General features: G+C 36.0%; 1 protein-coding gene and 1 pseudogene across 2 annotated transcripts; one reads left to right on the top strand and one right to left on the bottom strand.

Moving 5' to 3' along the window:
- Window positions 1–1165: 1165 nt before the first annotated feature.
- On the bottom strand, window positions 1166–74618 carry LOC140637268 (butyrophilin subfamily 1 member A1-like). Of its 2 annotated transcripts, none has more exons than XM_072833595.1 (11): window positions 74481–74618; window positions 62892–62990; window positions 55814–55846; window positions 15425–15442; window positions 12147–12167; window positions 11982–12002; window positions 11819–11839; window positions 3721–3747; window positions 3221–3247; window positions 2647–2673; window positions 1166–2471 (listed from the first exon to the last, which is right to left on the bottom strand). In XM_072833595.1, exons 1-11 carry the CDS (start codon window positions 74539–74541, stop codon window positions 1948–1950), a joined length of 879 nt encoding a protein of 292 aa, XP_072689696.1. In that variant the 5' UTR covers window positions 74542–74618; the 3' UTR covers window positions 1166–1947. The 2 variants fall into 2 exon arrangements, with proteins under 2 accessions (XP_072689696.1, XP_072689695.1); XM_072833594.1 differs by lacking the exon at window positions 74481–74618 and adding an exon at window positions 65290–65428.
- Window positions 74619–93036: 18418 nt separating this feature from the next.
- On the top strand, window positions 93037–93736 carry LOC140636428 (putative high mobility group protein B1-like 1; annotated as a pseudogene).
- The last annotated feature ends 19667 nt before the right edge of the window (window positions 93737–113403 follow it).

The raw sequence follows: 113403 nt of genomic DNA, 5'->3' as shown, positions 1-113403 counted from the left end.
CCTCTGGGGCCCCAATTATTCTAATATTGTTTCACTTTATGGTATCACTGATCTGTCAAATCCGCCCCTCATGATCCAGTAGTTATTTATCTCTCTTTTTCTCAGTATTTTTATTTTCTATCATTTTATATTTCTTATCACTGATTCTCTTTTCTGCTTCATTTATTATAGCAGTTAGAGCCTCCATTTTTTATTGTAACACAGTAATACCTTTTTTTATTTCTCCAGACTCGATTTTAGTTCTATTATTTCTCCAGAAAGGGATTCTCTTCTATGCTTTTTTCAAGCCTAGCTAGTATCTTTATAATCATTACTCTGAATTCTAGCTTCAACATCTTATTTTTATCCATATTTATTAAGTCTCTGGCAGTTAGTATTGCCTCTTGTTCTCTTTTCTGGGGTGAGTTTTCCTGTCCTCTCATTTTTTCCATAGAAGAATAGATGAATCAGAGAATAAAATACAAAAATATCAACCACGACTCCACAAAACATACACTAGACAAATCAGAAGAGATTATGAAACCAAGAAAGAAAAAAGAGGGAAAAAAGAGAATATAATCAAACAAGTGGCTAGAACAGAGTGATATATTAGGTCCTGGTTGTATTTTTTTCTGTATGTTAGAAGAAACTAGATCCCAAAATTGTAAAGAAAGAAAAACATATGTATATATATATTCTTCTTCTTTTCTTTTTCTTCCTTCTTTCTTCTTCATTCAAAGAGCGAATACAGTCATACACTGAGAATAAGGGGACAGTAGAATTGGAAATTTAAAGAAAATATAATTTTTTTAAGTTGGCTCCATGCCATGCATGGAGCCCCACACAGGACTTGAATTCATGACTCTGAGATCAATACCTGAGCTGAGATCAAGAGTCAGACATTTAACTGGCTCAGCCACAAGGGTGCTCCAAAGAAGGTGGGATTATTAATTAAACTGAATGCAAAAGTAAGGAAATGCAAGAGTGTAAGTAGCCAAGTAATCAAGCACTGAACTTCACATCTCCTGTTCCACCTAAATATTCAGTTGTGGATGTCATCTGCTGTCATATATATATATATATATATATATATATATATATATATATATTTTTTTTTTTTTTGCTGTCATATTTAAATGGAGAGTGCATCAGTCAGGGATAGATTCAATCACAAATGACAAATATCCAATATATAAATGTCTTAAAGATATAAAAGTTTATTTTACACAGAAAAGAATTCTGAAGTTACATAATGGAGTAGGTCCATAAAGAAGCCCAAAACCCAAGTCTATTCTAATTTCTCTGCCATTCATGTCATATTACATAGTCACAAATGTTCTTTCAGTTCCATTCATCATAACACATTCCAGTTAGAAGAAAATGTAAAGAAGAAAAGAAGAATACAATTTTCTTTTAAGGGTACATTCCAGGAATCATACAGAATAATTAGTTTATAACACACCAGCCATCAATTAGTCACATGCAGCAAGTGAAGGTAAAAAAATCTAATGTTCATATGGGGATGTCATAGGTCAAGGTAATTGTATGAAAACATCTATAACTGGAAGAAGGGAGAATTGATATGAGGGGCAATCACAGTCTGTGTCTCAGACAATCATAACAATGGATCAGTAAGATGAAGGAAAATATCAATTAGCATCTCCTTGGGTATAATCATTTGCAATTCAAATTATTTCTAATTCTTTGCCTTTAACAAACTTTAATTTAGCTGTTAATCGGTAGGACTTTCCAAAATAGCTTTAAAAATCTATCGTCTTGGATTTTATCATTTACTTCAGAAGGTCAAAGTAGTAAGTTATGAGCTTTAACTAAAATCTTTCTATTTCCAGTAATTTACAATTAAGCATCAATTAGCATCTCCTTGGGAGAGAATTATAATCATCACTGGGGCCAAAAATAATCGTTTCTCATATATTTCTCATATAATTCTCATAAATGAATTAAACATTACCTCCATGGACAGATGGTTAGGGAACCTGAGTCGGGGGACCAAAGCCTGAAAAGTGGTCTTATAGCACGACTGAATGTTATCTGGGTAAAGGAGAAAATGTGGGATCCATCTGTCATATTATAGTAGGATACATCTCCAGCATCATAATCCAGGAATATCCCCACACTGAGGGGCTTTTCTCTTATAGTAAGACAGGTTTCTGGGGAGGTGAGGGCCCAGTACTCTCCCTTATAGAGCCTGATGGCCCAGAAACCATTCTGTGGGGACACTGTGATGCTCCCCTTCCTTGTTACATTATCTATACAAATTCCCAGGTCCCAGGAAAGTGCACCCTCGACCTTAACTTCCCAGTGGGCTCTCCCAGAGCTGATGTGCAGTTGACCCAGCACACAGGGATAGGAGTGGAATCTCTGGGTGGAGCTAGGTAGATCTTGATGTTCTTCTTGCCAGGTTACTTGTCTCCTGTCTTCAGACAGGAGGAGGGAAGGATGGGCAGTGGCTGCATCCAGGGTCACATTTACTGCAGACAAGTGGACTATTATTATTCTGGGAAGGATCTCAGTAGGCCTGAGCCAGAGGTTTCCCCCTCTGTGAGGGTTTCTTTTGCCCTTAGTAGATGTAACTCCCCTCTGCCCATCTTTTCCTGAGACTGGCCCATAAGGAGCAGGATCCCTCCTGTATCATCATAGACTTACCAGCCTGGAACAATTCTTTCCTCCAATCTATAAGGAACAAATGTATATGAGATCTCATCCTCTGAAACATAGCTGCTTGTCTCACCAGAATACAATGAGTATAAATGCCCTAGGATTAATTTAGGAATAAGAGCAACCGAAGGAAACCATAACCTTAAATATCTACTTACCTTTTGCTAAATTGTGTTTGACTTGAAGATCTGATACATCTCTATGTTCTCTTTATATAATGTTCCCTCAGGATAAATAGCAATTAAATATTTAGGTTGTTGAAAGGAAATAGGGAATATGGCAAATCTGATCAAATAACTTATTTTTTGTTTTAGTTTTCTCAGATTTTTAGCAGACAATACCACTCTACCTATGCTCAACCTGTGCTCAAAAATAACAAAACTGCTAAAATTTAAGTAGATAACACATTGTTATCTACTAAAACATTGAGTAATCTACTGAGATCATGGATGCATGCTTTGGAGTTGCTTTGATTTTTAGCACATTGCTTTGTACACAGTAGGTATTGATTTAAAATATCTTCGATAGTAGGATTTTCTGTATCAGAGTTCATATCACTTACCAGCATATAATTGTGCCTTCCTCCAGTCTGGGGCGGGGGAGAGAAAGAAGGAAACTTTTTACTTTTTTTCCTTCCCTGTTTTCTCTTATTGTCTTTTCCATTTCTCCCTTTGTCCCATTTCTTCTTCTAAAATCCTTGGGCTTCCTCTTTTAATTCTGTATTATTTTCATATTTCATTTTTTTTCAAATATCATAGTAAAAAAGATCATGTGTAGGCCAAGTAGCAATATAGAAGCAAGACAAGGGAGCAGGAGCAGGAAAGAGAGAGCCTAAAATCAAGATGAAGGATGGAGGAAAGGAGGAAGAAATACTGAATCAATTGAAGTTTGCACTTCTGAGAGAATTTACTAAAACTCTTTAAATTTAGAAAGCTAATGCTACAGATGCTTCTTTGGCAACCATAGACATTTTTGTTGTGTTTCTGCATACTATTTTGCTACTTTCAGGAAGGACCCAAGAGATGGAAGAATAGAGCTTTCCAAGAAATAAGCATTACTCACCGAACTTGTATTGAGCCTTCCTCCTAGCTGAGAGAAAAGACATAAACACACATGTATGTTATAGATGTTAACATCTTAAGGAAGACACAGTTAAATGTTTGTGTCTGCATATTGGCCAAGCAAAATTCATTTCAAAATCAATTAAAGGAATCTCTAAAGTACATTCCATGTAAAAACTTCACTACAATTTGCAAAATACAATCTGTATACTATACAGTGTAGGACATGAAGATTTAAATAATTCTTCTTATGTGATCAGTGTAGGAATATCTTAGAAAATTGCCTTAGACTTTAGTGATATGTCATCAATGAATTTTGAGTGAAAAAAGTGGATGAAGGAAGAGCAATTTATTGAATTAATAATTAAATGAATTCAAGTAAAAATGAAAGAGGAGTAATAACTATGACTGGAAAGGGACAGTAAGCAGGCAAAGCATCCAAAAATACTTACATACCTTGGACCACTTGAAATATGGTCAAGAGAAGGAGACTCTCATGTGTCAAGGTTTCACTTGATGTCAGTAATATGCAAAGTGTGTAAAAGGCCACCAAAAGGAGGAACTTCTCACACTTGGCAACTTTGGAGTCTGAACCCATCCATTAAGAACTGGGGCAATATTATATACAAAATGATGGGCACTTTGTCTCAGAACACATGTTGGGGGACTCAATTTAAAGGGCAGTTTTCTATTAAATGGAGAAAACCACTTCTTCTTAGCCTAATCACCTCATCTCACCAAACTTATAATGAAATTATGACAATCATCTGGAAGATAGAAGCCTAAGAATAAATCAAAGGAACGAAAGGAAGCAAAGAAAAAAATATTCTTAGGGAAGACATCAGTAAAAAGAATGCCAGAAGAAAGTTACCAAGCTCCTGCCGAAGTCCTTCTCAAAAAGAAAAAAACTCATGTAAATGTCAGTAAATGTCAAGGAAAACTAACAAAGAAAATGAAAATGAGTTGAAAATTTTCAGTGCACACCATATTGGTAACATAAATGCAATCAGAAACAAACAAACCCAAAACCAAGAAACAGAACATGAAAAAAATAGCAATTAAGTACATTTTTATCTTAGAAAAGTGAGAACAATTTTTCGACAATTAACTGAATAAGAGAAGAATGATGAAGATGTGGAAAGAGGAATTACTAGAATTTCATCTAACATATTTGTCTTCTAGACAGTTTTATGTATATAAATAATTCAAGTTTAGACCAAAATATATATTTAATAACATAATTTCCTAAGAAATGTTAACTTGTTAGTAGCTTATTGAAGTAGATTATTAATTTTGAAAATTCTTTTTTTTGTCAGGCTAAATAAGATGCCTTTAAGTGAAAACATTATTTGTATAATTAGTGGTAAACTATGTATAAATCCTAAAATGTTTTTTTTTTTTTTAGATTTTATTTATTTATTCAAGAGACAGAGTAACAGAGAGAGGCAGGGGAGAGAGAGTAGGAGAAGCAGGGTCCCCTCATGAGCAGAGACCCTGAAGTGGGGCTCAATCTCAGAACTCTGGGATCATGATCCGAGCTGAAGGCAGACGCTTAACCAACTGAGCCACCCAGGTGCCCCTGAAAAGGTCTTTTTAGAAAATGTCACTGACTGAGACTGGGTATAATCATTTGCAATTCAAATTATTTCTAATTCTTTGACTTTAACAAACTTTAATTTAGCTGTTAATTGGTAGGACTTTCCAAAATAGCTTTAAAAATCTATCGTCTTGGATTTTATCATTTACTTCAGAAGGTCAAAGTAGTAAGTTATGAGCTTTAACTAAAATCTTTCTATTTCCAGTAATTTACAATTAAGCAGAGAATTTCTCAGCACATAAATCTTTTAAAAACAAACAGAAAATATAATGTATGTTGATTACTGACTCATATATTTGGAAGAAATGAAATTTTTAAGATGAGTTATAGAGGAAAATGAATGCTGATTGTATAAACAAAATGTTAGAAGAGTGTGTTTTAAACACTCATTTTATTTTTTCCCTAAAATGTGGCTTTATGCTTTATTGACATCCCTTAGGAAACTTCCGTGGAAATTTCAAAAGATTAGCTCACTTATTAAATTGACATTTTGTAAAAAGCAGTAATTGAAAGGATACAATCATATCCTTATACAATTTATATGATTCCAAGATTTTGTGTATGTAGGACTTTTAATTGTCCTACATTCTCTTTTTTAAGAGTTTATTTAAATTCAAATTAGTTAATATATAGTGTAATATTAGTTTTAGGTGTATGCTTAGTGATTCAGCACTTCCATACAACACCAGCTATTCATCACAAGTGCACTCCTTAATCCTTGTCATCTAGTTAGCCCATCTCCATGAGTTACCCTCTGGTAACCAAAAATTTGTTATGTATGCTTAATAGTCTGTTTCTTGATCACCTCTCTCTGGCTTTTTTATCCCCCATGTTCATTTGTTCTCTTTCTTAAATTCCACATATGGGAAATCATATTCATCTTTCTCTGAGTGACTTACTTTGCTTAGCATAATACTCTCTAGCTACATCCTCATCATTGCAAATGGCAAGATTTCATTCCTTTTTATAGCTAAGTAATATTTCATTTGATATATATGTATATATCTCACATCTTCTTTATCCATTCATCAGTTGATGGACACATGGCTATTTCCATAGTTTGACTATTGTAGATAATGTTGTAAAAATTAGGGTGCATGTATCCCTTAGAATTCATACTTTTGTATTATTTGGGTGAATATCTAGTGGTGTAGTTGCTGGATCATAAGGTAGCTCTATTTTTAACTTTTTGAGGGACCTCTATGCTGTTTTGTAGAGTGCCTGCATCAGTTTGCATTCCCACTAACGATGCGTGTGGGTTCCCCTTTCTCCACATCCCTGCCAGCACCTGTTGTTACTTAGATTTTAGCCACTTGACAGGTGTGAGGTGGGATCCCATTATAGTTTTGATTTGTATTTCCCTTATGATGAGTGATGTTGAGCAACTTTTCATGTGTTTGTTGGCCATCTGTTTGTCTTCTTCATCTATTCATGTCTTCTGACAAATTTTTTAATTGAGTTATTTATTTTTTTGGTGTTGAGTCATATAAATTCTTTATACATTTGGGACACTACTCCTTTATCAGATATGTCATTTGCAAATATCTTCTTCCTTTTCACTTTTTGTTTGTTTCCTTCAATGTGCAGACGCCTTTCTTTTGATGAAGTCCCAGTATTTTTGCTTTTGTTTCCATTGCCTCAGATACACATTTAGAAAGAAGTTTTGGCTGATGTCAAAGAGGTTGTTGACTTGGTTCCCCTCACCAATTTTAATGGTTTCCTATTTCATATTTCGGTCTTTTGTCCATTTTCAATTTCAATTAATTTTTATGTATGATGTAAGAAAGTGGTCCAGTTTCATTCTTCTTCATGTTGCCATCCAGTTTTTACAACAGAATTTGTTGAAGAGACTGTCTTTTTTCTTTTGGATATTCTTTTTTGTTTGTAAAAGATTAATTGACCATATAATTGTGGGATCATTTCTGGGCTTTCTATTCTGTTCCATTGATCTATGTATCTATTTTTGCACCAGCATCATACTGTTTTGTTCAGTTTTGTAATATAACTTGAAGCTCAGAATCATGTTTCCAATTTGCTTTTCTTTTTTCAAGTTTGCTTCGGTATCTGGGGTGTTTTGTCTTATATTCTTTTTTTTTTAAAGATTTATTTATTTATTTATTTATTTATTTATTTATTTATTTATTCATGATAGACATAGAGAGAGAGGCAGAGACACAGGCAGAGAGAGAAGCAGGCTCCATTCAGGGAGCCCGATGTGGGACTCGATCACACCCTGGGTGGAAGGCGGCGGTAAACCACTGGGCTACTGGGGCTGCCCTTGCCTTATATTCTTGGAGGAAATCTCTTTGGCATGTATATCCACTGTGTAGTCCTTTTTCCATCTTCTTTGTATTTGATAGTCTAAAACATCTATTAATACTCATCTCTGTCTCCCACATTGTAACTTTTCTAAATTTAGATGCCTGTTAGTACAATTTTCTTCACAGAAAAAAGAAAATAATGTCATCTCATACCCATCTTGTGAGAAAAATCTCATCATTTCTAAATTACATAGTAGGAAAGGAAGAGGAAGCAATGAAGAGGGTTCTAAATCAAGTGAATCCTTCTTGGATAAAACTAACACATTAGAACTTTAAAAATATTTCAGCTTTACACACATCTTACTAATGAATTCATTTGTCAGAAAGATGATGCCTCCTTGATTGAAACAAGACAAATGAAAGAGACAATAATGGAAATATTGATAGGAAGAGACGATGATTTGGAAAGGTAAGATACTGAGACAAATCATAAAATGATGTATACATTTGAATTGAGGTAGATGATCATTATGACAAAGGCAAGGGTACAAAAAATATATGAGAAAATGACAAGGTACACAATGGAATACATTACTGGTATTTGTTTTATTTTCATTCTCCTCTAAAATAAAAGGAAGAAAAAACAGTTTATTCCAATGAAAACACAATGTCAGGAAAGGAGGAGATCAAAAATTGGAACTTGTTTCCTAATTTACTCTGTGGTCCAAGTGGACTCGTATTTGTTGAAATTGGAACCTTGAGGTTCCAGACGATATTTCACCAATCAGTGGCAATGTTTTACATCCTTCTACCCCTTCCTTCAAAAGGAACTAAATTAGTAAATAAACTATGAGAGCAGGGAGGACATGTCTTCATCTGGAATTCACAATATCAATCATTCCTCCTTCACTGGAATATCACCTATTTTAGATAAAATGAAAATATGTATATGTATGTATATATATATGAAAGGTACTTAACTGTGATGAAAAAAAAATACAGTAAAGGCACCCATCTGTCCAAACCTGTACATTGTAGGTAGTCACATGACACCTAGAATGTACATTAAAAAGATATTTTCCTAAATCCCATTCCCGAAATATCAACAATATAATTAAAATTGTCATTATAAAGAGAGAATATTAAAATTAGAATGATTATATTAGGCTTTTTTCAGAAACCTCCTAGGTCAATTATTTCTTTTGTCCACATAAAATAATTCATAATTAAGATGTTACTTTGAAATATTCTTAAGACATTTAGTCCTTCTGCCAATATTTATTTATTTATTTTTATTATTTATTTTAATGTTTCAAGTTTTTATTTAAATTCCAACTAATTAACATATAGTCCAATATTAGTTTCAGGAATAGAATTTAATGATTCGTCACTTACATATAACACTTAGTGCTCATCACAACAAATACACTACTTAAAACCCATCACCCATTTAGCCCAATGCCATGTCGACCTCTTCTCAAGCAACCCCCATTTTTCCCTTAAGAGTCCCTTTTATGGTGTGCCTCTCTTCTTTGTTTTCATTTCCTTACATTCATCTGCTTTCTTTCTTAGATTCCACATATCAGTGAAATCAGGTACATTTTTTATATTCATTCATCAATTGATGGATGCTTGGGCTTTTTCCATAATTTGGCTCTTGATGATAATGTGCTATAAAACATTGGGGTACATGTGCCCCTTAAAATCAGTATTTTTTTTTTTTTTAGTATTTTTGTATCCTTTGGGTAAATAACTACTAGTGTAATTACTAGGTTACAGCATAGTTCTATTTTTAACTTTTTGAGGAACACCCATCTATTTTTTTAAATTTTTATTTATTTATGATAGTCACACAGAGAGAGAAAGAGAGAGGCAGAGACACAGGCAGAGGGAGAAGCAGGCTCCATGCACCGGGAGCCCGACGTGGGATTCCATCCCAGGTCTCCAGGATCGCGCCCTGGGCCAAAGGCAGGCACCAAACCGCTGCGCCACCCAGGGATCCCAAGGAACACCCATCTAGACTGTCTGCAACAGTTTTTATTCCCATGAACAGCATAAGAGAGTTCTCTTTTCCCTGCATTCTTGTGAAATTTGATATTTCCTGTATTGTTAATTATAGACATTCTGACAATGTGAGGTGGTATCTCACCATAGTTTTGATTTGTATTTCTCTGATGATAATTAATCTTTAGCATCTTTTCACGTGTCTTTTTGCCATGTGTCACCTGCATGTTGGCAGAGGAATAGTATACATCAAGGAGAGGGGTGGTAATGGAGGGCATACAGATTAAAATGCAGGAAATGTTACAGACACCCAAGAAACCTATCATTTTGAAGGAGATCAAAAGTAATGGAATATCAAAAATTAATATTTTTCCCTGTAGTCATAGTGAAAAAACAAAAGTACAAATGGAAAGATCAATGTACAAATGGTGGGAGATAACCACAAAGAAAATTTGAATTGGCTGAAAAATTTATTTTAAATTAACCCTATAAGATTTCAGGTGAACACTCAGAGAGGCATACAACAGGGGTGCAGAGATCACTGCTTTCTAGAGATATTCACTGGTAAATAAAGGATAGGAGAATAGAGTTAATTTAATGAATTGACAAAAATTTTAGGAGTTTAGTTCTGGTTGTTTAATTTATAAAAATATTCTTCTTCCTTTTCACAGTGTTTTGGTTCCTATTTATCCAGTTTGTTAGCTTTAGAGTGGCCATTAGCTGCTTTAAATATATTTGTTAAATCTCAGTATTGCAGTAGCTACATCATATAAAGTTCCCACAAATACTGTAAAAGGGGATACTGAAATATTGTTCACATAAATAATGTGAGGTCATGTTTTGGGGTGCCTCTATTCACATTTTTGTCCACTGATTAATTCACAGCCTTATTTTATTTGACTATGTTAACTCATGGCTGAATGAAGATCATCTTAACTAAATAACATGGTTGCAAAATCCAGGAAGCCAAATGAACAGGGTTCTCAGAAAGATTCTGTTTCTCACCAGAGTTATACTATGCCTTCCTCCTATGTGAGAGAAACCATATAGACACATATATATGAGAAAGGTTTTCTAAACATTAGAAATGAGATATGATTAAAGCCCTATATCTGCTAATGATTGTTTTTGCAAAATGGCCAAGTCATGTCCATTCCCTATTTAAGGAATCACATGAAATCCATTCCATTGAATAAATATCATTGAATACCATGTGATATGTAGGGACATGAAGATTTAAATAATTCTTGTGGTGAGATACTGAAATTGGTGTAGAAATATCTTAGAACATAACCTTAGACTTCAGAGATATAGTATCAATGAGATTAATTGGATGAAAAATGCTTGCATGGGGCACATGGGTAGCTCAGTCAATTAAGCATCTAGTTCTTGATTTTGGAGGTCATGATATTAGGGTCCTGGGATTGAGCCCCACATCAGAATCCACGCTCAGTGTGGGGTCTGTTTGAGGATTCTCTCTCTCGCTCTTCCTCTGCCCCTCTCTCCTCTCTCTCTGATAAATAATTTTTAAAAATGTATGTATAAAGATCCCCAAAAACAATTTATTGAATTACTAATTGAACTGATAAAAGTGCAAGTGAAAGAAGAGTAATAAGTATGGTTGAGTGAGAAAATACCCAGTTATAGTCATGTAAAAATATTTATATAGGTCTGATCACTTGATAATATGGTCAAGGGGAGTTCAATAGCAAGTCTCAGGGTTATACATGAATACAGTATGTTCAGAGTGTTTAAAAGGCCAATGGAAGAAAAAAAAACTTAACTCAGAAACTTTGGAATCTGATCCTTTCAGATTTAGGATATTTTCATATTCACAGTACAGGGCACTCCAATTCAAATAACATGTGGGAAAATCAAAGTGAAATGGTGTTTTCTAGAATATATCTTGTATTCAAACAAGCACATTCTTCTTAACCTAGTCCTTTGCATCTCACAAACCTTAAAATGAAATTATAATAAGTATCTGGAAGATAGAAGACGAAGAATATATGGCAAATAAAGGAAAGGAAAGGAAACTGGTGGAGAGAGAGAATGATTAGGGACATTAATATTGGAGAATTTCAGGAAGCACAAATAAAGTGGAGAATAATTGAAAATTCAAGAAAATGAAGAGCAAAGATGGGGTGGGTAATGAGTTAAAGAATTAGAAAATGCCAAGAAAAAAATCATTTCTATACAATACATTACCAAAGGAATGTGAGTCTGAAAAAATTTACCAATTTTTCCATGAAGTTCTCCTGAAAGAGAAATGGAGAAAACTTTTAAATGTAAAGGCAAATAAACATGGAAAAGTCAGATGATTGGAAAACTGCCAATGCAGTGCAACAATCATTGCAATAAAATGGACCACCAAAGGAATAAGAATCTGAAAATAATTACCAATTTCTTCCAGAAGTGCTCCTGAAAAATAAAATGGAGAAAATTTTGTAAATTTGAAAGAGAATAAATATGGAAAAGTCAGATGATTGGAAAACTTCCAATGCAGTGCAACAATCATTGCAATAAAATGGACCACCAAAGGAATATGAGTCTGAAAATAATTACCAATTTCTTCCAGAAGTGCTCCTGAAAAATAAAATGGAGAAAATTTTGTAAATGTGAAAGGGAATAAATATGGAAAAGTAAGATGAGTTGAAAATTGCCAATGCAACATAAATTTTTAGGATGAACATAATGAGAAAAAAGTAAACAAAAAGCACACAAAAAACCTGAAAAATTTGCAAGAGAGCACATGCTTATCCTCATAAAGGAGGAAAATGAGTGAATTTTCTGAAATAAGTAAGTACTATACAAATGTTGAAGTGTCAGGCCACCTAGAATATTATCCCACACTTATGTCCTTATAGATGGTTTTAGGTTTTTAGGGAATTCAAGGTTTGGACCAAAATATGTATTTAATAAAATAAGATAATTTTATAAAATATTTTACTGGTAGTGGTCTTTTAAAATTAATTTTATAATTTTGTCAATTACTTTGACAAGTATACATAAGCAAGTTGTCATTAAGTGAAAACAAAACTTGTATAAATAGTAATCAACCTATAAATCCTGGAAAAGTCTTTTTTGTGGATATTAAAATCATCGAGAAATGAATGGCTGTAATGTGTGGACACAGATTTTTCTGTAAGTCTTATGGTTTCTAATTCTTTGAGTTTAACAAGTGTGCTATAACTTAATTGTCAATATATAGAACTTTTAAAACAAGCTTTGGTAAACACTGAATTTTTAGTGTTGAACTCAGAAGAAATGGAAAGAATTGAGTGACATTGCTTTGCTCTAACCCATTTTCTCCCCCATTCTAACATATATTGCTAAGCACCAATTGCTTAGCACCTGTATCTCTTATAAACAAAGGAGAAATAAGTGGACTAAAATTGATGCTGAAATTGATTTGAGGGAAATAAAATATGTGTTAATGGTAATATAAGAATTCTATAAATATCCTGAGTGCTATAGAAATACCTTCATGTATTTTTAAGTTGAGCATAGTGTATATAAAATAAAATAAAACAGTGAGTGTTGAGAAAAGCTCTCTCGTGTACAAAATCCTTCAACCTCTACTGTTTTTGGTGTTAATTCCTCTGCCTGACTCTTTTCCCATCTTTCTTGCATTGTTTGGATCCTCACTTCACCTATAAATCCTTATCTCTATCTCCCAGTTTTAGATATTCTTAAATTATATACCTCCTGGTCTAATTTTCCTCATAAGAAAAACAGGGTTGTTATCACCTCTATCCATTGGTGGAAAGAAAATCTAACTATTTCTAAACCAAATAACTTAAAAAGAAGGAAAATAAAGCATTACGTGATGAGAATTCAGTTCAAAACTAATGACCTAACCTTACGTTGGGTGATATATATCTGACAAACAAAAGTACTATCATTTACACATGCCTTATAAATAAAATTTACCTAGCAGAAGTGATTTGCCTACATAAATCAAAGGGTAAAAACATATGGAAGTAATAATGAGGGAAGTTGAAGTATAAAACAAAACTGCAAACTTTAGCTGGAAAGATAAAATAATGAAGGAAGATCAAGAAAAATATGTGTATCTTGGAGTTGATCAAGATGATGATGGAGAGTTGAAGACAAAGGTACAAGAATTAGATAAAACAAAGACATACACAGAATAATAAGTTAATTAAATTTGCTTTTTACCTACTTATCTAAACACAGAAGATGAACCAATTCATGCAAAAAGAAAGACTAATATTAGGAAGGGAGGAGGGAAAAACTTGAAACACTTCTATGGTTTCCTTCTGGTGCAAACTGACTGACATTTTTGAGAACTGGAAACATTAAGCTCCAAAGGCATTTTCGCCAACAATAGGTAATTTTAGTTTATCATTCTCACTCCTTTAAAAAGTACATTTAGCACTTATTTTAAGAAAATTTGACCCAGGGATCCCTGGGTGGTTCAGCAGTTTAGCGCCTGCCTTCAGCCCAGGGCGTGATCCTGGAGTCCTGGGATCCAGTCCCACATTGGGCTCCCTGTATGGAGCCTGCTTCTCCATCTGCTTCTTTCTCTCTTTGATTTATGTAGGTAAATCACTTCTGTGAGGTAAATTTTTTTAGTAATGCATGTGTGAATGATAGTATTTTTGTTTGGCAGATATATATTACCCCAACGTAAGGTTAGGCCATTAGTTTTGAACTCTCATGAATAAATAAATAAAATCTTAAAAAAAAAAAAAAAAAAGGAAAGAAGACCCAGTGAAATGGTACATAGGACTTTCTCTGGGATAGCCAGTGCCGAATTATTCATTTTGCATTGGCCTTGTACCATTTTGAATATAAAGCACAACATATATATGTGAGATAGGTTTTCCAAAAGTGTTAAGTAAGCATGCAATAATGACACTTAGCCACCAATAATTGTATCTTTAGGATTATTCATAACATCTTTGCTATATAAATTCAGATGATATCTTACATTCTAATCCTTGTGAAAACATAAATAAAATGGGAAAAATATATAGGTAAGAAGAGATATTAAACTTTATGACTATTTTAGGGTCTTATTAGAGAATTTGGTAGGAACATTGGATAGTAGATTCTCATGTCACTCACATTAAAAAAAATCAGATTTAGAAATATCAATGAAATTTCCTTGAGAAACAAAACTCCTGTACAAAGATTCAAAAGGATGGCGCTTGCAAAATTAATCCCTGGGTAAATTAAAATGTAAAGAAAAAGTGTAATTATAATGGCTGGAAAGAAAAAAACCAGGCAAAATTATCTAAAAGTACTTACACACATGAGAACACTTGACTAATGATTAATGGCAATAAAAGAGTTGACTAATGATTAATGGCAATAAAAGAGTGAGCCTCAGTCTCACACTTGACAGTGAATAACGTCAGAATTTACAGAAGGAAAAGGGATCAACGATTTAACTCAGTAACTTTGGAGTGCTCGTCCATCTCTTAAAGATGGAGGAAGTATCATTTGTATAGTAATGAGCACCCCTCTCTGGAATACATGATAAAGGACTTAAGTAAAGTATTGTCAATAAATGTAATTGAACGAAAACCATGTGGTTGTTGGATAAATTCCTTTATTTCACCAACTTCATAATTTTTACACACTGACAAGGCATAGAATGAAAGAAAGAGAGATATAGGAAAAGATGGAAAAGACAGGAAAACAGAAGCAAAGGAAACCTAATATGGGAAAAGTGCAGAAACCAAACAATGGGGAGGGAAAGCAGACATTCAAGAGAAGGGGAAGCAAAGGGATGGCATGCAAGTGAAAAGGCAAGAAATGCCAGTGATGAGAGGCATCATAGTGCAGGACTAAAGGGTTGTCAGAATATTTACCATTACTTTTCTCAAGTTCTGAAAAACAAAACAAAAAATTAATGTTTTATTAACATAAATATCAAAGTAAACATAAATGAAGAAAATTAAAATTTGTTAAAAATTAAGAATGTAAAGTAAAAACTAACAGGATGCTGCACACAGGCACACACGCACACAGACACACAGTCATCACCTTGCTAGCAGGAGAACTCATTTTGACTTACATAATGTTCTCCAGAAACTAAAAAAAGGCAGAGGAAAGAGTGATGATTTTAGTGAATTATACAGTTAATGAGGAATATTATTTCTAGTGGTTACATTTTATGGATTTTTTTTATAATGTTATTATTCTTTCTTACTCTAACATGTTCTTTAACTCTATATATACCTTTCTGTATTTGTAGATAACACATGCACACACATATATATAAACATATGTTCTTTCTCTATATATGTGTATCCATACAAATGTAATCTCACCAATTACATGTCTATTCATATGAACATATGTTGTACATATATACATATATATGTACATATATATACAGCTACATAGTAACAAGTAGTACTCTTTTGTCAACTCTTGGTATATGATTTTGTAATTCATCGCAAGAAATTAGAAAGAAGGGACACCTGGGTGACTACAGTTGGTTAAGCGTCTGCCTCAGGCTCAGGTCAGGATCCCAGGGTTCTGGGATCAATCCCTGTGTCAGGTGCTCTGCTCAACAGGGACCTTGTTTCTCCTTCTCCTCCCCACTTGGGGGCTTTCTAGCTATTTCTGACTCTCTCTCAAATCAATCAATCTTTAAAAAAATAAGTTAGAAAGTGAATAATTCCAATGAATACATACAAATCTTTTTTCAGCTCTGGTCACTTTCACTTTTTTACTTCAGAAAATATTGTAAGAGTATCCAATTGAATTATCAGTTAATCCTCACAAATAATTATTTGATACAAATAATCACTAAAGAAGTTTGAGTATTTAACCAGAAAAAATGTTAAAGGTAAATGGTATTGTCATAATTTTATTCTTCCTTCCTCCCTCACTTCATCCTTCTGTTCTTCCCTTTCTACTTTCTTTTCAATTACTTATTCTCAATTATTTCTGTGTCTCCAAGCTTTACTTTCCCCATGTCATGATGGTGACCATTATCATATTGAAGTAAACTAATGAAAAGAGAAAATAAAAATAAAATAAAATAAAATAAAAAATTAAAGAAAATAAGAGAGAAAATTGATAGGAAAGGAATGAGAGTGAAGAAAGAAAAAGAAGGGAGAAAATTAATTGAAGAAGCAGAAATAGGGCAGCCCAGGTGACTCAGAGGTTTAGCACCTGCCTTCAGCCCAGGGTGTGATCCTGGAGACCCGGGAGACCTGGGATCGAGTCCCATGTCAGGTTCCCTGCATGGAGCATGCTTCTCCCTCTGCCTGTGTCTCTGCCTCTCTCTCTCTCTCTCTCTCTCTCTGTGTGTGTGTGTGTGTGTCTCATGAATAAATAAAGTAAATCTTTAAAAAAAAGCAGAAATATTTGTAAAACAGCTGTGTTATTTTCACTTTGGAAGAAACCATCCACATTATGGAGATTTAAAAAATCTAAGGAGAAATAAACAAGAATGATGCAGATGTCAGTGCTCTCTTTCATCAATGGATACATCATCTAGATGTAAAATCAACAAAGAAACATTGGGCTTGAGCTACACTTTATATCAAACAGACTTAAGAGACATATATAGATCATCCCATTCAATAGTACCAAATGCACATCCTTCTCCAGTGCACAAGAGACATTCTTCAGGATAGATCATATGTTAGGTTATAAAACAAGTCTTGACAAATTTATGAAAATTGATAGCATATCAAGTATATTTTTTATCACAATGATATGAAACTACAGATCAATAACTGGAGGAAAGTTAACAAATTCACAAATACAAAGAGAGTAGGCAACGTGTCCTGAAAACTCAATTGGTCAAAGAGGACTAAAGAAAACTCACAGAATTTCTTGAGATATTCTCAAAAATGGTGAGAAAAGGGAATCACAGCATATGGAAACATAAGGGAAATAGCAAAAGCCAGTCCTAAGAGGAAAATTTAGTGATCAGTGCCTACATTAAGAAAGAAGAAAGATCTTAAATAAACAACTTAACTTGAAACTTCAAGGAAATGCAATAATAAACTAAACCCAAAGTTAGTAAAGGAAGGAAATAATAAAAAATCATACCAGATATAAATGTAATAAAAGCAAGAAAAACAACAGAAAATATCAATGAAACTAAGAGTTGGTTTTTTGGGAAAGATAAGCAAAATTGACAGATGTTACACTATCTTAAAAAATGGGAGACTTAAATGAATAAAATTGTAAATGAAAGAGAAGACTTCACAACTGATACAACAGAAATGCAAAAGATCATGAGATCACTATGAAAAACAAATTGGATAACTTAGAAGAAATGAATAAATTCCTACAAACATACATATGAAGACTGAAAAATGAAGAAATAGAAAGTCTGAACTGACCAATAATGAGTAAAGAGATTGCATCACTATTCAAAGCCCTCTCATAAAGAACAGCCCAAGACCTAATAATTTTACAGATGAACTTTACCAAATGTTAAGCTAAAAATTAATGTCAATCCTTCTCAACTCCTCTAAAAAATTGAGGAAGTGAGGACAATTGCAATTTTATTTTTCAAAGCCAGCATTATCTTCATATAAAGGCAGAAAAGGACACTATAAGAAAATTCTAGGTCGATATCCCTGATGAACATAAATACAAAAATCCTCAACAAAACTAGCAAACTGAACTCAACAGCATATAATAAAAGTCAGAAACCATGATCAAATGGGTTTTACCCTGGGATGAAGGGAGATCAGCATATGCAACTCAATAAGCATAATATACCACGTTAACAAAAATAAGTATAAAAATCAGGTAATCATCTCAATAGATGCAAAGAAAAATACATGACAAAATCCAACACCTCTTCATGATAAAAACTCTCAACAAGTTAGGTACATAAAAATGTACCTCGGTTTTATAAGGGCCATAAATGAGAAACACACAGCTAAACTCATACTCACAGGTGAAAAGCTAAGAGCTTTTCCTATGAGATCAGGAACAACAGAAGGATGCCTTTAGTCACCACTTCTTTTGAATATAATACGGGAAGTCCCAGCTAGGCAAGAAAAAAAAGTCATCAAAACCTGAAAGGAAAAAATAAAACATTCTGTTTGCAGATGGCTTGATATGATATGTAGAAAAACTCAAAGACCAACTAAAAATGTTTAGAACTAGTAAATTCAATAAATTTGCAGGATGTAAAGTAAACATATAAAAATCTGTCGTGTTTCTATACACTAACAGTGAACTATTTAAATAAGAAATTAAGAAAACTAATGTCTTTACAGTAGTATCAAAAAGAATAAAATATCTAAGAGTAAATTTCACTAAGGAAGTTATAGATGTTTTACTGAAAACCATAAGAAATTGTTGAAAAGATTTAAGTAGACACAAATGAGAAAATATCATGTTCATGGATTGGAAAATTTAATATTATTAAAAAGTACATATTACTTAAAGCAATCTATGGATATGATGCAATCCCTATCAAAATTCCAATTTCTTTTCTATTTCTATGAAAAAAATCCTAAAATTCATATGGAACAACAAAAAAACTGAATAGCTAAAGATATGTTGAGCAAAACCAAAAATGAAAACAAAACAAACAGAAAACCTAACAAGAGGCATCACACAACATGAGTACAAAATATACTGCAAAAGTATAGTAATGAGCGGCCTGCTTTCCCGCCACGGTGGATGCAGTGGCCGCAGCCCAGGAGCAGCTGGCTTCCCGCGCGGTGGCGGAGGACGCTGGCGGCGCCTGGGAGAGGAGTTGACGATAACTTTCAAATCATCCTGAAAACCTACGAATTCGGCCTGAGATTTAAAGAGAGACCAGCTGGAATGTTACAGTGAGAAGAGTTCGCGCTTCTATCAAGGAGGGAAGACAGAAAAAAATAAAGAAGTAAAAAAGCATCCAAGGGGGAGGGGCCCTGCGAGGAGCAGGGCTAAGGCCGGCGGTGAGAGCCTCCAGGACAGGGGAGCCCCGGGAGGGAAAGCCGCTGGGGCTCCCAGGAGGGCGGGGATGCCCTCAGGCTCCCAGGGGCACTAACAGAGCACCTGCGCCCCAGGGAGAGCGCGCCACACCCCACGGCCGAGCTCCCTAAAGGGCTGGAGGGCGCGCCCGGTGGGGCCCCGGGAGCAGCTCAGGCAGCGGCTCAGGCGGCGGCTGCGTGCGGAGCGGGCTGCGCGGCCCCGGGAGCGGGATTCCAGCGGCGCCGGCGCCCGTCGGGGACCGCAGGGCACCGGGGGACACAGCCCAAGATCCAGCGCTGCCCCCGGGACGGGCGGAGGTCGAGAGGACACAAGGCAGCAAGGACGCTCCTGCTGCAGGGGGCCGGAGCTGTGCAGATCACCGCCACCACCCCACCCCGCCCCCGCCCCGGAGCATCCAAGCCCCTGCGGACTGGGAGCTGGTGTAATTACTAAGGGAGCTGACTCCAGAGTTGGAGAGCTGGCTGCCGACACTGTTGTTCCTCCTGGTGTCACCTTGTACCTGGGACTGAGCAGAGGCCTCATAGGGATAAAGAGCTCCAACTGAGCCGTGCATCTGGCAGGGGGCTGGGAAACTCCCCCAGGTGCACAACCTGAGAATCTGCACAGCAGGCCCCTCCCCCAGAAGAGCAGCTGGAAGGACAGGGAAAAAGCAAGTTATTGACCAAGCAGCACTGGAAAGTTCCAGGGGAAGTCGAGGGATTTACAGTATATAGAATCAGAGGATACTCCCCCTTGTTTTTTGCTTTCTGTTCCCCCCCTCAACCCCCTTTTATTTTCTTTCTCTCTTTTTCTCCTTTTTCCAGTACAACTTATTTTTGGCCACTCTGCCCTGAGCAAAATGACTAGAAGGAAAAACTCACCACAAAAGAAAGAATCAGAAACAGTACTCTCTCCCACAGAGTTACACAGTTTGGATTACAATTCAATGTCAGAAAGCCAATTCAGAAGCACAATTATAAAGCTACTGGTGGCTCTAGAAAAAAGCATAAAGGATTCAAGAGACTTCATGACTGCAGAATTTAGATCTAATAAGGCTGAAATCAAAAATCAATTAAATGAGATGAAATCCAAACTGGAGGTCCTAATGAGGAGAGTTAACGAGGTAGAAGAACCGTGAGTGACAGAAGACAAGTTGATGGCAAGGAAGGAAGCTGAGGAAAAAAGAGAAAAAAGATCATGAGGATAGGTTAAGGGAAAGGGACAGCCTCAGAAGGAAAAATCTACATTTAATTGGGGTTCCAGAGGGTGCCGAAAGAGACAGAGGTCCAGAAACTGTATTTGAACAAATCATAGCTGAGAACTTCCCTAACTTGGGAAGGGAAACAGGGATTCAGATCCAGGAGATAGAGAGATCACCCCTAAAATCAATAAAAACCGATCAACACCTCGACATATATATATTTTTAATTTTTTTATTGGAGTTCAATTTGACAACATATAGCATAACACTCAGTGCTCATCACGCCAAGTGCCCCCCTTAGTGCCCATCACCCAGTAACACCTCGACATTTAATAGTGAAACTTGCAAATTCCAAAGATAAAGAAAAGATCCTTAAAGCGGGAAGAGACAAGAGATCCCTAACCTTTATGGGGAGAAGTATTAGATTAACAGCAGACCTCTCCACAGAGACCTGGCAGGCCAGAAAGGGCTGGCAGGATATATTCAGGATCCTAAATGAGAAGAACCTGCAGCCAATAATACTTTATCCAGCAAGGCTCTCATTCAGAATAGAAGGAGAGATAAACAGCTTCCAAGAAAGGCAGAAACTGAAAGAATATGTGACCACCAAACCAGCTCTGCAAGAAATATTAAGGGGGACTCTGTAAAAGAGGAAGTCCAAGGAAGCAATCCACAAAAACAGGGACTGAATAGGTATCATGATGACAATAAATTCATATCTTTCAATAGTTACTCTGAACGTGAATGGGCTTAATGACCCCATCAAAAGACGCAGGGTTTCAGACTGGATAAAAAAGCAAGACCCATCTATTTGCTGTCTACAAGAGACGCATTTTAGATGTAAGGACACCTACAGCCTGAAAATAAAAGGTTGGAGAACCATTTGCCATTCAAATGGTCCTCAAAAGAAAGCAGAGGTAGCCATCCTTACTTATATCAGATAAGTTAAAGTTTATCCCAAAGACTGTAGTAAGTGATGAAGAGAGACACTATATCATACTTAAAGGATTTATCCAACAAGAGGACCTAACAATCATGAATATTTATGCCCCGAATATGGGAGCTGCCAAGTATATCAATCAATTACTAACCAAAGTTAAGACATACTTAGATAATAATACACTTATAGTTGCTGACTTAAACACAATACTTTCTACAATCAACAGATATTCTAAGCACAACATCCTCAAGGAAATAAGAGCTTTAAATGATACGTTGGACCAGATGGATTTCACAGATATTTACAGACCTTTACATCGAAACACAACTGAATACACATTCTTCTCAGGTGCACATGGAACTTTCTCCAGAATAGACCACATACTGGGTCATAAATCAGGTCTTAACTGATACCAAAATATTGGGATCATCCCCTGCATATTTTCAGACCATAATGCTTTGAAACTAGAACTAAACCACAAGAAGAAGTTTGGAAGGATTTCAAACACATGGAGGTTAAGGACCATCCTGCTAAAAGATGAAAGGGTCAACCAGGAAATTAAGGAAGAATTAAAAAGATTCATGGAAACTAATGAGAATGAAGATACAACCATTCAAAATTGTTGGGATACAACAAAAGCAGTCCTGAGGGGAAAATACATCGCAATACAAGCATCCATCCAAAAACTGGAAAGAACTCAAATACAAAAGCTAACCTTGCACCTAAAGGAGCTAGAGAAAAAACAGCAAATAGATCCTACACCCAGCAGAAGAAGAGAGTTAATAAAGATTCTAGTAGAACTCAACGAAATCAAGACCAGAAGAACTGTGGAACAAATCAACAAAACCAGGAGTTGGTTCTTTGAAAGAATTAATAAGATAGATAAACCATTAGCCAGCCTAAAAAGAAGAGAGAGAAGACTCAAATTAATAAAATCATGAATGAGAAAGAAGAGATCACCACCAATACCAAGGAAATACAAACGATTTTAAAAGCTTACTATGAGCAGCTATATGCCAATAAATTAGGCAATCTAGAAGAAATGGATGCGTTTCTGGAAAATCACAAACTACCAAAACTGGAACAGGAAGAAATAGAAAACCTGAACAGGCTGATAACCAGGGAAGAAATTGAAGCAATCATCAATAACCTCCCAAGACACCGAAGTCCAGGGCCTGATGGCTTCCCAGGGGAATTCTATCAAATGTTTAAAGAAGAAACCAGAATTATTCTACTAAAGCTGTTTGGAAAGATAGAAAGAGATGGAGTACTTCCAAACTCATTTTATGAGGCCAGCATCACCTTAATTCCAAAACCAGACAAAGACCCCACCAAAAAGGAGAATTATAGACCAATATCCCTGATGAACACAGATGCAAAAATTCTCAACAAGATACTAGCTAATAAAATCCTACAGTACATTAAGAAGATTATTCACCATGACCAAGTGGGATTTATCCCCGGGATACAGGGCTGGTTCAACACTCGTAAAGCCAACAATGTGTTTGATCATATCACCAAGAGAAAAAACAAGAACCATAGGATCCTCTCCATAGATGCAAAGAAAACATTTGACAAAATACAGCATCCATTCCTGAGCAACACTCTTCAGAGTGTAGGGATAGAGGGAACATTCCTCAGCATCTTAAAAGCCATCTACGAAAAGCCCACAGCAAATATCATTCTCAATGGGGAAAGCACTGGGAGCCTTTCCCCTAAGATCAGGAATAAGATACGGATGTCCCCTCTCACCACTGCTATTTTACATAGTACTAGAAGTCCTAGCCTCGGCAATCAGGCAACAAAAAGCAATAAAAGGCATTCATATTGGCAAAAGGAAGCTAAACTCTCCCTCTTCGCAGATGACATGATACTGTACATAGAGTACCCCACGATTGCTAGAACTCATAGAGTAATTCGGCAGTGTGGCAGGATACAAAATCAGTGCCCAGAAATCAGTGGAATTTCTATACACTAACAATGATACTGAAGAAAGAGAAATTAAGGAGTCAATCCCATTTACATTTGCACCCCAATGCATAAGATACTTAGGAATAAACCTAACCAAAGAGGTTAAGGATCTATACCCTGAAAACTACAGAACACTTCTGAAAGAAATTGAGGTAGACACAAAGAGATGGAAAAATATTCCATGCTCATGCATTGGAAGAATTAATGTTGTGAAAATGTCAATGTTACCCAGGGCAATTTACACATTTAATGCAATCCCTATCAAAATGCCATGGACTTTCTTCAGAGAGTTGGAACAAATCATCTTAAGATTTGTGTGGAATCAGAAAAGACCCCGAATAGCCAGGGGAATATTGAAAAAGAAAACCATAGCTGGGGGCACCACAAAGCCAAATTTCAGGTTGTACTACAAAGCTGTGGTCAAGACATTGTGGTACTGGCACAAAAACCGACACATAGATCAATGGAACAGAATAGAGAATCCAGAAGTGGACCCTCAAGTTTATGGTCAACTAATATTCGACAAAGCAGGAAAGACTATCCACTGGAAAAAGAACAGTCTCTTCAATAAATGATGCTGGGAAAATTGGACAGCCACGTGCAGAAGAATGAAACTGGACCATTCTCTTACACCATACACAAAGATAAACTCAAAATGGATGAACGATCTAAATGTGAGACAAGATTCCATCAAAATCCTAGAGACAACACAGGCAACACCCTTTTTGAACTTGGCCACAGCAATTTCAAGATACATCCAGAAGTCAAGGGAAACAAAAACAAAAGTGAACTATTGAGACTTCATCAAGATAAAAAGCTTCTGCACAGCAAAGGAAACAGTCCACAAAAGAAAAAAAAAAGAAAAAAAAGAAACAGTCCCCAAAACTAAAAGACAACGTACAGAAAGGGAGAAGATATTTGCAAATGACCTATCAGATCCAAGATCTATAAAGAACTTACGAAACTCAACAGCAAAGAAACAAAAATCCAATCATGAAAAGGGCAAAAAACATGAACAGAAATTTTACAGAGGAAGACATAGACATGGCCAACAAGCACATGATAAAATGCTCTGCATCACTTGCCATCAGGGAAATACAAATCAAAACACAATGAGATACCATCTCACACCAGTGAGAATGGCAAAAATTAACAAGACGGGAAACAACCAATGTTGGAGAGGATGTGGAGAAAGGGGAACCCTCTTGCACTGTTGGTGGGAATGTGAACTGGTGCAGCCACTCTGGAAAACTGTGTGGCGGTTCCTCAAATAGTTAAAAATAGATCTGCCCTACGACCCAGCAGTTGCACTGCTGGGGATTTACCCTAAAGATACAGATGCGGTGAAACGCCGGGACACCTGCACCCCGATGTTTATAGCAGCAATGTCCACAATAGCCAAACTGTGGTGGGAGCCTTGGTGTCCATCAAAAGATGAATGGATAAAGAAGATGTGGTCTATGTGTACAATGGAATATTACTCAGCCATTAGAAACGACGAATGAATACCCATCATTTGCTTCAACGTGGATGGAACTGGAGGGTATTATGCTGAGTGAAGTAAGTCAATCGGAGAAGGACAAGCAGTGTATGTTCTCATTCATTTGGGGAATATAAATAATAATGAAAGGGAATATAAGGGAAGGGAGAATAAATGTGTGGGAAATATCAGAAAGGGAGACAGAACATAAAGACTCCTAACTCTGGGAAACGAACTAGGGGTGGTGGAAGGGGAAGAGGGCGGGGGATGGGGGTGAATGGGTGATGGGCACTGAGGGGGACACTTGACGGGATGAGCACTGGGTGTTATTCTGTATGTTGGTAAATTGAACGCCAATAAAAATTAATTTATTAAAAAAAAAAAGAAACGACAAATACCCACCATTTGCTTCGACATGGATTGACCTGGAGGGTATTATGCTGAGTGAAATAAGTCAATCAGAAAAAGACAAACATTATATGGTCTCATTCATTTGGAGAATATAAAAATTAGTGAAAGGAAATAAAGGGAAAAGAGAGAAAATGAGTGAAAATATCAGTGAGGGTGACAAAACATGTGAGACACCAAACATGGGAAATGAACAAGGGATAGTAGAAGGGGGTGTGGGCGGGGCGTTGGAGTGATTGGGTGATGGGCACTGAGGGGGGCACTTAGTGGGATGAGCACTGGTATTATGCTATATGTTGGCAAATTGAACTCCAATAAAAAAAAATTTTTTTTAAGTATAGTAATGAAAACTGCATGGTACTAAGATAAAACAGATATAGACCAATGGAACAGAATGGAAAGCCCCAAAATAAATCCACACTTTTACAATAAATTGACTTTGAAGAAAAATGTGTCAAAACATACAATGGGGAAGGATAGTGCCTTTTGTGTTGCAAAAACTCTATATCTTCATGCAGAAAATAAACTTCAACCTTTTCTTGTACCATAGAAACCAACTTGAAGTAGAATAAAGACTTAAACAGAAGACCTGAAACTGTAAAGCTACCATAAGAAAATGTAGGGGAAACTCTTCTTGGCATTGGTATCAGCAACGAATTTTTGGATATGACCTCCAAAGCACAGACAAAGTAACAAACATAGACAAGTGGCATTGTACCAACTAAAAAGCTTTTTCATAGTAAAGCAAACAATCAATAGACTAAAAATTAACAATTTATCCACATTCTTACCAACAGTTGTTACCTTATGTTGGTGGGATTATAAGCTGGTACAGCCATAAAAAAAAGAGTATAGAAGATCCTCAAAAATTTAAATTAAGAGATAAGGAAGATGACATAGTAGGAGGACCCTGAACTTACCTCATCCGATGACATACCCAGGTAACATCTACATGTATGCAACTCTGAGAATGACCTGGGAACTGGCTGAACAGATCATGGAGACAAAGCCACATCCAGAAAAGTTAAAAAGGTTGAAAGATCTGGCTAGGAACCAAATCCCCAGCCTGACCAACCGTAAACTAAAGGAACATCAGAAGGCACAGAAAACTGAGATTACACCTCACACTGGGTACCCATGGCCCTGGGGACCCATACTGGGAAGATGAGTCCCTATAATATCTGGGTTTGAAAACCAGCAAGGTTTAACTCTTGGAACTTTAAAAATCAGCAGGCTGAACCTTAGGAGAGCTGGAGTCCAATAGGAAACCAAGTTCCTGCCATCAAAGAGCAAGCATACTAAATAATTAAGCAAGAGACATAGCATAGATACAGCAGTTAGAAGGATATCTGGGATATACCTGAAGGAGATTTATTGACTAAACTTATAATGTGTCCTGCAGGGGCAGGAATCTACAGAAGATTTCTCAGGGAGCAAAAGAACCTGTGGGTATTATTTTTTCTCCTCTTTCCCCAACCTAGACAGTCAGATACTTGTGGTAGCTCCTACTAATACTCTCTCCCTTTTTAGCACCATAAGCCTCACCCTGGCATGCCATGCATGCCTACCACATGTTTTTATAAGCCATGTACCTGCAAGTCTGAAGTATTTTAAGTCCAGGCCATCGCCAGGATCATTCCTAGTGGGCTTAGTGATGCTCCTGTTGGGAAGGAGGGCAGAATACGAGACCTCTTGGGTCACAGGGCAAAAAATGATTCTAATTATTGAGATGCAATTATTGGAGTGGTGGCATGGCCTCTCAGGGGACAAATGGTTGGCAGGTGTCAAGATGCTGCCCTGGTCACTAGTATAAAAACAGAGATCCTGTGTGGGCAGTAAATCTAAGAGTCAGCCGTCTGCTATTCTTTACTATAGACTCTGAACCACTGTGTACTCACTGGAGTGCTTTTCTGGGGCAAACCAGCACCCACCACAGTGCAGCAAGACCCTCCCCTGGGGGATTAGTGCAGGTCCATGTTGCACCAGGTCCCTAAAATTTGGGGTTTTGAAACCCAGCTGCACTATTGAGATAAAGCATAAGAGTACGCTACCTGCTAAGTAAACTGGACACAGACAGGGTGAAGGTGGGGATCTGAAGGAACCTAATGACACAAAGAGGGGAGCTGATCTGCCATTTGGTGAGGGATTTCTGAAGAGTGGCAGGTGTGAAGTCCCTGTTTGGGGACAGGAGACTGTGGTAATGCCATTTCCCCCCAGCCCATCAGCACTATCATCAGAACAACTTCAGTGAGCAACATAGCATCCCCAGTGGAGTCTGGAGCTGCTTACACCATGCCTTGCCCCCCTTGCACCCTGCAGGTGCATCTCCCCTAGGGCAAGTCTGCCTGAGATTCAGCACAGCAAGCTCTCCCACAGAAGACCGGCACAAACCCCTCACATGCACCAAGTCTACTGACCTTTGGCTGCTGCAATCTTCAGGAAACAGAATCTAGCCTCTTTTAACAAGCAGACCAAAAATATCCAGTTAAAACCTGCCACACAGAGGAAAATGTCCAAACAACCCCCACAGCAGGCAAGAAGAGACTCTGCAGCAGTCTGAGCTGAGAGAAACAGCAGCCAAAACACAATAGCAGAGTGCACACTCTGAAACACCTCCTGAAGCACCAGGCTCAAAACAGTGTAGGACCTCTCAATATAGCCATTACTCTCAGGAGCAGGAATATAACAGGCTTTTATAAAATCACATAAAAAAGTGACCTAGACAAAATGACAAGATGGAGGAATTCATGCCAAAAGAAAGAATAGGAAGAAATCATAGCCAGGGATTTAATCAAAATTGATATAAGATGCCTGAACCAGAATTTAAAACAACAATCATAAGGATACTATGTGGGTTTGAAAAGTATAGAAGACACTGAAGAATCCCTTACTGCACTGCAGAGATAAAAGAGCTAAAAACTAGTCAAGCCAAAATTAAAAAAAAAAATTCTTTACCTGAGATGCAAAACTGACTAGATGCAGTAGATAGATGCAATGACAAGGATGGGTGACACAAGGGAACAAATCAGAGATATAGATGATCAAAATATGGAGAATAATGAGGCTGTAAAGAAGAGGGAAAGAAACATTGAATCATAAATGTATACTAAGGAAACTTAGTGACACCTTAAGGTATAAGAACAGTCATATCTTATGTGTCCCAGAAGAAGAAGAGTGGGAAAGGGGGCCAGTATTTAATTTGAGAAGATTATAACTGAAAACTTCTCTAATCTGGAGAAGGAAATAGACATTAAATCTGAAAGACAGAGAACTCCCATCAAATTCAACAAATACTGGCCTATACCAAGTCATATAGATAAAATTCCACACATACAAGAAAACAATCCTGAAAAAAGCAAGGAGGAAAAAGCTTTTAATCCACAGCGGGAGATAAATCATGTTTGCAGTAGGTCTGTCCACAGAAACTTGGCAGGCCAGAAGAAAGTAGCATAATATATTCAACGTGCAGAATGGGAAAAATAAGCAACAAAGAATTCTTTATCCAGCAAGGCTGTCATTCATAATAAAAGGAGAGATAAAGAGTTTCCCAGACAAGCACAAACTAAAGTTCTTGACCATGAAGCAGCCCTGCAAGAGACATTAAAGAATGCCCTTTGAGTGGGGAAAAAATAAAGAAGACCAAAAGCAAAAAAGACTGGAAAGGAACAGAGAACATCACCAAAAACACCAACTGTATAGCTAATACAGTGGCACTAAATTCATATCTATCAATAATCACTCTGAAGGTAAATGGACTCAATGCTCCAATCAAAAGGCATAGAGCATCTTAATGGATAAACACACACACACACACACACACACACACACACACACATACACACAAGACTTATCTATATGCTGTCTACAAGAAACTTACATTTTAGACCAAAAGACACCTGCAGATTGAAGGTGAGAGGACAGAAAACCATTGATCATGCTAATGGATGTTAAAAGAAAGTTGGAGTAGTCATACTTATATCAGACAAACTAGATTTTGAAACAAAGACTGTAACAAGATGAAGAAGGGGTCTATCAATCAGGAAGATGTAACAGTTATAAATCTTTATGTCCCCAAATTGGAAGCACCCAAATATAAAAATGGATCAATAAACATAAATAAATACATTGATAATAATACAATAATAGTAGAGGACTTTAACACCCTACTTACAGCAATGGACAGATTATCTCAGCAGAAAATCAACAAGGAAACAATGGCTTTGAGTGACACACTAGACCAGGTGGACTAAAGAGCTATATTCAGAACATTTCATCCTAAAGCAGCAGAATACATATTCTTTTCGAGTGCACATGGAACCTTCTCCAGAACAGATCATATACTGGGTCACAAATCAGATCTTAACTGCTGCAAAAAAGATTGAGATCATTCCATGTATATTTTCAGACCACAACACTATACCACAAATATACCACAACACAGTGGTATATTTCAGACCACTGTGATGATAACCACAAGAAAAAATTTGGAATAACCACAAATACATGGAGGTTAAACAACATGTCGGTAAACAGTGAATGAGTCAACAGGAGATCAAGGAATAAATTTAAAAATATATACAAACAAAACTGAAAAAATGATCATCCAAAAACTTTGGGTTACAACAAAAGGTGTCCCAACAGGGAAGTATGCAATGCAGGCTTACCTCAAGAAGCAAGAAAAGTCTCAAATACATAACCTAACTTCACACCTACAGGAGCTAGAAAAACAATAGCAAGTAAAACCTAAAGCCAGGAGAAGAAGGGAAATAATAATGATTAGAGCAAAAAATAAATGATATAGAAACAAAAAAAATGGTAGAACAGATAAACGAAACTAAGAGCTGATTTTTTGAGAGAATCATAAGCCAATATCCTGATGAACATGGATGCAAAATTCTTGACAAGATGGTAGGAAGTTGAGTCCAACAGTACATTTAAAATGGTTCACCACGACCAAGTGAAATTTATTTCTGGCCTCTATGCAGGGTTCAATATTTGCAAATCAATTCATAACATATACCACATTTATAAAGCTGGTGGTGTCATAATACCGGACTTCGATTTATATTACAAAACTGTAGTCATCAAGACAGTATAATACTGTCACAAAAACAGGCACATAGAAATGGAACAGAGTAGGAAACTCAAAAATGAAACCACAACTATATGGTCAACTTATCTTTGACAAAAGCAGAAAAAATATCCAATGGGAAAAAAGTCTCTACAACAAATGATGTTACACAAACTCCGTAGCAGTGTGCAGAATAATGAAACTGAGCCATGTTCTTATACCATACACAAATATAAATTCAAAATAGATGAAAGACCTAAGTATGAGAGAAGAAATCATCAAAATATTAAAGGAGAACACAGACATCAACCACTTTGATTAACATGATTAAATTCTTACAAGACACATCTCTGGAGGCAAGGGAAACAAAAGCAAAAATGAACTATGATAAAATGAACTCAAGATAAAAAGCTTTTGTGCAGTAAAGGAAAATCTTGTTAAGATTACAATAATACCCACTATATTCCACAAAACTAAAAGGCAGCCTATGGAATGGGAGAAGATATTTGCAAATGACATATCTGATAAAGGGTTTGTATGCAAAACATATAAAGAATTTATCATACTCAACAACACACACACACACACACACACACACACACACACACACACACAGACTAATCCAGTTAAGAAATAGGCAGATGACAAGAATAGACATTTTCCCAAAGAAGGCCCTCAAATGGCTAACAGACACATAAAAAATGCTCAACATCACTCATCATCAGGGAAATACAAATCAAAACTACGATGAGATAACACCTCACACCTCTATGAATGGCTAAATTAACAACACAAGAAACAACAGGCATTGGTGAGGATGCAGAAAAAGGGAACCCTCTTGCACTGTTGGTGGGAATGCAAACTGGTATAGCCACTTTGGAGAACAGTATGGAAGTTTCTCAAAAAGTTAAATATAGAGCTACCCTATGACCTGTCAATTGCAGTACCAAGTATTTATCCAAAGGACAAAAGCAGTAATTTGAAGGGGCATATGAACTCCACTGTTTCTATCAGTAATGCCCACAATAGCCAAAATATGGAAAGCACCCAGATGTCCATCAATAGATGATGGATAAAGAAGTGGCATATATATATCCAATGCAATACTACTCAGGCATCAAGAAGAATGAAATCTTACCCTTTGCAATGACATGGATGGAACTAGAGGGTATTATGCTAAGGGAAATAAGTCAGAGAACAATTATGATATGATTTCATTCATATGTGGAATTTAAGAAACAAAGTAGATGAACATAGGAAAGGGAGGGAAAAATAAGATGAAATCAGAGAGGAATACAAACCATAAGAGACTCTAAACTATAGGAAAGAAACTGAGGGTTGCTATAGGGAAGGAGGGTGGGAGTGTGGGGTAACTGGTTGATGAGCATTAGGGAGGGCACGTGATGTAATGAGCACTGGGTGTTATATATGTTCTATGCAACTGATGAATCACTAAACTCTACCTCTGAAACTGTTAGTACATTATAGTTAATAATTGATTTTAAATATAAAAATAATTAAAAATTAAAATAAAAAATTTTTTCATCATTCAGTTTGTAAATGTTCAACTAATATCCCAGTATTTAGTATGGAAACAAGAATCACCTTATGCATCATGATCTCTGTGCCACTTCTGCAGAGAAGACACATCTAATGGACTAAAGGAGGTAAACTGCCTGCTATATGGGCTAGAAAAAGAGATTTAGTATCTAATTGATAATTGTTAACCAATCATACTATTATAAATGCCTCTGCTCTCCCAATAATGATACAAAAGACCGACAAGGCATTCCAAGAAAAGAAAACTACAGACCAATATCCATTATGAATATTGGTGCAAATTCCTCAACAAAGTACTAAAACAAACCAAAATCAGCAACATACTAAAAGGATTATTCTGGATGATACAGTGGGAAGAACTCCCACTGGATTATAAGGATGGTTCAATATACAAAAGTTAGTGTAATACACAATATTAATAGAATGGAAGGGAAGAAAATAAACCCATGAACATCTCAGTTGATGCAGAAAAAGTAATTAAGAAAAAAATTCAAAAAAAATTCAACACGTTTTCACGATACTCAATAATCTAGGAATGAGGGTGACTTCCTTAACACAATTAAAGATATCTGTAAAAAATCTACTACTAACATTATACTCAGTGGTGAAAGACTGCAAGGTTTTTTCTAAATTCCTGAATGAGACAAGGATGGCTGGTTTTGCCATTTATATTCAATATACTGAAAGTTCTAGCCAGAACATTAGATAAGAAAAGGGAATATAAGGCATCCGTATTGGAAAGAAAGAATAAATTATTTATTTTCACAGATGATATGTTCTTATAATAATAAACACTTGCAGGGGGGGAAAAACAAATTCAGCAAAGTTGCAGGATATAAAGTCAACATGCAGAATTAGTTTCACTAATATATTAACAATGAGAAATTTAAAAGGAGATAAAGAAAACAATCCCATTTACAATAGCATCAAAAAGAATAAAATATTTTTTAAAAGATTGTATTTATTTGACAGAAAGAGAGAGAGAAAGAGAAAGCACACAAGCAGTCGGAACAGCAGGCAGAGGGAAAGGGAGAAGCAAGCTCCCGCCTAACAGAGCCCAATGTGGGACTCGATCTCAGGACTCTGGGATCATGACCTGAGCCAAAAACAAGATGCTTAACAGACTGAGCCACTCGGGCACCCCAAGAATAAAATAAATAAAACTTAACAAAAGACCTGTACACTGAAAACTTCAAAATATTGTTGAAAAATCAAAGACATAAATAAATAGAAAGACATCCCAAGTTTACCAACTGGAAGGCTTAATATTTGTTAAGATTACAATAATACCCACTATATTCCACAAAGTCAATGCAATCCATACAATATTTAGGTGTTCTGTTTTGTTTTGTTTTGTAAAGCAGAAAAGCATCCTAAAATTCATATGGCATCTCAAAATAACCAAAACAAAGAAGATCAAAACAGAAAAATTCATACTTCCTGTTCTCAAAATTTACTACAAAGTTACAGCAATCAAAACAGTGTGATATTGCCAAAAGGACAGATGTATGGACCAAGATATACGACAAATATATGAAACAAGAAAAGGAGTTCAGAAATCAATCAATCTTTATATATATGGTCAATTGATTGTTGACAAGGTAACATGGCCATTCACAGGGAAAAGGACAACCTTCTCAAGAATGATGCTAAGGGGGATCCCTGGGTGGCGCAGCGGTTTGGCGCCTTCTTTTTAGCGCGGGGCGCGATCCTGGAGACCCGGAATCGAATCCCACGTCAGGCTCCCGGTGAATGGAGCCTGCTTCCCCCTCTGCCTGTGTCTTTGCCTTTCTCTCTCTCTCTCTCTCTCTGACTATCATAAATAAATAAAAATTAAAAAAAATTTAAAAAAAGAATGATGCTAAGAAAACTGGATATTTACATGCAAAAGAGTGAAACTGAACCTTTGTCTTCTACCATACACAAAATTAACTCAAAATAGAGCAAGACATAATAATAAGAGCTAATACCATATAACTTTTAGAAGAAAACATAGAGAAAGTCTTTGCAACATTGTTTTGATAATAAATTATTGGACATGACAACAAAAACACAAACAACAAAATGAAAAAAATAGATGAATTTGACTATATCAAAATTAAAAACTTTTGTGCATTTAAAGGAAACTATCAAAATTAAGTGAATGCTCTTTTGGGTAAGAATGTTATTATAGGCATAAAATTATTTTTGCAAGTACTTTTTAAAAACTAAAATGACCAAAAAATAATAATATAAATAAATAAATAAATAAATAAATAAATAAATAAATAAAATGACCAGTATAGTCAATGACAACCAGAAACACAAGAAATCAAGACCACATGAAAGAAGTGCAGTCACTTTGGACGTTTGATAGCACCTTAAAACAGTAAACATATAACTACCATTTGATCCAGGAATTCTGTTCCTAGAAATATGCCCCAAATAAATGAAAACATAAGTCCACATAAAAACTTGTGTACAAATATTCATACTAATGTTGTCAGAATATCCAAAAAGTGAAAACAATTGAAATGTTCATAAACTGATGTCATATATCCATACAAGGAATATTATTTACCAATAAAAATAAATGAACATGGATAAAACTTGAAAGCGAAAGAAGCCCATCACAAACAACTGCATATTATATTGTTCCATTTATATGAAATATCCAGAGTAGGCAAATCCATAGAGACAAAGAGTAGATTAATGGTTGCCAAAAACTGGAAGAAGAGGAAAGTGGAAAGTGGCTACTCATAATTATGTTTTTTTCTTTTTGTAATGCTAAAAATATTCTAAAAGTAAATGTGCACCCACAATTAATATGTAACAACTTTAAATCCCCTATGTAAAACCCCTTTGCATGGAAATCTGGAGTTTCTTTTAATATTTCTGAAAGAAAATTGAGATAGACATTTCTTGTAATTCCAAATAACATAAAAGAGCAGTGATTAGATAAATAATACTATGGGCCCACAGTTTCTGACCCAGAAGAAGTAATTGTATTTGAAGGGGCCTCCCTTAATAATAGTGTTTCTTGCATGTTTTCCTTACCCGTTAAAGTGCAGGAAAACTCTTTTGAAGGCAGCTGCATAATTAAATGAGCCACATCATTCTTAGGGCCAAGAACTATCAGATAATTAAAGAATCACAGCAATATTAAAAGTCTTAAAGAAGAGTGGGTAACATTTATTTATATCCAGCTTTGAATTTGATTAGAGAAGAATGAGAGGGTAGAAATCACTTGATCATAATTTGTTTATCATAAAATGTGCATTTCATCCTAATAACTCTGAGAAGAATTAATAACTAAAAGGAGAGGCATCACTCCGGTAGATTTTAAAACAGCTATAATTACAGAAGCAGAAAAGAATGAAGAGTAATACTTCTCTCCATATACCAAATAAATTATAATGATAAGTATAAAAAAGTGAAGCCATGAGAAAAACCTTAAAGTGAATACAGGTGAATATATTTCTAACACTTACGCTTCCTAAAAATAATATCCAATAAACATTATAGCCAAAATTAGCCAAAATTAACATACTTGACCAAACAGGAATATTTTGCAATTCAAAAGCCATCATAAAGAAAATGAAAAAGCAAATGACAAGAATGGACAAAGCATATTTTTAAAAGATTTTAAAAAATTATTTATTCATGAAAGACACACAGAGAGAGGCAGGGACAGATGCAGAGGGAGAAGGAGGGCTCCCCATAGGGAGCCTGATGCAGGACTCCAGCCCAGAACCCCAGGATCATGACCTGAGCCAAAGGCAGACACTCTATCACTGAGCCACCCAAGTGCCCCTGGACAAAACATTTTGAAATATAAGAAAAACTAAACTCTAACTTCCTTCCAATGTTAATATTTGATTATGTTTAAGGTATCTAAAAATTAGTCACTGAATCAGATATCTGAGTACAAATTCAGCAAAAATAAATCTACCATTTACTGAATACATACTATATTTTAAATATTAGGCATTGTGGTTTTTTTCTCATAATCATCCTTAATCCTCACAGCAGCCCTGGGATATAGGTGTTATTTATTCCCACTTTATAACTATAATTCAAAGGACTTATGTGACTTTCATTTAATTCATAAATATCTGGATATACTTAGAAATAAGGTTTATAATCTATCACTTAGGTACACTGACTCAGATAAATAATGAGTTAAGAAGTATAAGAGGGTCATAATCACACACAAACATGCAGACAGCAACTGTTTATATTTATGAAAGTACAATAAAGCAGGTTGCACTATGAAATATCATTTGTATGTCTACAATTATATTCATATCTACATCTATACTATATATATACTATATATATTGTATCTTCAGGGAAGATTCAGGGAAACATTTTAGCCACCATTGATGGAACTTTTCAAGACAGAAAAACAGCAAACTCAATATAAACATGTATAGACTTTAACCTAAAAATTCCGTATGTATGACTGTATACTAAAAATTATATGGTTTTATGGATAAGCTTTATGCACAAAATTGTTCCTCAGTACATTACTTTCAAATAATAATTTGGTAACAATCTAAATGTAATTTTACATATTACATGTACATGCAAAGACATGTTCATTTATACATAATATACACATAAATATGTAAATAAAAGTACACCAGAAGTATGTCTGTTTATATGTAAATATGTATAGTTATTTTTGTGCCATATTATTTCCTTTTTGTCTATTTTGCATTTTTTAGTCATTAACTTTTTTCTTTTTTTTTTTAAGATTTTATTTATTTATTCATGAGAGACACACACAGAGAGAGAGGCACAGGCAGAGGGAGAAGCAGGCTCCATGCAGGGAGCCCTTGGGTCTCCAGGATCACAGCCTGGGCCAAAAGCGGTGCTAAACCGCTGAGCCACCAGAACTGCCCTCATTTGCTTCTTCTTTAAAACATAAGATAGAATGAACTTTGTGTGAGATTTTTAAATTTCTGAATAATAAAAAGTCCCCAGATTAAGATGTGGTAGAGAGGCAGGGCCACATTATCAAGAATTTATGGAAGAATATTGCCTATTTTCTTAGTCTAGCTAAAGATTTGTCAAATTTATATTTACAAAAAATAGCTTGTAGTTTCATTGATGTTTTCTGTTGTGTCTCTGGTTTCTGTATCAGCCCAACATATTATCTATCCTGGAGAATTTTCCTTGAGACTTGAGCATAATGTGTATTCTACTACTGCTAGATGGACTCCTCTTTATTTGTCTGCTAGGATAATTTATTCTACAGTGTTGTCAAATTTGCTGTCTCCTTATGATTTCCTATGTGGATGATCTATCCATTCAAAAAAGTGGGGCACTGATGTTCCATACAATTATTGTATTGCCATATATTTCTCTCTTTAGTTAATACATGCTTTGTATATTTAGGGGCTTTAACGTTGGAGCATGTATTTTTTTAAAGTGCTATATTTTATTGGTAAATTGACCCTTTTTATCATAATAAATGACCTTCTTTGACAGTTTTGACTTAAAGTCTATTTTGACAGTTTTGACTTAAAGTTGATTTTGTATGGTATTTAGTCAGGCCTGTTCCGTTTTGCTTACAATTCTTATGGAATATATTCTCCCATTCCGTCACATTGAGCCTGTGTATAAAGTGAGTCTCCGCTAACTCTGGGAAACAAACTAGGGGTGGTAGAAGGGGAGGAGGGCGGGGGGTGGGAGTGAATGGGTGACGGGCACTGGGGGTTATTCTGTATGTTAGTAAATTGAACACCAATAAAAAATAAATTAAAAAAAAAATAAAGTGAGTCTCCTGTAAGGAGCAGATAATTGAGTCTTACTATTTAAAAACTCCACTAGCCAATTTAATTTAGAGCCTTTTGATGCAAAATTTAATCTATTTACACTTAAAGTAATTATATATAGGTGAGAATTTATTTTTGCCACTTTGTTAATTGTTTTCAATTTCTTTTTTTCTTCTCTTTTTGTTTTCCTTCATAATACTGTGATTTTTTTTTGTAGTGGTATGCTTTCATTCCTTTCTCTAATTTTATAGTTTGTGTATCTACTACAAGTTTTTTATTTGTGTTTACATAAATATGAGGCTGGCATAAAGCATCTTATGGATATAACTGTCTATTTTAAACTGTGAGCAACTTTTGATTGCTTTGGACAGCATTACACTTTTCCTCCTCCCCACACTATGTATTATTGATGTCACAGCTTACATCTTTTTATATCGTGTATCCATTAATAAATTATTATAGTTATTATTTCTAAAATACTTTTATCTTTTAAATTTCATACTAGAGTTGAAATTGATTATGTACCACAATACAGTATTAGAATATATTGTATTTAATTATACTTTTACCAGGGAGTTTTATACTTTCATGTGCTTTCATGCTGCTGATTAGTTTCCTTTCATTTCAGCTTGAAGAATTAGACATATAAGGCATCACTAGTGATGAAGAACCCCTTTATATGAGAATGTTTGTCTCTCCTTTATTTTTGAAGTACAGATTTTCTGGGCATAATATTCTTGTTTGGCACTTTTTCAGTGTTTTGAACATATCTTACTCTCTCTAGACCTGTAAGATTTCTGCTGAGAAATCCACTCACACTCTTAATGGGGGCTTCTTTTTTTCATGGATCATTTTTCCTACACTTTAAAAATTCTCTGTTTGTCTTTGACTTTTGATAATTTAATTATAATGCATACATTAAACTTATTTATATTCTTGGGGCTTCATGAACCTGGATGTCTATTTCCTTGTGTTTGTAAATATACCTTTAAATAGACTTTCTGCACTCTGTTTCTTTCTCTTCTTGTGGGAGTCTCATAATGCACATATGGATTCACTTGATTGATTCCCATAGCCCATTAGACTCTCTTCTCTCTTTTTCTCTTTTTGTTCCCATGAGAGCATAATTTCAAATGACCTTTGTTTTTATTGGTTGTACATTCTGCTCATTCAAGTCTGTTTTCGAAAACCTCTAGTGAATTTTTCAATTTAGTTTTCATACTCTTCAGCTACAGTATTTCTATTTGTTTCTTTAAAAAAATTTCTTACTGTTGAACTTCCATTTTATTCATGTATTCTTTACCTGCTTTTGTTGAGTTGTCCATTTGTGTTCCACTGTAACTCACTGAGCTTCTTTGATTATTATTTTCTTTTTTTTTTAATTTTTATTTATTTATGATAGTCACAGAGAGAGAGAGAGAGAGAGAGAGAGAGAGAGAGAGAGGCAGAGACACAGGCAGAGGGAGAAGCAGGCTCCATGCACCGGGAGCCCGATGTGGGATTCGATCCCGGGTCTCCAGGATCGCGCCCTGGGCCAAAGGCAGGCGCCAAACCGCTGCGCCACCCAGGGATCCCAAGATTATTATTTTCGATTCTTTGTCAGACAATTTACAGATCTCCATTCTTTAGGGTTAGTTACCGGAGATTTGCCTTCTTCCTTTGATTGTGCCATGTTTTCTTGATTCTTCGTGTTCCTCGAATGTTTGCTTTGTTGTCTGCATGTTTGAAAATGAAGCTACCTCTCCCAGTCTTTATGGACTGGTTTTGACTGAGAGATAATTTCACTGGTCTGCAGTGTTTGAGGCTGACCTTTTGGGGAGTGCACTCTACAACTATGGCCAATGACACCCTCCCTTCCTTCCTTTTTTGAAAACAAAAATCAAAAAAAAAAAAAAAACAAAAAAAAACCCTCAGTCTTCCTCATCTCAATCAAACCAAACAGTGCCAGCTGTGGAAGAAAACTTTACTTTGTTGCTGCTGTCAGGCACTCAAAATGAGGCCAGATGGAAACCAAGTCCATGTAAAGTGGTCTGTGTTACTGGGGGTAAGTCCTCTTTCACTTCTCTCCTTGATGGAGGAAAAACCCAAGTTCTGCCTTTTTTCCCAATCCTACAAAGCAGTTCTTGCTGTAGGAGCATAGCCTCCCTTTTCCTTTGTTAGTAGTTGTGTGAAGTCACCAGACACTGCAGGTAATTTGGTGCTCCATGAGGCAAGATAGAAATAAACTCCATAGGGGGCACATCTAAATGCTTACTTTCCTATGCTCATATTTTGTTGAGGATTCTTGCTGATATCAATATTCAAACGTCTTTGTTTTGCTTTGGTATCAGAATAATGGTGTTCTCATAGAATGAGTTAGGAAACATTTGATCTTCAGCGTTGAAGATTTTGTGAACTATTGGTTTTAGTTCTTTGTTAAATGTTGGATTGAGCTTGCCATTGAAACTATCTGGTCCCGGGAAGATTCGTGGAGAGATGTTTAATGGTTTTATTTGTGGGGAGATTTTTAATTACCAATGCAATCTCCTCAGTAGTTATGGGTCTGTTTAGATTTTCTGTATCTCCATCATTCAGTCTTAGTATGTTGTGTGTTTCTAGGAATTTTGCATTTCATATAGGTTATCCAATTTGTGTACAATTGCTTATAGTACTTTCTCATGATACTTTAAACCTCTATAAAATAATTATAAGATCACACTTCCTTTCTGATTTTAGTTATTTGTGTCTTCCCCCCTTTTTAAAGTCAATTAAGTGAGAGACTCATCAATTTTATTAATTATTTTAGAGAATCAGTATTTGGGTTGATTGATTTTCCTTATTCTGTATTTTTTTTAAATCACTCTTGTCTTTATTATTTCCTTTGTTCTGCTAGCTTTGGGTTTAGTTTGTTACTTTACCTAGTTCCTAAGGCATAAAATGAGGTTGTTAATTGGAATTCTTTCTTATTTTTTAGGTTAGGCATTTAAGGCTATAAATATTCCTATTAGCACTGCCTTTGCAGCCTCTGATACATCTTGCATGCCATATTTTCCTTCTCATTTGTCCATAGGTATATTCTAATTTATCTTGTGATTTATTCTTTGACAGATTGGTTGTTTAAGAGCATGTTGTTTAATTCCCACATATTTGGGGATAATCTAATTTTTCCTTCTACTCTTGATTTCCAGATTCAGTCCATTGTGATAAAAAAAAACTTTGTATAATTTCAGTCCGTTAAAACTTATTAAGAATTGGAGTTTTTTGTCTAACATATAATCTATCCTGAAGCATGTTTGATACACAATAAAAATGTGTATTCTCCTTTTGTTGAGTGCAATGTTGTGTATATGTTTGTTAGATTCAATTGTATTTCAGTGCTGTTCAAGACTTCTATTTCTTAGCGATAATCTATCTAGTTCTATCCATTGTTGGTAGTTGGGTACTGAGATCTCCAACTATTATTGAAGAGCTATTTAATTCCTCTTTAAATGCTGCCAATATTTGCTTCATGTATTTTGAAGTACTGGTGTTGGGTGTATATGTTTATGATTGTTATATGTTCTTGGCGAATTGACTCTTTTGTCATTTCACAACATCATTCTTTATCTCTTGTAATAGTTTTTTATTTAAATTCTACTTTGATATTAGTATAGGCACCCCAGTTCTCTTTTGGTTGTTATTTACATGAAATACATTTTTTATTCTTTCACTTTCAATCTATTTGTGGCAGATGAGCTAGTGAGTCCTTTCTGGACAATGTAAAATTGGATTATTTTTCTCTTATTAATCTCTCAATCTATGATTTAATTGGGGATTTTAACCTACTTACACTTAACGTAATTACTGATAAGCAATGGATACATTAATCACTTGGTAATTTGTTCTCTGTATGTCTGAAAGCATTTTTGTCCCTTTTTTCCTCACTAATGCCTGCTTTTGTGTTTTGTAGATTTTTTTGTGATGTAATTTAATTTTCTTCTCATTTCTTTTTGTGCTTTGCATATTGTGTGTGTATATATGCATTATAAAGTATATATTTTATTATAAATAAATATTATAAATATATTTTATTATAAGTAAAGCATATGTATTTATTAATCATATTATAGATATATATTTTGGGAGGGATTACATCTTTCAAAAAGATTACATATAACATTCTGAAGTTATAATAATATAATTTTGAATTGATACCAACTTAACTTCAACTGAATCCAAAAATTCTTGGTGTTCAATTTACTAACATACAGAATAACCCCCAGTGCCCGTCACCCATTCACTCCCACCCCCCGCCCTTCTCCCCTTCCACCACCCCTAGTTCGTTTCTCAGAGTTAGCAGTCTTTACGTTCTGTCTCCCTTTCTGATATTTCCCACACATTTCTTCTCCCTTCCCTTATTTTCCCTTTCACTATTATTTATATTCCCCAAATGAATGAGAACATATAATGTTTGTCCTTCACCGACTGACTTATTTCACTCAGCATAATACCCTCCAGTTCCATCCACGTTGAAGCAAATGGTGGGTATTTGTCATTTCTAATAGCTGAGTAATATTCCATTGTATACATAAACCACATCTTCTTTATCCATTCATCTTTCATTGGACACCAGGCTCCTTCCACAGTTTGGCTATCGTGGCCATTGCTGCTATAAACATCGGGGTGCAGGTGTCCCGGCGTTTCATTGCATCTGTATCTTTGGGGTAAATCCCCAGCAGTGCAATTGCTGGGTCGTAGGGCAGGTATATTTTTAACTGTCTGAGGAACCTCCACACAGTTTTCCAGAGTGGCTGCACCAGTTCACATTCCCACCAACAGTGTAAGAGGGTTCCCTTTTCTCCGCATCCTCTCCAACATTTGTTGTTTCCTGCCTTGTTAATTTTCCCCATTCTCACTGGTGTGAGGTGGTATCTCATTGTGGTTTTGATTTGTATTTCCCTGATGGCAAGTGATGCAGAGCATTTTCTCATGTGCATGTTGGCCATGTCTATGTCTTCCTCTGTGAGATTTCTCTTCATGTCTTTTGCCCATTTCATGATTGGATTGTTTGTTTCTTTGCTGTTGAGTTTAATAAGTTCTTTATAGATCTTGGAAACTAGCCCTTTATCTGATATGTCATTTGCAAATATCTTCTCCCATTCTGTAGGTTGTCTTTGAGTTTTGTTGACTGTATCCTTTGCTGTGCAAAAGCTTCTTATCTTGATGAAGTCCCAATAGTTCATTTTTGCTTTTGTTTCTTTTGCCTTCGTGGATGTATCTTGCAAGAAGTTACTATGGCCGAGTTAAAAAAGGGTGTTGCCTGTGTTCTTGTCTAGGATTTTGATGGAATCTTGTCTCACATTTAGATCTTTCATCCATTTTGAGTTTATCTTTGTGTATGGTGAAAGAGAGTGCTCTAGTTTCATTCTTCTGCATGTGGATGTCCAATTTTCCCAGCACCATTTATTGAAGAGCCTGTCTTTCTTCCAATGGATAGCCTTTCCTCCTTTATCGAATATTAGTTGCCAATAAAGTTCAGGGTCCACTTCTGGATTCTCTATTCTGTTCCACTGATCTATGTGTCTGTTTTTGTGCCAGTACCACACTGTCTTGATGACCACAGCTTTGTAGTACAACCTGAAATCTGGCATTGTGATGCCCCCAGATATGGTTTTCTTTTTTAAAATTCCCCTGGCTATTCGGGGTCTTTTCTGATTCCACACAAATCTTAAAATAATTTGTTCTAACTCTCTGAAGAAAGTCCATGGTATTTTGATAGGGATTGCATTAAACGTGTATATTGCCCTGGGTAACATTGACATTTTCACAATATTAATTCTGCCAATCCATGAGCATGGAATATTTTTCCATCTCTTTGTGTCTTCCTCAATTTCTTTCAGAAGTGTTCTATAGTTTTGAGGGTATAGATCCTTTACATCTTTGGTGAGGTTTATTCCTAGGTATCTTATGCTTTTGGGTGCAATTGTAAATGGGATTGACTCCTTAATTTCTCTTTCTTCAGTCTCATTGTTAGTGTATAGAAATGCCACTGACTTCTGGGCATTGATTTTGTATCCTGCCACGCTACCGAATTGCTGTATGAGTTCTAGCAATCTTGGGGTGGAGACTTTTGGGTTTTCTATGTAGAGTATCATGTCATCGGCGAAGAGGGAGAGTTTGACTTCTTCTTTGCCAATTTGAATGCCTTTAATGTCTTTTTGTTGTCTGATTGCTGAGGCTAGGACTTCCAGTACTATGTTGAACAGCAGTGGTGAGAGTGGACATCCCTGTCTTGTTCCTGATCTTAGGGGAAAGGCTCCCAGTGCTTCCCCATTGAGAATGATATTTGCTGTGGGCTTTTCATAGATGGCTTTTAAGATGTCGAGGAATGTTCCCTCTATCCCTACACTCTGAAGAGTTTTGATCAGGAATGGATGCTGTATTTTGTCAAATGCTTTCTCTGCATCTAATGAGAGGATCATATGGTTCTTGGTTTTTCTCTTGCTGATATGATGAATCACATTGATTGTTTTACGGGTGTTGAACCAGCCTTGTGTCCCAGGGATAAATCCTACTTGGTCATGGTGAATAATTTTCTTAATGTATTGTTGGATCCTATTGGCCAGTATCTTGTTGAGAATTTTTGCATCCATGTTCATCAGGGATATTGGTCTGTAATTCTCCTTTTTGGTGGGGTCTTTGTCTGGTTTTGGAATTAAGGTGATGCTGGCCTCATAGAATGAATTTGGAAGTACTCCATCTCTTTCTATCTTTCCAAACAGCTTTAGGAGAATAGGTATGGTTTCTTCTTTAAACGTTTGATAAAATTCCCCTGGGAAGCCATCTGGCCCTGGACTCTTGTGTCTTGGGAGGTTTTTGATGACTGCTTCAATTTCCTCCCTGGTTATTGGCCTGTTCAGGTTTTCTATTTCTTCCTGTTCCAGTTTTGGTAGTTTGTGGCTTTCCAGGAATGCATCCATTACTCCTAGATTGCCTAATTTATTGGCGTATAGCTGTTCATAATATGTTTTTAAAATCGTTTGTATTTCCTTGGTGTTGGTAGTGATCTCACCTTTCTCATTCATGATTTTATTAATTTGAGTCTTCTCTCTCTTCTTTTTAATAAGGCTGGCTAATGGTTTATCTATCTTATTAATTCTTTCAAAGAACCAACTCCTGGTTCTGTTGATCTGTTCCACCAAAAATTCTTTTATACACCTCCATTGTTCTGTCCCCAGTTTATGTTATTAAAATTGTCACAAATTACCTCTTTATGTATTTTGGACTCATATAGATTTATAATAACTCTTTATGCATTTGTTTTTTTAAATGCTAGAGAAAATAACAAGTGGTATCACAAATCAAAATCACAATAATATTGTTTTTTTATATTTGCCCATTTATTTCCCTTTCTTGGTGATCTTTATAGCATTATATGGCTTTCAGTTCCCATCTAACATTCTTTTATTTCAACCTGAAGGAATACCTTCAGCATTTCTTGTAGGACAGGCCTATTTTTAAGGTATGCTTCAGCTTATTTTCACCTGAGAATGTTAATTTCTCCTTTATTTTGAAGCTCAGTTTTTCTAGGTATAGTATTTTTGGCTGACAAGTTTTTCTCCCCATTATAGCTGCCTTCCCTTTCTGTCCTCCAAGGTCTTTGGAGAGAAATAGGCTAATGATTTTATTGAGCATCCCTTATATTTGAGGAGTCACTTCTCACTTGCTGTTTTCAAGACTCTGTCTTTACGTTTCAAAAGTTTGATTATACCATTTGCTGTGAATCACTTTTCATATATTTTTCTTGGAGGGTTCATTGAGCTTCTTGGATTTGTAGATCCACATATTTTATCAAATTTCAGAAATTTTCAGCCATTATTTATATAACCTCTCTTTCTTTCTCTCTCCTACTGCTTGGGCCTCCATCACACATATATTTGCTCTCTCTTGATAATATCCCACAAACCTCTTAGACTAGACTCACTTTACTCCGTTCTATATTCTTCCAACTCCTCAGACTCAACCTTTTCAACTATCCTATCTTCAATTCACTGATTCTTTCCTCTGCCTACTCACATGTGTTATTGAACATCTCTAATAGTTATTATATTTTTTAGTTCCAGAATTTCTATTTTGTTCTTTTCTATAATTTCTATTTCTGTAGTGATATTTTCATTTTGTTACTATATTGTCTTTCTGATTTCTTCTAGTTATTTGTCTGTGTTTTTATTCAGTTCTCTGTATATATTTAAGACAGTTTTGAATAACTTTGTAAACCTGATGTCTGTGTTTCCTCTGGTATGATCTGCAAATTTATTTTCTTCATCTGATGGTAATGTTTTCTTGTTATTTGTATGCCTTTATTTTGTTGTTATTGTTGTTATTGTTGAAATTTATACATTTGAAAAAGTAGCCCTCCCCCAGTCTTTCCTGAATCTTTCTGTACCAAGGAATTTCTTCACTGATTAGCTGGGCATGATCTGAGCGTAGGGATAATACCAAGATGAAAGCTTAAGGTTTTCTCGGGTCTCTTTTGAGCAGTGTCTTATGTTGGCCTTCATGTGTTTTTCTCAATTCTCTCATGTACCTGGGTACTTTTAAATTCCTTAACTTTCCAGAGTTTCCTCCCATGTCTCTCAGAGTCTGAGATTGTCTATTGTATGTCTCCACCTCTAATGACTTGCCAAAAGGGTTTCTGGGTCTAGGCTCCTTACTACTTTCTTTAACAAATGCATTGCACTTTTCATGTCTAAGATCCAAATTAGATAAGACAGATATCAGCCCTGAAGGTAGTCCCCAGGCATATTAGACTGCTGTAAATAAGGAACAGAAGTGGGAGGTGTGCTGATATTTCCCCTAACCCTTGTGGTAGAGGAGGGCAAAAGGCAAGTAAATATGCTACAAACTTTCTTATCATTTGAACATGTTTCAGTCTTAATTGGACATTCATTTGGTTACTGTAGATGTTTGACTATTTTCCAGAACACTTAAAAATTTATTCAGCAAAAAAAATAAAAATAAAAATTAAAAAAAAATTTATTCAGCCAATTTCTCTGTTTGGGTTTTCTTGAGGATCAAGAGAGCTTCATACTTGCATTTTGCTGGCATCATTCTTTCACTGTTATTTGTTAAAGTTTCTCAGTCATCTTTTGGTTGGTTAAAGCTTATCCTTTACTAGAATCCTTAGGACTAATATCCTCCTTTCTTAAGTTTCCTGAAAAATATGCTTCAATTTTGTATTGTTTTTGAAAAATATACTACTGATAAAAGTTTTTTTTTTTTTTTTTTTTTTTTTTTTTGGTGGTAGTCTTTCTTTTCTTCTGGGGATCCTAAAGATTTTTTAAATTTATCTTTAACCTTTGATATTAATACTAGAATTTGTTTCAGAATTAATTTTTCTGGGTCAATTTTTCTTTTACTTGAAAATTTTTCATGCGTTTTTATTTTATTTAAAAAGATTTTATTTATTTTTTCATGAAAAACACAGAGAAAGAAGCAGAGACATAGGCAGAGGGAGAAGCAGGCTCTCCACAGGGAACCCAATGTGGGACTTGATGCCAGGACTCAGGATTATGCCCTGAGCCAAAGGCAGATAGATGCTCAACCACTGAACCCACCCAGACATCCCATGAATTTTGCTTTTAAATATGATTACTGGTTCACTATTTTGATTTTCTTCTTTTTCAATTTTCTTCATTCTTCTTGATTTTCAAGATTTTGAATCACTAATATGGAATGTTCAATCTTTTTTTCTGGCATTTCTACTACTTGTTTCTGATCCTTTATACTCAAAAGAGAAACCTTTAAAAATTCTATTTTTTTGTTTTCTTCAATATTCTTTACAAAATTTATTATCTTTATTCTATTATCTTTATTCTTTATTCTTTTAAAATTTCCTTTCTGATTTCGGTGAACCTTTGTGCAATTTCTTTATTATTTTTGCATTTCTGCCTTTGTATTTGCATTTTTGATTCAAGGTGTTCTTTTTTTCCCCCATGTCTTGAAATGCTTGCTTATACATATTTAATACAGTTTACAATATGATATAACTGACTTCTTCAGTTTTATACTTAATTTAGGGGATATTTTTGTTTGCACAAAGGACTTCGTTTGCATTTTCTGACTTTTACTTAAAGTCATGTATGGAAATTGCTTGGGTATTTCTCTTCATTTATTTAATGGACAGAGTATTTAAAGATGTTTTTATTTATTTATTTATTTATTTTAAGATTTATTTATTCATTCATTCAGAGAGAGCGAAGAGAGAGGCAGAGACACAGGCGGAGGGAGAAGCAGGCTCCATGCAGGGAGCCCGATGTGGGACTCGATTCTGGGTCTCCAGGATCACACCCCAGGCTGCAGGCGGCGCTAAACCGCTGCACCACCGGGGCTGCCCAAAGATGTTTTTATTTATTACTTATGTTCTCATCTTTACAGTTACTTTATTAATGGTTTTGGCAACAGGGGAGACCAATTATCTATCTTTTTTTCCTCTTCCATTCTAAATGAGCCTTCATTCATCTCCCTTAGTTGATTCTTTCCTCCTTTCTTTTCTCTATCAATAAGACATTTTCCCCAGAGGGAATAGTTCTCCTGGGTAGCCACTTTACTTCCCACATAGTTTCAAGTCCCTTTTCCACGTTTAGATTTTGATCTACCAGGTCCCAATCTTTGTTTAGTCATTTTTTTTGCTTTTTGATTTAATTTATTTTTACGGGACTAATTTTCTGTTACTAAACTTACTTATTCTTTCTAGAATCCGATTTCTTGTATCCCCTTATGTAGACAATCATATCACCCAGAAATAGAGAATGTCTTATTTATTCTTTTCCAATATGCATAGTTTAATTTCTGTTTCTTGCCTTATTGATCTGGCTAGAATCTCTACCAACTATGATGTTTAATGAGAGTGATGAGAGCAGACATCCATGTCTCATCCAGTTTTGCAGGAAAAGCATTCAGTCTTCATTCATTGTGATGTTAACTGTAGTTTTTTTGTTTGTAGATGCCCTTTATCAGGTTAAAGACTTTCACTTATATTTCTAGTTTGTTGATAGTTTTCAACAAGAATAGAAGTATGGATATTTAATTTTTATTGAATATGTTTTATGTCTTTATTGTAGTGATCACATTATTTTTCTTTTTTAGATCATGCTATGGTAATTTATATTCGTCACTTTTTTTTTTTTTATCTTGGACCAGTTTTGCATTCCTGGAATAAACTTGATTTAATCACACTATATTATCTTTTGCATATATTGCTGTATTTACTTGCTAATATATTTTGAGAATTTTTTTCTATGTTCTTGGAAATATTGACCTGTATTTTTCTTTTAGAATTTTTATCTGATTTTTTGTATCATGATAATGTTGATTTTATAAAGCGAGATAAAATATTTTTCTATCTCTTTTATATTCTGGAAGTGGTTTGTAAACTGATGTTACTGCTTCAGATGTTCAGTAGAATTCCCATTGAAACCAGCTGGGCTTGGATTTTTCTCTGTTGAAAAATTTTAAATTACAAATTCGATTTATTCAGTAGACATAGGACAATTTAGATTATCTATTTATTCTGTAATAATTTTTGCCATTGGCATTTCTCAAGGAAATTGCCTATTTCTTATAATTTGTTGAATGTATAGGCTTGAACTTTGATCACAATATTGTCTATTTTTTAATGTCTCTAAGTCTTTAGTCATTGCCTTCTTTCATCTTAATCTTGGTAATTTTTGCCTTCTCATACATACATGTATATGTTTTACTTGCCAGTCTGGCTAGGGGTTGATCAATTTCATTATTTTATCAAAGTACAAACTTAGCTATTAATTTTTTCTATTTTTCAGCTTTCAATAGAATTCATTTCTGATATTATCTTTATTGTTTATTTCCTTTTAATTGCTTTGAGTTTATTTTGTTCATTTAAAGAATTTTAATGTGGAGTTTTAGATAACTAATTTGAGACTTAAATAAATAAATAAATAAATAAACTAATTTGAGACTTTTTGAATATAAGAATATAATAAATTCTTCTCTAAGTACTGTTTTAACGACACTCATAAATAATGATATGATGCATTTTCATTTTCATCCAAAATATTTTTTATTTCTTGATTATTTCCTCCTTGATTCATATTCTGTTTAGCAGTGTGTTGTTTAATATCCAAATCCTGGGGGGTAGTGTATAATTTGTTTATATTTCTGTTACTGATATATAATTAATTTATGATCATAGAACACAATTTGTATGATTTCTATTACTTCAAACATGTTAAAATATGTCTGTCACCTGGATTTTGTTTTTAGTTTATGTTCTATGTGCAATTGAAAACAGTTCTACAATCATTTGTAGAGTGTTTTATCAATGTCAAATTGATTGAGATTGTTATTTAGTTATTCTAAATCCTATTGTTTCCTGTCTACTGAAAGAGGAATGTTGATATCTTCAAATATTATTATTATTTTAAAGATTTTATTTATTTTTTCATGAGAGACACAGAGAGAGGCAGAGACGTAGGCAGAGAGAGAAGAAGGCTCCCTGTAGGGAGCCCAATTTGGGACTCAATCTCAGGACCTGAGATCATGACCTGAGTCAAAGGCCAATGCCCAACTATCCAGGTGCCTTTCTATCAGTTTTCACTTCATGTATTTGACGTTTTGCTACAAAGTTAATATTTTCTGTTAATTTAGGAGTATTAATGATCTCAAAGAATTTACTGAGGTTTTTTGTTTGTTCTTGTTTTTAAAGATTTTATTTATTTATTTGAGAGACACAGAGAGAGAAGAGAGAGAGAGAATGAGAGAGTGAGTGAGCCGGGGAAGGGGCAGAGGGAAGAGAGAGAAGCAGACTCCTCGCTGAGCAGGAAACCTGACATGAGGCTTGATTCCAAGACCTTAGCATCATAATCTGAGCTAGGCCCCCATTATGATTATTTAATGTCTAATTGTATCCCTTATATTTTGTGTTCTATTTTTCTTAAGAATATGTCTTCTCCAGCATATGTTAGTATTGTACATATTTTTCTATCCTATTTATTTATTATTTATATTTTTTATTTTAACCAATATTTGTTTTCAATGTGGGTTTCTAATAGTGTGTAATTGGGCCTTTCAAAAAGTCCAATATGATGATCTCTGGCATTTTGATTGACATATTTAGTTCATTTAGAATTAAGATATCTATCTTAACCGCTGTTAAGATAGATTTGAACCGCTGTATTACATCTGGTTAATGTTTGTCCCTGTACTTTTTTCTCTGTTCCCTCATTCTTGCCTTCTTGTGAGTTATTCTAGCACTTTTTAGTATTCTATTTTAACTTAATTATTGTATTTGTATTTTGGCAATAAATCTTTACATTCTATTTGTTTACATTTGCTCTAGGAATTTAAAAAGTTCATACCTAAACTTTCTTATTCCACTTAGAATGAATATTCCACCACTTCAAGTAAAATGTAGACATCTTAAATTCATACGTGCATTATTACTTTCCTTTTCTTATGTCATAGTTTTCAGGTGTATTATTTCACATATCTGAGAAACACACACTGTTAAAATTATTATATTCAATAGTCATTCATATTTTTAAGTTTAAATATTAAACTTAGAAAATATTATTTCACATTTACCTACACATTTATTATTTTTGTTGCTTCTATTAATTTCTGATGTTCCTAGTTTTCCCTATGCTATTGTTTTCCTTTATCTATTGTTTCCTATTGTGTTCCTTTCAGAACAGCTTTTTTTGTCATATTTTTAGAATAGATTTCTTAGTGATGAAGTCTCCTAGTTTTCCTTTATTTTATCTGTATTCTTAAAAGATTTTTTTCATGGAGTATAAAATTATGAATTGATGTTTTTCATTTCAGTGATTTATTGTTTATATTCTACATGAATTTATTTTTATTTATTTAATTTTAATTATTTATTATCTTATTCTACATGAATTTATTGTTTTTATTCTACATGAAGAGAACATGGTGTTGGCATGAAGACAGACAAATAGATCAGTGGAATAAAATTTTGAAACCAGAAATAAACTCATGATCATTTGATTTTTTCAAAAGATGCCAAGGCAATTCAATGGGGGAAAGGTATAGTCTTTTCAAGAGTCAGTGCTGGCACATCAGATATCCACATGCAAAAAGATGTCTTGGGATCTTTCCCTCACCCTACACAAAATTTGAACTCAAAATGTGTCATAGACCTAAAGGCAAGAGCTAAAACTATAAAACCTTCAGTAAGTAAAAATTGGAGAAAAATATTTGAAACTTTGAATTATGCAAGGACTTCTGAGATAGGAAGCCAAAAGCTTATGATAAAATAAACTGCTATATTGGACTTCATCAAAATTAAAACCGCTATGTTTTAAAATACACTGATAAGAAAGTGAAAGAACAATACACAGACTAGAAGAAAATTTGTTCAAATGATTTATCTGATAAAAGATTTGTATCCAAATATGTAAGATTTCTTAAAAGTAAAAAATAGGATGACAAACATTCCAATTGAAAAATGACAAAATAGAGATGGCTTAGTTGTTTAAGCATCTGCCTTCAGCTTAGGTCATGTTCCCAGCATCCTGGGATAGAGCCCCATGGGGAAATCCTTGCTCAGTGGGGAGTCTGATTCTCCTTCTCCCTCTGACCCTACCCCCACATGTGCACTCTCTCTCTAGCTTGCTGTTTTTCTCAAATAAAATCTTTTTTTAAATAAAAAAATTTTAAAGGCAAAATAATAGATATTTCATCAAGGAAGGAATACAAAATGGTTATAAACCACATGATAAAATATTCAACATAATAAGGATTACAAATAATAACAAATGGTGTCATGCATTGCTGCCCAAATGTAAAATGGTATTTTGGTAAACAGTTTGATGATTTTATTAAATGTTAAACATAAATTTATCTTATGATTTAGAATTCCCATTCCTAAGTGTATAACCAAGAGAAATAAAATACATTTTCACTCAAAGATGTGTATGTGAATATTCCTAGTAGAATTGCTCATAAGGCTTCAAAAGTGGAAACTGGTGCAGTCACTCTGGAAAACAGTATGGAATTTCTTCAAAAAGTTAAAAATAGAACTACCCTATGATCCAGCAATTGCCTGCCGGGTATTTACCCAAAGTATAGAAAAATATTGGTTCAGAGGGGCACATGCATCCTGATGTTTATAGCAGCATTAAATAAATAAAAAATTAAAAAAATAAAATAAACAGAACAAACATGTCAAATAGTAAAGCAGTAAAATAGTTTTAAATTTAATTAAATTTCTTGTGACTGAACCCTTCAAAATAATTTCCTAAAGTCTTCTTTAGGCATGATATCATTGTCATAATCATCACCATTGCCATTACCATCATTATCATAATCATTATCATTGTCATTGTCACTACCATCCCCAGCATTCCCACTGACATTCATTAAGCGCTTTCTCTGCACTAAGCACTGTGATACATGCTTCATAAGCAGCATCACATTTGGTTACCAGAAGTACTTCGGAAGTTATGATGCTTAGGCAGAAGAATAAACTGAGATTAGAGCAAGGCTACATTACTTGCTGAGTTTCCCACAGTCCTTATTTCAGAGTGGAATTTTATTCAAAGTGAGTATTCTATTACTAGAAAAATATATTTTCAGTAAAAGAGAAAAAAAAAGCATTAGGGTAAAGCAACAGTCTCCATGTAACTATGTAGTGCTATGCAATACTATGAAATACACAGCAATATTATGTGAAGAGTTTGGAAGACCTTCAAAAAATTAAAGAATAGTATAAGACATACCTTTTTTTTTTCTTATTTCAGCCACTTTATTTAACAATCTAATTAGCAATTTAACATTATGCTTCATTTTTCCTATTAGGATAGGACATTTAGAGTGCTTTGAAAATGGTCAGCCAAAAAAAAAAATAAATAAAAAATAAAAAGAAAAAAAAAAAAGAAAAGAAAATGGTCAACCAAAACCTCCAACTATTAAATTATATACACAGGCCTGTCTTATTCATTATTTTATGTTCTTCTGTATATATAGTATTTACTTAAAATGGATCAAAGACCAAAATTCGAGAGCATAAAACAATAAAAATCTTTTTAAAAAAATAGAGGTACAGTGGAGAACCTGGGTGGCTCAGTCAGTTAAGCATCTGACTCTTGATTTCGGCTCAGGTCATGACCTCAAGACTGTGGGAACTAGCCCCTAATCAGGCTCCCCACGCAGTGGAGAATCTGCATGAGGAACCTCTATTTCTGCTCCTCCCCCACTCATGTGCACACATGCACGTGTGCACGCACACACACAAATTCTCTCTCTCAAACAAAATAAATCTTAAAAAAATAATAAATAAACCTGAATTCATAAAAGTCAAAATTATGGATCAAAACAGAAGCAGTGAAGAGATAATGTGCATAATGAGAGAAAATATTTGCAAATTATGTTTTGAGGGCCTAATATCAAGAATATATAAAGAAGCTTTACAACTTCATGACAAAAAGAAAAACAATCCTTTTAGAAAATGGATAAAGAAGAGGTGGTATACGTATACAATGGAATATTATTCAGCCATTAGAAACGACAAATACCCACCATTTGCTTCGACGTGGATGGAACTGGAGGGTATTATGCTGAGTGAAATAAGTCAGTTGGAGAAGGACAAACATTATATGGTCTCATTCATTTGGGGAATGTAAAAATTCGTGAAAGGGAATAAAGGGAAAGGAGAGAAAATGAGTGAAAATATCAGTGAGGGTAACAAAACATGAGAGACACCTAACTTGGGAAATGAACAAGGGGTAGTGGAAGGGGAGGTGGTCGGGTGGTTGGGGTGACTGGGTGATGGGCACTGAGGGGGCACTAGGTGGGATGAGCACTGGGTGTTATGCTATATGTTGGCAAATTGAACTCCAAATAAAAAAATAAAAATAAAATAAAATAAAAAGAAAATGAGCAGAAGACCTGAATAGACATTTATTCATGGATATACAAATGGTCAAGAAAGACATGAAAATATGCTCAACTTCTTTTGTCATTAGGGAGGTGCACATCAAGATTACAATGAGATACCACTTTATAGGTACCAGAAAGACCATAATTTAAAAATTGGAAAATAACAAGTATTGGTGAGTAGAGGAGAAATTGGAACTCTAATACATTGCTGTTTGTAATGTAAAATAGTACTACCAGAGTGGAAAATAATTTGGCATACTGTGTAAAAGTTAAACATAGTATATTGTATGATCCAGTAATTCCATTCATGGGTCTATAGCCCCCAGATTGAAACAGGTATTTGAACAAATACCTGTGCAAAGATATTCATAGCAGCACTACTCACAAAAGTCAAAAGCTAGATAAATCCCAAAGGTCAATGGATAAACAAAATGTGTTACACCCATACAATGAAGTCTTTCTTATTCAATCGTAAAAAGGAATAAAGTACTGATATGTACTACAATATGAATACAAGCCTCAAAAATTTTATGTAAGTGAAAGAAGGCAGACACAAAATGTCACATATTTGTTAATCCCATGGATATGAGATCCTACCAGAAAAGGGAAATTCACAGAAATAGAAAGCAGATAGTGATTGCCAGAGACTAGGAGTGGTAGGAGAATGAGAAGTGACTTAAAGAGTATGGAGTTTACCTGGGGTGATGAAATTCTTTTTGGAACTAGATGGAAGTAATAATTATAAAATATTTTAAATGTACTAAATGCCACTGAACTGTCAAAATGGTTAATTTAATTTAATGTTATTTAATGTTTGAATTTTATCTCAATAAAAGTAAGAAATCAAATCAATAGAAGTGACCTGCAAATGAAATAACAGAAGGTCACCAATTCATTTACTAATAGACAAAGTCCTTGGTTCAACACAACGCCAAGATGCCCAGTGCTACTCTCATCAGTCAAGAGCTGACATTGCTTAAACTGCATGATTTGTACTTATGTGAAGATGAAATGCCTACCTGTCTTTTGCTTAGTTTCTTCCCTCCTTGCTCCTGAAAAAGAAAATAGACAAAAATTTGGAGAGTTTAGAAAAAACAAAACAGGAAAAATCTGTTACATATTAAATTGAAACAAATTGCAAGTGTAGCAATAGAGTTGGTAATAGATTGGTATACTGGGAGGAAAATTTTATTTGCTATAATGTGAAGCTACTGAACCCCGTTTCTTTTTATTGTCTTATTCTTTTTATTTTCTTTTTACTGAGTTTGCTGCAATGATACACTTTCTAAGTGATTTAAGATTTGAAACTCACCATTTTTTATTTTCTCTGTAAATCATATGAAAAATATTGATAAAATAAGTGAAGTGATTCATAAATAAAGATATATAGATGATCAAATATTAGTTCTTTTAGGAGCAAATTCTGCTTTTACAAAATTCTAAAGTACCAAGAGCAATGCTTTTATCCAAGACAGGTTTTCCTTCAATAATATATTTTCTATTTTGGTGGAGATAAATTTCCCTTTGACTTCCTCCCTTTTCTCTAAATAAATGCATTAAATAATTAATTTTTTAAAATAACTGATACAACATAAAAATAAATTAAAAGAGGGTAAGACTTATCAGGTCATTAATTAATTAAATCTTCTGTTTATGGATGAAGAGAAAACTCCTTATTTCACATTTTCAAAACAAAATAGAAGAAATTTTTAATTTTCAGGATTCACAATCTCTTTATCTTATTTCTATTCATATGTTTTTCCCTTCTCATTTGTTCCTTCTGTTATTTCCTGTATGCTTGTAGAAGTTTCTTTAGCATTTCTTATGGGACAAATGTGGTAACTAGTTTCTTCTTTTCTTGACTTTTCTTTTTTCCATGCATTAAAGTTTTTATTTTGTCTTTTTTGCTGAAGTCTATTTTCACTGAATATATAGACTACTAGGTTGACAGTCTTTTCTTTCAGTATTTTAATGATTTCACTTTATTGTATTCTTGTTCCTATGATTTCTGGTGTGAAATAACCTGGTTTTGAAAATTTCTCCTTTGTTGTTTTACGTTAGATACCTCCAAGAGTTATTTATCTTCAGTTTTCAAAAATTATGATTGTAATATTTCTTTTTTTTTTTTTTGATTGTAATATTTCTAGGCTTGTTGCTGGTGTTGTTAATTTTAGTTACTTGATGGGTGTGAGGTGATATCTCATTGTAATTTTGACTTGCATTTCCCTGATAATGAGTGATATTGAGCATCTTTTCATGCATCTTCTGGCCATCTGTATATCTTCTTTGGGGAAATGTCCATTTATGTCTTCTCATCTTTTAATCAGGTTGTTTATTGGGTGTTTCTCTTACACTATCTAGCTCCATCCATGTTGTTGCAAATGGCAAGATTTCATTCTTTTTTATGGCTGAATAATATTCTATTTTGTATATATTCTATTTCTTCTTTATCCATTAATCTATCGATAGAGACTTGGGATGCTTCCATAATTTGGCTATTGTAGATAAGGCTGGAAGAGATGTGGGGATGGCTTATATCCTTTGTATAGAGAACTTTATATATTTTGGACACTAACCCTTTATCAGATATGTCATTTGCAAATATCATCTCCTATCTGCCACATCTCTTAGGTTGTCTTTTAGTTTTGTTGACTGTTTCCTGTGCTAGAACTTTTCATATTATCTCACATCTCCAAGGCTTTTGTTCATTATGTCTATGTTTTCCTATCTGTTCTTCAGCTAGGAAAATTCTGTGGATTTATGTTCCATCTTCTGGTCTTTTTGCTTATCATCTGCATTTTCCTATTGTGCTAATGCAGTAATATTTAAATTTCAGATGTTATATTTTTCAATTCTAAAATTTTGATTTAACTATTTTTTCTAGTTTCTTTTTTTTTAAGATTTTATTTATTTATTCATGAGAAAGAGAGAGAGGCACAGACACAGGCAGAGGGAGAAGCAGGCTTCATGCAGGGAGCCTGTGTGGGACTTGATCCCGGGTCTCCAGGATCACGCCCTGGACTGAAGGCGGCGCTAAACCGCTGAGCCACTGGGCTGCCCTTATTTTTTCCAGTTTCTATTTATCTGCTGTGAATTTTCATTCTTTTCATTTCTAATCTCTTTTATTTTACTTGATGTAGCCCAGCAACCATAGTCTCCCTCCCTTCTTTAAACATTTTTATATAAAGCTCTGTATATTCTTTACTCAGATCCCCCTAATGATAGAAAATATCTTGTATAACTGTAGTAAGATATCAAAGCCAAGAAATTGACATGGGTATAATACTGTTAACTATGCAACATACCTCATTTGAGTTTCATCATTTTTGCATGTGTGTGATATGCATGTGTGTGTTTATGCAATTTCTCCCATCTGTGTATATCCAGGTTTCCCTGGAGGAACAGCCTTAGAGTTCTGGTATTTTATGGGGCCAACTGAGTATACTTCTCAGATATTAAATGCTTAGCATTTAGAAGTCAAGCTACAGGGATGCCTGGGTGGCTCAGTGGTTGAGCATCTGCCTTTCGCTCAGGTCCTGATCCTGGGGTCCTGGGATTGAGTTCCGCATCATGTTCTCCACAGGGAGCCTGCTTCTCCCTCTGCCTATGTCTCTCTTTCTTTGTGTCTCTCATGAATAAATAAATAAAATCTTTTAAAAAAATTCTTTAATTCAAATAATTGATTTCCTTGCATGCTTTAATATATTTATAATAATTTAATTAAAAAATCTTTGCCTAATAAGTCCAACATTTAACACCCCAAGTTCCTCAGGCACAGTGTCTGCCTTTTTTTCATGTATGGGCCATACTTTCCTGTGTATTTGTGTGTCTCCAAATTTTTGGATAAAAACTAGTACTGTGTCAACTCTAGAAATCCAATTCCTCTCCTTCCTCCAAGGCATGTTATTGTTGTTGCTGCTCTTTATGTGGTTAGTGATTTGCCTGACTCTTGACTTCCCTGTAGTGTGTAGCCACTGTAGTCTCTGATTACTTAGCTTATTGGTCAGCTAATGATTAATCAGAGATTTTGTTATTGCCTTGAGGTAAAACATTTCCAACTTTTGCTAAGGGGTTCTCTGTATGGGTTGGGATATGCCTGTCTGCTTAGAAAGTTTACAACTTTGCTTTAGTCTCCATTTTCTGCTTCCAGCTTCAATCAGCTAGAGGTGAGAGATTGGAATGCTCTTAGGCTCCCCTGGGCATTCAACATAGCCCTGCACGTGCGAGCAGTTTTCTAGATTTCCAAGTCAGGATTTCTCAAAGTCCCCTTTGTACATCTCATTGCCCAGATCTTCCTTTAAAAGTTTTGTTCCGATTCTTATTTGCCTGACTGATATCATATTTCTAGGTAGATGTAAAAATGTGCAGTTGATTATTTTTGACAAATTCCCTGAGGATAGAGTTTTTCCCATTAAGGAAGTTCTAAGCCTGATCAAATAATGGCAACATCTTGTGAATGGTGCTTTTCCAGGGAGCTGTGAGACAGGTCAATATGGCAATACTTTGCTTGTTTCACAGCTACCATTGTTGCCAGGCTGCTGTTTTATTTTTTATTTTTTTTTATTTTTTTTTTTTTAACAGAGTCCAGAAGGAAATGTGCTCTGATAAACTGATTTTTTTTATTTATTTATGATAGTCACAGAGAGAGAGAGAGAGAGGCAGAGACACAGGCAGAGGGAGAAGCAGGCTCCATGCACTGGGAGCCTGATGTGGGATTCGATCCCGGGTCTCCAGGATCGCGCCCTGGGCCAAAGGTAGGCGCCAAACCACTGCGCCACCCAGGGATCCCCGCCAGGCTGCTGTTTTAAAGGCTATCACAGGGCAGTCCCGGTGACCTAGTGGCTTAGCGCCACCTTCCGCCAGGGGTGTGATCCTGGAGACCCAAGATCAAGTCTCACATCTGCCTCTCTCTCTCTCTGTCATGAATAAATAAATAAAATCTTTAAAAAAAAAAAAAAAGGCTATCACAGAGTTGGAGAGAGAGGGACAGGAGTAGGCCATGTTACAATGCACAAACTTGTACTGTTCTTATGTAGTTTAGCAGTTCTTCCCAAAGAAATAAGCTGTGAATTGTTGCACAACATTGTTTAATTTCTAGAGTTGATTGATTTTGGCAATAAGCCCAGTATTTTCCTTGCCTTTTTTTTTTTTGTATATTTTTTATTTACTTTTTTGGAGAAGTGTATTTACGCAGATTCTTACTCTGCCAATCAGGAAGTTCTACCTTAAAGGTAAATTTGTACAATGTTATTTTGATGTTTCTCTGACATTTCCAGTAACTGGTATATGCTATACAAGAAACTGAAAGTAGCTTCAGTATTTGTTTATAACTCAAAATGTTTTTTTAATGTACTGTAAAGTTGGATTTTTGATTACACAGTAAATTAACTCAAAAATGGTCTTCTTCGGGGATCCCTGGGTGGCTCAGTGGTTTAGTGCCTGCTTTCGACCCAGGGCATGATCCTGGAGTCCCGGGATCGAATCCCATGTCAGGCTCCCTGCATGAAGGCTCCTTCTTCCTCTGCCTGTGTCTCTGCCTCTCTCTCTGTGTCTCTCATGAATAAATAAATAAAATCTTTTAAAAAAATGACCTTCTTCATTAATACTAGTTCATCCAAAGCTTTGTATAAACATGTTATTTTATAAATTGAATGTGACAACCTTTAACTTTAACTAATATTTGCAAGCCTGTGAATCTTTCTGTGCATTGTTTTAGTGGTTTTTCAAAACCCAAACTCTAAACCGTTTGAAGAATTCTTTCACATATGAATCATTACAATGTCCATTTGTACACTTTTATTTTAAAATTATTTACTGGCAAAGTATACTGACTAATCTCTGGCAGTTCCTCTCCCAATACTTGGAACAGAGAGTTAATATTTGTGCACATGCCTTAGGAATAGGGGTTGGGGGCAGATGGACAAGTTGGCTTCCCATGGCAGGCCCTTTCCCTGCACACATGAAAACCTCCTCTTCTCCACAACTTTAGCCACTAATGCCACTTCTGCTGCTGCTGCCAATGTCACTGTCACATATCTGGGCCCAGTTCAAAGCCCAGTCACTTCCCTGGCCCCATGGTGTTCTGTTCTGCCACAGGTATTTGGGAATGCACTGGGCCAATCACTGTTGGTGCACCGATAGTGTTACCTGGAAGCCTGAGCCCACTGTGTGTGGACTGCTGCTGGAACACAAATGCTTGCATGTACTGTGAATCAATTCACTGCTTTCTCTGCTCATATGCATGGTCTATTGTCTTACTGGACTTCATTTATAAAACAGATATTCAAAGATAAACTTACAAAAAATTCAATATAATGAAAGAACATTATACCAAGGATATTCTCAGCACTGAGCCCTGAACAGCTGCATAAATTGCATATCTATGAAGCCAGTCCTGCACACATCCTTTTCATGAAAAATGTCATTGCAGGATTTTAGTGGTTACATATGCAGTATATGTGTAGCACTATGAGGACTAACATAAGAATACATGGATATAACTAGCTTTGTGGGCCCACATCTGGGGCTGACCATGCAGAATCTTTGCAATTTCGTAGGTCTGAATATTCCCATTAGAGTTATAATGACTTATTGGGGCAAGAGTCACACAAATAAAAACCAGTCTATCTCTTTTATCACCTATGAGATTAAAACAGCAGCTTTCCTATTGTCAGTTCTAATAATAGTCTCTGGTAAAATATTTGCAATTAGTCCTTATACAGATTTTGTATCTGAAATTCTTAAATTAGATTGCATGACTATATATTTTGTACCAGATTCTAATAGTATAGTGAGTGTTTCAATGTATGATTAGGAATGTTAAAATATATTTGTTCAAACTTTGCTTCTGTTTTGTACCAATATCCATTTTTATTGTTGTGTTGACAATGTTATATTCATTTAAATTTTTTTATTTTGTCTTGCTTTTATTTAATAGTATTTTTAATTCAGTGTTTTTGTTTTCAGAATAAAATATATTTTGTAGGATTTCATTCAATAATAATAATTTATTCCTATTGCCTTCTATGAATAGTGACAAAATCCCACTTTATTTATTTGGTTGTTTCTACATGTTCAGGATTTTTGAATTTGTAGGTACTGTATAATATGTTATTCTAATGAGGTTTTTTTTTTTTGCAGAAAACAATGTTAAAAATTGTGAAAAAATGTAGTAAAAATTCCTTAACATTTCCCCATAACTTTTGCTTGAAAATTAAGAATTTCTTATACTTTCACGTTGTTTATGATAAAATATATTCTATTTTAATCCTCCATCTAACTTAGTATCCATTCTCTAATATAAGAACCTATTCTCTAATTAGAAAAATAACTCCTTCATGTGACCATTAAGATTTTGATTAAATGCTATCAGTGGATTGAACTCATGACTTTTTTGGAAAAATACTTAATAAAAAGAAAGATCTCATTATTAAAATTCTTTTTTATATAGAGTCAAATATGGTACTTTACAACTTCAACCATTTATTTCTAATCCTAACAGTTGAAATAATGGAAGAGAGAGAAAATCTTCTTTTAATGACAAGTTATCAAAATAATCAAATATTTTACATGTAACTCAAATACTGTGGATTTCTCTGTTAAATATTATTTATACTGTTAATTTTAGAGACATGTTTTCAGAACCTTTATAATTCTGGGAATAATATACTTGATGAATTGTAGTTTGTCAAAATCTCTCTTAAATATGTTGCTTAGAAGTAAATATAAAAAGTGAAAAGTGGTCTGCCCTGGTGGCCCAGTGGTTTAGCAGGACCTTCAGCCCGGGGTGTGATCCTGGAGACCCGGGATCGAGTCCCACATCAGGTTCCCTGCATGGAAGCTTGCTTCTTCCTCTGACTGTGTCTCTGCCTCTCTTTTTTTCTCTCTCTCTCTGTCTGTCATGAATAAATAAATAAAATCTTTTTTTAAAAAGTGAAAAGTAAACAAAAGAGACTATTACATTTTTAACCTCCAATTCTGTTTTTATAATGAAGTTAGAGCCTGCTTATCTCTGTTATAATCATCATTCAGAAACCATGTCAAAATTAGAGTAGTAAACACTTAAGATATCATGATTTTACATATTTACTAACTTACCACTATCACGATATTCCTTTATGAACAGAGAAATAATAATGATGAAGGTCTCTAGGAGTAAGAGGCAATTGAAGTTTGTATCTACTCCAGGGTGGAACTCTGAAAAATCAATGCCAAAGAATTTTCTTATTAACATCCAGACCATCTTATTGCTGTTTCTTTCTTTTTTTTTTTTTTTTAAATTTATGATAGTCACACACACACAGAGAGAGAGAGGCAGAGACACAGGCAGAGAGAGAAGCAGGCTCCATGCACCGGGAGCCCGATGTGGGATTCGATCCCGGGTCTCCAGAATCGCGCCCTGGGCAAAAGGCAGGCGCTAAACCGCTGCTCCACCCAGGATTCCCTTATTGCTGTTTCTACCATACAAGTTTTATTCTATACTTCCAGTAACCTATAGGTCTATGACCAAGTTTCAATTTTCAGAGATAAAGCTAAGCAATTTTCAGAGATAAAGCTAAGGAGATGACAGCAGCCACTCAGAAGACAGCATGGGATTGAATATCTCAGGGTGGGCCAAAGGTTAGGGAGATGCTCATTCCATGAGTTTTGAAAAATTCTTGAGTGTGAACACTTCACAGTAAATGAGGGAATATCTGTCAAGTTTCAGGGCTCTTCTCATCACTTTACTATACTCTATGGAGCCAAAAATGATATAGCCAGACTTTGGTCCAGAAACCAAATCAAGTCTAATATATATTTTTGGAAGATTTGTGATTTCAGGATAGATTTCAGTTTTTAAAATCAGACATGTGAAAAAAATGCTCCACATCACTTGTCATCAGGGAAATACAAATCAAAACCACGATGTGATACCACCTTACACCAGTCAGAATGGCTAAAATTAACAAGACAGGAAACAATAAGTGTTGGCAAGGATGTGGAGAAAGGGGAACCCTCTTACACTGTTGGTGGAAATGCAGCTGGTACAGCCCACTCTGGAAAACTGTATAGAGTTTCCTCAAGAAGTTAAAAATAGAGATACCCTTCAAGTAATCAATTTCACTACTGAGTATTTACCTCAAAGATACAGATGTAGTGAAATGAAGGAGTACCTACACCCCAATGTTTGTAGTAGCAATGTCCACAATAGCCAAACTGTGGAAGGAACTGAGATGTCCTTCAACAGATCAATGGATAAAGAAGATGTGGTATATTTATATAAAGGAATAATACTTGGCCAGCAGAAAGGATGAATACCTACCATTTATATCGACATGAATGGAAATGGAGGGTATTATGCTAAGTGAAATAAGCCAATAACAGAAAGAGAATTATCATATGGTGTCACTCATATGTGAAATACAAGAAATAATGCAAGGAACCACAAAGAAAGGAGGGGAAAGTGAAGGGGAAAAATCATAGAGGAAGCCAAACCATGAGAGACTTTTAACTCTGGGAAGCAAACTGAGAGTTACTGAAGGGGTGGGTTGTTGAAGGGTGGATAGGGTAACTGGGTGACAAGCATTAAGGAGGGCACATGACATGATTACTAAGTGTTATATGCAAATGATGAATTATTGAAAATTACCTCTGAAACTAAGGATGTACTATATGTTGGCAAGTTGAATTTAAAGAAAAAAAAAGAAAAAACAAGGTAAAGTCATTGAAAAAAAGAAAAAAGTGATGCAAAAATAATATGAAATTCAAATGTCAGTGTCCACAGAACTCAACTATGTTCAATCATGGTGTATGGCTTATAACTGCTTTTCACTACAATAACAAAGATGAGGAGTTGTAATCAAGACAGTTTGTAGTGCAGTGATGGAGTTATAACATCATTTGAGTCACTTGACTATAACAATACAACTACATTTTGTCTTTGTTTTATTACCAGGGAATACCAGTCATGCCAAAACAAGAAAAGAAGGGAAGGCCAAAGTAGACTTTGAAAAAAACATCTTAAGTTATATTGGAGTGGATTATTTTCTTATTGAATTACATGTATTCATTATGCAATGACACTATAGCAAGAAAACAACAGAGTGAGAAAATGGTGGCAGACTAGCAGGACCCCAGGATTGCTTCCACCTATGAATGCAACTGGTAACTATCAAATAATCTTAAATACCCCAGAAACTGGCCTGAAGACAAGAAAAAATTCCACAACTAAAGGTAGATAAGATACCACATTGAAGAATTTAGGAAGTGCATAGACATAATTTAAGGAAGAAATGATCCCTGGCTTCTATACAGGGGAGGAAGCTCTGTTTATGAAGAAGGATAAGAGAGTGACAGAGAGAGAAAGAGAGAGAGTGAGGGAGAGAGAGAGAGAGAGAGAGAGAGAGAGAGAGAGAACACACAGAGGAATGAACCAGGAGAAAATTTCCCATAGTCATTGGCTTGGAAAGCGAAAGTGGTTAAATTTCATGAATTCTTGCCATCAAAGGGGACTAACCTGAAGTATTAAATGTCAGGGAGCTTGGCTCCAGTAGGTCTTGAAGGCACTGGGGCTGCTCTTGGAAAGAAGGCAAACAATTCATAGAGATGCAGCATGGAAACAGTGATCTGAAGAGTACCTGGGGTGCACAGTGGGGAAATTATTTCCCCCCCTCAGAGTGTGTCCCTGAGAGGGAGAGTTCACAGAGACACCTCTCCAAAAACAAAGGAACTAGCTGGCATCATTTCCCTTTCCTGTCCCTTATCAGAAGCCCATGGCCACCTGTGGGAACTAGCACAATACCAATACTGACTGCCTAACTGGCATACACCAAGCCTCACACCCTGCACTCTAGTAGAACTTCCTTTCTCAGCCAAGCTGGCCTCAGTCCCAGCATGACATGTCATTCCCCCAGAAGACAGCAGAAACCCTTGCCCACATGATTTCTCCCAACCAGAGAAGTATGCAGGGCCTCCTCTGGTGGAGGAAGTAACAGGTTTTATTTCACCAATAGACCACAATACACCTAGTTAAACTCACTATATTCAGACCAGGGACCAAACACTTGCCACAGGCAAGGAGAGCCTCTGAAGACCACTGCTTGAAGAATAGAGCAGTCAGAGCAAAACTGTACAGCACATGCAGCACTAAGTGGAGACACTTCCTAAAGCACCAGGCCCTGGAAATTACATGCCCTCTTCTTCATAAGCCATTATTTTCAGGAGCAGGAGACATAACTGGGTTTTCTAACAGAGAGAAGGTGGCAGAGATTTAGGCAAAATAAGAAGACAAGAATTTCTCCCAAATGAAAGAACAAGATAAGACCAAGGCCAGAGATCTAAATAAAACAGATATAAGTAACATGCATGATGGAGAATTTAAAACAATGATTATAAGGATACTCACTGGACTTGAAAAAATAATAGAAGACATTAAGAGGGAAAATGGCAGCAGAATAGGACCATAGGCTCATCTCATCCCATGGACATAACTAGATAACTATCAAATCATCCTAAATACCAAAGAAACCACCATGAAGAGTGACAGAACTAATTCCACAATTAAAGGGAGAGAAGAGGACACCCTAAAAAAGTAGCAGGTGCAGAGATATGGTTTATGGGAGAAATGAATAGCAGGTGCTGTGGAAATCAGAGAGAGCTGTGGTCAAGAGAAAGGCAAGGAAGAAAGGAACACACAGTGGAATGCACAAGGAGAATGTTTCTCCAAATCCATCAGCTTGGGAAATGAAAGAGGCTAAATTTCATGAGTTCTTACAATCAGTGGAACTGGAGTTTTAAAGTTCAGCAGGCTTGGGTGGGATAGAGACCTGAAGGCACTGCCCTGCTTCTGGAAAGAAGACAGGCAAATAACCTGGGGGACAGAGAGTGTGTAAAAAGAGATCTGAAAAACACCTGGGGCACACAGTGGGGAGATTATTCACTCTTTTTTGAAGCATATCTCTGAGAGGCAGCATTCACAGAGACAATCTCTGGGAACAAAGAAACTGGCTGTCACCATGTCTCTGCCCTGCCCCTCAGCATAAACACAAATCCACCTTGGGAAGCAGCACAATGCTGACACATCTACTTAACTTGCTCATTAAAGCCTATCTCCTCGCACTCTGGCAGGACTGCCTTTCTCAGTCAAGCTTGCCTCAGTCTCAGTGTAGTGGCCCCTGCCCTAGAAGACCAGAACAAACTACTACCTACATCACATTTCCCAACCAGAGAGTTTTGTAGGCCTCCATTCTGGTGGAAGTGATGTCAATTATCCCATCACAAGCAGACCAGAGCACACTTACTTAAAACTTGCCACATTCAGGCCAGAGACAAAGCACTGCCCACAGAAGGCAAGCAGAGCCTCTGTAGATGGCAGGCCTGAAGGATAGTCAGCCAAAACACAATAACAGAGCACACAAAGCACATATAAGAAACATTTCCTAAGTTCCAGGCCCTGGACACTACGTGATCTCTTCTTCATTAAGCCAAAATTTTCAGGAGCAGGAGACATAATTTCTAACACAGAGAAGGGAGAGGCTTAGACAAAATTCAAAGATGGAAAAACTTATGCCAAATGAAAGGACAAGATAAGGTCACAGCCAGAAATCCAGAGCAAAACAGATATAATAACATACCTGATGGAGAATTTAAAGTGGTACAAGTATACTCACTGGGGTTAAGAAAAGAATAGAAGACAAGACAAAAAGGAGATTCTTACCACAGATATAAGAGGTTAAAAAGAGTTGATCAGAGATGAAGAGTGCAATCAATTATATTGGATACAGACTCGATTCAATGAACACAGGCTGGAAGAAGCAAAGGGACAAATTAGTGACTAGAAGACAAAATAATGGAAAATAATGAAGGTGAACAAAAGAGAGAAAAGAATTATGCAAAGTGAGAATAGACTTAAGGAATTCAGTTACTCCATCAAACATAATAACATTCATATTATAGGAGTCTCAAAACAAGAAGAGGGAGAAAAGGGAGAACATTTATTTGAAGAGCTAATAGCTCATACCTTCCCTATTCTGGGGAAGGAAACGGACATCCAGACCCAAGAGGCACAATTGGGTCTTGATGGCAGAACTGCCATCAAACACGACAGGAGTTAGACCAACAGTAACACATATTGTCACTAAACTGGCAAAACATAGTGATAAAGAAAAAAATTTTAAAGCAGCAAGACAAAAGAAGAAGTAACATAGAGAGGAAAACCCATAAGACTAGCAGGAGATTTTTCAGCTGAAGCTTTCCAAGCCAGAAGGCAGTGCCATGATATATTCAAAGTGCTAAGTGAGAAAAATCTGTAGCCAAGTATACTCTATCCAGCAAGGGTATCTTCAGAATAGAAGGAGAGAGAAAGTTTCCCAGGCAAACAAAAACTAAAGGAGTTCATGGCCACTAAACCACTCCTGCAAGAGGTATTAAAGGGGACTGTGATTGGAAAAGAGAGACCAAAAGTGACAGTAAAAAAGTAGAAAACACAAAATAGTAAAAATGCATATATCTATAAAAAATAAGTAAAAACTCACAAAAAGGATATAAAATATAATAACATATACTTAAAACATGGAGAGGACAAGAGAAAAGAATGTCTTCAAACTAAAATGACCATAAACTGGGCGGGGCAAGATGGCAGAAGAGTAGGAGGGTCCCCAAGTCACCTGTCCCCACCAACTTACCTAGATAACTTTCAAATCATCCTGAAAAACCTATGAATTTGGCCTGAGTTTTAAAGAGAGAACAGCTAGAATGCTACAGAAAGAAGGGTTTTTGCTTCTAACAAGGTAGGAAGATTGAAAAAATAAAAAAAAAAAGAATCAAGTGGGGGAGGGGCCCCCACTAGGAGCTAGGCTAACGCTGGGTGGCGAAAGCCTCTGGGACAGGAAAGCCCAGAAGTGGGAACTTTAAAAATTCACACCAGATTCTTTCCCTAGAAAGAAGAACTCATCACAAAAGAAAGAATCAAAAACAGTACTCTCTGCCACAGAGTTACAGAATTTGGATTACAATCTGATGTCAGAAAGCCAATTCAGAAGCAATTATAAAGCTACCAGTGGCTCTGGAAAAAAGCATAAAGGATTCAAGAGACTTCATGACTGCAGAATTTAGATCTAATCATGCCAAAATTAAAAAATCATTTAAATGAGATGCAATCCAAACTGGAAGTCCTAACAAGGAGGATTAATGACATAGAGGAAGGAGTGAGTGACATAGAAGACAAGTTGATGGCAAGGAAGGAGGAAAAAAGAGAAAAACAATTAAAAGACCATGAGGAAAGGTTAAGGGACATAAATGACAGCTTCAGAAGGAAAAATCTACATTTAATTGGGGTTCCAGAGGACGCTGAAAGAGACAGAGGACCAGAAAGTGTATTTGAACAAATCATAGCTGAGAACTTCCCTAACATGGGAAGGGAAACAGGCATTCAGATCCAGGAGATAGAGAGGTCCCCCCCTAAAATCAATAAAAACCGTTCAACACCTTGACATTTAATAGTGAAACTTGCAAATTCCAAAGATAAAGAAAAGATCCTTAAAACATCAAGAGACAAGAGATCCCTAACAATTATGGGGAGAAGTATTAGGTTAACAGCAGACTTCTCCACAGAGACCTGGCAGGCCAGAAAGGGCTGGCAGGATATATTCAGGATCCTAAATGAGAAGAACCTGCAGCCAAGAATACTTTATCAGCAAGGCTCTCATTCAGAATAGAAGGAGAGATAAACAGCTTCCAAGATAGGCAGAAACTGACAGAATATGTGACCTCCAAACCAGCTCTGCAAGAAATATTAAGAGGGACTCTGTAAAAGAAAGAGGATACCCAAAGAAATAAGCCACAAAACAGGGACTGAATAGATATTATGATGACAATAAATTCATATCTTTCAATAGTAACTCTGAACGTGAATGGGCTTAATGATCCCATCAAAAGCCGCAGGGTTTCAGACTGGATAAAAAAGCAAGACCCATCTATTTGCTGTCTACAAGAGACTCATTTGAGACCTAAGGACACCTCCAGCCTGAAAATGAAAGTTGGAGAACCATTTACCACTCAAATGGTCCTCAAAAGAAAGCAGGGGTAGCCATCCTCATATCAGATAAATTAAAGTTTATCCCGAAGAGTATAATAAGAGATGAAGAGGAACACTCTATCATACTTAAAGAATCTATCCAACAAGAGGACCTAACAATCATGAATATTTATGCCCCTAATATCGGAGCTGTCAAGCATATCAGTCAATTAATAACCAAAGTTAAGACATTCTTAGATAATAATGCACTTATACTGGGAGACTTTAACATGGCCTCAGTGTCCATCAAAAGATGAATGGTTAAAGAAAATGTGGTCTATGTATACAATGGAATATTCCTCAGCCATTAGAAATGACACATACCCACCATTTGCTTCAACGTGGATGGAACTGGAGGGTATTATGCTAAGTGAAGTAAGTCAATCAGAGAAGGGCAATCATATGGTTTCACTCATACGGAGAAAATAAAAAGTAGTGAAAGGGATTATAGGGGAAAGGAGAGAAAATGAATGGGAAAAATCAGAGAGGATGACAAAACAGGAGAGACTCCTAACTCTGGGAAACGAACAAGGGGTAGTGGAAGGGGAGGTGGGCAAGGCGTTGGGGTGACTGGGTGATGGGCACTGAGGCGGGCACTTGAGGGTTGAGTACTGGGTATTATACTATATGCTGGCAAATCAAACTCCAATAAAAAATTATACATAGTAAAAAAAACACCCTCCCAATAAAATCCAGTTAAAAAGTGTGCAGAAGACACGAACAGACATCTATGTATATATACATATACATACATTTCTCCAAATACACACACATACATACATTCACACAAGGGAATATTATTCAGCCATAAAAAGGAATGAATCTTGTCATTTGCAACAATGTGAATAGATCTAGAGAGTATAATGCTAAACAAAATAAATCAGTCAGAGAAAGACAATACCATATGATTCCACTCATATGTGGAATTTAAGAAACAAAACAAACAAACAAAAAGGAAGACAAATCAAAAAACAAACTATTAACTATAGAGAACAGAGGGTGACCAAAGGGGAGATTGGTGGGAGGATAAGTGAAATAGATGATGGGGGTTAAGAATACACTTATCATCATGAGCATTGGGTAAAGTATACAATTGTTGAATCACTACCTTGTACGCCTGAAACTAATATAACACTATATTAACGATGTTGGAGTTAGAATTAAAAACTTAGTAAATATTTTTTAAAAACAAAAAGGCAACCTACTGAGGGGGAGGAGACATTGCAAATAATATATATGATAAGTGACTAATATCCAACATATATAAAGAACTTATACGCAACTGATAAATTACTGAACTCTACATCTGAAACTAATACTATATGTTAACTAATTGATTTTAAATAAAAATAAATTAAAAAAAGAACTTCTACAACTCATCACCCCCCTTCCCCAAAAAATTCACTTAAAAATATTCAGAGGACCTAAACAGACATTTTTCCAAAGAAGACATAAATGGCCAAGAGACACATATAAAGATGCTCAAAATCACTAATTATCGTGAAAATGCAAAACAAAACCACAATGGGCTATCACCTACACCTGTCAGAATAGTTAAAATCAAAATGATAAGATATAGCAAGTGTTGACAAGAATGTGGAAAAAGAATCCTTGTGAACTATTGATGGGAACTAAATTGCTGCAGCCACTGTGTAAAACCATATGGATTTTCCTCAAAAGATTAAAAATAGGGACACTTGGGTGGCTCAGCATCTGCACCATCTGTCTTTGGCTCAGGGCATGATCCTGCAGTCCTGGGATCGAATCACACATCGGGCTCCCTGCATGAAGCCTGCTTCTCCCTCTGCCTACATCTCTGCCTTTCTTTGTCTCTGATGAATAAATAAATAAAATCTTTTAAAAAAGCATTAAAAACAGAACTACCCTATGATCCAGTAATTATACTATTGGATATTTACCCAAGGAAAATGAAAATAGTAATAGAAAAGATATATGAAAACACCCCTACGTTTATTGCAGCATTATTTACAATAGCCAAGATATGGAAGTAACCCAAGTGTCCATGGATAGATGAATGGATAAAAACGTGATATCTGTCTATCTTGGAATATTGCTCACCTATAAAAAGGTCAAGATCTTGTCATTTGCAACAACATGGGTGGACCTACAGGGTATAATGCTTAGTGAAATAAACCAGTCAGAGAAATATGAACAAGTTATGATTTCACTCATATGTGGAATTTAAGAAACAAAACAAATGAATAAATAATGAAAAAAGATAGATAAACAGACTCTTAAATATAGGGAACACAGTAGTGGTTGCTGCAGGGGTGATTTATGGGGGAAAGGGTGAAATAGATAAAGGGGTTATGAGCACATTTTTTTTAATGTTTCAACTTTTTATTTAAATTCTAACTAGTTAACATATAGTGTAATATAATTTCAGAAGAATTCAGTGATTCATCATTTACAATACCCAGTGAAAAGCACACTTATCTTGAGTACTGAGAAATGTATCAAATTGTTGAATCTTTATATTGTATATCTGAAACTAACTTTATGTCTTTACTATTTTTCAATTAAAAAAAGAAAAAGAAATGATTACCTACCAAAAAGGTTTTGCAGAAAATACTGCTGAAGATCATCATGTAGTCCTATATGTCATTCAGATGATTTAAATTTTTTTAAGGACAAGTGACTTAAATAAATGAGATAAATACAAGGATTTAAATAGCTGAGATATAGTTATTCTTACTCAATTGATCTGGCTATTATAATACAACTCTGTTATATCCTCATTTCTTTTTGTTTTATATTTTCATCTTTCTTCTTGCTAGAGATAAATCTTTGTTTTTTTCTCAGCCAAATGCCTGATAAGGAGGCTTGGATTTATGTACATAATCACCATTGGTACTATTTGAGCAGGAGGCTTTTGTCCGGCTGTCCTCCTAAGTACTTTGGCCATCTTTGGATTGTTACTTTTGATGTTGCATCTCATCTTCTTCCTCTAAAATAGGAAGACCAGACTACTTGCTTTTGTTTTAGCTGTCATGTATAGTAACACTAATTCTCCATTTGTTGTACATGCCCTCGTAGAGATCAATAATAGTGACTTATTGCTAACTCAGCTGCTCATTTTTCAATGTCCTTAAATATTCTACAGCAGGTATGTCTACCACTCCATTCTTTTTTGAAATGTAACTTGATTTGTATTTCTATAAAACATTGTTTCTTATCTCCCCACCCCCAAACTCTCATTCTCTCTCTCTCTCTCTTTTTTTTTATTGGAGTTCAATTGGCCAACATATATAGCATATCACCCAGTGCTCATCCCATCAAGTGCCCATCACCCAGTTATTTATTTTTGTCCTCATATTTTTCCACTACTGAATATTACTTTGACATTAAGCAAAGGATTATATATGACATACATAAAATCATAATTAAGACAATGAGAAAAATTGTCTTAAATTTCAAAAGTGATATGGAATTATTACTGAGAAAGAGAATATGACAAACTATATTTCCTATTCTGTTATATTTGCCTAAAATTCTAAATAGGTTAGTCAATAGTAGCAAAAATGCCTCTGTGTAAGACATGGTCTTGTATATAAAACAAGAAAACATAGGAGAAATTGTACACAACTATGTTTCACACAGCTTATTGTGGAAAAGGGAAACACTTTTTTTAAATATTATAAAGCAAATAAAAATGGAAAGTAAACATCAAAGTAGTCCAATGCCATATTCTTGCAAGAAGCATTTTTAGAGTATAATATAAATCTTATGCAAGTAATAACTTGAATGATACTCCACTGGTGAACAATTTCCATTTTGCATCTGGACAGTCCTTGATTATTTTCCCAACCATAAAAAGTTACTCACGTATTGACAGTCTTAGTAAATATCAATTTTTAAAGTACTTACTATGAATCAGAATTATAATCAGTATAGGTTGGATCCTACTCTAGTCCTAAGACCCCTAGTTGGTGCACCTTAAAATTCATTCACTATGAATATTAATAGCCTTTTAGAATTCTACAGCAATATGTTTCTTTAAAAAAGCTTTTATTTCATTATTACACAGAGTGGCCAGTATGAGAGTATCAGTTTTTAATCCTATTGTGTCATCTTTTTCAACTTTTAGAATGTAAATATCACATATATTAAATGCTAATTCTTGGACATATTTTTGAAATAAATGACATTCTAATGACATATAGAAAAGGATGGATTGAAGTGAGCTAGGAGTTGGAATTGTGAGGTTAGAGAGTACAGCAAAATTTAAACTACATAGAAAACATCTCACCTGGGAGCATTACTGATAGAAGAGAAAAATATAGGGACACAGAGATTCTCCAAAATTAGAGTGCATGGGTGAAAATGAAAAAGGAGAATCTTTCTTCTTATTGGAAAGAAATATCTAATGAGAGAGGTTATCAAACTGAGAACTTTGGGACCATTTATAATTATGGAGTGAGAAGAAACGAGATGTCAGGTTGACCAGACCTGACAGAATAATAGATTCAACTCTTAGCTATTGCACCCTGGTGTCTGCTCTATCTTTGTGGCTCAAATACTTTTCTTAGGAACATTAGACATGTGGACTTATACACACACACACACACACACACACACACAAATAATAATAGCAGTAAACAAGTAAAACTTACTATTTTGTGTCTCATTATTCATACATAAATTTGTATCTTGACCTATTTGCTGAGTCACCATTTCAGGAAGGAGTTCTTTTCAGGTCGTTCAATTGTAATCTAAAGGAAATTCCCAACTCTATTCTGAGCTGTGTTGGCAGGATTCTGAAATGTCTTTGTGTTCCTTATACAAGCACAGAAATGAGTGATTTTACCACCCAGGGCAAAATCCTGGATTAGACAGAAGCTCAGTCACATGCACCAGTAGCATGAAGGTATCTTAACACTGCTCTCTGTAGCTAGGTGGAATATGGACTTATTCCAGAAGCAAGGGTACTCTGGACTTTGGACTTTATAGACTCATAAAACATTTTAGTTGCAATTGTTCATTTAGTCATTTGAATACATGCAGTTTGTTTGTTTGTTTGTTTGTTTTTGGTCTCTGTCTAGATCTCCAGTGAATAGAAGTGGTAAGTGTGGATATCTTTTTGTTCCTGAACTTAGAGGAAAGATTAGATATTTTCATTATTTATTATGATATTATTTTCATAAATGGCCTTCATTAGTTGAAAACATTCCCTTCTAGTGTGTTAAGTGTTTTGTTTTTTAATTAGGAAAAGACATTGGATTTTGTCATTTTTTTTCTTCCTTTGAGGTGATAATGTGTTTTTTCTCATCATTCTCTTAATATCGTGTATTATATTGATTGGTTTTTGTATGTATGTAAAACCTTTTTTAAGGTTTTTCTTAAAGTTTTGAAAAGCTATTAGCCAGAATCATGGTGTAATAAGATACAATATTTTTCCTTTTTTAAAAAAGTGAATACATGTGTAGAGTTAAGAAGCTATTACACATTTATGATTTAATAAAATAATTCTAAAGGAAAAAAAATAAGGTTTTTATCTGCCAAGTACAATATCTGGACTTCCTCAGGAACAATTGCTATTTATTTTTTCCCCTATGTATTAACAATGCTTTCTGCTTCATTGCTTGCTTCATGACTCTTTTGTTGAAAACTAGACATTTCTAGTGAAGGGGACCATAAGAGAATGGGGAAACTAAGTGCAAAAAATTAGAGAGGAAGACAAACCATGAGAGACTCCTAACTCTTGGAAACAAAGGGTTGCAAAAAGGGAGGTGGGTGGGGGGATGGGGTAACTAGGTGATGGGCATTAGGGAAGGCACATGATGAGATGAGCACTGGGTGTTATATGCTGGTAAATTGAATTTCAACAAATTTTTTAAAAAAGAAAGAAAACTAGATATTTGAAATATTGTGATGTTTCAACTCTAGAAATGTTGTTGCTGCTTGTATGTTTATTTAAAGACTTTTTTTAAAGCCTAATTCCTCAAATTTACATTTTTGTTTGTTTGCTGTAGCCATTGAAATCTCATTCAGCTTGCTTGGTCATTAGCTAATGATTGAACAGAGAACATTTTTGGCACCAAAAAGAAATCCCAGTCTTTGACAAGGAGCTGTATGTGTATATTGAGGCTGTACATGTACATTAAGTGCTCAGGCAGGCAGTTTACAGCACGCCTTGTTTTCACTATCTGCTTGCATCAGGGTCAGCAATAAGTGAAAGATCAAGATTGTTTTCAGGTCTTTTCTGAGCATACACACAACTATACAGAGTCTCTAGCTGAGCCTACAACATAGCTGTGCAGATTCTCAGAGCCATATGGGAGCTTTTGAAAGACTATATAGGGGCAGCCCGGGGGGCTCAGTGGTTTAGCACCGCCTTCAGCCCAGCGCCTGATCCTGGGGACCTGGGATGGAGTCCCAGGTCGGGCTCCCTGCATGGAGCCTGCCTCTCCCCTCTGCCTGTGTCTCTGCCTCTCTCTCTGTGTGTCTCTCATGAATAAATAAATACAATCTAAAAAAAAAACAAGACTATATACATCCCATTCCTCAAACTTTATACATTGCCTTCTCCAGGTCTAGAATTAGTACTTCTCTAAGAAAGTTTGATTTGTGTTAATAAGAAGTAATAGTAAATGACCAAAATTGTACACTTTCCATTTTAATCCCATATGTAAATAATTGTAAATTATCACTACAAGAAAAGTTGAACAACCAATTACTTTTCTTCTAGTCATCAAAGAATTGAGGTTGCAGAGCAAACCATACTCTCTTCGCCCCCTCATGTCCAGAAAGACATGGCTCTACAATTTTCTCAGGACTCCTATAACAAAGTACCACAAAGTACCACAAAGTCACATGAGTGACTTTACTCATTTTTTTAAAAGATTTTATTTATTCATTCATGAGAGACACAGAGAGAGGCAGACACATAGGCAGAGGGAAAACAGGTTCTCTTCGGGGAGCCTAATGCAAGAGTAAATCCCAGGACCCTGAGCTGCAACCTGAGCCAAAGGCAGACGCTCAACCACTGACCCACCCAGGTGACCCATATCTTTACTTTTCAATGGCTTTTTACCTCACAGTATTATACTATATTTAGCCCTATAGGCACAATAAAATTTTAAATTATTAGCCTGACTAGGCTGTTTTCCTACTTAAAGATAATCAAATATGAAGAAATATTCCTCAAATTTATAGATTCTTGTGATTCAAAATTCAACCAATATTCATAGCATAGTATTCAAAATCTTAACTATCTCTAAATTGGGGAACAAGGCATGGAAACATATTTCCAACACAAACACGCCCTGCACAGCCATACTTTTCCTTTTTAAGAAAAGTTTTTATCTTTATTAATTTTGTAGTAACTCTGCATTGTTATATTTCCCCAAAACATATTTTTTAAAAATTTTATTTATTCATGAGAGAGAGAGAGAGGCAGAGGCAGAGGCAGAGGGAGAAGCGGGCTCCATGCAGGGAGCCCGAAGTGGGACTCGATACTGGGACCTTGAGATCACACCCTGAGCTGAAAGTAGATGCTCAACCACCAAGCCACCCAGGCATCCCCCAAAACATATTTAATTAAAAGATTGTAAATCTGGCAAAGATCAAGAATTTTGCAGTAAATATCTATATACTCACAATCTAATTTCTATCGTTAACATTTAACTCCATTTGTTTATTAACTCTGCATCCTTCTATCCATTCATTTATCAATCCATTCAGTTTGACATCACTAATAAAAAACTTCAGTACTCATATAATTAACTATAATTATTGATTTGTTTTCAATTTTTTCTTTTTTTTAATAAATTTATTTTTTATTTGGTGTTCAATTTGCCAACATATAGAATAACACCCAGTGCTCATCCCATCAAGTGCCCCCGTCAGTGCCGGTCACCCAGTCACCCCCACCCCCGGCCCACCTCCCCTTCCACCACCCCTAGTTTGTTTCCCAGAGTTAGGTGTCTCTCATGTTCTGTCTCCCTCCCTGATATTTCCCACTCATTTTTTCTCCTTTCCCCTTTATTCCCTTTCACTATTTTTTATATTCCCCAAATGAATGAGACCATATAATGTTTGTCCTTCTCCGATTGACTGATTTCATTCAGCATAATACCCTCCAGTTCCATCCACGTCGAAGCACATGGTGGGTATTTGTCTTTTCTAATGGCTGAGGAATATTCCATTGTATACAATTTTTTTCTTATGATGTTAAATTTACATTTGATGACTTCGTGAGAAAAATCAGCTCTGCTCTGTAGTATCTACCGATTTCTGTGACACAAATACTTTCACCATGGTCAGCTTCAAGCTACCAATTGTGTTATCTCTGAAAGCACATAAATGATGCACATAATCAACTCTCATGTCATTTTGTAGATTTAAAAAAAAAATTACTTTGAGAATAACCGAGGAATGGAATTGCTGGGTTAGACTTCAGGTTTATGGATATAATTTAAAAGAAACTCCTATATCTTATTCCAAAGAACCAGTTTTTCCAAAGTTCCATTTCACACTCCCTACAAAATATATAAGATCTCGTTAGACTTTTTTTATTTTTGCCAATTTTATTCTTCCTGGTGATTGTATTCTGCTTTGAATTAACATTTCTTAGATGACTAATAAAGTTGAACATGACTTTTTGTACATGTTGGCAATTTGGATATCTTATTTTTTGAAATATCTTTTTAAAACTCAGCCGATTTTTATCGAGTCATCTGTTTTTAAATTGTGTATGCTGTAGAAATCTTTATCTTTGGATATAAGTATTTTATCAGTTATATATTTTGAAACTCTTTTCTCTCAATCTGTGGTTTGCATACTTATTTTATTTTGTGTCTTTTGATGTGCAAGAAGTTTAAATTTTTATTAAGTTTAATTTATCATTTTATCTTCTGTGATTTTATATCTGGAAATTGTTAGAATGTGTTTGCCTATTTTAAGTTATAAAGAAAGATATGTACTTATATATACTCTAAAAATGTTATGTCTTAAGCGTTTATGCTTGGATTTCTAATTGCTTTTATTCTTATGACTCTGATTTTTAAAAGTATTGTTGACTATAATATGAAGCAGAGATGAGGACTCTTATTTTTTAAAATACAGATATCTACCCAAATTTGGGGGGAACATTTTATTGAAAAGATGTTTTTTTTCCTCTGGAATGCTTTGGCTTCTTTGTCAAAATTCAAATAATTATATATGTGAGTGACAATTTCAATTAAATATATATGTTTGCTGATTCTTACATTAGTGCCACAATTTCTAGATTACTATAGCTTTATTATAAGTAATTAATTTGGATGTCTTTGGGTTTTTAAATTTATTTTAGATATTCTAGATGCTTTGCATTCCCCAAAATTTCACAGTTGGAGTATTGTAAATTTTTGTACTATACATGAAATTGCAATAAAAACTATATATCATTGGGGGGCTAGATTGACATTTAAAATATCTTGATACTGGGATACCTGGGTGGCTCAGCGGTTGAGTGTCTGCCTTTGGCTCAGGGCATGATCCTGGGATCCGGGATAGAGTTCCACATCAGGCTCCCCGCTGGGAGCCTGCTTCTCCCTCTGCCTATGTCTCTGCTTCTGTGTGTGTGTGTGTGTGTGTGTCTCCCATGAATAAATAAATAAAATCTTTTTTTAAAAAAATCTTGAATCTTGCAAATCATGATCTTAATATATTTATCCATGCATTTAGGTCTTCTTAATATCTCTCACCTTATTTTTGAGTTTTAAAAAAGGATTATATCAAGAGTTATAAATGGTTATATTACATACCAAAGTAAAGCATTTGTAACTTTATTATTTTTTTTAATTTTTATTTATTTATGATAGTCACACAGAGAGAGAGAGAGAGAGGCAGAGACACAGGCAGAGGGAGAAGCAGGCTCCATGCAACGGGAGCCCGATGTGGGATTCGATCCTGGGTCTCCGGGATCGCGCCCTGGGCCAAAGGCAGGCGCCAAACCGCTGCGCCACCCAGGGATCCCCATTTGTAACTTTATTAAGTAAATGGAACAAATTAATCATTAAGGCAAAGGCATTCTGAAAAATAAGTAGACACAAGACATATTAAGAATTTTTTTGTGTGTGTATTTTTTATTGGAGTTTGATTTGCCAACATATAGCATAACACCCAGTGCTCATCCTGTCAAGTGCCCCTGCTCAGTGCCTGTCATCCAGTCACCCCAGTCCCCCCGCTCACCTCCCTTCCACCACCCCTTGTTCATTTCCCAGAGTTAGGAGTCTCTCATGTTCTGTCACCCCCATTGATATTTCCCACTCATTTTCTCTCCTTTCCCCTTTATTCCCTTTCACTATTTTTTATATTCTCCAAAAGAATGAGACCATATAATGTTTGTCCTTCTCCGATTGACTTACTTCACTCAGCATAATACCCTCCAGGTCCATCCATTTTTTTTTTTTAATTTTTATTTATTTATGATAGTCACAGAGAGAGAGAGAGAGGCAGAGACACAGGCAGAGAGAGAAGCAGGCTCCATGCACCGGGAGCCCGACGTGGGATTCGATCCCAGGTCTCCAGGATCGCGCCCTGGGCCAAAGGCAGGCGCCAAACCGCTGCGCCACCCAGGGATCCCCAGGTCCATCCATTTTGAAGCAAGAGGTGGGTATGTGATGTTTCTAATGGCTGAGTAATATTCCATTGTATACATAGACCACATCTTCTTTATCCATTCATCTGTCGATGGACACTGAAGCTCCTTCCACAGTTTGGCTAGACATTGCTGCTATAAACATCGGGGTGCAGGTGTCCCAGCATTTCACTGCAGCTGTATCTTTGGGATAAATCCCCAGCTGTGCAACTGCTGGGTCGTAGGGCAGGTCTGTTTTTAACTCTTTGAGGAACCTCCACACAGTTTTCCTGAGTGGCTATAGCAGTTCACATTCCCACCAACAGTGCAAGAGGATTCCCTTCTCCACATCCTCTTCAACATTTGTGGTTTCCCGTCTTGTTAATTTTCCCCATTCTCACTGGTGTGAGGTGGTATCTCAATGTGGTTTTGATTTGTATTTCCCTGATGGCAAGGGATGCGGAGCATTTTCTCATGTGCTTGTTGGCCATGTCTGTGTTTTCCTCTGTGAGATTTCTGTTCATGTCTTTTGCCCATTTCATGATTGGATTGTTTGTTTCTTTGCTGTTGAGTTTCATAAGTTCTTTTTAGATCTTGGATACTAGCCCTTTATCTGATAGGTCATTTGCAAATATCTTCTCCCATTTTGTAAGTTGTCTTTTAGTTCTGTGGACTGTTTCTTTTGCTGTGCAGAGGCTTTTTACCTTGATTAAGTTCCAATAGTTCATTTTTGCTTTTGTTTCCCTTGCCTTCTTAGATGTATCTAGGAAGTTGTTGTACACAAGCTAACCTTGCACCTGAAGGAACTGGAGAAAGAACAGCAAATAAAACCTACACCCAGCAGAAGAAGAGAGTTAATAAAGATTCGAGTAGAACTCAATGAAATAGAGACCAGAAGAACTGTAGAACAGATCAACAAAACCAGGAGTTGGTTCTTTGAAAGAATTAATAAGATAGATTAAACCACTAGCCAGCCTTATTAAAAACAAAAGAGAAAAACGTTAATTAATAAAATCATGAATGAAGAAGGGAGATCACAACCAGTACCAAGTAAATACAAATGGTTTTAAAAATGTATTATGAATACCTATATGCCAATAAATTAGGCAATCTAGAAGAAATGAATGTATTTCTGGAAAACCACAAACTACCAAAACCGGAACAGGAAGAAATAGAAAACCTGAACAGGCTGATAACCAGGGAGGAAATTGAAGCAGTTATCAAAAACCTCCCAAGACACAAGACTCCAGGGCCAGATGGCTTCCCAGAGGAATTCTAGCAAATGTTTAAAGAAGAAACAATACCTATTCTACTAAAGCTGTTCTGAAAGTTAGAAAGGGACAGAGTACATCCAAACTCATTCTATGAGGCCAGCATCACCTTAATTCCAAAGCCAGACAAAGACCCCACCAAAAAGGAGAATTATAGACCAATATCCCTGATGAACATGGATGCAAAAATTCTCAACAAGATCCTAGCCAATGGGATCCAACAATACACTAGGAAGATTATTTACCATGACCAAGTGGGATTTATCCCTGGGATGCAAGTTTGGTTCAACACTCATAAAACAATCCATGTGATTGATCACATCAACAAGAGAAAAACAAAACCATATGACCCTATCAATAAATGCAGAGAAAGCATTTGTCAAAATACAGCATCCATTCCTGATCAACACTCTTCAGAGTGTAGGGATAGAGGGAACATTCCTCAGCATCTTAAAAGCCATCTACGAAAAGAAAAGCCCACAGCAAATACCATTCTCAATGGGGAAACACTGGAGCCTTTCCCCTAAGATCAGGAACACGACAGGGATGTCCGCTCTCACCACTGCTATTCAATATGGTGCTAGAAGTCCTAGCCTCAGCAATCAGGCAACAAAAGAAATAAAAGGCATTCAAATTGGCAAAGAAGAAGTCAAACTCTCCCTCTTTGCAGACGACATGATACTGTACCTAGAAAACACAAAACACTCCATCCCAAGATTGCTAGAACTCATACAGCAATTTGTCCGTGTGGCAGGATACAAAATCAATGCCCAGAAATCAGAGGCATTTCTATACACTAACAATGAAACTGAAGAAAGAGAAGTTAAGGAGTCAATCCCATTTACAATTGCATCCAGAAGCATAAGATACCTAGGAATAAACTGAACCAAAGAGGTAAAGGTTCTATATCCTAAAAACTATAGAACACTTCTAAAAGAAATTGAGGAAGACACAAAGAGATGGAAAAATATTCCATGCTCATGGATTGGAAGAATTAATATAGTAAAAATGTCTATGCTAACCAGGGCAATGTACACGTTCAATGAATCCCTATGAAAATACCATAGATTTTCTTCAAAGAGTTGGAACAAATCATCTTAAGATTTGTGTGGAATCAGAAAAGAGCCCGAATAGCCAGGGGAATATTGAAAAAGAAAACCAGGGCCGGACGCATCACAATGCCGGATTTCAGGTTGTACTACAAAACTGTGGTCATCAAGACAGTGTGGTACTAGCACAAAAACAGACCCATACATCAATGGGACAAAATAGAGAACCCAGAAATGGGCCCTCAACTCTATGGTCAGTCATTATTCCACAAAGCAGGGAAGACTATCCACTGGAAAAAGGACAATCTCTTCAATAAATGGTGCTGGGAAAATTGGACATCCACATGCAGAAGAATGAAACTGGACCATTCTCTTACACCATACACAAGGATAAACTCAAAATGGGTGAAATACCTAAATATGAGACAAGAATCCACCAAAATCCTTAGAGGAGAACACAGGCAACACCCTTTGGGAACTTGGCCATATTAAGAATTCAATTCACTAGGAATGAACACAGTTCTGAACTTCTATGTGTCAAATATTAAAATTAACATATATGACTACAGTTGAAAGAATGCAAAATTTATAAAACCAGGATCACTGTAATGGGTTTTATTAAAATTTACTCTATATTTATAAATTTAGTAGATATTATTTAATTGAAGATGTAGGAAGATTCCAATAAAAAATATAACAAGTTAGATATTGTAATTTCATTGATTTAGGTTACATCTAAAATAACATTCTTAGATTTTTGAGTTTTGGCCGATATATACAACTCTGTTTCTACAAACCCAAAAAGGAAGAGAATTTTTATCATTCCAGATAGCTTCCTTATGCCCCTTTCCAGTCCACTCCTCTACCCTGAAGCAAATATTGTTTTGATTTCATTCACCATAACTGTTTAATTTTAAATCTACCAGAAAATTGTTTTTTTTTATTGGTATTATTTCATTATGTTAATATATGACAAATGTTTATCCATTTACCTAATGACATTTATGTTATTTCTAGTGTTTGACCTTTATGAGTAATTCTGCCCTAACACTGTTGTACAGCTCTTTTGTGGGTATTTGTTTATATTTTGCTTGGGTAAATATCATGAGTGAAATTACTACCTCATAGCAGAGAAAAAAGCTTAAATTTGTAAGACATTGGCAAATTGACTTCCAACTGGTTGCACCATTTTATATCCCCACCATTGGTGTTTGAATTTATCATAGTACAATGTAAAAACCAGGGAATTACCATGGATACCACCCCTCACATCTTATTCAGATTTCACCAGTTTCACCTGCACTTGTATTCGTGTGTGTAGTTCCATGCAATTTTATCACGTGTGTGAATTCATATAACCAACAGCTCAATCACAACACAGAGCTTTTGCATCACTACATTGGTTTCCCTCATGGTACCCCTTTAAAGCCATACTATATTTTCATGTTCATTCTTTTCCCAGCTCCTAACTCCTGGCAATAGGTAAACTGTTCTCCATCTTTATGATATAACCGTTTTGAGAATAAGTTTTTCTGAGCATGCATATTGAGAAAGGTGAAGAATTTGGACCATTAGTGAAATTACCATACAACTCAGGAATACAGCACATTAGAAAGTGACAACTACTGAGGGAAAAGAAAATATTAGCAATAGGTGGGGACTATTGACAGCTGCAAGAGAGAATGGGGTTCAATTTGAGTGGGTCAAACAGGGCTTTGAGAGAAGATAATACCTGAGTAAGAATAGGAGAGGTCAGGGAGTTATCTAAGTGGATTTCTGGAAGAAGAAATTTCCAGTCAGAGGAAACAACTACAACAAAGTCTGTAAGATAGGAACATGCCTGCTGTTTTTAAGGAATGGAAAGAGGCTGATTTGACTGGTGTAAAGGAGTCAGGAGTATAATAATTGAAGAAAAGGTCAGAAAAGTAACAAATCATATAACATGCACATAATATTATACCAACATTATTAGATATAAGAATATATTTAAGAACCAATGCATTTCTTTAGAACCAAAATATACAGAACATACAATTTAAAAAGGTATGTAATTCACATTATCATCAGCATCATAAAATACTTAGGAATAGTATTCTTATATATTTTGGTAAACTCATTAAAAAATAAAATAATAAACTCATTAAAAATAATTAATAAACTCATTAATGCCAATAATTTGTGGAATTTTTTGTAGTTGCTAAATATACAATTATTTCACTTGAATAAATACTAAGAAAAAGGCTCAAAACTTCAGTATGTTTAAGTTCAAAATTTATGTTTAAAATACCTATTATTAAAAGAGATATAAATGGTCACAAAATTGTTCTATGAGTTCAGTGAAATCTCAAACAAAACTTAAACATAAAATTTCTGCTTTGGATCAAGAAAGAGTAACGGGGGTTTCAAACAACAACAAAACGGAATAAAATATATGAAACAATGATTATTGAGACATTGGGCATCAGACATCAAAGGACAATGATAACTGAGAGATGGAAAACAAGTGAGGAAGGCCCTACAATTGTCCCAGCTGACTTCCTAGAGAGTTTCCAGGAACCCCAGAAGAATCTACCTTTCTTTCTGACTTGTAGATCAATTTAGGAATTCAGGGAAACCAAAGTGGCTAGGGTTTGCAAAGTGCCAGAGAAGAAATAACTGTACAAGCAGAGGGAAAGAATATCACAGAGATCTATAGAGTGCTCCCCTTAAGTCTCCATGTGGCACTGAACAGTGTATATAGATGAAACTACCCAAGGTTGGAGAAGGAATCACCTGGGAAAAATTGGGGGAACAGTCAATGGAATCCACACAAGGTCCAGAATAGTCCTAGTTTCCAACAGTTAAAGTGAAAAACCTCACAACTCAAGACATCAGGTAGAGTACTGAGGACAATTTTACTTTAGTAGTGGGGAGAATTTAGCTCTACACTAAAAATAGTTTCAGATTCTGCCTAACAATCCTAAAACAATACCCAAAAGGATCAAATCATACCAAGAAACTGTGTTTTAGAACAAACCTCAAAACTACTTATGGAATGCAAAAATATCTATCATCTAATAAGGGAAATTCCCAGTGTTTGACATCCAATTGAAAGTTACCAGCCATGCAAAGAAACAAGAAAATATGACCCAGAAATAGGAGAAAATTCAATCAGTAGACAAGTATAACCAGAAATGACATAGATGAGAGAGTTAGTAGATACATTAAAAATAAATATAACTATATGTTCAACAAGCTAGAGGAAAGATTGACCATGTTAAGTAGAAACATGGAAAGTATATGTAAAAAACTCAAATCAAAATTCTAGACAGGATAACTAAAATGTTTGGCATGAAAACTATACTAGATAGGATTAGCTGCAGGTTAGGCATTGCAGAAGAAAAGATTAGTGAGTTCAAAGACAGAATCAATCCAAAATGAGATACTGAGAAGATAGGAAGTTGGGGAAAAAAATAAAGAATGCATCAGTGAGCTGTGATATAATTCAAATGGTCCAGAATGTCTGATTTGAAGAAATAATGTCCCAAATTTTTCTCAAATTTGATGCAAAACAAATCCAAAGATTTGTATCTCTACCAATACTAAAAACAAAGAAAACTAAACCAAATCACATCAAAAGCAAATTTCTCAAAACCAATGACAAAAAAAAAAAAAAAAAAAAAAAAAAAAAATCTTAGAAGCCAGAGAAAAAAGTAACATTATATAAAGTGGAATGAATATAAAAATGGAAGCAGATTTCTTACTTAAAATAGTGTAAACCAGGTATGAGAAGAATAATATTTTTAAAGTATGAAAAGAAAAAAAATCATTGCCATCTTAAGGTTTATGTGATTTCAAGAAATACCAAGTAACTAAAACAATCTTGAAAAAAAATAACAGGGGAGGAGCAAGACGGCGGAAGAGTAGGGTCCCCAAATCACCTGTCTCCACCAAATTACCTAGAAAACCTTCCAATCATCCTGAAAATCTATGAATTCGGCCTGAGAATTAAAGAGAGAACACCTGGAATGCAACAGTGAGAAGAGTTCGCGCTTCTATCAAGGTAGGAAGACGGGGAAAAAGAAGTAAAGAATCAAAGGCCTCCGAGGGGGAGGGGCCCCGCGAGGAGCCGGGCTGAGGCCGGAGCGTGTGTCCCCAGGACAGGAGAGCCCCGTCCCGGAGGAGCAGGAGCTGCACCGACCTTCCCGGGCGGAAAGGGGCTCGTGGGGAGTTGGAGCAGGACCCAGGAGGGCGGGGATGCCCTCGGGTTCCCCGGGACAGAAACAGAGCAACTGCGCGCCCAGGAGAGTGCGCCGAGCTCCCTAAGGGCTGCAGCGCGCACGGCGGGACCCGGCGGGACCCGGAGCAGCTCGGAGGGGTTCGGGCGGCGGCTCCGCGGAGGGGGCTGCGGGGCGGGAGCAGCTCGGAGGGGCTCGGGCGGAGGAAGAGGCTCCGTGCGGAGGGGGCTGCGCGGTGCCAGGAGCAGCTCGGAGGGGCTCGGGTGGCAGCTCCGCGGAGGGGGCTGCGGGGCGGGAGCGCGAATCCACCAGCGCAGGCCCCGGAGCACAGGGCGCCGGGACACAGCCCAGGATCCGGCCTCCCCCGGGACAGGCAGAGGCCGGGAGGGCCCAGGACCCCAAGGACGCTCCTGCCCCGAGCTGAGCAGATCAGCGTCCCAGCCCCGGAGCCTCCAGGCCCTGCAGACGGAGTTCCTGCCGGAGCTGAATCCAGGTTTCCAGAGCTGCCCCGCCACTGGGGCTGTTCCTCCTGCGGCCTCACCTCACGGGGTAAACAACCCCCACTGAGCCCTGCACCAGGCAGGGGCACAGCAGCTCCCCCAACTGCTAACACCTGAAAATCAGCACAACAGGCCCCTCCCCCAGAACACCAGCTAGACTGACAACTTCCAGGAGAAGCCAAGGGACTTAAAGTACACAGAATCAGAAGATACTCCCCGGTGGTTCTTTTGTTTTGTTTTGTTTTGTTTGTTTTTTTTTGTTTTTGTTTTGTTTTGTTTTGTTTTGTTTTGCTTTTTGATTTGTTTCCTTCCCCACCCCCTTTTTTTTCTCCTTCCTTTTTCTTTCTCTTTTTCTTCTCTCTTTTTTTTTTCGTTTTTTTTTTCTTCCCTTTTTTTTCTCTTTCTCTTTTCTTTCATTCTTTCTCTCCTCTCTTTTTCTCTTTTTCCCAATACAACTTGCTTTTGGCCACTCTGCACTGAGCAAAATGACTAGAAGGAAAACCTCACCTCAAAAGAAAGAATCAGAAACAGTCCTCTCTCCCACAGAGTTACAAAATCTGGATTACAATTCAATGTCAGAAAGCCAATTCAGAAGCACTATTATACAGCTACTGGTGGCTCTAGAAAAAAGTATAAAGGACTCAAGAGACTTCATGACTGCAGAATTTAGAGCTAATCAGGCAGAAATTAAAAATCAATTGAATGAGATGCAATCCAAACTAGAAGTCCTAACGACGAGGGTTAACGAGGTGGAAGAACGAGTGAGTGACCTAGAAGACAAGTTGATAGCAAAGAGGGAAACTGAGGAAAAAAGAGACAAACAATTAAAAGACCATGAGGATAGATTAAGGGAAATAAACAACTGCCTGAGAAAGAAAAACCTACGTTTAATTGGGGTTCCCGAGGGCGCCGAAAGGGACAGAGGGCCAGAATATGTATTTGAACAAATTCTAGCTGAAAACTTTCCTAATCTGGGAAGGGAAACAGGCATTCAGATCCAGGAAATAGAGAGATCCCCCCCCCCTAAAATCAATAAAAACCGTTCAACACCTCGACATTTAATAGTGAAGCTTGCAAATTCCAAAGATAAAGAGAAGATCCTTAAAGCAGCAAGAGACAAGAAATCCTGACTTTTATGGGGAGGAATATCAGGGTAACAGCAGACCTCTCCACAGAGACCTGGCAGGCCAGAAAGGGCTGGCAGGATATATTCAGGGTCCTAAATGAGAAGAACATGCAACCAAGAATACTTTATCCAGCAAGGCTCTCATTCAAAATGGAAGGAGAGATAAACAACTTCCAAGACAGGAAGGAACTGAAAGAATATGTGACCTCCAAACCAGCTCTGCAAGAAATTTTAAGGGGGACTCTTAATATTCCCCTTTAAGAAGAAGTTCAGTGGAACAGTCCACAAAAACAAGGACTGAATAGATATCATGATGACACTAAACTCATATCTCTCAATAGTACCTCTGAATGTGAACGGGCTTAATGACCCCATCAAAAGGCGCAGGGTTTCAGACTGGATAAAAAAGCAGGACCCATCTATTTGCTGTCTACAAGAGACTCATTTTAGACAGAAGGACACCTACAGCCTGAAAATAAAAGGTTGGAGAACCATTTACCATTCGAATGGTCCTCAAAAGAAAGCAGGGGTAACCATCCTTATATCAGATAAACTAAAATTTACCCCAAAGACTGTAGTGAGAGATGAAGAGGGACACTATCTCATACTTAAAGGATCTATCCAACAAGAGGACTTAACAATCCTCAATATATATGCCCCGAATGTGGGAGCTGGCAAATATATCAATCAATTATTAACCAAAGTGAAGAAATACTTAGATAATAATACACTTATACTTGGTGACTTCAATCTAGCTCTTTCTATACTCGATAGGTCTTCTAAGCACAACATCTCCAAAGAAACGAGAGCTTTAAATGATACACTGGACCAGATGGATTTCACAGATATCTACAGAACTTTACATCCAAACTCAACTGAATACACATTCTTCTCAAGCGCACATGGAACTTTCTCCAGAATAGACCACATATTGGGTCACAAATCGGGTCTGAACCGATACCAAAAGATTGGGATTGTCCCCTGCATATTCTCAGACCATAATGCCTTGAAATTAGAACTAAATCACAACAAGAAGTTTGGAAGGACCTCAAACACGTGGAGGTGAAGGACCATCCTGCTAAAAGATAAAAGGGTCAACCAGGAAATTAAGGAAGAATTAAAAAGATTCATGGAAACTAATGAGAATGAAGATACAACCATTGAAAATCTTTGGGATGCAGCAAAAGCAGTCCTAAGGGGAAATACATCGCAATACAAGCATCCATTCAAAAACTGGAAAGAACTAAAATACAAAAGCTAACCTTACACATAAAGGAGCTACAGAAAAAACAGCAAATAGATCCTACACCCAAGAGAAGAAGGGAGTTAATAAAGATTCGAGCAGAACTCAACGAAATCGAGACCAGAAGAACTGTGGAACAGATCAACAAAACCAGGAATTGGTTCTTTGAAAGAATTAACAAGATAGATAAACCATTAGCCAGCCTTATTAAAAAGAAGAGAGAGAAGACTCAAATTACTAAAATCATGAATGAGAAAGGAGAGATCACTACCAACACCAAGGAAATACAAACGATTTTAAAAACATATTATGAACAGCTATACGCCAATAAATTAGGTAATCTAGAAGAAATGGACGCATTCCTGGAAAGCCACAAACTACCAAAACTGGAACAGGAAGAAATAGAAAACCTGAACAGGCCAATAACCAGGGAGGAAATTGAAGCAGTCATCAAAAACCTCCCAAGACACAAGAGTCCAGGGCCAGATGGCTTCCCAGGGGAATTTTATCAAACGTTTAAAGAAGAAACCATACCTATTCTCCTAAAGCTGTTTGGAAAGATAGAAAGAGATGGAGTACTTCCAAATTCGTTCTATGAGGCCAGCATCACCTTAATTCCAAAACCAGACAAAGACCCCACCAAAAAGGAGAATTACAGACCAATATCCCTGATGAACATGGATGCAAAAATTCTCAACAGGATACTGGCCAATAGGATCCAACAGTACATTAAAAAAATTATTCACCATGATCAAGTAGGATTTATCCCTGGGACACAAGGCTGGTTCAACACCCGTAAAACAATCAATGTGATTCATCATATCAGCAAGAGAAAAATCAAGAACCATATGATCCTCTCATTGGATGCAGAGAAAGCATTTGACAAAATACAGCATCCATTCCTGATCAAAACTCTTCAGAGTGTAGGGATAGAGGGAACATTCCTCGACATCTTAAAAGCCATCTATGAAAAGCCCACAGCAAATATCATTCTCAATGGGGAAGCACTGGGAGCCTTTCCCCTAAGATCAGGAACAAGACAGGGATGTCCACTCTCACCACTGCTGTTCAACATAGTACTGGAAGTCCTAGCCTCAGCAATCAGACAACAAAAAGACATTAAAGGCATTCAAATTGGCAAAGAAGAAGTCAAACTCTCCCTCTTCGCCGATGACATGATACTCTACATAGAAAACCCAAAAGTCTCCACCCCAAGATTGCTAGAACTCATACAGCAATTCGGTAGCGTGGCAGGATACAAAATCAATGCCCAGAAGTCAGTGGCATTTCTATACACTAACAATGAGACTGAAGAAAGAGAAATTAAGGAGTCAATCCCATTTACAATTGCACCCAAAAGCATAAGATACCTAGGAATAAACCTCACCAAAGATGTAAAGGATCTATACCCTCAAAACTATAGAACACTTCTGAAAGAAATTGAGGAAGACACAAAGAGATGGAAAAATATTCCATGCCCATGGATTGGCAGAATTAATATTGTGAAAATGTCAAGGTTACCCAGGGCAATTTACACGTTTAATGCAATCCCTATCAAAATACCATGGACTTTCTTCAGAGAGTTAGAGCAAATTATTTTAAGATTTGTGTGGAATCAGAAAAGACCCCGAATAGCCAGGGGAATTTTAAAAAAGAAAACCATATGTGGGGGCATCACAATGCCAGATTTCAGATTGTACTTCAAAGCTGTGGTCATCAAGACAGTGTGGTACTGGCACAAAAACAGACACATAGATCAGTGGAACAGAATAGAGAATCCAGAAGTGGACCCTGAACTTTATGGTCAACTAATATTCGATAAAGGAGGAAAGACTATCCATTGGAAGAAAGACAGTCTCTTCAATAAATGGTGCTGGGAAAATTGGACATCCACATGCAGAAGAATGAAACTAGACCACTCTTTGCACCAGACACAAAGATAAACTCAAAATGGATGAAAGATCTAAATGTGAGACAAGATTCCATCAAAATCCTAGAGAAGAACACAGGCAACACCCTTTTTGAATCGGCCATAGTAACTTCTTGCAAGATACATCCACGAAGGCAAAAGAAACAAAAGCAAAAATGAACTATTGGGACTTCATCAAGATAAGAAGCTTTTGCACAGCAAAGGATACAGTCAACAAAACTCAAAGACAACCTACAGAATGGGAGAAGATATTTGCAAATGACATATCAGATAAAGGGCTAGTTTCCAAGATCTATAAAGAACTTATTAAACTCAACAGCAAAGAAACAAACAATCCAATCATGAAATGGGCAAAAGACATGAACAGAAATCTCACAGAGGAAGACATAGACATGGCCAACATGCACATGAGAAAATGCTCTGCATCACTTGCCATCAGGGAAATACAAATCAAAACCACAATGAGATACCACCTCACACCAGTGAGAATGGGGAAAATTAACAAGGCAGGAAACTACAAATGTTGGAGAGGATGTGGAGAATAGGGAACCCTCATACACTGTTGGTGGGAATGTGAACTGGTGCAGCCACTCTGGAAAACTGTGTGGAGGTTCCTCAAACAGTTAAAAATATACCTGCCCTACGACCCAGCAATTGCACTGCTGGGGATTTACCCCAAAGATACAGATGCAGTGAAACGCCGGGACACCTGCACCCCAATGTTTATAGCAGCAATGGCCACGATAGCCAAACTGTGGAAGGAGCCTGGTGTCCAACGAAAGATGAATGGATAAAGAAGATGTGGTTTATGTATACAATGGAATATTACTCAGCTATTAGAAATGACAAATACTCACCATTTGCTTCAACGTGGATGGAACTGGAGGGTATTATGCTGAGTGAAGTAAGCCAGTCGGAGAAGGACAAACATTATATGTTCTCATTCATTTGGGGAGTATAAATAATAGCGAAAGGGAATATAAGGGAAGGGGGAAGAAATGTGTGGGAAATATCAGAAAGGGAGACAGAACGTAAAGACTGCTAACTCTGGGAAACGAACTAGGGGTGTTGGAAGGGGAGGAAGGCGGGGGGTGGGAGTGAATGGGTGACGGGCACTGGGGGTTATTCTGTATTTTAGTAAATTGAACACCAATAAAAAAATAAATAAATAAATAAATAAATAAATAAATAAATAAATAAATAATAAATAAAAAGAAAAAAAATAACAAAGATACTGTGTCTGGCTCCCACTCTCACAGACATTGCAGTGCAATGAGCTCCAGAGAGACAGTTCCAGGGCAAGTGAGAGCCAGATGGCAGTGGGCAGTTCTATTCCTCACTGAGACAATAATTAAACACGTGCAGAGGGGATCCTAAGAAGCTGAGAGGATAATGTCATCATACACATTCTTTGTCCAAACTTGCCAGGAGGAGCACAAGAAGCACCTAGATACTTCAGTCAACTTCTCAGAGTTTTTAAAGAAGTGCTCAGAGAAGTGGAAGATCATGTCTGCTAAAGAGAAAGGAAAATTTGAAGACATGGCAAAGGCAGATAAGCCCCATTATGAAAGAGAAATTAAAACTTATATCTCCTCTAAAGGAGAAACAAAAAGGAAGTTCAAGGATCCCAATTCAGTCAAGAGGCCTCCCTCAGCCTTTTTCCTGTTCCTGTTTTTTTTTCTGAGTATCACTCAAATATCAAAGGACATCCTGATCTATTCATTGGTAATGATGCAAAGAAACTGTGAGAGATGTGGAATAGCACTGCTGCAGATGACAAGCAGTCTTATAAAAGGAACTGCTAAGCTGTTAATTGCTAACTGCTAAGGAAAAATACTAAAAGGATATTGTTGCATAGCAAGCTAAAGGAAAGCCTGATGCAGCAAAAAAGGAAGTCATCAAGGCTGTATAAAGCAAGAAAAAGAAGGAAGAGGATACAGAGTGGCATTCAGTTAACAGAACAATTATTTAATATAAGTTGCATCAGAGACAACTGATGATGGAAACGACTATGTCATATATAATTAATTTGTGCTGTGTACCAACAAGAACCTGGCTTGAATTTCCATGCCAATTTACAACCCCCATACTGTACCAGACAAGGTTAGTGACTACTAAAATATCACAGGACAGAGCTCTCTAAAGACACATTTGGTAGTGTGTTAACGGCAAAAAGACACTGTACAGTTTAAAAACATATCTTACACAGCCTTAAATTTCTAAATAAATACAATTTTTAATATAAAAAAACTCACAAAGATGGTGGATTCACACTTCATAATTTAAAATCTCACCACAGAGCCATAGTAATCAAAACAGAGTGGTATTGGCATAAGGATAAACATATAGAGTAATAAACAAGAACAGAGTCCAGGAGTAACCTCTTACATATATGGCAAAATAATTTTCAATAAGGTTGCCCAGACCATTCAATGTAAAAAGAATAGTCTTTTTACCAAAGGGTGTTGTGAATATTCGACATCCATTAGCAAAAGAATGAAGTTGGACCTCTACCATACACCATTAAAAAATTAAATCAAAGTGTACCAAAAACCTAAATTTAAGAGTTAAAACCATGAAACTATTGAAAGAAAAGAAGATAAAATCTTCATGAACTTGGATTTGGCAGTGGTTTCTTCAATATCATATCAACAGCACAGGGAACAACCCTCGTCTTCCTTGAGAACAATTACATAAATTAGACTATTTTAATACATCAAAAGACACAATCAAGAGAATGAAAAGACAACTCACAGAATGGGTTGCACAGATGAAAAATCTAATTAAAATAGTAGAATGTCAAAGCCAATAATAAATAAAAACTGTAATACATAAAGAAAAATTACAGTTTAATTCACTATATTAACAGAATAAAGCAAAAACAAAATTGAAAACAAATAATACACAAGTAACAAAAATTATATGATCCTAGATCATGTTGTTTTTTTGACAATAAATGACAAGGAATGAAAATAAAATTATAAAATAAATGAAATGTGTCCACAATAGACTTTAAAGTGAATGTTTTTGGCAACTTTATTCATAATAGCCCAAACCTAGAAACATCCCAAATTCCCATCAGCAGGAAAATAAGTGGGAAAATTGTAGCATATTCATGCAATAGAACTCAACTGAAAAATATAAAAGGAATAAACTATTGACATATACAATAGTTTATACCATATACATGGTCTCAACAACATTATGTTGAGTGACAGAAATTAAATACAATAGTGTATTATTACAGTTTATAAGTTCTTGAAAAGGCAAAACTAAAACGTTGGTGATAGAAATTAGATCTGAAAAAAAAAAAGAAATTAGATCCGATTGCCTGGGGGAAAATTGATATTCTATATCTTGATTGGAATATGGATTATTTGGGTGTGTACATTTGTCAACATATGTCAAAGTTTATACTTGAAAGCTGGGCTTATAAAAATATATGTCTGCAAATTATACCTCAATCATTACAAAAAGAGGTATTTCAACAATTTTTAGTATGAGGGAAGTAACCCTAGACAATCCTACTAGACGTTTAAGACTATTGAATTGTAAGGAAGATACATTTATCATTTTATGACATTAATGTATGAGTTGGAAGAGAGAGAAGAAAATTATTTTTCATCCTTTCATTGTAACCATGCCTTCATATATCCACAATGTCTTCAGTATCATATCTTTGAATATTTTGCTCACAAATATGGAACAAAAGCCCTAAAATTCTCTCCTAGGAATATCATGTTTTCAAAAGAAGAAAATCCTATTTTACTACATATTCCTATAGCAGTAGGAAATATGGAAAATATGATGGTCCCTCTATTTTATGTGAGATAGAAATATAGAAACAGGGAGAAAAAGGTTGATTTAAGAGAAAAAAAAAAAAAGCAAAGCACTGTCAGTACTGGGGGAGCAAATAATGAAAATGTTTTGCTTTCTAGGAGGATATGATAACCAGTCTCCACAAGGATCCCCAATGTCTCTCAACCTCCAGTAATTAACTCTTGTACAGTCCTCTCCCACATTTTATCAGAATTGGCCTAGACATCACCATGATCAACTGAAACAGCAGAAGTGATGGTATATCAATCCCAGGAACAGGCTATGGAAGACATTGCAGCTCCCATCCCTTTCTTTCTCTCATCACTTGTTCAGCTGCATGATGAGGAACTGAGTTCTCCAGTCAACAGCCATATGAATGAATTTTCTTGCAAGTAGATCCACCAGCCCCAGTCAAGCCTTCAGATGACTGCAGCTTTAGCCAAACCTTGACTGCAACATTATGCAGACTAAGCCAAACTACTCAGCTAAACTGCTCCCCACTTTCTGACCTAAGAAATAATATACATTTATTTATTGCTTTAAGCCACTGAATTTTGGGGTAATTTTTTATACAGTACTAAATAGCTAATTCACTGGGACTCTATCAGAAAATGTGGATTACAGTTACTCACTTACTACCATGGCCTCAGAAATGCATGCTGATTTCCAGAATTCATCCAGTTTTTCTTTAAATGTAGCAGTTTTTCACTTTATATGTCGTGTCTTTAAGGTTGGTTACATTACATATTTGAAGATGCAGAATAGCCTGCCTTGACCCTCAAAATTAGTCCCTGTCTCCTCTAAGAATCTGGCTGCTGTTTTCAAAATGCTGCTCAGCATGGTATTATCCTAGCTCGAAGTTTAATTGATAATTCATAGACATTTACTCTATTATAGAGAACTAGTAATTTCCATGTGAGATTTTGCATCCACAAATGCCAGTTACCCTTGTTCTACCTGACTGTCCAAAAGCATAAGTCAATAATGGGAATAAAATGAGAAGGAGAAACTGAAGACACCAACTTCTTATAGAACTATTATGTATTTCTGCTCTGAACCTTCTTCTATCCTGGGTCTAGATGCCTTGGGTCTAGGCACAGGGTAATTTTGAATAGCATAATCATGTACTTTACCCCATGTAAACTGGCAATCAAAAGTATGGGAGAGGTTTTAAGTCTCTTGACAATACCTGAAAGAAAAAGGGAATTTTACCCTTTTCCTTTTAAGGTCTCTATTTAGCCCATTGATGGGGAGAGAAAACTTGCCCAGGGGAAATGTCCTTACCAGTGTTATTTTCCAAAAATGTTCACCCAAAGCCTAAAGCAGAACTTATCTATGCTACTTGCCTCAATCTTAGGTAGTAACAACTGGAGCCTTAACTTCTTCGAACTTTCTCACCTGTCCAGATTTATGAAAAGAAGCTTTATTTTCTCCTCTTTTCCCCAGTCTCATGGAAAGACCAGGAATAATCCTAATACAGGAAGTCCCTATTCTATCCTATTATTCTTGAATTAGAGTAATTCATAGCATCTCTTAACTGCCTCGGGTGGAATGAGAAAGCAGGCAGAGGAAATAGGGTTAGGAAAAGAACTGCAGACTTCTTTTGTATCACAACCACCAAAAGTATAAAATTAAGGATGCCTGGGTGGCTTAGCAGATGAGTGTCTACCTTCAGCTCAGGGTGTGATCCCAGAGACCCAGGATTGAGTCCCAGATCAGGCTCCCTGCATGGAGCCGGCTTCTCCATCTGCCTATGTCTCTGCCCGTCTCTCTCTCTCTCTCTAATGAATAAATAAATAAAGTCTTTTTTAAAAAATATAAAAGCAATCCCAAATTCTGCTTAGTAAAAATACAAAAAATCTAAAACTTTTTGGTTAGCCAGCAAACCACGTACAGATTCTCATTGTCCTTGGTTATGTGGCACAGCACAATAAAGACTGGCATGAAAATCCATTTGGCTACTCAACTGGTTTGAAATATTAACCCTACTTCTTGATCAGTAATACTCAATTCCAACTTCCTGCTAGGTTTACCTGAAGAGCTTCACAAAAAGTATCATTACTAGGATTCCACCTCAGACTAATCAAATAGAAATTTCTTGGTAGTGGAGGAGAAGAACAGAAGGTAGAGTTATCAATCAGTAATTTAAATGATATTCTCAAATGATTATACAATGCACCCAGGATTAAGACCCACAAGCCTATGCTGACATCTCCATGTCTCCTATTTCTTATCTAGTAGCTCATGCTGAGTCTTCAAGGCAGAGTGAGGTGGAAGGGAGTACATTGTTCAAGGACTCTCTAATCACACCCACCACAATGGGCAAAGACAGGAAATACTTGAACTCTGTTATTCTCATTAAGAGTTTCACCCACAATGCATTGAGTGTTCTTTATCAATATCACTATCTTCATGAGTGTAAAGATACTGAGGTGCCTCATAAAACTTGAATGTCACTAAAAATCATACAGGAAATTACAGTATAACTGGCCTTGGAGTAAAGCTATGGTAGAATCCTTTGGTTCTATCTTGAAAGTGTTATTTCATTTTCTTTATCTTCTAAATACTCTGATTTCAAAGAATATATTAGGCAAGGGTGATCTTTGAAATGAAATTATAAGAGTAAGAGCTTGCTTATGAAGAAATTGAAGGTCATTACTCTGTAATTACAACAAATAAAATTTCTAGCCATCTTATAAATGTAGAGAAGCCAGAGCACATTTCCTTATGATGTGGAAAACAAAGGCAAAAGAAATACAGAAAAAATTAAACTGCATTGTAACTTAGAGCCAGCCCATTGACAAGCACTTAGGACAGGCCAGGTGATCTTCCTCCAGGAGCCCAACTGCCTTCATGTTAATACAATGCCAGAGACAAAAGAAAACCTTAGCTTGACATTAGCTGGACCTCCAGGATCCTGTAAAATTCTCTTTGGAAACTTCCTTTATCTCTACTCTACCAAGATATATGTTAGCTACCATCCCCTAAACATATGGCCCACTGATATGCATCTGAAGGGTCGCATGACTAAGGTTTTACTAGACAGTAGTAGATGACCCTCAAGGTCCTGGAAACTTTGCTTCCAAATTCCTTAGAGACTTAACACTATACCCTAATCCCCTCCCAACTTGAAAGTGTATAATCAACCACTCCTCACAATCCCAGTGCAGCTCTTTCTGCCCATGGGTCCCATTCCTCATGCTTTAATAAAACCACTTTTTTTTTTTGCACCAAAAACATGTCAAGATTTCTTTCTTGACTGTTCACTCCTGAATCCCAAATTTTACATCATTTATATCTGTTATATTAACTAGTCTATTTAATTTTTTTTTCTGAATTGCTTGTAGATAAATTAGAGAATCGTGAGCTCTACCTCTCATTCTGGCATGTAAATTTATAAATTCATTTGGATAATCTGATCAGAACTCTCATTGATTCTGACTTTAAATATTCTGTAAAGCTCAGTATTTTGGAGTATCTAGGTTTCCATTTCAACTTGTAATCTTTAGAAAAATCTTCTCAACATCTCAGATCTATGATAACCATTTAAATTTCATCTCTACATCCAAGTTGTGGGATTTTAAAAGTTGTGATCTGAAATATAGGTTGCTGAACATTTTAGACATCCTTTTTGTGTCTGTCTGTGAGCTCACAGAAGCATTTCTAGAAGAAGGAGGAGGAGAAGAAAGAATGAAGAGGAGGAGAAGGAGGAATTCTAACTCCAGCACCTAGGCTACTTGTGTCTTAGGTACCATTTTAAAATCTCCAAAACAAATGGCTTGATTTTATCCTTAGTGGGTTTTCCAAAATTATGAATGCAGCCTCTGTTATTATTTAATAAGAGGTAACTTCTGGTGTTTTTTATTTTGTTTTTAATAGTCCACAATGAATGCTTGAGTATGGGAGGGGCAGTGCATAGATGGTCATAGATACCCTCAATAAAGAAGACTGCAATATAGGGGATGTACATGGCAATGGCCAAAAAAAAATATTTGTCTGCACTGCATCCTGACATTTGGGATTACTAGTGTCAGGACAGTTTCATATCCTGTGTTTCAAACATTCTCACTGTAGTGGGTAGTGAACACTGGAGCTGAACTAGTTAGAGTTTGAAGTCTAGATTTACCATTTTCCAGTTTATACATTTTAAGTCTTGCTCTCTTCACCTTTAAAATGAACATGATATCAACTTCACAAGGTATTGTTGTTGTGCCCAAGATTGCGAATCCGAGAAACCACTAAGGAGCCGACACCGATGCAAGTGCATGAGGGTTTATTAGCAAGCTCCAGCTGGGGTCCAAGTATACCTGACACAGCGGAGCAGGGACATGGACCCCCAGGTGGGTTCCAGCTGGGTTTTTATGGGCTGGTCTAGGGGATTTCCAGAAGGAGTGGAGGAATTTCTTAAGCTCTGTTTTCATTCTGATATGGGGCTTTCAAGGGCGTTCTGTGGTTTTTCCTGTAACTGAAGTAGGGTAAAGTTCAGCTCTTATTCACAGGGGCCTGAGATGGCTGTACTTGTGCTAATGCTGAACTTGAGGCGGAATGGCCTTAATTTGCTCGGCCTCCACAATTGTAAGATCTAATAAGATGTTGTACATGAAATTTAGTATAATGTTAACTGGGCACTATGAAAACACTCAATATAGTTTGGGTTTTGATTATTAATTGTCAGAGGATACTGGTGTTAACCAGAAAGCCAGGCCCAAGATGGAGTCACTTGCCCCCAGGAGAGCAAACCAAGACTTAATTGCAGTTTCAACTTGCCAGGAGTAGAATTTTAACCCAATCCATCTAGAATTTTCTGGTCAGCACCAATGAGGTGATTTGTCACAAGGGCCCTCCATCTCCCAAAGGAAGATGAGGCAATCCACCTAGTAAGACCCCTTTCCTTACCTGTCAGGGAACATGATCACGCCTGAAACAGTTCCTTCTTTTCTCTTGCTACTAGCCTCTTCAGCATATTGCTTCCCTTGATGTTTAACTATCACAAACTACTAAGACATTTTTGTAAGCAGTTGTTGGAAAATGCATATAAATGCCATTTGTATAATCTGACACCAAGAAAGCCCTAGGATTAATTTATGGACAAATTATGTTGCTCTTATCTTTGGTTCCTCCCTAACTTTATTATTAATGCAAAGGTTTTCAATTTTATAGCTATGTATCCTTGGTTCATCTGTGTAGCTCTTTTAGAGTAAATGAATTAATGATTAACTTTATAAATCAACCAAGACATTCTCACCAAAAAAAATTATTGCACAGTTCATCTTTTTTTTTTCTTTTAAACCAGCCAAAATCTTGTTCAAAACAGTACATATTACATGATTCTAGACAGATATCCAACAACACAAACAATATTTCAGGAATGAATGTAATTTTTACAAATAAATCTAGATGTTGAGATTATAGTTTTGATATACAAAATCAAGAGGACAGTGGAATATTTTATACCTGAAACTAACATAACACTGTATATTGACTTTATTGGAATTAAAATAAAAAAAAATAGAAAGGACAGCGGGATGCCCTTGCATATAGGATATGAAATATAAAATTGACTTCAGAGTGTAGATTTATATATCACTGGCAGCATTTGCCATAAACAATGGCATAGGTTGCCTAAAAAAAGCAGAAGGAAAAAAAAAATCCTTGTTGTCACCAAAGATTATTTTCCATGTATTAAGTATTCAACAATAATAAATAATAGCAATATATATGTTAGAGATTTGTATTTTTAAAATGATGATAAATCTAATTTATGAAAAAAAATGAATTCAGTATCTTCTCTGACAGAAAAGAAATGCCTTCCAGAAATGGCATAATAACAAGGCCACACCTCCATCTCTTGGCTCTGCCATGCTTCAAATTAACTTCAAATTGAGGTAGGATCCATCTTTACAGTTATCCACAGTATTGCCAAGCTCATATCTTAAAAGATTTAAGCCAAATAAAAGATACAGAGCTTTCCCTCTTGGTAGGTTTTGTAAGTCCAGAGATTCCCTCTAAATGGATCAACTTGGGTAGCATACTTCTTCCCAAAACAATTATTGTGGCTGAAGAGATTTGATATGTGAACCGGCTCAGCCTTAATCACCTATTTAACCCATAGTCCAGGATTTGGAGCCTCACTCAAAAGTCATTTACGGAAAAATAGGAAGACATCGTTTCTCAAAAGAATTTTGGGGTTCTCAGGCAAAAAAATTGGGAGAGGATGGTTGGTGTGCAAATATAACACATATTTATTTTAAGATATAGGAGTAGAAAATACCAATTATGGAATGTTAGAAAAATCTCACCCTACTTTCTTCCACATTGGCCATGGTGTATATATAAACTTTATTTTTTTAGTCAAAACATTACTCTTTGAACCCTGCTGAATCCTTTTCTTTCTTACATGTTCTCACTGGGGACTTTGTTTATCCTTTGGGGATAGGAAAACAGACGGGACTCCATGAAAAAAAGACTTTTTACCTGCACCCCCATCTTATACATGCCTTATGGTTCAGATAATATATGTCCTCATTACAAAGATCAAGGAGTTAATGATATTTTTGGAGTCTTTCAGTACAATAGATAACATCTAAGGAGTGACTGGGTGGAATGTCATTTACGTTTTCCAGACCACTCACCGTGACTCCTGGTTCCCAGACATAAGCAGCTTATTGAGGACACCTAAACCCTAATCTTTGTTTTAAGCAGCTTCTGGATGCCTGAGAAGACAGGTTACACCAGACCATAACCCTTAATAAAAACACTGGGGCCCCAAGCAAAGATGAGACTTCTTCTGCTTTCTAAGTCTCTCAAACATTCTGCATCTGCTCTATCTCTCTATGTCTTCAATAAACTTGGCTCCCACTTTCTTTCAGTTCACATTTGATTTCAATCCTGTGCAAAGCCAAGGATTCTTTTAGTTGGTTCTGCAGGAACCCCCTCTGGGCCCTTGTAATGCACTTTTGGGATATAGGTGGGGTCTGGAGCCAACAGCCAAGAAGGAATTCTTGAGATGTCTTTGATGCAAAAAGATGATTTTACTAAAGCACAGGGACAAGACAGTGGGCAGATAGAGCTGCACTGGGGTTGTGATGAGCAACTGATTATATACTATGAGGTTGGGGAAGTAAGAAAAAAAGGAAGTGTCCAAAAAGACTTTCATATGCTAAAGCAGATCTTAAGGTACTAGAGGCCTTACAACTATCAAGTTAAGTACATTTTTTCCCTCTAGCAAAGCATTAACATCAAGATAGTTGGAAGTTTCCTGGAGGAATGTCACATATATCCCACCCAGTGTGGGGGAAGTGGAGGAGGTTGCAGGGTGTCAGCTCGTGCTTTGTCTTCAACTAGCCTTCTGCTCTCTCATCATTTGGAGCCAGCCAGTTTGCATCACTTTTGTCACAGATGGTTGTATCACCTCTTTTCTCTCTTCCTTTTTCCTAGGCAAATAAAGCATCTTCTAGCACTCTGTTTTCAAATGCCTAATTTAAGAGTTGTTATTAACAGCACCAAACTTGGGATACCTGCGTGGCTCAGTTAGTTCAATATCTGGCTTGATTTTGGCTCAGGTCATCTCAGGGTCATGAGATCAAGCCATGAACTGCACTCTGCTCTGAGTGTGGAGTCTGCTTGAGATTTTCTCCCTCCTTCCATCTCTGCCTTTCCCCCTAATTTCTCTTTTCTCAAATAAATAAATAAATCTTAAAAAAAAAAAGTACCAAATTTTTCCAGCATCAGTTTTCTTCCATTATTTCAGGAATGTATACTGATTACTGTTGTGTATGTCTTGCACATACACAGAGAATTTACTACTAACAGAAGTCCTGCTTTATACTGTTAAATATAACAGTAAATAAATATATTGTTAAATATAAATAACAAGATTCAACAAGGTAAATTTGAAGACCTAATTAGCTCTATTAAACAATTCATGAATCAAGCAGCTCCGTCTAGCAAGAGATACTTCAAGGAGTTATATAAAATGTCACGTTTTATAGGAGAGTATGAGCAAGAAAGTTATTAGTAAAGAAAAGGATTGTTCCAGGAGAGGCCACTTTTTAGGGGCAAAAGCAAGGGGTCTTATTGTGTGGATTATTATTATGGTGTAGGCTCCAGGCAGCCTTTTCAAGTGTCAGCAGTTGCTATGTAATTCTACCAAGTGCATAAGGCATAGATGATACTTGTCATTGTAAAAGGATACGGCTGAATGTATTCAACTTAAGTTGTGTATTCAACTTCAATTTAAAGAAGTTAAAGAATTATCATATTTAATATATGAATCACCTAGGCTCTGTAGTTTTTTGAGATTCCAATATTTTTCACACTTAAAAAACAATGCTTCAACATGTGGCTGTGAGATTGGATAACTTTAATTCTTGTTTCCATTATGGGGATATTTCTTGCCCACCAATGATTTATGCCCTTACCAAGGGAGAATTCTCAATTCTTGCAAAAGAGGTAGCCCTTATTCTTCACCCTTAGTCTTCTCTTTCCTGTCATTTCCCCAGACAGAAAACTATTAGCTCTTTCTATGAAGCATTTCCTTCCCATGCACTCCAGTTTCATGATTTTCTCTTCTCCACTCTTTATAGAAGCATTTTTCCCTCTTCATGGTAACACATATTTTATTTATAAATTTTAAATGACACATGTATTTTAAATTACTGTAGGGGCATCTGGGTGGCTCAGTCAGTTGATTGACTCTTGATTTTGTCTCATGTTATGATCCCAGGGTCATGAGATCAAGCCTGACAGCAAGCTCCAAGCTGAGCATGGAGCCTTCTTAAGATTCTCTTTCTCTGGGATACCTGGGTGGCTCAGCAGTTGAGCAGCTGCCTTTGGTTCAAGGGCATGATCCTGGAGTGCCGGGGTTGAGTCCCACAGAAGCCTGCTTCTCCCTCTGCCTGTGTCTCTGCCTCTGTGTGTCTCTCATGAATAAATAAATAAAATCTTAAAAAAAAAAAAAAGATTCTCTCTCTCCCGCCCCTCCCCCCTACTTATGTGCTCTTTCTCTTTTAAATAAATAAATAAAAAAATAATTGCATACTCTATATCCTTACATGACTATAGTAGTTGGCTTTTTACTAGTATTGCTCAAAAGGTTAAAAGACACTAGAAATGACTCTCTTATTGCTTCTTGATTTGTTTTCAGAAGCTTTTTTTTATATACTCAGCCTGGTCTTAGACTTACTTGCAGTATACTCCACAAACATGAGAGGGCAGCATCTACAGAAATTGTATTAGCTTTAAAAAGCATTGCTGGGAATTATATATATATATATATATTTAAGATTTATATATATATTTAAGATTGAACTGAGCACAGAGCCCAACGCAGGGATCCATTTCAGATGATGACCCGAGCTGAAATCAAGAGTTGAGCTCTCTCTCTTTTTTTTTTTTAATTTATTTATGATAGAGTGAGAGAGAGAGAGAGGCAGAGACATAGGCAGAGGGAGAAGCAGGCTCCACGCACCGGGAGCCCGACGTGGGATTTGATCCCGGGTCTCCAGGATCACGCCCTGGGCCAAAGGCAGGCGCCAAACCGCTGCGCCACCCCGGGATCCCCAAGAGTTGAGCTCTTAGTGGCCTGAGACACTCTGGTGCACTGGGAATTATACATTTTATCAGACTATTCACTCTTTCTCACTTTTCTCCACATATTCTCCCTACCACCCACTCAAATGTATTTGTCCAGTCCTTTTTTAAAAAATTAATTAATTTATCTTTTAATAATCTCTACACCCAACTTGGGGCACAAACTCATGGCCCCAAGATCGAGTCCCATGTTCTTTTTTGTTTGTTTGTTTGTTTATGATAGACATAGAGAGAGAGAGAGGCAGAGTCACAGGCAGAGGGGGAGGCAGGCTCCATGCCGGGAGCCCGACGCGGGACTCGATCCCAAGACTCCAGGAACGCGACCTGGGCCAAAGGCAGGTGCTGAACCGCTGAGCCACCCAGGGACCCCCGAGTCCCATGTTCTACTGACTGAACCAACCAGGTGCCCTGTATTTGTCCAATCTTAACTCAGTTATACCAGTTACACTTTAGCTTCTATATTGTTAAGGGTATTAATATTGATATTTGTACACACAAGTCTTTTCCCTTTTGCTCATTGGTTATCTCCAATCTGAGTACCGACAGAAAACATTTACTTTATGATTCTATAAAAGTTGCTTTTTTTCCAAGTTCAATATCATAACTTCTAGGTCACCAGAAGGAGACTATTCCTGGTATCATACTAAATGATGTATCTGTTCTTACACTTCAGCAATTGCTTAAGATCATACCTTATACTTCTTTAAAATACCTCAACTTTTCTCAAGTTACCGTTTCTGCCAACCTTCCACTTCTCTCTATATTTTTTTTGCAGGATAATTTACTCTCTGAATGCTCTGCACTTAAATCTTTGGAGCATCAGTTGTCATTTGTGGTTTTCCACCCTCTTTGAACATTCTCCTTGCTTGCTATAATTTTCCCACATTAGAGGCTTTCCTCTCAAGTGGAACGTAGACACTGGTGATACAGGTGTTTTCTCTAAACAGCTCCCATGTTGGCTAGGAGTTTTATTACTGCTCATGTTCATGAGAATCTAGCTTTATAATTACCAAGTAGTTTGTGTGCTATCCTTTAATACAACCCTTTTCAGCTAACATTTCCCAGAAGTAAATTCTTTCCTTTCCAGTTTATTGTGGAGGCCGAGAAAAATTAAGGCCATCCCACCTAAAGTTTAGCATTAGCACAAGTACAGCCATCTTAGGCCCCTGTGAATAACAGCTGAACTTTACAGGAAAAACTGCAGAATGTCCTCAATGTCCTTGGCAGGGAATCCCATGTCAGAAAGACAACAGAGCCCAGCCAGTGGTAGAAAGTCCCATATTAGAACATGTCCTTTTATAGATAATCTTTTCATAGAGATTTACTTGGTGAAGATTTCTCCTTGTCTCAGTGTATATATATTGTTATGTATATATAACATTGCATATATATTTCTTTTCACTGTTCCCATTTTTAATCAATTCTTTCTTAATTTATAAATAGGTTAATGAATTTCAAAAATTGTGGATTCCACTATGTGTGTATTTATATTAATTTTTACAATGACTTTTTACTGAAGTATAGTTGACATAACATATTTGTTTTAGGTGTACAACATAGTGATTTGACAATTCTACACATTATGCCATGCTCACCACAATAAGGTAGTTGCTGTCATCATATATTATTACAATATTATTAACCATATTCCCTGTGCTATACTTCTCATCCCTGTGATGATTCTATTTTGTAACTGGAAGTTTGTACCTCTTAATCCCCTTCACCTATTTTGTCCATTCCCCCACCCAATTTTACAATGGTTTTAGATTTATAGAAGAGCCCAGAGTTAGTGCAGGTGTTGCCATGTACTCCATCCTGGTTTACCCTATTAGCATTTTAAACATTTGTATAAAATGATATACGTTTTATATATATTTATATATTATACATTTTTACATAGTGCTATACTCACACTAATAAACCAATGTTGATGCATTATTATTAACTGAAGTTCATGCCTTATTCAGATTTCCTTAGTTTTTACCTAATTCTCTTTTTCTGTTCTAGTATTTTATCCAGATACCATATTACATTAATTTGTCATGTCAACCTAGGCCACTCTTGGCTATGATGATTTCTCATAATTTATTTTTAATTACTTTGATGGTTTGAAGAGTTCTGACAAAGTATTTTATAGAATGTCCTTCAATTAGGGTTTGTCTTCATTTTTCTTAAATGGTTAGACAAGAGTTATGTGTTTTGGGGATGAAGCCCACACTCTATTGAGTGTAGACAGTCACATCATGTCAAGGGTACATGTGGTCAACATGACAACACTTTTGACGTTAATCTTGATCACCTGGTCTTAATCTGGAGTTATCAATTAGTGATAGCAGAGAATGATAGGCAGAATAATGGCCCCTTAAAGATATCTACATCCTTATTCCCAGAATCTGTAAGATTATGTTATATTACATAGTAAATAGGGATTATCTTAATAGCAGAAAAAAATAAGGTTGTCAATCAGCTGACTGTAGGATAGGAAGATTATCCAAGATTATCTGAATGGGCCTATTATAATAAAGATCTTTAAAAGTGAAAAAAGGAGATCAAACAAAGGTCAGAGTGATGCAGTAGGAGATGAATTCAACCTGCCATTTCTGGTTTGAAGATGAAGGATAGAGACCATGAGCCAGAGAATATGAGCAGCCTTTAGAAACTGGAAAGGGAGGGAAACAGATTCTACCATAGAGCTTCCAGAAGGAAATAATGGAATCCTCCCAACACCTTGGTTTTAGCCCAGTGAGATCTGCCAGACTTCAGAACTTTAATATGATAATTTGTGTAGTTTTAAGACACTAAATTTGCGGTAATTTGTTAGAACAGCAATAGGAGACTATTATAAGGATGTTTAAAATTCAAATTGTAATAGTCGATTTATCTATTTCTCCATTTCAGTTCTATTAGTTTTTGCTTCATGTACTCTGATATTCTGATGTAGGTACATATACGTTTAGGATTGTTGTTGTTTTTCCAGAAGTTTTTAATTAGATTCTGTTGTGCCCAAGATTGCGAATCCGAGAAACCACCGAGGAGCCGACACCGATGCAAGCACACGAGGGTTTATTAGCAAGCTGGAGCTTGGGTCCAAGTATACCCGACACAGCGGAGCACCGACTTGGACCTCGAAATGGGTTCCAGCTGGGTTTTTTATAGGCTGGTGTAGGGGATTTTCAGAAGGGGTGGAAGAATTTCTCCAAGTTCTGTTTACATTCTGATGTGGGGCTTTCAAGGGCATTGAGCTCTGTTTTCATTCTAATATGAGACTTTCTACCATGGGCGTGGGCTCTGTTGTCTTTCTGATATGGGATTACCTGCTGAGGACATTGAGGACATTCTGCAGTTTTTCCCATAAAGTTCAGCTCTTATTCACAGGGGCCTAAGATGGCTGTACTTGTGCTAATGCTAAACTTTAGGTGGGATGGCCTTAATTTTTCTCGGCCTCCACAATTCTAGTTAGTTAATATACAATATAATATTAATTTCAGGTGTAGAATTTAGCAACTCAACACTTATATACAAGGATTGTTATGTCTTCTTAGGGAATTAACTCCTTTATATGTATTACACTTCAACTGAAATTAATATAAATACTTCGGCTTTCTTACAGTTACTGTTAGTATGATATATCTTTCTCTATCCCTTTACTTCTAAGTATCTGAGTCTTTATAATTTAGAGTGAGTTTCTTATTGACAATTTAGAGCTGGGTCTTGTCTTTTTTATCTATGCTGACAATCACAGTCATTTAATCGGTGTATTTAAACCATTCATGATTAAGATGATTTTTTTTATGGAGTCAAATTAATATCTACTACCTTTGTAACTGTTTTCTATTCGTTGTATTTTTTCTTTTTTATCTCCCTTCTCCCTTTTCTACCTTTTCTGTTTTCTTATTTTTGGTTTTCTTTTTTTCAGTGCAAAATAGTGATTTTATTAAAGCATGGGGACAGGACCTGGGGGTAGAAAGAGCTGCTGCATGCTGCTGCCCACTGTTCCCTGCTGATGCCCACTGCTCCCTGCTCACCTTTTCTAGTCTTTTTTTCTTTTTTTTTTTTTTAAGATTTTATTTATTTATTCATGAGAGACAGAGAGAGAGAGAGAGAGAGAGAGGCAGAGACACAGGGAGAAGCAGGCTCCACACAGGGAGCTCGACGTGGGACTCAATCCCAGGTCTCCAGGATCATGCCCCGGGCCAAAGGCAGGCGCTAACCCAGGGATCCCTCACCTTTTCTAGTCTTGACAGATCTTTTTATGTGATTCTATGTTACCATCTCCTTTTGCATATCGGTTGTACTTCTGTTAAAAACCTTTCAGTGATTTACCTGAAATTTGCAATATATACTTTTAAATAACCTAAGCTCACCTCAAATAACCCTATACCACTTCATACATAATGTGAATATTTTGTAATAGAGTATTCCCAAATAATTTTTCTTATACCTTTTCTTATACCTTATACCTGTCATTCATTTGTCCATATGCTATAAACACCCAAAATACTGCTGTTATTATTGCTTCGAATGGTTAACCTTTATATCTATTAATAATAAGAAAAAAGAAAGTTTAATTTTATTTTCGCTTTTTTTCTCTGACCTTCTTTCCTTTTCTTATGCAGACCTATTTTTCTGATCTATGTCATTTTTCTTCTGCCTTTTCACATTTCTTGCAGGCCAGGTACACCAACAACGAATTCCTTTGGTTTTTGTACATAAATCTTTATTTCTCCTTCACGTTATTTTTTATTGAGGTGGAATCCACGTCACATAAAGCATATGATTCAGTGGTATTTATTACATTCACAGTGCTGTGCAACGATCACTTCTATCTAATTGTAAAACATTTTTATCACTCCTGAAGGAGACTTCCCACCTATGAAGCTGTCACTTTTCATTACTTCCTTTCCTCAACCCTCAGAAACCACTTATCTGTTTCTTGTCTGTATGGCTTGACCTATTCCAGATATTTTATATAAATTTCATTGTACCACATGTGACCTGGCTTTTTTTACTCAGCACACTGTTTTTGCTGGGCATATAATTCATTCCACTCCCCTGATGGATTCCAATTCACTCTCTACCTTTTCTTGCTTACATGGTTTCTGACAAGAAGTTGACTGCAATTCTAATCTTCATCCCTCCATGGGCAATATGTTTTTCTCCCGTAACTTCCTTTGAGATTTTCCATTTGTCTTTGGTTTCATGCAGTTTGAATATAATGTGCTTAGGTGTAATACTTTTAGTGTTTATCCTTTTTTGGTATTCTCTGAGCTTCTGGGATCTGTGCTTCCATATCTGTCAAATAGTTTAGGATGTTCTCAGCCATTATCATTTCAAATATTTCTTCTGCTTTCTCTCTTCTTCTGGTATTCCAATTGCACAGATGTTACATCTTTAGATAGTGTCCCATAGTTTTTGAATGTTTATAGTTTGTTCTCTTTTTGTCATTCTTTCTTTTTTTTTTTAACATTTTAGTTTGGGAAATTTCTGTTCATCTCTTTTCAGGGTCACTAACTCTCTCTTGACCATTTTGAGTTCACAGACAAAAAAAAAATGCTGTCAAATTTCTGTGTCTGCTTATGTGGCTTATCTGGTCTTGCATGTTTCCTTTTTTATTTCTAGTGGAGACCTTTTCATATCATTCATAATCATTTTAAATTTCCTGCCTGATAACTACAACTTCTGTGTCATATCTGAGTTTCATTCTGATGCTGAATTTGCTTCTTCAATTGTTTTCTGTCTGTGTGTGTTGTTTTGTTTTTGCCTTTGGCATGCCTTGTAATTTTTTGCTGAAAGTCATACATGTTGGATGAGGTAATAGAAACTAAAGCAATTAGGCCTTTAATAGAAGGATTTATGTAAATCCAATTAAGAGTTGGGCTATATTTAATGTTTTCCACAGCATAGGCACTAAAGGCTTTAACTTCCTCTACTGTCTTTGTTTTTGTCCTCCACTTGGCATTGGGGTTTCACTATGTACTGTTTTTTAAAGTTTAATTCTAATTTCCTTTTTTATTGCTTGTTTGACCCAAGGTTTATAGAAGCATGTTCTTTAGTTTCCATATATGTGGGGATTTTTGCTGTTATCTTCCTGGGTTGCTTTCTAACTTAAGTTTACTGTGAACAGAGAAGATACTTCTTATAATGTATCTTATAATGAATCTTTTTTAATTTATTGAGATATAGTTTGTGGCTCAGAAGATGGTCGCTCTTTGTAAATATTCTGCATGAACTTGAATAGAATGTGCTTTCTTAAGGGGAAAGGAGAGAAAATGAGTGGGAAATATCAGTGAGGGTGACAGAACATGAGAGACTCCTAACTCTGGGAAATGAACAAGGGGTAGTGGAAAGGGAGGTGGGCGGGGGGTTGGGGTGACTGGGTGATGGGCACTGAGGGTGGCACTTGATGGACTAAGCACTGGGTGTTATGCTATATACTGGCAAATCGAACTCCAATAAAAAAAATATACGAAAAAAAAAGAACGTGCTTTCTTTTGCTCAATGGTATGTCCTATATATGTGACTTTGTTTCACCTAATTTTATCAGATTTTTATTTATGAATTCTGAAGGTCTGTTAGATAATATTAAGCATTTATCATTTATGTTTATTGTAAATGATTATTGTTATATAAACATTTAGTATTATAACGTTCTTATGATGAATGATCCCTTTATTGTTATAGAATGACCTTCTCTATCCTGGATAATATTCTTTCTTTGTTCTATAATCTACTGTGATGCTAATAGAGCCATTTCAGCTATCTTTTCATTAATGTTTGTATAATATGTCTTTTTCCATCCTTTTAATTTTAACCTATTTGTATTTTTGCATTTAAAGTATTTTTCTTGTGGGCAGCATATATTTGGCTATTTATTTTCTTAACCAATCCAACAATCTGCCTTTGCATTTAATGTCATTATTGATATAGTTCAAGTCTATCATCTGTTTATTTTCTGTTTGTTCTATCTATACTATCTTAACTTTTTCCTCTTTTTCTGTTTTAATTTATTGATTATTTTTGATGATCCATTTTCTTGCCTTTTCTGGCCTATTAGCTGTAATTTTATTGTTATTTTAGTGGTTGTTCACAGTTTATGGCATTCACATTTAACTTAAAACATTTTAAGCTTGACTGCTGTTACATTATTTCATGTCTAGTAGGAGACTCACAGCAGTATATTTTCATGTTTTCTTCCTGGACTTTGTGCTATTGTTGTCATACATTACATTTTTTTCTTCTGTTATAAATTCCATTCTTCATTGTTACTATTTTTGTTTAAAAAGTCTCTTATCTTTTAAATTTTTGAAACAATAAAAAGATATCCTTCTATAATTACCCATACAGATATCTGTTCCCAGTGCTCTTCACTCCTTTGTATAGATACAAATTTCCATTAGTTACCATTTTCTTTCTGCCTAAAGGGACTGTCTTAAACAGTTTCATTCATTTCATTTCATTCATTTCATTTCATTTCATTTCATTTCATTTCATTTCATTTCATTTCATTTCTTGTAGTGTAGGTCTACTGGTGATGACAAGGTTTTTTTTCTGCTTGTCTATAAATAAAAACATTTTTTAAAAGATTTTATTTATTTATTCATGAAAGACACAAAAGAGAGGCAGAGACAGAGGGAGTAGCAGGTTCCCAGCAGGGAGCCTGATGCAGGACTTGATCCCAGGACTCCAGCATCATGCCCTGGGTTGAAGCAGGTGCTCAACCGCTGAGCCACCCAGGTGTCCCAAATGAAAGCATCTTTATTTCACCTTTGCTTATGAAAAATGTTCACTATGTATTAAATTCTATTCTGATGATATATGTTTATTCCAGTACTTTATGATATTCCTCCACAGTTTTCTCAGTTTCACTGCTTACAATGAAAAATATTCTGTCATCTTTACTTTTGTTCTTCTATACATAATTTAATTTTTTTTACTCTGGTTTCTTTAAATCTCTGGGCTATTATTTTAAAAATTTACTTATTTATTCATGAAAGACACACAGAGAGAGAGGCAGAGACACAGGCAGAGGGAGAAGCAGGCTCCTCGCAGGGAGCCCGATGCAGCACTCGATCCTGGATCCTGGGATCATGCCCTTAGCCACCCAGGTGTCCCTAAATCTCTGGTTTTAAGTAATTTGATTTTCATGTGCTATGTGTTTTCTTTACATTGTGCTTTGAGTTCATTGAATTTTGCTACAGAGTGAATGTTTGTGTGTTCCCAAAATACATA

This window comes from Canis lupus, chromosome 7 (assembly GCF_048164855.1).
Source record: "Canis lupus baileyi chromosome 7, mCanLup2.hap1, whole genome shotgun sequence".
Lineage (NCBI taxonomy): Eukaryota > Metazoa > Chordata > Mammalia > Carnivora > Canidae > Canis > Canis lupus.
Note: the sequence above shows the minus strand (reverse complement) of the source record. Positions and strands in the feature narration are given on the sequence as shown.

What these genes read in the sequence shown, in the direction of transcription:
- LOC140637268 (XM_072833594.1), bottom strand. Translation starts at nt 65,374, where the DNA reads ATGAATTGTTTGCCTTCTTTCCAAGAGCAGCCCCAGTGCCTTCAAGAC. An exon ending in CCTGACATTTAATACTTCAG is followed by an intron (nt 62,991 to 65,289) that starts GTTAGTCCCCTT and finishes TTGATTTTTCAG; the next exon opens with AGTTCCACCCTGGAGTAGAT. An exon ending in AGCACTTCTGGAAGAAATTG is followed by an intron (nt 11,840 to 11,981) that starts GTAATTATTTTC and finishes TTTCTCTTTCAG; the next exon opens with GAGAACTTCATGGAAAAATT.